This window comes from Cyprinus carpio, chromosome A21 (genome assembly GCF_018340385.1).
Source record: "Cyprinus carpio isolate SPL01 chromosome A21, ASM1834038v1, whole genome shotgun sequence".
Lineage (NCBI taxonomy): Eukaryota > Metazoa > Chordata > Actinopteri > Cypriniformes > Cyprinidae > Cyprinus > Cyprinus carpio.
In genome coordinates, this window is record NC_056592.1 from 20,825,228 (window position 1) to 20,946,448 (window position 121,221).

Consider the following 121,221-nt stretch of genomic DNA (forward strand, 5'->3'; position numbering starts at 1 on the left):
GCTTTCAGTATTTTACTTTTGGATATTGTTTCCAAATACATTTCAATATCAGTTTTAGGAAGTTCAAACATTGGCCTTTTTTTACTCCATTGCTCTTTATGAACATAACAATGAGCAATTCCTACATTTAAATCAAATAAAACCAGTTCTTAATGTCTTCCAGGTGATGTAGTGTATCTCCAGTCGCTTTTCCCCACACTTCTGAAGCTCACGTGTCCTGAGCTCAGCTTTTATGTCACTTCAGACACCATTGAGAATGAATTATAATAACCTGAGTTGACTTTTTGCTCATTACATCTGAGAATACTGAACTTTTATTCTTCAGATTTTGACTTTTCCATTTTGGAGTCATTTAATTGCTCACCAAAAATGAGATGAATGTTTGTACTGCTCCATGCAAAAAGGATTAGATGTTCTGCTCTACTTATGGGTTTGAAACAGTTCCACGTCAGAGAGAAATTATAAGATTTATTGTTTATAGCATGCTAGGACTGGGTAGATCTGTATAGACCAGGCCAGGACGTATACAGCACATGGAGTTTGGGCTCTAATGATCATCTTTGTAGAAGAATAAATTCACAGAGGAGCAGGGCTCTGCATTTCACTCTAGCTGCCCTTCTGAAGAACTTCAACGTTTGCACACTGACTCCTGATGACTTGAACACATGCAGGAAGTCTTTTTTCACATTGTGCAGGGCATGAGTCACACGGTACGACTCGGCTTTACCCCTGAACCTAGATAGCATTCTCTGCATAAGTTGTAAGCACAAAAAAATGCATAACTGGGCCAAAACATAGTGGTGTATAACAGCATTAAACAAAGTATTTTGATGTAAATAGACATAAAAGCCTGCGCAGTGACTTGAACTGGCGAATTCATCTTGTTAAGCACTAAGGAAGCATGTTTGATTATCATTGTGAAAATATGATTCAGCTATGTGTATTTAGGATGCATCCAATGCTAGTTGTGCAATTAGCTTTAGCAAAACAACCGAGTCTGACATTTCCTCCACACAGTGTTCATCACTTAAAGGGACAGTTCACCCTAAAATGAACATTCTGTCATCATTTACTCGCCCTCAAGTTGTTCCAAACCTGAGTTTCTTTCTTCTGTTGAACACAAAAGAAGATATTTTGAAAAATCTTGACGGTAGCCATTGACTTTCATAGTATGGAAAAAAATACTATGGAAGTCAATGGCTACCGTCAACAGAAAAGAAGATGTTTTGAAAAATGTTGGTAACCAAACAGTTGATGGAAGCCATGACTTCTACAGTATATATTGTTTTTTCAATCAATTTATTAGCTCCACCCCCTTGTTAGTCTTGTGTATTTATAGCCCTGTGTTTCAGTCTTTGTTTGTTGGTCATTGTTTTACTTAATGTAAACTTTTGTCTGTTTTTTTTTTTGCTTTGTCTGGATTTCTCTGCCTTGTTTTTGCTTTCTTTGGATTCTTTTTTTATTTTTTTTTTGTTTGTATGTATTTCTGTGTGTTGTTTTTTATTTGTTCCTTGCCTCAAGCATGACAGTCTTCTTTTGTGTTCAGCAGAAGAAATAAACTCATGCAGGTTTGGTGAGTAAATGATGACCGAAATTTCTTTTTTGGGTGAACTGTTTCTCTAAGATGTTGGAAATGATGTAGGCTCTTAAAATAAAGTCAGCAATAACAGGATTCCCCTGTGATGCATGTATATGCATTGTTAGACAAATGAAATGGATTAAAATAGATGTAGGTTTTCTATTAAATATGTAGGTAAATAAGGATCCAAATCATGTATCTAGAATGTCTCTAGAAATCTTGCACTTTGAGATTTCTGTGTTTGGCTGACTGTGGCTAGACTGAAGGAAACAAAGAAACAGAGTTCTTTATCAGTCATTTTGTCTGTTCAACAGTCTGTGACCTTACGGCCCCTCGTTTGTGCACGACTAACAAGCCATAAACCCCAGAGTACTGCATTCGTCTGGAAGCATTTGTACATCTGGAAAAACTTTACTCTGGACAAATGAATGCACAGACAAGATGGTGATTGTCCAGCAATTCACCACAGTGTGTGGCTCTCACAGAAACTCACGTCTGGGACTTCCGGCTTAACGATCTATGGAGTAGGACGCAACTTTCGGAGCTCCTGCACTTAGCGTTAAATTACGTTCATTGGCACATTTTCGCGTTATTTTTCTTGGTGTGTGCTCTATCTAACACTTCTTCTTTAACTATTGCTGAGTAAAATGCCTGCTAAACCCAAATCTGGCAATGCTCCATCTGCTGCGCTTCAGCGGCCTGCTGCGCACGCTTTCATCCCCGCCTGGTAGTGATTCCTCCTCCCCTTGCGACAGTGCTGTAATGCCCGCTGCTCCACCCGATTTCAAGGAGGAGCTGCTCTCATCACTTCGTATAGACATGGCGGCTATTTTCAAAACCGAGCTCCAGGCTGCCCTAAGCGAACATTTTACGTCTATGAAGACGGAGCTGCAGTCAGTTAAATCCGAATTGTCTGGTTCTATAACAAACATCCAGGTTAAAGTGAGCGCCCTGGAGAGCACTGTAGTTGAAATGGAAACTTCACTCTCCACCTACAGTGATGACATTGCTTCGCTTCAGTCTAAAGTGGAACTTCTGTCTGCCGAGCTGCTAAGAGTGGACAACAAATGTGAAGATCTCGAGGCCAGATCGCGTCGCAATAATATTAGGATCATAGGTGTGCCCGAAGACTCAACCAGCTCTTCCACGATGTCGGCTGTCTCTATTCTGCTCAAAGAGGCCTTTCAGCTGGATAAAGAGCCCATTTTGGATCGCGCTCACCGCAGCCTGCAGGCCAAGCCCAAACCCGGGGAACGCCCACGTCCCATAATCGCCCGGCTTCATTATCATACAGACTGTGTGGACATTTTGCGGCGAGCTAGAGCCCAACAAAGAATAAAGGTCGGTGATATGGCTATACATATCTTCCCTGACCATACCGCGAAGACTGCCCGTGCCCGTGCTGCCTTCAATGACATTCGCCGCCAGCTCCGTGAGATAACGTTGCCTGGGTTACGGTATGGCCTTCTTTACCCGGCTCGCCTCCGTATTACATACGACGGTACCGAGAGAGTGTTCGAATCACCGGAGGACGCCAGAGCATACATTAAGACATTAACCAAGTAAGAGATCTGGTTTCTTCTCAGGCAGTTTTACCATCGTGGAAGTGGTATGGACTATTACGATCTTTTTACTTAACACACTAAGTGCTTTGTTACAGCTGATGTTCATCACGTGTGCCGTGTTCTTTATTGTTGTAAATTGCGGGAGCCCGTCTTAAGCTTAACTGTTTCCATTAGGCAAAAGGCGGTAATCCTTAGGGAATTTACTCCTAGTGGAGTTAGCACTGGGTTCTCCATCGTTTGGGGATGGGGTCGATGTAAGTGCTTTGGTGAGGGTGGGATGGTTGTTGCTAATGTTCAGCCTGTTTGGCCATCCAGTTTATGTGTGTGTATGTGTGTGTGTGTGTGTGTTTGCCCCCCCCCCCCCCCCCCTATTTTTTTTTTTTTTTTTTTTTCTTTTTTTTTTTTTTTTTTTTTTTTTTTTTTTTTTTTTTCTCCTCTCTTTCTCTGGGGTGGTGTTCTTCATTCATCTACGGCTCTTAGTTAATAATCCATAAATGTCTACTAACACTGGCAATGCAGGACCCATCATTGGAGGTTCACATATTAGGTTTGTGAGTTGGAACATCAAGGGGTTTGGGAAGCCCCATAAAAAGATCTAGGGTATTTACTCACTTGAAAAGGCTTAATGCGGACATAGTGTTTCTACAAGAAACCCACATGCGCACCTCAGACCAGGTCAGGCTAAAATGCCCGTGGGTCTCTGAGGTGTTTCACTCCAACTTTAACTCTAAAGCCAGAGGAGTTGCTATTTTAATTGGTAAATCAGTTCAATTTTCTACTTCTAAATTGATGTCTGACGAAAATGGCAGATATTTAATAATTTCAGGCACGCTGTCTCACATTCCTGTATTACTAGTCAATATCTATGCTCCAAATTTTGATAACCCAGATTTTATGAATAAGGTATTTGAACGTCTCCCTTCTCTGCATGATAACCTCCTCATCTTTGGAGGGGATATGAACTGTGTTATTGATCCTAGGTTAGACCGCTCCTCTCCCAAAAGCTTGACCCCATCATTAATGTCCAGTTCGCTCTCTGACTTCATGGCTAAAAATGGTTGCATTGATCCCTGGAGATTCTATAATACTACCACCAAGGAGTATTCTTTTTTTTTCACATATGCATAAATCCTATTCTCGGATTGATTATTTTTTAATTGATGCTAAACTTATCTCCAAGGTGTCAACGATTAAATATCATCCTATAGTTATCTCTGACCATGCCCCGCTCTCTTTGGATATTCAGCTCTCTCCGCAATCCCGATACTCCTCACCATGGAGGTTAAATACTCTGCTCTTATCAGATGATAAATTTAACTCTTTTATTGTATCTTCAATTGATGATTTTATCATGATCAATCAAAACAAGGCTGATCCTATTTCTTGTTCACTGCTATGGGAATCACTCAAAGCATACTTGCGTGGTCAAATAATTTCCTACTCTGCACATTTAAATAAAACTCGAATTGCTAAACTTCAAGAGCTTTCAACTAGATTGGACAAATTAGATCAACAGCTAGCAGACTTGCCCCTCCCCTAACTTGCTCAAAGACCGTGTTGATTTGCAAACTGAATTTGACCTCGTCACGACTACTGAAGCAGAGCGCCTTCTTTTGCGCTCGCGTTTCATATATTATGAGCATGGCGATAAGGCAAGCCGGCTCCTAGCCCATCAGTTGCGTCGCCAGGCTGCCTCACGTATGATTCTTCGAATCAAGGATCCCTCAGGCACACTGCATACTGACCCTAATTCCATTAACTCTGTATGTCTGCTCATTCTATTCTTCTCTATATAAGTCCGAGTCCTCTTCTGACTCTTCTGAGATGGGTGCTTTTTTAGATAGCCTCAACTTTCCTACTATTAGCCCACACGTTACCAAAGATCTTGATCTGCCGCTAACAGTTGATGAAATCAACACTGCTATTAACAACATGCAAAAATCTAAAGCTCCTGGCCCTGATGGATTCCCAGTGGAATTTTTTTAAAGATTTCAATCTAAATTGGCCCCGATTCTGCTTTCTGTATATAACGAATCTCTGCAGGTTGGCTCTCTCCCTCTTACTTTAAGACAAGCCTCCATAAGTCTGCTGTTAAAGAAAGACAAGGATCCCGATCTTTGTGGTTCTTACAGACCCTTATCTCTACTAAACGTGGATGCAAAAATCCTTGCTAAGGCTCTGGCCAGCCGCTTGGAAAGATTACTTCCGGCCATGATTTCAGAAGTGCAAACTGGCTTTATAAAGGGCCGTCAGTTATTTTACAACGTTCGCACCCTTTTAAATATAATATACTCTAAAAATTCCACTATAACCCCTGAAGTGGTCATCTCAGTTGATGCTGAAAAGGCATTCGATAGGGTCGAATGGAACTTCCTGCTTGCCGTACTAAATAAATTTGGGTTGGGTGATATATTCATTTCATGGATACGCCTTCTCTATACATCCCCAGAAGCTAGTATCTCCACTAATGGCATTCAATCTGCTTATTTTCCTTTATCTCGAGGCACCCGACAGGGTTGTCCACTATCTCCTTTACTCTTTGCGCTGGCCATAGAGCCTTTGTCTATCTATCTGAGATCCTCCTCCATTTTTTCTGGTATTTCACGTTTTGGAATGGAATTTAAACTTTCTCTTTACGCGGACGACTTGTTATTATATGTCTCCGACCCCGGCCGCTCTATACCAGTAATTTTGTCCTTTATTCATAAATTTGGTTCTTTTTCAGGTTACAAAGTTAATATCTCCAAAAGCGAATGTTATCCTGTTAACGCTCTAGCCCTTCAACTGAGTCAGTCTGATATCCCCTTCAAATTGAGCCCCTTAGGTTTTAAGTATTTAGGAGTTAATGTTACCAGAAAGCTAACCTCTCTTTTTTCTGCCAATTTCTCCCCTTTAATGTCTAAAATTAAGTCTGACTTTCAAAGATGGAGGGGCTTGCCATTATCGCTTATAGGTAGGATCAACACAGTTAAAATGAACATTCTTCCCAAGTTCTTGTTTTTATTCCAAAGTCTCCCTTTATTCCTATCTAAGCGCTTTTTTCAAAACTATTGATAAGGATATATCTAGCTTTTTATGGTGTGGGAAGGCATCCAGAATAAGTAAATCAATTCTTCAGAGATGTAAACTTAACGCCGGACTCTCTCTCCCAAATATGCAATTATACTACTGGGCAACACATATTCATAAAATCTCATTTTGGTCCAAATCCACACATCCCCCATGGTGCAAGTTAGAGATACATTCATGCTGCTCATCCTCTTTGCCTGCTTTGCTCACCTCCGCTATCCCTACCAACTTCTCTGGCTTTACAGATAACCCAGTGGTAATTTCCACTCTAAAAATCTGGTTCCAATTTAGAAGGTATCTTAACTCTACTTCTCCATCTATTTCTGCTCCTTTGCTAAAAAATCATTTGTTTCAACCTGCACTATCTGATCCCACATTTTCTACATGGTATGACAAAGGCCTGAAAACTTTTAAAGATTTTTATAGAGATGGTACTTTCCGAAGCTTTGCAGATTTGTCTAGTGAATTTCAACTCCCGCCATCTCACCTCTTCCGCTATTTCCAAATCAGACACTGCGCCAAATCCTTGTTTCCAGCCTTTCCCTCATCTCCACCACTCCAATTGTGGGAAGAATTTCTCTCTCCGGACCCCCCTCAGAAGTCATTCATTTCAAAAATCTATAACAAACTCCTGAATCATGTTACCTCATCCATCACTAAAGTTAAGGCTGCCTGGGAGGGTGAACTTGGGTTGGAGTTGCATGACACTTGGTGGGACGTTGCCCTCAACCAAAATTCACTCTAGCTCAACCTGTGCCCGTCTTCACTTTGATACAATTCAAAGTATTGTACAGGGTCCATTTCTCCAAGGCACGTTTGTCACAAAATTTTTCCCACTGTCACCGACAGCTGTGATAAATGCCATACCTCTCCCTGCAATCTTACTCATATGTTTTATTCTTGCCCATTAGTTTTTTCTTTCTGGCTGAGGTACTTTGACATTATTTCTGAAATACTTGCGACGACTGTAACTATCTCTCCCCATATTGCCATATTCGGATGTCCAGAGGATTATGATAGATTTACATCAAAACAATTAGACATCTTATCTTTCACATCTTTATTGGCGAGACGACATCTCCTCCTCCACTGGAAATCTACAAAAGCCCCTTCCAGCGCTCAATGGCTAAGGGATGTTTTGTCTTTTCTGAAATTAGAAAAGATTAAATATTCTCTGAAAGGTGATTCCAACAAGTTTTACAGTATATGGCAGCCCTTTTTAACTTTCTTTAAATCTCTTCCATCTTTATCCCCTGATTGATTGACCCCCCCCCCCCACTCCCCTCCCTCCCGTATTGTTGTTTTTCAGTTATTGTTTATTTTTTTTTCTCATTTATTTGTATATGTATATATATAATATATATATATATTTTTTTTTTTTTTTCTGCTTTTGTGTATTTGCTAATTCCTGTATGCTTTCAACTTTGCACTTCATTGTGTACTCGTTTTTATTTTATTTTTATTTATTTTATTTTTTTTATGTATTGTACATTTTTTAAAAAAAAAAAGGAAAAAAAACAGCGAAGTATGGCTTTATTTTTGTTTCATCTCTACCTCATTGTTATGTATTTTTCAATGTCCCATATTTCTCAATAAAAAAAAAAAAAAAAAAAAAAAAACACAGTGTGTGGCTCTCACAGAAACTCATGTCTGACATAACATGTTCTACTATCCATTATATCTATGTCTATGTCATCTCTCAATGTTCAAAAACTTCACTTGTAAAATGATCTAGAACTGATGACTGATGAAAAAAATTATAACATAAAAAAGAACAACAAACAACATCCAAAAGCATCAAGATAAAAAAAAAATTTCAATAATAAACGTTTAAACCAATCTGGAACTTACATAGAAACCATAAAACAGCAATATTTTATGTATAAAAATATATATAGCTACAGATTACAAAACACATGCTTTACAAGTATTTTGTAGCGTATTTCAGTAGATTAAACAAGATTTGTTACTTTACTGAAAAACTTTAGCATACTTTGGAATACTAATAAGGTATGTAATGCAAACTGTCCTCTACAGAAAAATGGCAACCACCAAACATAGGACTTGATTTTCCTCTTTATATGATTTTTAACATATTTCTTAAAGGAAAAAATGCAGGCAATCTTCAGAGGGGCAATACTAAATGAAAAATTAATAAATAAAAATATAATCTTTAAACAAAATAAGACACATGTACATGTCATCCTGTTCAAAAGATCACCCCCCGCTCTTAGTGCATTTTGTTTCCTTCTGGAGCTTCAGTAAATGTTTTCACCTTTTGTAATAGTCGTGTATGAGTCCCTCAATTGTCCTCAGTGTGAAAAGATGGATGTCAAAATCATACAGTCATTGTTGGAAAGCTGTCAAATATGCAGAAGGTGTTGGAAACCCTGAGAACGTACAGGACCTGGAGAATTTTTCTGAGGAACAGCAGGCAGTTGAAGTGATTTGGACTGCTCAGGACAATGGAGGATTTTTCTGAGGAAAAGAAGGAAGTTAAAAAAAAATCATCCAGGTAATGAACGAAGTTATGTATGTAATATGAAATATGAATATGAAATAGGATATGAAATAACCTGTTAAGGACTACTATATAAATATAATATGACATTTTTATGATCCTTCTTATTTTGTTAAAACGTTTGAAATTTAACCCATTCTGCAAGGGGTATGAAACTCATGAGCAGAACTGCAAGATGCTTCTGCAGAGTGCCAGAGTCAGAAAATCACTAATTGCTGTTTACATTTGGTTATTATTATTTTGAGCAGAACTGTAAGATGCTTCTGCATATTTATATATTCATAAATTGTTTTTTAGTTTATTTATATTTTTTTTTTTTATTTATGTATAAATTTTCATTTTTTACATTTAACTTAATAAGTTATCATTACTATTTGTTGTTTTTTTTTCACAGAAATATATATCTAGTGGGGGGGGGGGGGTGCCGCATGTGAAATCTAGTGGACATCTGGTTACGTGTAACTAATCAAAAATAAACTAGCTTATGGGGGGGGGGGGGGGGTAATCGGGGTGGGGGGGGGGGGTTATCCCTCTTATATTTCAAACAGCAATAAGAGATGAGCTCAAATCAGCAAAACATCTGAGTGTGGTTCTCCTGTCACAGGAGAACTTTTTCCATTTTGGTCTTGGATTGTTACTAGGGGGGGGGGGGGGGGGGGATCAAGGGGGGGGGGGGGGGGGGGGGGGTTTTTACTTCATATGGACATAATCCTGGAAAGACTGAACAACCAGAAAGTGTCCAAATGTATTTAATGCATGTGTTTGGGGGGGGGGGGGGGGGGGGGGGCTGGGGGGGGGTGGAGGCTAAAATACTTTTTGGATGTAAATGTAATTTGATTAGCAAAAAATACCTGTTTTATAAGAAAAGTTATGGTCAATTTTCCAACAGGAACTGTTGTTGTGTTCAGTTATTTCTGTGGTATATACACAAACTGTAGCCTAGTTGACTTGTGAGTGGACTCAGTGTTGTCTATGTGCCGCATGACATCTAGTGGACATCTGGTTATGTGAACTAATCAAAAATAAACTAACCCTTATTAATCTTATCCCTCTTATATTCAAACAGCAATAAGAGATGAGCTCAAATCAGCAACATCTGAGGTTAGTTCTCCTGTCCACAGAACCTGGACTTTCCATTTTGGTCTTGGATTGGTACTAGATCAACCACAGGTTTTAATCATATGGAGATATTTCTGGACAGACTGAACCAAATGTATTTAATGCATTGTTTCACTCTTATTTTGATTTATTTACTACAGTAAACTACAGTATGTTGTGACTTTTCTCTGTCACACCTTTCAACCAACTTCATTCCTAGTTATAACATGTAAATTTAGGGTTCTTATACCTCATTTATTTTTGCTATATTAATATTTGCCAATTTTATTTTTTTTCAATTTTTCAAAAAAATTTTTTTTAAATAAACTTCATCTCTAGACATTATGCATTTAGATATTAGACAAGAACAGATGGATATACTGTATTATTTGTCTCTGCAGGTTTTATGATGGTAAATGTAAGACTTTTTATCACTAAGTAGAGAAAATTTAAGGAATAAATTGAATGGAACACAATACATCAATATGGTCCTTAAAAGTTTTGTATTAGTAATGCTTCAAAGTTTGTAAAGTATATATTTTTTTTCACAAAATATCTCTATTATTACTTAATTAAAAAAAAGATTATGGCTTCAACACCTCTACCCCCAGCCACTAAAAATTGGAAAGATCTGTCAATGGGCTCCAAAACAACAAAAACAAAGTTTTCAGTCTCCGCTGATAGATATTTGTTGTTTTAAGCACAAACAACTAAATTTTTAGTTACAATATTTAATATCTTCAATTTGCATCTCAAGACGATATATCTTGATTTAAGGATGTTTAGATTATTTGTATTGGATAACAAAAGAATACTGAGGAAGATATTTTTATTTTTTGCATTGTATGCAACATTTAATGCCATGACTTTCTGCACTGATTTAAGAACATTTAAGGCCTTAATTGTGGAACAGTGAAATAAGACATTTTAAGATTGCAGAAACACTGCAAATAACTTGGTTTGAAGATGTTTTTTTTTCTTGTTCTTTTTTCAGTTATGCTTGTTACAATGAGAACACAAGAATGTGTTGTGTTATAAACCATTTCTTTTTTCAAACATCAAAATTCAATAACCAACTGAATAAAAATGTCAAGAAAATGAGCAGAATTTGTGTACGGAGTCAAAATTCAATAAAACTAAAGTAAATAACTGAAGTACACAAATTCTAATGACAGCATAATGAATACTGGTAAACAAAAATCATGACTAAAAACAAGAAAGAAGTTTCATGAACTGATGAAGAACAGATGAAGTTCACAGCAAATTCCCATTTTTTTGAATCAGAACGTCACTTCCACTTCAGTATTCATTGTTCCTCTCCAGTTGTCAAGCTCTGTGTTGTTCTCAGTTTCAGAAACATGTTCCAAAGAATCCGCTGGCTTAGTGTCTGTGAGGCCAACACAAATTCATTTCTTTATACTGCTAAAAAAATATGAGGAAGGCCCATACATGTCACATTTACAAACTTGGAGCTATAACTAATAATGAATAATAATTCATTACATTTAGCACTCAAAGCACTTTACATTGAAAGAATCTCCTCAACCAGCATCAATGTGCATGTGACGTCAACTACTACAGGCCTTGATGATGGACAAAGGCCTTTGAGAAATTGTGGCTATAGGACCAAAAAAAGACTCACACATGGTGAGCTGCTGGTGTTACTAGCAGCAACATTGGCAAATTTGTTTTGTGATATTGTTGTTGGATTAGCAGCGAGGGAAATGCTGTATGATATCATTAAGGGTGCAGTATTAAGTTACATCCACAAGGTGCTGATGAGACTCTTGCCAGTAATAGTAGACAAACACACACTTAGGTTTCTTCAGATTTTCATGAGGGTATTTTGAATTGCTTTGTTGTGTTAATTGTTAATTGGTCATTCTGGGTACCAGACAAGGCTTGCTGTTTGATGGGTTTGGGTGAAAGCCAAAAAAGATATTTTCAGAAAGGATCCGGCATCTGGGGGTTTGATTTAATATTCCTGACACGGAGACTCAATCTAATATTTCTGGCATTATCAGGCACGATGTCAGCACAATGTTAACACACAAACACACACACACACACACACACACACACACACACACACACACACACACACACACACACACACACACACACACACACACACACACACACACACACACAGACACTGCAGCAGGGACTATATATATATATATATATAATGTTTAAAAAAGCATTGCAAAATATATTTTGCGCTTCTCCCTCTCTCTCTCTCTCTCTCTCTCTTAAACAAAATCAGTAACTCAAAGACAATATTTGGCATGTGTATTAGTATCTTGTTGCATGAGGGAAGCACCTGTGTTACTGTATTTCTGTGCAGCCAGAGGTATAACTGTGCCGCTGTGCTGTATTATGCACTCACCTTGACTGAAGGAGGCAGAGATGCTCCACCTCTTCCTGTTTGCGAAATGCTCAGTAATGGACACATTTTTCTACCGCTTCAATTTTGGCTGATGCAGTTTCAGTTGAAACTGCCAAAGTACGCCAACGTCCAAATACAGGAAGTGGAAACTAACTACAGCAGGGCCTTGATGTAGGCAGGAGTTCCTGCCTTTAACAGAGCAAGCATGTATTCATACAAGGATGCATGCATAAATATTTATGCCAACATTATTATCAAGGCTGTTATTGTCAGTGTCCGAAAGAAGACTGATGACATGAGACTCAAAGAGTTTTTCACATTTGTGTTTGCCAGACTGCGGAACACAGTTAACGGATGCTGCCTGTGCAATTTTCAGGCATATTTGTGTTGTTTTGCTGGCTAAGTATCTCAGTGGAAGAGTTTAAATCAGCCTTTGTTTTCTTAAAGCTATCACCAGCAATGATGGAAGGGGTACAGATGGAGCTACTGATATAATGGAGGATGAAGAAAAGAGGGGGGTCAGCAAAGACTACTGTGGACAGATCTCCACCAGGAGATCTAAAATAAATGAAAGCAATGCGTGAAACAAATAAAAAAAAGACAAAGATCAGAGAAATATCTTCCAATGGAAGTCTCCATTGCATCAGTGAGCCTTAGACACCCATGACTCTGATGCCAATTCACCTGTTGGCCTTCCTTGCACCAATTTTGGAAGATTTTAACCACTGCATTCCAGAAACACCCCACAAGGATTGCTGTTTTTGAACCAGTCGTCTAGCCATCACTATTTGACCCTTGTAAGGTCATTCAGATCTTTCACTTGCCCATTTTTGCTGCTTCCAACACTTGAAATTCAAGAACTTGCTGCCTAATATATCCCACCCCCTTGACTGGTGCCACCAGCTATGTTTTTATCACCCTGTTTTTATGCACATTTTGAAATACTGCATCAGAAACAAGTAATGGAAATTCCAAATTTCGAAAAATAAAAATAAAAAATCCCTTAATTCACAAAAAAAGTTGTTATGCTCGCTTGAAGTGGTTTTTGAAAAAGAGTTAATGTGAATAATTGGAGATGGAAACACTTTTGCCCAATAAATTCGTCCATGCACATAAAAAAAGTAATGTGATATTGCAAGATATCTTGATAATTTGACTAACCAGTAGACCGATCTCTTTGCACAGCATGTTAAGTTGACAGATCCACTTATTATGGGCATCTTTGGACTTGTTTTGTCCACTTAATGTTGCTTTAAGTAGGTGATAAAGTGGTTAAGGTTAAGTTATCTTCATTATATTTCCAAAACAAAATATTTAAACATTTCTTTATTTTTATTATTATTATTATTATTATTATTTTTTTATTTTTATTTTTTTTGGAGGGTGGCTTGTATTTATTTGTTTTTATAGCAATTCCTGGCAACATTGCATCGCTGGCATTTAAGCTGAAAAAAAAAAAAAACTGTTTTAGTAGTTAAACTTTAACAATGTCATGCTAACATTCATAAGGGCACTAGACAAAGTTCTTACCATATAGCAATGCTTACTAATGAAAACTTTTAATAAGTATTGTTGCATGAATAATAAAAAAAATTCAATTATCCACTCCAACCTATACTAAAGTGTTAAAATAATTTAATGCAATAAATAAGGTCTAATTAATGCAATAAATAAGGTCATCCCCCCAAAACAGAGAAAACTCTTTCACAAATGAGAATTTTTTTTCACAAACATCTACATGTCTATCATTTAACTATTTGAAAAAAGACAGGTAGATCCAAAAGCAGTATGTTTATTGGGGTGATCCAAAATCAGAAAACATCCAGGCAAAGGTCAAAATCCAGGTAATCCGTCCCCCAACAAGAAACATAGACAACATCCAGAAACACGAAAAACCAGGGAACCAGGAAAACGCAGGGTGACATTCAACAAGGACTCCGTAACAATGACAGAAACAACCAGGGTATTTAAAGACAGGTGCAAACAAGGTAAGTGGTGACAGCTGAATACAATGAACAGTGATGAGCAGCTAAGGCTAGTGGGAAATGAAGTTCTGACGAAGGTGACAATAAGGGGAAGTGAGACCTCTAGTGGCCACCCAGGGAGACACAGAACAGACACCGTGACACTACCCCCCCTCTAAGGAGCAGCTTCCAGATGCTCCTCAGAACCAAATAAACACAAAACAAAGAGACCAGGAGGGAGGTGGAGTGGTGGAGGCAGAACAGGGGGAGGGATGGCGGGCCAGGCCCGTGTAGGGGAACTGGGACCGGCAGCGATGGCTCCCCTGGTAGCCCAGGTGGCTTGGTCAGATCAGGGGGCCATGGTGGACCCGAAAGTTCAGGGGACCACGAGGAACCAGGCAGTTCAGGTGGCCACGGTGGACCCGAAAGTTCAGGGGACCACGAGGGGCCAGGCAGTTCAGGTGGCCACGGTGGATCAGTCCATTCTCGTTGTGCAGACGGCCAGGGGAGGAATTCGCCATTTGAGTGGCCCGAATGGAACCTGCCAATCGGGGAGCCAGTAAGGAGCAGGCTGTGGCGATGGCCAGGTCACGGCATTGGGAACGGCATCGGGAACGGCCTCAGACAAGGGCACCGCCTCGGGAACGGCCTTGGACACGGGTATCGCCTCCGGAACCATCTCGGGCCCCGCATCGGCCTCCGGAACAGCATCGGGCACCGCCTCGGGAATGGCCTCAGGAACGGCATCGGACAAGGACACCGCCTCGGGAACGGCCTCAGGAACGGCCTCATGAATGGCATTGGACAAGGACCCCGCCTCGGGAACGGCCTCGGGCACGGCCTCTGGAACGACCTCGGGCTCGACCTCGGGCTCGACTTCGGGCACCGCCTCGGGAACGGCCTTGGCATCGGGCACCGCCTCGGGAACGGCCTCGGCCTCGGGCACCGCCTCGGGAACGGCCTTGGACAAGGACACCGCCTCGGGAACGACCTCTGCATCGGGCACCACCTCAGGAACAACTTCGGCCTGCGCATCGGCCACCGCCTCGGGAACGACCTCGGCCTGCGCATCGGGCACCGCCTCGGGCACGGCCTCGGCCTGCGCATCGGGCACCGCCTCGGTCTCTGGAACAACATCGGGCACCGCCTCGACCTGCGGAACGGCATCGGGCACCGCCTCCGCATCGGGAACGGCATCGGGGCACCGCCTCGACCTCCAGAACGGCCTCGGGCACCGCCCTGACCTCCAGAACAGCCTCAGTCTCGGGCATTACATCGGGAACCGTCTCTGGCACCGTCTCTGGCACCGCATCGGGCACCGCCTCGGCATCGGGCACCGCCTCGGCATCGGGCACCGCCTCGGCATCGGGCACCGCCTCGGCATCGGGCACTGCCTCGGCATCGGACCTTGCATCGGGAACCGCCTCGGCCACCGCATCAGGCACCACCTCGGGCACCGCCTCGGCATCGGGCACCGCCTCGGCATCGGACATTGCATCGGGAACCGCCTCGGCCACCGCATCAGGCACCGCCTCGGCATCGGGCACCGCCTCGGGCACCGCCTCGGCAACGGGCACCGCCTCGGCAACGGGCACCGCCTCGGCATCGGACATTGCATCGGGAACCGCTTCGGCCACCGCATCAGGCACCGCCTCGGGCACCGCCTCGGCATCGGGCACCGCCTCGGCATCGGACATTGCATCGGGAACCACCTCGGCCACCGCATCAGGCACCGCCTCGGCATCGGGCACCGCCTCGGGCATCGGGCACCGCCTTGGCAACGGGCACCGCATCGGCATCGGACATTGCATCGGGAACCACCTCGGCCACTGCATCAGGCACCGCCTCGGGCACCGCCTCGGCATCGGGCACCTCCTCGGCATCGGGCACAGCCTCGGGCACCGCCTCGGGCACCGCCTCGGCATCGGGCACAGCCTCGGGCACCGCCTCGGCATCGGGAACCGCCGCCTCGGCAACGGGCACCGCCTCGGCATCGGACATTGCATCGGGAACTGCCTCGGCCACCGCATCAGGCACCGCCTCGGCATCGGGCACCGCCTCGGCATCGGACACCGCCTCGGCATCGGACACAGCCTCGGGCACCGCCTCGGCATCGGGCACAGCCTCGGGCACCGCCTCGGCATCGGGCACAGCCTCGGGCACCGCCTCGGCCTCCAGAACCACCTCGAGCCCCGCCTCGGGAACCTCGGGCACGTCCACCTGGACGACAGCGGCCTGCTCTGGAACGTCCTCCTGGACGGCAGCGGCCCGCTCGGGAACGTCCTCCTGGACGGCAGCGGCCCGCTCGGGAACGTCCTCCTGGACGGCAGTGGCCCGCTCGGGAACGTCGTCCTGGACGGCAGCGGCCCGCTCGGGAACGTCCTCCTGGACGGCAGCGGCCCGCTCGGGAACGTCCTCCTGGACGGCAGCGGCCTGCTCAGGAACGTCCTCCGGGCTTTGAGGAACGGCTGACGCCTGTCTCCTCCTCCTGCGGCCTCTATGATGACGTGCCGGTGGCTCCTTGACAGAAGACTCAGGCGTTGAGTCAACCATCCTGTGCTGTGGTGCTGGGCTGGCGGCCATCTTGTGCTGTGGTGCTGGGCTGGCGGCCATCTTGTGCTGTGGCGCTGGGCTGGCGGCCATCTTGTGCTGTGGCGCAGGGCTGGCGGCCATCTTGTGCTGTGGCGCCGGGCTGGCGGCCATCTTGTACTGTGGCGCTGGCCCAGCAGCCGTGACGTGAACACTCCTGGGAACCTCTAGGATCTTGTTCAACCTGGAGAAGTAATTCAAAAATGTCTCAGTGGCCATCTTGGACAGTGGCGCTGGGCTGGCGGCCGTCTGGCCTCGTGGCGTGGGGCTGGTGACCACCTTGTGCTGTGGCGCTGAGCTGGCGTCCATCTTGCCTCGTGGCGCTGGCCCTGGCAGTGGCATCATGGGCAGTGGCGCCACCATGGCGGACGTGCGCTTCTTCTCCCCTCTCCGTCCGCCATGGTGAGACAGTGGCTCTGATCCATCCCACACGAGCCCCGGATCGAAGGGGGGCCATGGTTGAGAGCGATTCTGAGCCTCCTCTCGACCACTCAATCCTCTGCGACCTCCCCGGGTCCCACGAAAAATGACCAGGCGGGTTCCCTCAAACTCTATCCTTCTCTCCCGCTCGATGGCTGGGGGAGAAACCTCAAAAAACATCCCGCTGGATCTAGGCATGACGGAGTCCTTCTGTCACGACACGCACACAGACAGGTAGATCCAAAAGCAGTATGTTTATTGGGGTGATCCAAAATCAGAAAACATCCAGGCAAAGGTCAAAATCCAGGTAATCCGTCCCAAACAAGAAACATAGACAACATCCAGAAACACGAAAAACCCAGGGAACCAGGAAAACGCAGGGTGACATTCAACAAGGACTCCGTAACAATGACAGAAACAACCAGGGTATTTAAAGACAGGTGCAAACAAGGTAAGTGGTGACAGCTGAATACAATGAACAGTGATGAGCAGCTAAGGCTAGTGGGAAATGAAGTTCTGACGAAGGTGACAATAAGGGGAAGTGAGACCTCTAGTGGCCACCCAGGGAGACACAGAACAGACACCGTGACATATCTCTTTTAAAGTTTATATATGTAGTGTATATAATGTGTTGCATTTGTAGGTGTTATTATAGCACAGTTCTTAACACACCAACCCAGACTTCATTCATTTTCAAACCCTGGTCACAGCCATGGATGAGACCGACAACGAATGTTACATTTGTAGATGGAATTGAGAACTGGGCTAAGAAGGAGGAACCAGCAAAAAAAAACAAAAAAAAAAAACAAGCAAACAAACAAACAAACAAACAAACAAACAAAAAACCCACAGAGACATCAAAGTATTATATAAGATTCCAAAACTAAAACAAAAGTAACCCCAAAAAGATGGTCAAGTACCTGACTAAAGAGAGTCTTTCTGAAGAGGTAAGTCATTCAGCAATTTAACTGTCAATTTAAATCCAATGATGAGAGATCAACAATTAACCATTTAAGACTGAAAATGATGTAAGGGATGGGTCAACAGTGTAATTATAAATGTAATTACACAAATTAATTACAGATGTAATTACATGCAAGTATTTTTTTTTTTAAATAGAAGTACAATGTAAATAACTGTATGTAAACAATAAGTGCATTGTACCAAATTATTAATTAATTAAATTAATTTAAATCGGCTTATAACACATCTCTTCCATCTTTATTTGACCCATTAGCACTCACTATTCTAATTCTATTCTTAAAAAAAAAAAATAATCTAACTACCTTTCTAATCTTTTTGTATTCTATCTATTATACAATTATATAAAAAGACATCTAACACTGGCTTGCTCTATTCTTTTTCTATTCTATCTGTTTTCTTTTTATTTATTATATTATTTAAAAGCCCTTGCTTAAGCTACAGTAACTGAGACTTGTTATAGCACTTATATATCATTGCTCTTTTGTTGTTTTTGATTGCTTCCATTGTTCTCATTTGTTTGTTGCTTTGGATAAAAGTTTCTGCTAAATGACTAAATTTAAATGTAAGTACATATTTAAGGCCCCTTAATATAAAGTGGGACCGAATATAGATTTAAATATAGAGTTTAAATATAGGAAAGAACACATGTTGAGCTAAATTTAGCCTGCAAGTTTTTGCAGCTTTGCTCATTTAAAGGGATACTCCAGTCAAAAATAAAGACCCTCATGATGTCCCAGATGTATATGACTTCCTTTCCTATTTTTAGAAAAATAATCCACATCTCCACATCTAAACACTCTAAAATATATTGGGTTATTTTTTCAAACCAAATGCTGAGCTGGGCCTGTTGGGTCATTGTTTTGGTAGGTTATTTTTCAATGTTGGATGATTTGTTTTTGACTTGATAGTGCTTTAGGTTTTATTGTGGTTTTAGGTCTTATTTGTTGTTATACCTTTTACACTGTTCAGTAAAAGACATCAGTAATATAAATTTTGCCTGGAGTAACGTCTCGGTTACATATGGTAACCCTTGTTCCCTGAAAGAGGGAACGGAGACATCAGGTTGGATGACCTACGAATTGGGATATCGCTTAGATAGACCAATCTACTTTGAGTGTAAGCTAAACGAGCCAATGCACATTTGGCCTGCGATTATTGCATCCAGCTGCCGCTGATCACAGCGTGAGTATAAGTACACAGCATGCGCCGCATATTCAGGTTTTCGCTGAGGAGCCGAGCCGGTGACCCGGCCGTACAGGAGCAGGAGCTGTGGCGACGGGACAGGACATGACGTCTCCGTTCCCTCCTTCAGGAGGATTACCTTACGTAACCGAGACGTTCTCTTTCAGTCAGTCACTCTCTATGTTATGTAGGTTGAGTGGGGTGTTTGGATAATTGCCAAGGGGCCACAGCGACTGCCCCTTCCAGTGTCCTGTGAAATCCACCTGCTCCCCAGGTCCCCTACCCTCTTGATGGAGGCCAGTACAAGCAGGAGCAGAGTCTTCATTGCAGAAACTGTATTTCCTGATAATTTACTCACCCCCATTTCATCCAAGATTTTCATGTCTTTTTTTCTTCAGTCGCAAAGAAATTAAGTTTTTTTGAGGAAAACATTCCAGGATTTTTCTCCTTACAGTGGACATCAATGGGGACCAGTGGGCTGAAGGTCCAAATTGCAGTTTCAGTGCAGCTTCAAAGGGCTCTATACGATCCCAGTCGAGGAATAAGGGTCTTATCTAGCAAAACAATCTGTCATTTTCTTCAAAAAATAAAATGTATACACTAATCCTTTAATAGAAGTCGGACTGAAAGCGCACTCTGCAGTGACCAAGCCTCTCATCAGCAGAATGATTCAAAAGGCTAGGCTCACCTTTGCTGATGAGCAATTTGTGTGAGAGAGGAGAACTAGTCCAAAGTTCCCTTTAGTGATGAGTGCTAGTTTAATTCATTGGGTCTGATGGGAAAAATTTTGTTTGGCATCCACCTGGGTAAAGCCTGAACCCCTAATCCGTAAAGAATTCAGTGAATGGTGGAGGAGGAAGTGTCATGGTTTGGGGGCTTCTTAAAGCTACATGGAAGGGTGAGGACAAATGATTATCAGAATCTTCTTCAGCAACATGCAGTTCCTTCCCTGCAAGCATCTCCCAATCAGCCAGCAATGCTCCCCGGCACACTGCAAAACAGGTAAAGCAGTTCATTGAAGCTATAGATTGAAATGAAATAATTAAATGGCTGGGCCAGAGATCTAAACCCAACTGAAAATCTCTGGAAAATCCTTGGCGACAATGTTATGGATAAGAAACCCACCACAGTTACTGAACTATGAAGAAGAGGGGACCAAGATCACACCAGTGCAGTGTGAGAAACTAGTGATGTTCTGCGACCACAGATGTGCTAAAGTCACTCAAACAAGGGCCTCTACACTTCCTACTCATTTCTGACAGCTGTAACCCTCCAAAATTTTAGTTGTAATCTTCTTTCGTGCTACAGTGGTTACTATTCTCTAATTTCGATCATTATGTTTTCCACAAAATAAAGGTTTTTGTTGAAATGCCTTGGCTATTTTGTCAAACATGCTAGTATAACTGTAGTATACCCACAGTTAATATCCCTTAAAGTATTCATAGATTGTGCTCTAATTTTAATCTCCACTGTATGTTCTCATTCAGCCTGTCTGCTGTTTTTGTTTTGTGCAGTTATGGTTTATGTATACAATCTAATTTAAATTAAAAAATGTTCATGCTACATGTATGGAGCAACTTTGTGTGGATCATGATTACAATGAAGTGGTTGAACAGTGGGAATGTGGTTTATGAAAACTCTGATGTTTTTATTTAATAATCAAAATAAAAATAATAATATTTTACAGTCATACAGAATGGGTCAAAATATATATATATATATATATATATATATTCTGTTCACTTTATGGTAACTGAAAGAGGTTTGAGTTGGTTCTTGGACAGAGTAAACCCACGTGTGTGCCTCCTATTTATTTTTTTTTTTTTTTTTTTGTTTATTTTATGGTAACTGAAAGACGTTTGAGTTGGTTATTTATTTAAGTGTATTTTTTTTAAAAAAAACCCACCATTAGAGAATGATTCATGCTAAAATCAAAGTCTTCAGAGTAAAACATCTTTTTTAAATTATTTTTATTTTCGATGCAAATGCACTCATATATTATATATACTGCGGAAAAACAAACCCTTTGGATGATACTAGCAAAGTTCTTTAAAGGGGTCATATGATGTTGCGAAAAAGATCATTATTTTGTGTATTTGGTGTAATAAAATGTGTTTATGTGGTTTAAAAAACACATTATTTTTACATACTGTACATTATTGTTTCTCCTCTATGCCCCGCCTTTCTGAAAAAAGCGAGGTGTGCTCTGATTGGCCAGCCATCCAGTGCTTTGTGATTGGCTGAATACCTCAAGTGTGTGACGGAAATGTTATGCTCCTTAACACTGTGGTGCGTGTCCCGGTCAGAACACCGGCGCAACAAGACAAAAACAATAAATCCCATTACAAACGAGTCATTTGTTGCATCCAGTGGGGACATAATTACTAATTATAATGACTTATACTGTGTTTTTAAGAGTTGCATCGCACTGCGTAAACATAAAACTGTGTCTGCATTTGTGATCTGAGAAACGACAAACAACAAGCTCTACTCTACACCAGCGGTTCTCAATTCCAGTCCTTGCAGAAGTGAGCTCCGTGCATGAACTGTGTTCCCATTCACATGGTCCCTACACAGTGTTCATTGCTCCCTACTCCATGAGCATGGGAAATCTGTTGAAGAACATTCATTCACGGATTTACGCTGTGCAATGTCTTCACACATGGACAAGTGTGACATCATATACCTCTGTGTATAAACAAAATTTTAATTCATGTCTCACAGACTTCAATGCACTTTGAATGGAACATATACATTTGCTTCGAACTGGAATCATGGCGGAATAGCCTGTGATGTCCACTTCGCAGGGCACTTACGTTTGAATAGAACAAATGTCTGAAGTGATAGAGACATACAAAATGTGCAGAGCAGGGGTGCGTGAGGACTGGAATTGAGAACCGCTGCTCTACACTGCTCAAAACTCGTATTTGAATCATGAGTGGAAAATCCTTTACATATGTAAACGTACTTACAAACTGTGAGTCAGAACAGCCGGCATTGTAGTCTTCTCTCCCAGGATCAGGAAACAGTCCTCCATAAAATGTGCTGAACACTAAATATTTGGGTTAAATTGTTCTATAACAGTATTGTAAATACAACTTAACCACTGATTTCTAGTTGTGTCCTCTTTTGGAAGGCCAAACTAAGTATTTTCGCTTTCGCAACGAAACAACGTCTCCACGACATGGTGCCGGCGGCAACAGTGAGAATAATAGTTACGCCTTCTTTCTTTGCGTGAACATTTGGGCGGCGTTATGCAAATCTTCCTTTATAGTGACGTAGAGATGTGGAGGCGTGATATACCGAGCCGTTTTAGGGGGGTGTGGTTGACTCTTAACTTTTATAAAGAATATCTCTTTGGATTTGAGACTTTAGTCTTTGCAATTTTACAGATCTTCTTTATTCACCAAGAGCTTGTAACACTCCAAAGAGAAAGGAAAACTTGAAATCGCATCATATGACCCCTTCGGTTTCATGTAATACTTTTATTTGTGTTGTATGTATAATTTGTTTCATGTCATAAAGCTATGCAGTTTCTGTGCGAATGATCGGTGGTGGAATTGGCTGCGATGCAAAGGGCGCAACTAAAATCTTGCCTAGGGCACCAAATTGGTCAGGGCCGACCCTTAGGCACAAAGTTCCAAAACTTCCCCCTCTCTGTCCTTCTTTGTTGGAACAAGCTCCACCTGATCTGCTGAGACCATCACAACCTTCACGACCCAGCTGAAGATCCACCTCTTCTGCCATCTGCAAGCACTTCCACTAATGCGCAACCATAAACAAAGGCAAAACTTAATTTCCTTTATTTCACTTCTGCTTTTGCTTGTATGCTTTTCTTTGATTGTATTTTATTAATATTTTTTTAGCTCCAGACAAAATTGCTCGGATAAAAGTGCTAAATGAATAGATGCAAAATTCTCTCTTATGCTGTTTTCTTTGTAATCTCATATCATCTGATGTTACGGTTGCTGTGAACCTTTTTAGCTATATCTCTGCGTATCCATTGTTTTTAATAATTTGTTATTCCCACAAATAAAAGCAGGTAGCCTACTGCAGCTCTGGATCCCTGCCATCTTCCTATTCGTATCCCAATTTGATATTGCTGATATCTAATTGCTCTCAAATATCACAAAAATGCCTGCAATAAGTTCTTTTAGAAGCCCATATTACTTTCTTAACAGCTGCCCGCACTCTTTAATGTAGGCTAATCAACAAATAGCCTAAATAAGACTTTCTCCTCTAATTCCTTATTCAGTTGCATTCATTTGTACACAGCTTTCTTTCTTAACCCTGTACTTTTTATAGATTTCTCAATTTTAATTGATTCTCATTTTTACGAAACAATATCAATTCTTAAATCCCAAGAACCGATTAGTATAAACTGTTTTCAGTTAATGAGTATTGTAGCACACAGTAAGCTTTGTGCTTTGTTACTTTTGATATTGATACAAAGTCTCAGATTTCAAATGATGTCCATTTTATTAAAATATTCAAACAACAAATACCGTTTTGGCCCTGTTTAATGTGGAGTGACAGATCGCTGCAGCACCTCAGTTCACGAGAAGCAGCAGCTAGAAAAATGAATTTTGATAAATATATGTACTATATAACGTATTAATTATAATTTTTGGTAACACTTTACAATAATGGTTCATTAGTTAACATTAGTTAACTAAGAAAGAACAATACTTCTACAGCATTTATTAATCATAGCTAATGTTAATTTCAACATTTACCAATACAATATTAAAATCAAAAGTTGTGCTTGTTGACATTAATTAATGCACTGTGAATTAGCATGAACTAACAATGAACAACTGTATTTTCATTAAGTAACATTAACATAGATTAATAAATACTGTAATAAATGTACTGTTCATGGTTTGTTCATGTTAGTTAATAGTAATGTTAAAATGTATTTTTATTTAGTGTAATTAATGTATTTTTATTGATTTTTTAATGTTATTTAAAGTTTTTCTTACAGCCACCATTAAAATGTTTATATTTATAAAAAACAAAACAAATTGGAGTTGAAATATGTAATTGTAAAGTTAGTATTATATTATTATAAAAACTTAATTGAGTGTAATTTAAGTGTTTACACACACACACACACACACACACACACACACACACACACACACACACACACACACACACACACACTCAAATCAGTTAATTTTAACCTTCAGTATTAAAAACCAACTGACTGTGTATATTTTACAGCATTAGTTGAGAGATTTTTTTCTTGAGAAAATTTGTTTTATAAATATCCAAAATAATTGATATAGAATCAAATCAGAATCAAATCGCAAGCTTGTGAATCAAAATCAAATTGAATCATGAAATTTGTGTCAATTTCCAGCCCTAATTATTAAAACACTTAACATCATAGCTGATTTTGGGCTATTTGTCTTGTCAAAATTTCTTTATCTTTCTTTCTTTCTTTCTTTCTTTCTTTCTTTCTTTCTTTCTTTCTTTCTTTTTTCCCCTCAGATTATTGGAACGAAAACATTTAAAATACATTTTTAAATGTTATTTTTTTGCACTTTATCTATTTGTGTGTTTGTAGATTTTAATTACAATACATATTGTTAAAGGATGTTTTCTCAAAATTAGTTTTTTTCTCATGTACTGAACCTGAAATGTCCACACCACTTACTGTACATACACCAAACTTTACAGTTTCATTCCAATCTATATACAGTATACAACTTCCCCAGTTGATAGATTACATTAAAAATTACAATGCTTTTTAACAAGTTTTCTGAAATGTTTAAATTTCAACAAGGCAAAATGCATTGCCTAATTAAATATGCTAATTTGCATACATTTCCATTTATCAATCCATAAATCTGAAAATACTGTCAACAGAACAGTACATTTTCACTATATATTAGGAATAATATGTTGCATAAAATAAGGCAAATATAATACAAAAATATATATATAAAAACATATATAGTGATATATATTAGTTAATTTTACTTTATTCACCTGGGGTGTCTTGCCTTAACTTGCTTAATTAAGCCAATTTAAAATTAAACCTGGGACTTTGTATTCAAATATAATGGGGAAATGATCACTAACCACTGTCTTCCAAAACACTGAAAAATGACATTCCCTAAATAAACTGCAGAATAATACCATTTAGATTCATTCCCTTTTGTGGCTCTACTATCATTCATGTATATATATCATTCCAGTCTAACATTTCTTTTGTGTTTTCATATAATGCTTCATTAAAATCCATCTTACATCCGATGCGCGAAAAGAAACGTTTTGCGACAAAAGCAACGTTGCTTTCTTAGTGGGCACAAGGTTCAAAAGTCTGGAGAGGAAGTTCAAATGCATGAGGTTTTAGTAAATAGTGTCATCACACCTAAGCCAGTTTTCCTGTAGTGTTTCAGACTAGCAGACCACAGTTTTTACCAGCCAAAAGACACAAAGACAAACAGAAGGATGCTCTGTATCGCTCTCCTCATTGCCGTTCTGCCCTGTATGGCCAAAGGTAAGTCAATGATCTAACTTTTTTGGATAGATGTGTACAATTAGATCTCCTCTCATCAACTGCATTTTACATCTAATCAAGAAATAAAATCATAACCGAGGAATCACCCTGACACACTTAATCGCCAAAAAGCATTAGCCTGCAGGGAATAGATTTTTAATGTCTAGTTGTGAAAGACAAAATTAAATCAAGTTTTTTTTTTTACTTTAATATTTTTACAATGTACCTTGTATCTTTATTTATTAATTTATAAAATCAACTCAACTTAAGTCAGATATCACTCTTTCAATATATGCAACTGACAAATTCTAAATCTCTCTCTCTATATTGTAATTCTATGCATAATTCTGTGTATAATTCTATTATTGTTCCAATAATTCCAAGCACTTCAGTTTTTCTTATTTGTTTTCTTTCACGGTTTCTGCAAAGAGATCAAAAGTTTTTGTTTCAAAACATTTTTTTTCTTTTAAATTGAATTTGATTCAAATTTAAAATCTTCCTTCTCATAACGATATAACACACCATTTGGTAACACTTTATTTTGATAGTCTCCTTTAGACATTCTGTAACTTTGCAACTCCACGTCAACTAGCATCTAATAGAGTATTAGTAGATTGTCTGCTTTATATCTGCTCACACACAGTCTACTGACGATAAATAACTTTGCAAGTACATGTCAACTTAATCTACTAACACTTACACATCAGTCTACTGGAACTCTAACGTTAACGTGAAGTTGTAAAGCTAGTTAAAGTTAGTAGAATTTCTGAAGTGGACTATTGGATTAAAGTGTAACCCATCATCTTTATGCAGTTTCTTTTTGGTTATTGTTAGTAGGTATATTCTTTTCAGTCCTGGTCTTCAAATGAGCATTCAGCAAGAATAATCTAGTTGTGAGTTAACTAAATTTCGTATCACGTCATGTAAGAAGAGCAGGAACCCAACTGTGTACATGTGAAATCAAATGTTTTTAAGACAGGTGTGTTATATTTGTGGCTTTGATGGTCGACTTTGTAACAGTCCTGTCTAGCTTTGGTGTGTCCTGTCCGAAACAAAGCAGAAGTGAAAGTGGGAATGGGAAACAGACCCCTGGGATGTGGCTGTGCAATGGGCCACCGGTGCAATGTGTTTCCTGAGGGACCCAATCAAAGGGGCTGCTTCTACAATGTTTCAGACATTTCCCCCCTTCATATAAAGCCATTTCATGGCTTTCTCTCGTTTCCCCTTTCTAAAGTTAAAAATAATGTTTGGGCCCCTTCTTCAAAAAAGTGACAAGACCCTGTGTTGTTGCAAAAACTGTAATCCAAACTCTCGCAATATCCGCTATTTCACACTTCATGCTGGAAACAGCCTTAAATTTTGCACAAAACACATCCAAACGTTACACTTTTAGTGATGACCACCTCAGTTCAGCGTATTATTGATGCGTAATATCCATGGACTGTGTTTCAACATTAAGAAAATGTGTATGCATATATTCATCTTAGTCCTTGCATATCTACTAAACGAGACAGGTCACCAAAATATGAAAAGTCTGTCATCGTCATGTTATTCCGAAACCGAAGGACATTCTTCCTTTTGTGGAGCAGAAAATGAGCTATGTTAAGCAGAATGACAGTCTCAATCAACAGTAACCTCAATTCTAATGGAAATATGATCAAATGAAAGTGCAGCAGCTCCTTTTGTGTTTCTGTGAAGAAAGAAAATCATACAGGTTTGGAACAACATGGGGGTGAGTAAATGATGACCAAATTTTCATTATTGGGTGAATTATGCCTTTGTTCCGAGAAGCAAAACTGTTACATAAGAATACCTGTTTTCCCATTTTTAAAAAAAAAAAATCTTTTAGTAAGAACACTGTTTTTATATTAATATTATTATTTAAACCCAAGAAAAAAATGCTTTACAATTAAAAACAATAAATAAAATACATTTTTGATGAGGTCTACATATTTTACTGGAAAATTTTGCAGTGTAAAACTTGTTCAGTATTTATTTTGCATCATTTTTTAACCATCTTTTTGCCTGGATTATTTCAATTGTCCTGCAGTGTAAACATTTAAAGGCAAACACATTCTAAATAGTCTCTCAGGTAAAGGAATAGTTCACCCAAACATAAAAAAATGCTTAAAATTTACTTACCCTCAGGCCATCCAAGATGTAGATGAGTTTATTTCTTCATGGAAACAGATTTGGAGAAATGTAGCATTGCATCACTTGCTCAGCAATGTATGCTCTGCAGTGAATGGGTGCCGTCAGAATGAGAGTCCAAACAGCTGATAAAAACATCACAATAATCCACAAGTAATCCTCACCACTCCAGTCCGACAGTTAACGACTTATGAAGCCATAATCCATAATATCACTTTCTCAAGTGATAAAGACATCTTGTCTGAATTAGGAGGGAAATATACACAGATCAAGCACTGTTTACAGCTCTAAACAAATATGTGTGTGGATTGTGATGAGAGAGACAACAGAAGATGGACTTTTTCACTGGAGGAAATGTTATTTACATTAAATGTTAATGTATATGACTTATTTTAGCCTATTTTTAACCTATTTTAGCTGGACATTTTTTATTTTAGTTTTTTTTTTTTTCAATTGTTTACATGCAACTTTGAAAATCTGGTTCTTTTTTCAAAATATACTCACAATTATCCAAAAACCACACTCAATTTGCATAATTCCTAGAGTGTCTGCAAAATGACACACTTCAGTCAAAACATATACACATATTTGTGAAAATGTGTGTTTGTGTTTTGTTTTCATTTAACCAACATCAATGATCAGACACTATTGCCAGTTTCACACTGCTGTGATAAATAAAAAACACATTTGTAAAAAAACTAATTTTAGGAAATAGCATGTGCTAGATTTTTGGCCAGACATTTTTATGTAAGGGATAATTTAGATGAAAAAAAAATAGTGACAAACCCACAACATTCTTCATGATTAGTTTGAGATACAGGGAGAATGTACACAACCTACCAAGCACTCCACAACACTGATGCTGCAGACTGAATATTTCAAGTATTTATTTTAATACTTACAGTATTTGTTACCATATCAACCAACAATGAAATCAATGAAACAAATAAAATCTGTAAACAAATAAAAATTACGGCATGAAGTACATACACTTTGACTCCTCTGAAGAAAAACTACTGTAAAAGCAACAAGAATACTGTAACTATTCATCATCTCTCCGTCTGGCTGGATCAGAAAATAAGATTTCATCCACATCATAGGCTATGTCTTCATTGGCAAGGCACCGTTGGAAGAATCACCTCGTGTGACGAATCCACCCCTGCACAGAAGCTGCTTCGATATGATCACAGGCCTGCTCCATGGCCTGAATGAGGGGCAAACGGTCATAGGGCCACAGGTCGTATACCTTCCACCACCATGCAGAAAAAAAAACTCTTCTATTGGATTCAGGAAGGAGGAGTATGGGGGAAGGTATAAGACTTCAAATTCAGGGTGCTCATGGAACCAATTCTGGACCAGAGCAGCCTGATAGAATGAGACATTGTCCCAAACGACAATGTACCACATCTGGTCCACTTGGTTTAATGCTGTGACAATCTTGTGCAATCTGTCAAGAAATGCAAGTATTAGATTTGCATTATAGGGTCCCAGATTTGCATGGTGGTGGAGGACCCCATTTTGTGTAATAGCAGCGCAAAGGGTGATGTTACCCCCTCGCTGCCCTGGCACATTGGTAATTGCCCTGTATCCAATTACATTTCTTACTCTTCTTCTTCTTCTTCTTCTTCTTCTTCTAGCTCCTTCCATTTTGCGTTGAAGACAGGTGAACTCACCTGCTGCCTTTTATAGCACACCTGAGTGCTGCGTTTTCAAATTAGCACATGTGTGCTTCCACAGCTGGTGGATGTGATTATCCAATTCGTTCTTTGTAATGACAAGGAAGTAACCTCACAATCCTTATCTGTGTCTAAGGTGTGAAAATGTGTGTAGAGTTTTACAAATCACTGTGTGCAATGGTTTGCAAAAAGGGTGAAGTGTGTACATTGTGTGTAATGTTGTGCAAATCTGTGGAGGTGTTTTGCTCATTGGAATAGAATTTAGCAAATTGTGTGGAAATTTTTATTTTAGTGTGTAAACAATCGTAAAAAACTGTAAAAACGTTTTAATGATGGATTTGTTTCTTGCAAATACATCATTTCACAAGATGTTAACTGATGGACTGGAGTGGTGTGGATTACTTATGTTTTTATCAGCTGTTTGGACTCTCATTCCGATGGCACCCATTCACTACACAGGACCCTTTGGTGAGCAAGTTGTGATGCTGCATTTCTCCACTTCTGTTCCCATGAAGAAACAGACTCATCTACATATTGGTTGGCCTCAGGATGGCCATTTTTGTTTGAACTGCTCCTTATATAGAATGTTCTGACCCCTTATATGGTGGCAGCTGTGGCCTAATGGTTAGAGATTTGGACTTGTAACCAGAAGGGTATATATATAGCTGCCCACTGCTCTGGGTGTGTGTTCACGGTGTGTTCACTTCTCACTGCTGAGTGTGTGCACTTGGATGGGTTAAATGCAGAGCACCAATTCCGAGTATGAGCAAATGTCACAACTTTCACTTTCACTTTCATATACGAGGTCTTTAATGCATATGCATAATGCTGTTCAGAATAGTTTGAGATGGAGAGTACAATGTCACGCCACCAAACAAAAATGCATTCCCAAAAGTATTTAATTAACTTCATACAGCAGGGCTCTTCACATCCGATCTTGGAGGGCCACTGCCTTCAGAGTTTAGCTCAAACCCTGATCAAACTCACCTGTAACTCTGAAGACCCTGGTTATGTCGCTCAGGTGTTTGTGATTAGGACTGGAGTTAAACTCAGCCAGCAGTGGCCCTGCAGGTTGGCTTTTTGAGCAACCCTGACATATAGTAATGTAACTTGTTTGAGGGGAAATTTTGAAGCCTGCTATATGTGTGCTCCCTTTAGCAAATGAAGAACTAATCAGCCCATATGATATGACAATGAGTCATTTGGATAAGAACTCAGCCCCTGACACCAGTAAGGGTCCACCCAAAGTGTTACCGTCTTCAGCATGCTGCGGACTGGATGAGCTAAAACACTCACTCGCCCAGCTAATCCAGGAAGAGCAGGAGAGCAGGGGCTGGTACGGCGAAATGGTCAAGATCCTAAATCAGTTGGTGCAAGAAAACAAGGAGGTTGCCAGCATTCAGGCCGAGATCCTGAAGGTCCTTCGGGCGGCAGCTGCACCATCTCCAGAGCATGGCTCGCCTTCAGAGCCTCCTCGTGGAGAACCGCCAGGCATTGCTGCTGCAAGTGTCTCGCATTGCTACCACACTGCAAGATTCGGCTAAGAGACAGAGCCAATAAATGCATAGGAAAATGAAGCATTCTGATGGCATATTATACTTGTACTAACAAAAAGGAACTCAATAACAGTAAAAAAAAAGATTCACAATAACCTAGCTAAAATGATCTAAATCTGAAATGAAGTTGATGATTTGTGTTACTCTGTCGTATATAATGTCACTCTTCAAAGTCCTGTTTTCTGTAAAGATTTTTTTTTTCTGTTGTGTGTTATAATTTATCTAACCTGTTGCATGATGAAATATCAATAAACAAGCAATTGATAACACCTTTGTTTGGCATCAAGGATTATTGAATTAATAAATGCGTTTCATTGTTTAACGTTGCACAGCATATTCCTATACGCACTTTTTCACTTTACTTGAGTTTCTCTGCTCTTCTGTGTGTCTGAGCAGAGCTTCCCGCACCAGTGATAAAGCTGAACTTCTCTCCGCTGAGTCAATCTGAGGTGGTCTGGTCAGCTGACAAACCCTTCATTCTGAGCTGTGACGGACAAGCGGATATCATATGGAAGACAAGGATCAGGAAATACCAGAAACACGTCTCACAAAAGACCCTCAATGTCAAAAAGCCCACTACAGAGTACACAGGAACATACCGTTGCAGTTACAAGAATCAAACAGACTTGTACTCAGAGATCCACATATATGTTAAAGGTATGTGCACGATTAAACATTTAGAGCGATTGTCTAAAGGTCAGTTCTAATATATTTGGGACAGTCTGTGAAACAAATTTTTATTTTTGGTTTGCTTTTAGTTTTAATGTTTCTTTATAAACTTTGACATACAGAAATCACATGGTACATGCATAAAACTGAGCTAACAGCAACAGTTTAACATAGTGTATTTTTTTTTTTACAGAATATTACAGAATGTTACAGTAACTTCTAGAATGTTCCCATCCTTGCTAAAGCAAATTAATTTCAATGGCTTAAGCAGAAAGATGCAATATTACAAGAAACATGAAAGTACTGTATGTAGGAAATAGTTTGCCTGAGATAACATTCAAGATTGGAGTCATACAAAAATATTTTGCTTCAGAATGGTGCTACTGACCAATCACAATCAAGCATTCCAGAGAGCTGTGTAATAACTACATTTATTAACAGTGTTGGGGAAAGTTACTTTTAAAGTAATGCATTACAATATTGCGTTACTCCATTAAAATACTTGCTTATTTATTTTTAATAACAAAAAGCCCCACAGTTATATTTTTGGCAACTGTAAACGCCCTTTCACATAAAAAGTGAAATTAAGAGGGAAGTGCCTCTGCAGTCACTCCCAGTTTCTCCCAAAGTCAGCGAATAAATGCATGGGAAAACTTTTTTGTGTCACTTATTTTACTGTAAATTCAAAAATAATGCACTAATTTATTAGTTAATTAAAAAAAAAAAATCTGATTACGTAACTCGCGTTTCTTGTATTGCATTACCCCCAACACTGTTTATTAACAGTATATGCACACACTTAGCACAAGAAACTGACTTTAAGAACAAAATTGACATTAACATATAATGATATATGATATATATTTGAACTTGTTTGACATTTAATGAATCAAAATAGTTCTTTACAGAATCTGCACTTAAATCTCAAGACGTACAATCACCAAGAACATATTAAAAAGTAAAAATACTGGCTGAAATATCTGTATGTTTTACTGCAATAGATTCTGTCAAAGCCTTTACTACCCCTCAAAACACAATAATAATTCAAAAAGAAGGCTCAAACTACTTGCTGGACTGCTTGGTGACAAACCCAGCAAGTACTGAGTACTCGCTCCAGATGGTGAATGGATCTGCTGTCCCATCCGAGATGAATTACACCGCGGATCCCAAACGTGGCATACTGGTTCGAAATCTTCAGCCTAGCTACAGCGGAGATTATGTTTGCACTGTCAAAATCAATGGAGTCCAAAAGAAGTCTGATGTCTTCCAAATAACTGTCATAGAAAGTGAGTTGAGTTAGTCTTGTATGCTTGTTGTATTAATAAAATTGTATTAATAAAAATTATACCAAGACTTTTATCTTATTGTTACAATTCAGCACTACCCTTCTATTTACCACAGAAACACAACAACCACCAGCGGTGTCACTTCCAGCCAATCGATACGTGCGAATTGTCGGTGAAACACTGCAAATCCCTTGTCACACCAAAAACCAAGATCATTCATACAACATCACCTGGAGCTCATCAGGAAAGGTGAAGTGATGCGTTTTAAGAATTTGATTTGAATGCAAACATAATATAAAATATGAGATTATTGATGAGGAACTGAATTAATTAGGCAATAGAGTGGGCATCATAGTTGCATCAATCATTTTTGGTCATGAAACCTCTTGAAATTGTGGCTTTGGTCTGTGTTTCTCTGCCTACATCTGAGTCTTGGCTTGTGGTCACAGATGTGACTGCAGTCTGTTTTGAAATTCTAGCCAGTGGATCTCCATTGGTTTATTCTGAAGTGATACAATCAGAATGTATGATATACAGAATGAAATCAAATCACTGATCAGCTTGTGTATTCAGAGCCCACATTAAACCATTCCAAGTTCTGTTGCATTAAGTTCATTGTTGCTTTAAAGCAAGCAGCTTTAGGGTCTGTTCAAACAGAACACATTTTTTCCATTCAAATGCACTGCTTTTCCTTTGTTTTTCTATGTAAACACATGCTAGACGGACGTGTATGACCGTTGCGCTCACATCTCATGTCTTTTGCAGCATCTTGCACATGAGCGCTGATCATCAATGTCAGTTCCAAAACAGTGGACCAATCAGAAGAACCCAGAGGCAGGGCAAGCATTACAAGCTTTGTTTACAGTAGCAAGTTGGCATGGCAACTTTTGGTATCAACATTGCGTAGGAGGCACTGTTATTTCTGTTATTGCATCAATTCAGAAGCGTGTCTCAAGACCCTCCCATTCTGCTCTGCACTTATTTGTTTTTTTTTAAAACCATTTCTGAGTGTGTCTCGTGTCTTTAGATGCAAATACATGCTCTGTGTGAACGGCCCCTTGAGGTGATGATACATTTTTAAACAATGTATCTTGGGTACTTTCCCATTGAGAATGGGCAACAAATTTCTATCTGGATACTTTAGATCGGTCATGGGCCCTGTGTCTCACCCTGTTGCCCATTGACTGCAACATTGCTCAAAAAGTTGCCCTGTTTATCATCACCTTTACAATATTAGGTGGCGTTCACACAGAACACATCTTTGCATTAAAAAACACAAGACACAGCACTTAAGAATGTTTTTTTTTTAAAAGTGCCTCCTCCACCATGTTGCCATCAAATTAAACAGTTGTCATGCCAACTTGCTACTGTAAACAAAAGCTCACAACGCTTGCCCCGCCTCCGCGGTCTTCTGGTTGGTCTACTGTTTTGGAACTGACATTGATGAGCGGTGGTGTGTGTAAAAGTTGAGAATCTTTAGATTTGACAAGGCATCTTAAAAATGCGGCACTCATGTGCAAAACGCTGCAAAAGATGCAAGACACGAGTGCAATGGTCATACTGTACGTGCCCATCTCATGCATTTACATAGAAAAACAATGGAAAAGTAATGGACTGGAATGGAAAAACGCATTCTGTGTGAACGGCCCCTTAAACATGAAATAAAAAGTGCCAGTGTTGTTTTCAAATTTTTCAATTTCTACTATAAAGAAGTTCTTCAGCGTGTTCATGCCTTTACTGGTGAACATCTGACCTCGACAAACTGAAAAGAAGAAATGTAGCATAGATGATTTCCATGTTAAAGAAGGTGGAGCAAGCTGCTTCAACTCCTGAATATTCAAAATTGTCACATCGGTTCATTCTTTAATTTCATTTGAAATATATCAGGCCTTTAGTGATGCCAGCATATAGCATTAATTAGCATTTTGACTTGTAAGTGGAATAACTCCCCAATTTGAATGAAATACATGACATTTACTGTATCTTGCTGATCAGTACTGTAATTCTGAGGCATCAAATTTCAGTTCTCTTGTACTATTTTCAGATTAATTATTGCAGAATCTCTTATGGAGAAACTATTTCTGCTCACTATCAGTTTCAGTAGGCGTACTCTGACAATGCAGTTGCATATTGTGTATCAGGTCATTATTTAAGGCTGTTATATATGTATATGTGACCCTGGACCACAAAACCAGTCTTAAGTCACTGGGGTATATTTTTAGCAATAGCCGAAAATATACATTGTGTGGGTCAAAATTATTGATTTTTCTTTTATGCCAAAGATCATTAGGATATTAAGTAAAGATCATGTTCCATGAAGATATTTAGTAAATTTCCTACCTTAAATATATCAAAACTTAATTTTTGATTAGAAATATGCATTGTTAAGAACTTCATTTGGACAACTTTAAAGGCGATTTTCTCAGTATTTAGATTTTTTTTTTTGCACCCTCAGGTTCCAGATTTGCAAATAATTGTATCTTGGCCAAATATTGTCCTCCTAACAAACCATACATCAATGGAAAGCTTTCATCAACACAATACAGGGTTTTTTTTTTTTTTTTTTTGTATATGAACCCCAGTATAGGAAACTATCTGTAATGTAATGCTTAATTTCAGTATATTGACAACAAAGAATAAAATATATATTCTTTGTTTTTTGTTTTAGTGCTGTCAAATCGTGTATACAGGTAATATATATATTTATATATAATATAAATCATATATAAATGTATAAATATACATGGAAATATATATATACACACATTTATATAAATCCATATAAATATACACACACACACATATATTATGTAAACACAAACTTTTATCTTGGATGAGATTAATCAATTTTGACAGTACTATTTTTTATTTTTTATTTTTAAATCAAAATAGTCCACAATAATTTGAGTAAGGTCAAAACTAAGTAAAAATAGTAGTTTTAAAAAAGAAGTCAAATTACATTACCTAAGTGTAATCCAGATTATGTTAATAACTAGAATTTTCGTCATGTAATTGAATTTGTAATCAATAACAGACTACAATCTGTAAGTAATCTGCCCAGCACACCAATGTGAAGGTCCTGGACTTGTCTACTAACTCAGTGCTGGCCAAGAACTTGTTCTCTCACTGTTCTAGAATCAGACCATGACTAGACCCCTTGAGGATTTTCTAGCAGTTTTCCATCTTGTATATTTGTATAAAAAAATCACTGAAACAAATGATTGATGCAATGCAGACCACAGCAAAAAATGCAGGATTATGAGTGTTTTCCCTGAAAGCGCTGTGGGTTGTGTCAACCATTTGTTTCAGCGGTTTTCTTATAAAAGCATACAGTATAGTCCTGCATGTTTTCAATTCAAAGCCAGGCTGTTCAGTTCCTCTGAATCCATCTCAGTTCCTGATTGTCTGTAAATATGATGCCAGATTGTTTTGAATGTTTTATTAAAGACCTTGTTAACGTGATTTGTCCTAATAGTACTGAATTCTAAAACAAACAAAGACGAAGGATGTGGACAAATTTGCTTCATTAGTCTTTTAACCATTCATCAAGTAAAGATGTCTGACGCCGGGAATTTAACCTGCACTGGCCAAAATCAAGCGGGAAAAAACAGTGTGACAGCAGTTCTCAAAGTTGTAGGTAGGTTTCTTCATGTTGTAGAGTGATTTTATTTAAGCTTTATTTGTGAAATTGTGTTTAAGCTGTGGTCTTGGTGTCTTCTTTCAGATAAACCGTACATTCATCTTAAACCCGTCCTGTCCTCTGAATACAAGGTGAATGGAACAGATATTGAGGTGATGCAAGGGGATAAGGTTGAACTTGCTGTGCAAACCGAAGCATATCCAGAAGTTAAATGGACACGTTGGAAAACTCCCAAATCCAATCACACGCACGAGGAGGCATTTAATAGGATTAATAATAGGTGAGTTCAATTGTTTCTGTTCTTAGAATTATTTTTATTATACGAATCTAGATCTGTTCCAGACAAAGTATGTGGGTCTGGAGATCATAGGTGTCTGCAGAAATCCATCTCCTTACTCCAGACCACTTTATTAAGTTGCTATAGCTTTGGGAAACGGAAGAAAAAAAAAAAGATGAATCATAGGATGATTCTGTGATCTACTTAGACATATAATACCTTTGGGAAATGAGAACCAGAATCATTTAATGAAAGCAACCTCTATTTTAAGTGACAATAATCATGGGTTCATATTTAACAGCGACAACTATATGTCCACAATTGTGCTGAGAAAGGTTGGAGCAATGGATAATGGTCACTACATCTACACTGCCAGGAGTGCCAGTGTCAATGCCTCAATTATTTTTACAGTTCATGTCTACCGTAAGTGCAGTTGCTTAACACAGAACATTTTAATATCATAAATGAACAAAGATGTGGTTTGATCATGTTTTCTTTTCAACATACAGAGAAGCCCAATACTTTGATTACATGGGAGAATGGAGTTGCCTCTTGTGTGGCAAGCGGTTATCCAGTACCCAGGATTCAGTGGTTCCAGTGTGAAGATGCCAGAGATATGTATGTGTCATTTTTTGGAACTTAGATCACATATACAGTACAGTATATATAGCGGTCAAAGACAAAAAGAGGTTTTCAAGCATCAAAACAATGATTTTGAAATTTAACACAGCTTTAAATTTAGTTAACCCCACCCCCCGATACACTAGAATGTGTCCTATTTATTTTTTCTTCTAAGTAAAAAATAATGCCTATCATGCATTTATATCATGATTTACAGAAGACACCAACTTAAATGTCATTCAGTGTAACAATAGCTCATATACCAAAAAATCTTGCCAGTCTTATTAAGAACCAGAATCATTAGATCATTAAATGACTCTGTTTAAGGATCACAGTGCAGCCTCCAAAAGACTAATTAACTGTAATTTTAAATCGTTACTAGTCTTCGCCTTCCATCAAACCAATAGGTTTTAACCGTTATCAGCAAAAAATAAAAATAAAAATAATAATCATTTAAAATATAATCAAATTTAGTATGGCCACTTTTTCTTTGATATATTTTAATAAGTACTGGTCAGAATAAGTGTGTTGTATATATATATATTTTTTTTACATAAATATATCTGTTATGCTGAATGACAATGGAACATTTTTTTCTGCCATATTTTGACATTTTAGACATATGTGACCCTGGAACACAAAAGCAGTCTTAAGTCGCTGGGGTATATTTTTGTTTTTTTACATAAAAAAAAATAAAGTATATTTGTAGCAATAGCCAAAAAAAAAACGATTTTTGTTTTATGCCAAAAATCATTAGGATATTAAGTAAAGATCATGTTCCATGAAGATATTTTGTAAATTTCCTACCGTAAATATATCAACACTTATTTTTTGATTAGTAATATGCATTGCTAATAATTCATTTGGACAACTTTAAAGGCGATTTTCTCAGTATTTTGATTTTTTTGCACCTTTAGATTCCAGATTTTCAAATAGTTGTATCTCGGCCAAATATTGTTCTATCATAACAAACAAATTATTTACTCAGCTTTCAGTTGATGTATAAATTTCAATTTTTGAAAAACTGACACTTAAGACTGGTTTTGTGGTCCAGGGTCATATATTTTGACATTAGATAGTTTGCTTGCATTTGCTTTCTATGTATATACAATAACTTTTGTAAACTGAATTCGATGTGGACATCAAAATAGGACGTCTTGTTTTTGTTTGAGATGTAAGGTAACATCGTACGTTTTAAAAAGTATGTCTGAGATTGCTCTTATTTTCTGATTTTATCATGATTGGGTGACAGGTGTAGTTCTAACCAAACAGCAGCTGTGGAACTGATGGCCACCCAGTCCACTTTGGGGGACGTCAGAGAGTATGAACCAGTGCGGGTGAAGAGCGTCTTACCAGTGACTAACATGACTACTACTTTAACCTTTGAGTGTGTGGCTACAAATATTGCTGGAGAAGATCGTGATACCTTTACTTATAAAATTTCATGTAAGTAAGATGCAAACATTGAGCATGTTTTTGTGCATTTGAAATGGAGCTGTCATCTGATTCTCATCTTCTTCTGCGTACAGATCTCCTCAATACTGCATCAGTATGGTCAACCTCAGTTTGGATCACTGTTGTTCTCATTGCAGCCTTGGTTCTGGCGATATTAGGGATGCTGATCCTCTTCTACAAGCACAGAAAGGTATTTTTTTAGTTGTACTCACAAAATATGCAGTGAATAGCACCACTTGACACCACTTTCTTTTTTAAGGCACACAAGTATGAAATCCACTGGAAAATCATTGAAGCCAATGAAGGGAACAACTACACATTCATTGACCCCACTCAGCTTCCATACGACAAAAAACTGGAGTTTCCTCGAAATAAGCTGAAGCTTGGTACTGTAACCTCGATTACGCTCACTGTTTTATGTTCTAATAGTGTTTTTGTTATTAATGATAAGAACTACTACAACAAATGATCCATTGCTTTTACTTCAGGACAAGTTTTAGGAGCAGGAGCTTTTGGGAAGGTGGTGCAGGCAACTGCTTATGGGCTTGTCAAGGACGAAAGCTTTACACGAGTGGCCGTGAAAATGCTCAAGCGTAAGTTTAGTGCATGTTATGACAAATTGGAGGGAATTTCATGTGAACATATTTGAATACCTTAGATATAGAATCTGTTCAATTTAGGTGTCGCAAGTTGGGTTATGCATTAGGAATCTATTTAAAAAAACATGGGTGTGACTGTTTTGTGCTAACATTTTAGACATCACATATACGCTGTAATGAACTAAACTGTTTCTAGCCCTTTTAAATTTGCCTTGTAAAATGTAAGCAAATTCAAATATATAATAATTATTCCCAGTGTTGGGGAAATGTATTTTTAAAAGTAATGCATTACAATATTGCGTTACTCACTAAAAAAAAATTTATGAGTAATGTTGTTTTTTTATTTTTTTTTTTCTTTTTGTCTTGTGGTTGTTTGTTTGTTTTTTTTATTTTTTAATATATAATTTTTGGAAAATGTATTAAAGCCCTCTCACCTCAAAAGTGAAATGTAAATTCTCATCTGTACAGTAGAGGGCGCAGCTCATTATTCTAGTTATCCACCATTAAACACAACACATGGTCTTCTGGTGGTAATTAAGTCTAAATGCCCATGTAGTGGATCACGTGACTGTTTAAGTTTGCAATTTTGCACAAAATCACTGCTCGCAAATGGCCATTATAATTAAATGAACTGATGGGTCACTTACTGTACTTGCAATGTAGTCGGGGTACTAAAATACAGCCATTGCGTACAGAGAGGGAGTGGGACTAAAATTCAGTCCTGCACATTTATTTTGGACAGCCGAGGAGTGAGAGTCTCTTTGTGTGCCTCCTATTGAGAAAACCTTACAAAATCTTTTTTTTCTGAACCAAACAGCTAGTGCTCACTTTGAAGAAAAAGAAGCACTTATGTCTGAGCTGAAGATCTTAAATTATATTGGACCGCATGAAAACATAGTCAATCTGCTGGGGGCTTGTACTCAGGGTGGTAAGTCAAAGTCATATTTTCACATTTTTTTAAATAAAAAAATCATTAAGAAGATCATATTTTGAAAGAAACATGAATAAGTAATATATATATTAGTGCTGTCAAACGATTAATCATGATTAATCACATCCAAAATAAATGTTTTTGTTTAAGTAATATATGTATGTGTGCAGTGTATATTTATTATGTATATATAAATACACACACATGCATGTATATACATAAATAGGTTATGTTTATATATTAAATATATTTATTTATAATGTAAATTATATATATATGTATAAACATATATTCGCGTCTCTCTCGCCTCCCCTGAGCCCATTGAGTTTTAACTATAGAATGTATAACGTCAACATAAAAAGTCATAATTTTCTTTTTTTATTTAGTGGTGGTGGAAATAGGCTTCCATAGGTTATAGACTCTTAAATATATATACATAAAATCATATCGCTTATCAGTAGCATATCAAAAAAGCTATGTTGGTTGATCTCTGATTTTGACTTTGGTCTGGTGTAGGATCGATGCTGTTGATCATAGAGTACTGCTGTCAAGGTGACCTCCTCAACTTCTTGCGTCAGCGAGCAGAAACATTTGTGAACAATGTCTTTGGTGTTCAGAGTTTCCCAGAGAATTCAAACCTCTACAAAAATGTGGCGGTTCAAAAGGGCCATTCGACAGGGTATGTTAATGTCAGCGTCATGAGAATAGCAGGCTTATACCTTTGCAGATATTTCTGTGGCTAAATAAGCTTTGCTTGAAGTGTCTCTTTTATTGTCAATCATTTACACCTTCTTCTTATAGGATGACTTACTCTGGTTCAGAGAGCTACAAGGACGCACAATTAACACAGATGTCAAAAGACGTTTGTCAAGGTAAAGTAACAAAGGTAATGGTCTTAAATATTTACAGTAAAGAAATAATTTCACTATTTCAAATCTGGTCTGTTTCAACAGAATCTTGTAATGAAGGAGGGAAGGATGCATGGTCACTGGATAATATGGATTTACTGAAATTCTCCTATCAAGTGGCAAAGGGAATGGAGTTCCTAGCCTCCAAAAATGTAATATTTCTTGATTATATACAGTGTTATTTTAATAGCATTTAGATACTATTATAGTTTTTATTAATATTTAGAATTTTTAATATACATTTTAGTAATTTTGTTGTAATTTATAGTAGTGTGTGTGTGTGTGTGTGTGTATATATATATATATATATATATATATATATATATATATATATATATACTGTATATACATACCTTTTTAATCATCTCAGTGTTGAGGAAAGTTACCTTTAAAAGTAATGCTTTACAGTATTGCATTACTCCATAAAAAGTAACTAATTAGGTTAGTTACTTTTTTATGGAAAGTAATGCATTACATTACTTTTGCAATACTTTTTGTCACCTGAGTTGGGCTTGGTTATTTATTTTTAATAACAAAAAACCCAAAAGTTATATTTTTGACAACTGTAAAGGCCCTTTCACACCAAAAGCGAATTAAATAAGCCTTAATACCCCTACGTTACTTATTTGAAAAAGTAATTTAGATATTTTCTTGTAAGTTTAAAGGTAATGCATTTCTTTACAAGTTACTTGAAAAAGTAATCTGATTATGTAATTTGTGTTACTTGTAATGCGTATTGGCCAGCACTGGATGCACTGCTTTCAGTTTGAAATAATCCATGTTTGTTTATTAGACACAAGAATCATTGGCATTAACACGCCATTTTTGTAGTCCATGTGATTTTTGTAGTCAGAATTTGATGTATTCTTCACATAAAACAATCATATGACTTAGTGCCCAAGTTGTATATACTAATTTTATAACACTTAAAAAAATTGCTGTTGCAGTGAAGACAGAATTTACATTTTTTGGGTGAACTATTTTTTTAAGAATACTAGTATGACTAATTATGAGGAAGATTTAGTGTCACCATCATTTTCTAAAGCTCTTTATGATCAGTGTATTCACAGAGATTTGGCTGCTAGGAATGTTCTTGTGGCCGACTGCCGCGTTGTCAAGATCTGTGACTTTGGACTTGCACGAGACATCATGAATGACTTGAATTATGTAGTAAAGGGGAATGTAAGTTATTTTTTTTTTTTATGTATTCTTTTTATGAACTGTTTAACAGTTTAGAATGTAATTGTTCATTCTGAATCAATACATCACTAAACCTCCCAGAACACACTGTTTTGAATTAAAAACAAATCTTTTCATAGATTTGAAAGTGAGTCGTGACATTTGCCAAGTATGCTGACCCATACTCAGAACTGATGCTCTGCATTTAACCCATCCAAGTGCACACACACAGCAGTGAGAAGTGAACACACACCCGGAGCAGTGGGCAGCTATATATCCAGCACCCGGGGAGCAACTGGGGGTTCAGTGCCTTGCTCAAGGGCACTTCAGCTATGGGTATTGAGGGTGGAAGAGATCGCTGTTCATTCACTCCCTCCCACCTACAACTCCTGCCAGCACCGAGACTTGAATCTGCAACCTTCGGGTTACAAGTCCAAATCTCTAACCATTAGGCCACAGCTGCCCTATGACACTATGCTAAGTGTTATAAGAGTGAACATGCCACAAATCCCCAACAGATCTACATAAGAGCAGATTCCAAAGTAGTTACTGTAAAACCCCCAAGGAATTGTTCACATAAAAAGTAAAGATAAATCTCAAAATTGTATTAATTAAAATCTAACTTTTAAAAATTAGTTTTAGTCTGAGGGGCCAGACTGGATTTCAAAGTTATTGAAGTTATTGAGACATAAGCATATAACATCATACACAATGCACAGTAGTGTCTTTTTTTTTTGTCTTAAATGTACCACACAGTACCAAAGTCCCTTTTGGGTATTCCAGTCTTTGACAGTGCTTATAAATATTGTTATATATATATATATATATATATATATATATATATATATATATATATATATATATATATATATATATATTTAAAAAACTTACAGTAAATGGTTTGAGTCCACAAAAAAACAAAATATATATATATATATATTATTATTAAATTAATATTCATTGAAACTCTAAATCCACTCAAATACTTTGTGTAGCTGAAATGTAACTAAATTGCAGAAACCAATTAAAATGAGAAACTTTATCTCAATTTTTGTTTGCAGTCAGCTGTTAAATTGTTATCTAGCAAAAGCACACATGCATATGCTAATACACATAGAGACACCACTGCACTGTGACAGTTTATGGAAGCCAGTAAAAAAAAAAAAAAAAAAAAAAAAAAAAAAAAAAAATTTGGTACTTGCCATAAGTTAGGATAGATAGGATAAAATACCATTGAGATAAAAATCTCCTTTTTATTCAGCCTTTTTATTCTCTATTTTTTCTATTCTTTTCTGTGTTTTATTCTCTATTCTATTACTTTTATTCTCACAATTGAGAATTTACATCTTACAATTCTGGGATATAAACTTTTGACTTTTGGCATTTTTTTCTCACAATTCTAACTTTTTTAGAAGTCAGAATTGCGTGATATAAACTCATAACTGCAAGAAAAATGTCAGAATCTCTCTCTCTCTCTCTCTCTCTCTCTCTCTCTCTCTCTCTCTCTCTCTCTCTCTCTCTCTATATATATATATATATCCTGCAACTCTGGCTTTATAACTTGCAATTGTGCAAAATCACAATTCGGAGTTTATATCTCACAATTCTGACATTTTTTCTCAGAAGTGTGAGATAAAAAGTCGCCAATACCATTTTTTTTCCCCCTGTGGCGGAAACAGGCTTCCATACGCTTCAGTTCATACAAAAAAGATATGACAGCTTCCCATCGAGTTCTAGTGAGACACAACACAAATTGAATTTTGCTTAGCATCTTTTGGTTTTTATGACTTTGAGAATCTCTAGTCTGCAATCTCTAGTCTGAAAATTTAAAGTGTATATTTTCTGCGAGCATTTAAGAACTGCCAAACCTTCTATTACACCTCTCACAATTCTTTTGAATGGTTATGTTCTGTATGAAAAAGTGACTGGATCTGCTAAATGAATAATTGTAAGTATTATGTACTTTACAATTTCTTGTTAATTTAACATTTTGATTGCTAGCCTGCATGTAAAAACTCTGTCCCCTCATTACCATATGGACAAAGAAATACAGAAGAAGAAAAAAAAAACACAATATGTGAACAAATAAATATAGATATCAGCTACTGCTGCTCTATATATTATTCTGAAGAATTTCAACATTGGAAATTTAGCATTGATTGTTTGCTCATCATCATTATGTTGTAGCAGTTAGTAAACATCTTTTTTCCACATCTACTCTAATAGTTTTTTTTTTTTTTTTTTTTTTTTTTTTTTACATTGTGTTGTATTGGTTCTGCAGGCACGGCTGCCAGTAAAATGGATGTCACCTGAAAGCATATTTGAATGTCTTTACACGGTACAGAGTGATGTCTGGTCATACGGTGTGCTTCTGTGGGAGATCTTTTCTCTGGGTAGGTGAATTGACTTGTTTAACATACATAAAAAAGAAGACATGAACTGAAGAAAACTTAGAAAAATGTAAAACTTAAAGTAAACTTAAAAAAAAAATCTATTTTGTTGGTGTTACGGTGTTTTCTGTTTTTAGGTATGAGTCCTTATCCCAATGTTGTGATTGATGCACAGTTCTATAAGATGATTAAAGACGGTTATCACATGCCACAACCAGATTTTGCCCCTCATGAAATGTGAGTTTAAAAGCATTTATAAAGTTTTGAGAAAGAAATAATAAGTGATAAGCAAATCTATATATATCAAGTGACCTGACCTCCTATAGGTACACAATAATGAAAATGTGCTGGAGCCTGGAACCAACCCTGCGTCCGACTTTTGCCAACATCACAGAACTTATTGCAAAGTTACTGCCAAATCAACCCAGCGAGGTGAGACACACTGTAAGAGCCATTCCCTCTGTTGTAAAAGCAACTAGTCTGGACTCTTTGCATAACTAAGAATGTTAAAGGGATACTCCACCCCAAAATGAAAATTTTGTCATTAATCACTTACCCCCATGTTGTTCCAAACCCGTAAAAGCTTCGTTCGTCTTCAGAACACAATTTAAGATATGTTGGATGAAAACCAGGAGGCCTGTGACTGTCCCATAGACTGCCAAATAAATAACAGTGTCAAGGTCCATAAAAGATATGAGAGTCGTCGTCAAAATACTCCATCTGCCATCAGACGTGCAATCTGGGTTATATGAAGCAACGGGAACACTTTTTGTAAGCGAAGAAAACGCCACAAGGATCATCCACGCCACAAGGATGTGCTTTTTTCTTCAAATCAGGGCTAAATACAGTAGAAACAGCGCATCCTTGTGGCGCGGATGACACAGAAGAGCATACATGGCATACAATGATATGGAGAGACACAGAGGAGACTGTTGACAAAGGAATTGTTGAATAAAGTCATTATTTTTGCTTTCTTTGCTTATAAAAAGTGTTCCTGTTGCTTCATATAACCCAGATTGCACGTCTGATGGCAGATGGAGTATTCTGACGACGACTTTCATACCTTTTATGGACCTTGACACTGTTATTTATTTGGCAGTCTATGGGACAGTCACAGGCCTCCTGGTTTTCATCCAAAATATCTTAAATTGTGTTCTGAAGACGAACAAAGCTTTTATGGGTTTGGAACAACACGGGGGTAAGTTATTAATAACAAAAAAGTTCATTTTGTGGTGGAGTAACCCTTTAACTTGTTAGTTTTTTTTTTTTAAAGAAGAATTAGGCATAATCAATAAATTATGCATAATTTACTGCCTTTGTGTAAATAATATGTAATCATGTAATCAATAAAAAACTAACTATAATCTAATTATAAGCATTTTAAAATGTAATTATAAGTATTGAATTTTTGGAATCTGATTACGTAATCCTACCCAGCACCATACAGAGGCAATGTACATACACAACTTCACTGGCAGATGAATTCAAATGAGTTATGCTGTACTTCCAACAGCACTGTATGCAATCATACAACCATAGCAATACCTTATCAATACATATGAACAGCTGCAACACATAATTGAAATGCTGTATTTAATGTATGTAGGACGTACTGTAAAAGCTTCTTCTCTTCAGCAGAACAATGAAGACATGTATCCAGAGTTTCAGAGGCACCAGATGAGAAAACAGTGTGACACAGAGTCAGTCTGCAGAGACGAGGACCAGCCTTTAATGAGGAGAAGTTTGACCTAACATATCAAACTCAAACAAAGGCCTATTTTTCATATCTGTATTTAGAAGTAGAGCTAACAAGATGAGCAGAATTTCTATACACTGCTATGTTTTCTGTCTTTTTAATGATGACTTTGTAAAATCATGCTGTATCATTTTATAATTGTTTCATAGCAGATCATTTTGCTGATAGCACACACAGTACATCACAGAGACATCTGCATTTACATCTGCAAGACGTATTTTTATTTGCTCTTCTGCAGTACGTCTATAGGACATTTCCTATCAGTTTTATGTTTATGATTTAGAATGTATGTAAAACGGACATCTTAAAGACGTCTATCAGATGTTTGTACACAGCAGATGCTTTCCAGATGAAGCCATCTTTAACAGACATCTTGCAGACGTCCGATTAGTATTTTACCAACTTTTTACAACTACGGCAGCCAACACATTATCAAGCATTTTTTCTACTGTACTTCTTTCTTCAAATATGTTTATTCTTTCTTTGTAACATTTATTTTTCTATTTGCTTTGTAGATGCAGCAGCTGTTTTTTATTTTGTATGCATGTCACTGATTGTAATGTATATCTGGAACGAGTAAAACATAAGTAAACTACAGTAACATTACATTCATTTGTCTTTCAAACTGCAAATACATAGCGTGTACGTTTTAAGCATTTCTAAAAATAAATAATAAGTGCGCCACAATTTTGGTAGTCCCATGTTAGTAAACGAAGTATATTTCTTTTCACATTGTACATTAAGTTCACCTTAGGGATTAAGATTCTAAACACTAGTGGAAAAAATTACATGAGAAAAACCTGAGTATAGAGTCGCAAATGATGTGCAATACAAGGCTGCTGAGCTGCACAAATCAGGAAGTGCACTCATCTATTAGGTTAATATTTAGACTTTAAGAATCAGCCTGGAAGCAGACATGTGTCTATATTGACCTCATCTACAGTAAAAAGGATGGTTTGAGTGACCAAACATTGTCCAAAGAACAAAGCTGGATAATTTCAGGCATTAACTAAAATTGTTAGAGAAAGTTGTCATCAAACAATAAGCTCAAGCACTTTACCAAACATTATTGTATCTTTAATGTGACAGTTTGCTGCCCACTGCTCTGTGTGTGTGTGTGTGTGTGTGTGTGTGTGTGTGTGCGTGTGTTCACTTGAAAGGGTTAAATGCAGAGGACAAATTCCATGTATGGGACACCAGACTTGGCCACACGTCACTTTCACTTTTTCACTTTTTTTTTTTTGGAAAAAGGGTGTTTTGCTGGTAACATCAAAGTAATGGCAAGTATGTAAACAGCATTGAAGAGGTTTGCCTGTGACATGTAAACATTTGAATAATCTTATCCTTTACAGTACTTATGTTTACATACTGTACACTGAAGGAAAACAGGCTTTTTGAAGAAAGCTGCATTCTGAAACATCACGCAAATGCTGGTTCCTTACAGCTACTGTTTAGAGAACCAAAAGAAGATGTTTTAAAGTCTCTTTCAAGGAACGTTAGTTCACTTGACCAACTCTATCAGTTTAAATGAATAAATACCACTGATCTATAATAGAGAATATAATAATAATAATAATAATAATAATAATAATTTAAATTTGGTAAGGTTAAATTGTAATTGTATTTTAATAATTTTAATGTTAGATTGATTTTAACCATCTTCGGAGTCTTGGATAAATAAGTGATTAGAAACAACATTAATTTTGATGCATTATTATTTACTTTTATTTATTTATTGGTGCAGTGTCCATTTTTTTAAAACTACCATTCACACACACACACATATTTCTCAGCATACACATAAATGCATTTTTCTTTTATTTGTTTTTTGTTGAAGTGTCCATTTATTTTATGTTTAAGATTGTTTTATTATTTACAAAATAGCAATTTAAAATGTATTTAAATAACTATTTGCATAGTGAGTATTTTAAAATTTGTTTTTTTAAATGTTTTTATATTGATTTTTGATTTGTGTGTTTTGTTTTGTTTATTATTTTTGATTTATTTTTTATGATTTCAGGAAAGAGGAGACAGTCATGAACAGATTAAGAATAGAAAACAATAAATTAAATACTTTATATTATAGGTAGCATTAAACTGGATTTTGTGAACATGATCAAACACCAGAAGCTATAGAGAATGTGCAGGAAGAACTGGAACATACTGGGATGCGGTGGGAGTAAACAAGGCAGGAAATAAATATCGTGTCCAAATCAAAACAGCATTAATGTTGCGAATATGACAAGCTGCTCTGTGTAGGAGTTCATTAACTCCAGAAGATGGCAGTAACGCAATATTAAGGATGCGTTTACTTGGGAGTTTGTTAGTAACGCAATATTAAGGATGCGAGATTTAGTTTGATGCTGATGATGGATGGATGGGTGTATTATGAGATGAGCGATCGGTTTGTAAAACCAGGTAAGAGAGTACAGAAATAATAATAAAACTCGTGATTTAGATCTTACGCGTGAAGAGTCGCGCTCGAGGCAGAGGTTCATGTTGTCATCACTGTCTTTCGTCGCTCTCATTCATTCCCGGATACATTAATTCGGAAGTTTTCCTGATATTTCCTGGGAGCTGTGAACGAGGACTAATGCAGAAAGACCAACCTAATGCTGACTGTTAAACAAATGAGTGTTTCTCATGTTCTGAGACGTGCCAGCTGCTCTGGTGTTAATTACACGACATGCATACAGTCTCATTTCTAGATCTCAGCAGGGCTGTCAGGTTATTAAAAAAAAAAACAAAAAGCTGCTATGCAAAAACCACAAACCAAACTTCTCATAGTAAAATAGGTAGAAAAAAAAAACTCCCACCCAGGGGTGCGTTTCCCAAAAGCATCCTTAGTTAACTATGGTAGTTAGTTACATTGAAAAAATAAAAAAAAAAAAAAAAAAAATAAATAAATAAATAATAATAATAATAATAATAATAATAAAATCATTAGAAATCTAAATTATTTGATCTCTACTAGACTATTCGGTCTATATTTGCATATTGGCTAAATGTAGGCTACTATAAAATTGTCAATTTATTTTCTTGCCCCTGAAATACACTTTTTAATTGTTTTTAGTTGAAACTAAATATATTTTCATTTTTAAAAATATATTTAATTGAGCTTCACTATTCACAGCATATACAGTATTTATCATATATGTTTAAAATACAGTTTGACCAGATTTTTATTTATTTAATTTTTTTTCCTTCCTGTATGGGCTTAGCAGTAACAGTTTGTTTCCCAGCACTTTCTGGGAATGTTAGTTTTCGGTTATTAAAAAAACTACGTTGTTCACCAAAAATAACCGAACGGGAACCATATGGAAATGCTCTGTGTTTACTGGATAATGCATTCATGTCACGTCATCTCATAATTACAGTAATTCTGTCACAGTAATCAGAAAGTTCTGAGTAATAAAGCATCATCATTATCTTACTTTAATAGCAAAATTACAAAATTTGGCATTTTTTTTTGGGGGGGGGGGTGGTCCTGTACGTATACTTTGAGTTTTTTTTTTTTGGGGTGGTCCCTGAGTGTTTTGTAAATTATATGAAATTTTTTTTGTTTTTAACTTATAAGAGAAATTGTTGGAAGCACAGAGGAAGAATAAATGTGCTTAGGGTTCACAGTTATGAGAAACCTGGATCAAACTACATGCACAAGCCTCATTTTCACTCTCTGTTGAGTCTTTTTAATTGGCACAAGCAGAGGCGGGTGGAGTGGAGAGCCGGTGTTTGGGTCTGGGTGTTTTTATGTGCAGAAATTAAAAGAAATAATTTAGAGATTTGGTCATTTTGGGGGGAATTTAAACACCTTAAAATTACCTTTAGAAAACATAGATGGTTAAATACGGTACGCGAGGGTCCGCGCTCACTCATAGTGTTGCTTTTTGCGCAGGTAATCAGGAGCACGGATGGAACGACCCACCGCAGTTTTCATACGGCTTACAGAAGGATTCAGGTGGACTAAAGAGAAATCTTCTCAACAAGAGAGTGCATGCGCCCCAGTTCACAGGTCACGCTCATCCCACTGTTTACTGTGATCGTCTATCTTGATTCACCTGTTCACATGTCTGCTGCAAATGACAGATTGTATCTTTGCACAACTGTTGTACTGTATGGACTGTATTTTCAAAGCCTGAATGAAATGGATTCATCACAGAGTTCTCCGGTTAATCATGATTAATCATGTTAGATGCCGTTAATCATATCAAAATCTTTACGGTCAAGCTATCTCAGTTTTAAAGTTGGTTGCATGACTATTTTTAGTTGTCCTTTATTGACTGATTGAACGATTACCTCTATTTATTGGTATTGCAAAACCTTATTTTTATTTTTTTTACTTGCTTTAACAAGTGTTGTTTTTGAATGATTGACATACTGTTATAGTTTTTATTAATATTTTTGAATGAGTTTTTATTTTTGTTTTCTGTTTTAATTATAGTTTTAGTTTTTTTTTTTTGTTATTTTCTTTACAAATATATATGTCTATGTAGTTTTTATTTATTTACAAAAACACATGTACACGTGCAAATCAGACAGACGGCCTCGGACGAGTTCAGAAACATGAATGTGATGGAATTTTTTATTTTTTTTTGCTGAGATGTTTAAGCATATGACCATCTGGGCTCTGGAGAAGTCAGAGGGCTTTTTATTCTAGCCATTTCCGTTCTGAATATAAGCGGACATGTAAATATATTAAATGTAAACATATTTAAAGATGATAAAAGAGATGCAAAAATGTAACGTTTTTAAGTGTAATTCATCTGCGACTTTATAACACTATAACACAAATTGATATAAACACAAAATGAATTCTAAACGGTTTATTTTCCAACGGTAGACTCTGGATCAGATATGCAGTCCCCAGCAGTGGCGAAGCTAACGCCGCCCCGGGGAATGAATCCTCCTCCGATGGACAGCAGCACCCAACCGTCCGTATGTCCAAAAACTCCCTCCGATGGAAAGATAGAGGTGGTAGAGCTGCAGACAGAGCCATCCATTGAAGATGTGCAAGAGCCACTGTATGGGGCACTGAATGTGTGCAGACATACTGTAAAGGTAAGGTCAATGGTGAAATGTTGAAACTGGTTGAGGTTCAAGAGCCTTTCAACTAGTGGGAAATGGACAAAAAAAAAAAAATTATATATATATATATATATATATATATATATTTTGTTAAAGTTTTACCAATATAAAACAACCCATCTGAAACTAAGGATTTTATTGCAAATAAATTGAACCAGGGTTATTATAGTTTAACTAAAACCATAAAAAGTTTTTTTTTACTTGAAATAAAAAAAAAAAACTTATTTCAACTAGTTATCTATGTAACATTTCATATTTTCATTTAATTTAAATTGATGCACTAAAATAAAAAAATACAAAAATCTGTATAAAATAAGATATTTAAAAACTAATAAAAATGACAAAACACACAAAAGATTTACTAAGATTTTAACTAAAATTAACAAGCATAAAATATAAAAATAAAATTAATTCAAAAACAATAATAGTATCTCAGTGATAATAAAATAACATACTGTATCACATAACATCCAACAAATATTTAAAGTTGTTGCAAGGAAAAAAAAAAATCTCACACCTTGTAACAGGTCCTCATTTAATTCCAAACCCTTATAGATATTAATTATTTTCTTGCCATTATATTTATTTTTATTTGTTAGAGTGGAGAAATGGAAATTCATGTTCCTGTTGTTACCTTGAGTTGTCACTGTTTTTTAGAAACAAATTTGTGATGATGTGGAAAGACGTCTGAAGCTTTTTGAGGACATGTGGAGAAGTGGAAAACTCTCTCCTTTGGTCAAACACAGGATGCATAGATTGTCCCAAGGTGAGTCTTTTTCACCTTCACACACTGGTTCTGTTTGTCATAAAGTATCGCAAAAGAAGTTTTTAAAGGGGTCATGAAATGGAGAATGACAATGTTCTTGATATTAACACATATGAGAGGTTACTCTAAAATAAAAACACATGGAAAGTTTCAGAACTTAAACTCCGTGGTTTAGAATATGAGCTATTCTTTTCTATTCTTCTGAAACGCTCGAATTTGAAATTGAGAGAATCGTGACGTCATGATTTCTGATCAGCTCATGTCTGTCCATCAATCACAAGAGCCATACTGCTGTTGGATACTCCGTGGATGTAAAAGGACCTGCACCTCCAAAAACTTTAAATAGCCTTCTTAAAGATCCGAGCATTAGAAATGCATGGCTGAATTTTATTTGTAATGACATGCATGAGATTTAGATTTTTTCCAAATGACTTAATCAGCACATAAATGTATACATAAAAACTTTAATTTCGCCCCGTTTTAGGACATTTCTGAAACTCATTATTCATTTGTTTAGACTGCTGTGGTCTTGATGAAAGTTGACAGAAGAATGAAAAACATGTTACTGTAGATGTGCTTTGTTTCAGACCTGAAAAGTAAAAAGTGGGATGCCGCTGATGAGATCCACAGAGGCCTGATGGTGGATCATGTTGCTGAAGTCAGTCAGTGGATGGTGGGAGTCAAGCGTCTCATCGCTGAAGCTCGGAGCCTGAACCCAGAACAAGTCATCAGCTGCACTCATCCAGGCTCATGAGGACTGTATGATGGCCATTCCTTTGAAAACCCATGTTGCTTTATATAAGTTGCCAAAGTGATTTATTAACTTATGTTAAGTTTCGAATAATCCACCTTTAAAAATGTACCCATTTTCATCTACATCCTCTAATATCATTTCTTTTTTCTAGAGTGGTGCCGGGGAACAGTCTTCCATTATTTTTCATCATGATAAAGTGAAAATAATGTAGATATTAAGTATTACTAGTGTATATAAAATTCTGCTTTTAAAAAGTGGCTGAGTTTTAATACTTCAGCCAATCACACACACACACACACACACACACACACACACACACACACACACACACACACACACACACACACACACACATATATGTATATATGTATGTATAATCTCAGTGGCTATCTTCAAATGTTCTCTTGAAAAAGCTGTCAATTATGATGTGCAATAAAATAGGTAAAAACCTCGCCTCAGACTGTTTGCCTTTATAACATGCATAGATCAAAACAACAAAAGTAAAGGCCTTCTTAAATGTAAATGCATTCCATGACGTGCAATCACATTTATGTGAATTAAAATATTTTAATTCTTGGTATTATATTAAAACAAAGAATACCAATATAGTATTATTAAAAAAAAGGTTATTTTCTAACCAGTAGGTGGCACTGTTCCTAAACTGCATTGGTACATCAGAATTTTTACACAGACAGGTTGACAAGTGACGAGACACGGATAACAAAATAAAAATTAGTGAATAAAAATGTAAAAGCAATACACAATAGACCATTGGTTTTCAAACTGGTCCTGCAAGCACCCCTAGCACCTCACATTTTGTATGTCTCCCTATATCTAACACACATTTCAGGTCTTGCAGTCTTTACTAATGAGCTGATTAGTTGAATCAGGTGTGATAGGTAAGGGAGACACAAAAAAGTGGACAGTGCTGGGGGTGCTAGCAGGACTGGTTTGAAAACCACTGCAATAGACAAAGTGACAGTAAACAGTGTATTGTATGTACAGATGTCAAATATACAGCTTTATTCAGAGCTAGGCATGTCAAGGAAGCCATAGCACACAGGAAGGTTGAAGTTTGGCACACAGATAAGCAGCAATTGTTCAGGTTTGAGCACTATATTAACCCTCTGGTATTGTTCATTTGGAAGACACATTGTTGGTCACGGTCAAAAGGGACTGACTCCTGAAATGTAACTTTTTTTTTTTTCCAGTTAAATCAATGTAATATATTTTTGTCCAATAATATTTTTTCTTTTTTATTTTGAGAGAATGTCATGGTACTAATTAACATTTATGCATAAATTATGACCAATTTTCCCCATTGAAAATAATACATTTTTTTTCCTAATTTTTTTTTATTACTTATTACAATTATGGCAGTATTACATGTTAAAATTGAGACAATGCCTTTAAAATCCAATTTTTAAAGGCAGATTAGTCCCATCTGGTGGGAGTAAACAAAGAAAAACATCTGCAATTCCATGGTTTAGCCACTAGATTCCTATAGAGCTCTGTATAAAAGGCTTATAAGTTCTCTAGTTGTCTTTAGACATAAATACTTACTTTTATTAAGTTGTGGAGTGTGTCTATTTAGCACTATTGATATTTTAGAGTGTCACCCCTTTATTGCTGTGCAGAAAGATTCTCTGTATTTTCATATTTTTGTGTATTTCCCATTCATTTCCCATGGCAAACCCAAATGTGACTTTTTTTTTTTTTTTTTTTTTTTTACCACGTTTAGCTTTTTGAATCAAGTATATAAATTTATTTATTTATTTGTTTATTTAGTGGTCACATAGCGACGGCCATATAAGTCGCTGAGCGATTTAAAAAAAATGCAAAAAAAAAAAAAAAAAAAAAAAAATTCAGTCTAAATGACCGAACACCAGAGGGTTAAGCATTACACAGACAGTATGCACCAATATGAGACAATGCATCCTACATTTCAGGGCGATGGAAATGCATCATTTTCACTGCTAACCTCATTAACAGTGCCTACTGTTCTCTGTTTGGAAACACGTTTTTCTCGCCACCTGATGTTTTGTGAAAATTGTTTATGTTTCATTGAGGTGTTACAGTCTTTTGATAATATTAGGACTACCAGATCATATTTATTTTACTTTAAGAATTTTTCATTTAATCGAAGGTTTTGGCACTTAAAACCAAACCGGAAATGAACATTCAACTAGTGGAAACATTTGGTACTGCGCCCAAACAAAATTTTACTGAAAGCTATTTTTTTTTTCAGATATCAACCTCAAATTTGGAACACACTAGATTAGATTTACATTATGATTTTAGAGTAAAACATGTTTTGGAAAATATATATTTAATAAAAAATTTTGTGCATTCTTCATAATAAGAAAACTACACTCCTAGAACTTTTTTCTTATTCACTTCAAAAAAAAAAAACTTATTTCAGCAATAATCTGTCAAGTGTCTTCTTTAAAAGGAGACAGAACTTAAGTCTGTGCTGAAAAGCATTCAAGATTTACAACAGTTTCATTTTGAAATTTCATTTTCAGGTCTATGCTCAAAATGGGATTAACAGGTAATAAATGGATTATATCTATCCCATAAATATAATTCAATACCATAAATCCTCTACAGATACAAAATATTCAATAAAATAAAATATAGTAGCCTAAATTCATTGCATTGAAATTAAAAAGCTTTATGTCTCCCAACCCCGTTTCATGCTGACTTTAATAACAACATACACTTCTCAAAATGAGTCACCAACAGATAATTTTTAAGATCATCTGCAACAAATACACAATGACAGCTACAACACTTTGTAAAGCACTTTTATTTATAAGCCCGGTTGCATTAGAGCCAAACTGCAAAAAGTACATCTTACTCAGAAAACAATATCATACCCACCCACTTTTTAACAATAAAAACAGCATGCCTCAACAAAACACAGTATATATACGTCAAAAACTATCAAAAGATGCTGTTAGGCCTTTCATAAACTGTGCTTAAACCATAAAGAAGACAAAAACATCAAAGAGGCCAGAAAGCAGCTCTCTTTCAGTAGCCGTTTACAATGAACCACGTTACTAGAAGACATAGAAAAGGTTTCCATGCATTTTATTTCTTTCAGTTTTAAATGTCTAAGGAGTTAAATAATGTGAAAATGAAGAGGAAAACTTTGGTTCTGCAATGACAATTGAATAATAATTCAATATTAAGAATGGATCTTTGTCAAATGTGCCACAAGTAGAATAAAAGTGTTTAGATATAACCAGAAAAAGAATAGTAAAGATTACAGTTTGTTTTCTGTTGACGACAGTGTATCACACAATCCAACCGGATGAATAGCAGCTTTTATACAGCCATGGCAAAATGATTGATAAAATGAATGAAACAACATAAAAATCGTGCATACAGCCATCACGTTAACATTCTTGCTTTACAAAATAAATACTAAGACTCAAGAAGCAATAAATGACAAATCTGACTATGCTCATACAGTTTTACTAATAAAAATGTAACTGGTTTAGTAAATCCGAACACACGTTATTAATCCGTGCATATAAGATGCGAAAAACATTTTAATATACCTTACAAATGTTTAGATAAGACAGAGATGCAGTTGCTCTGCAGATAACAGATATTCACCAGCAATAGTCTGAATACAATATCAACAAGTTCAAATCTTTTTGACCATCACTATATAGAGTTAGCAATGTCCACTTTCTCGTTTGAATAACTTTGATTGTTCGTGTTAATAAATAAGAATGTGCATTTGTTGACCGTCACAGTAAAGACTGATCAAGCAAATAGAGCATTTTAAAAAGACATCAGTAGATAAACACATCAACACTGATTATTGAAAGCTCTCTCTCCAGCAACACGCTTCCATTGAATCTGAATAGAAGTTAAGCCCGGACATCAAACGCACCCTTAAGAGCTGTTTCAAGAGACTTCCTTTTGTAATAAAAAGAAAAAATCCCTGAATCCTAAATACAAAAGGAAGAACAAATACACCAGCTCTACTGGAAGAACTTTATCAAAGTGCTCTGAGCACACCACACCAGACCCGGATCTGAAAACCCTGTACGGCAGAAAGAAATATCAAGCTCTCGCATGCATTTACTGTTCCACTGCCACCAGCAGCACCAGCTTTAACTTTAAGCAACTGTTCGTTGAGTGGGTTGCTCAGCCCCCTTGATCCATCTGTTCTTGCAGTGCGGATCATGTGGGTTTATTCAATTGTGTGTGTGTGTGTCTGTGTGTGCGTGTGTTTTGAGCCATCGATGTATCTTTGTTTTCAAGGGCTAAGCGTATACTGAAATTCACTTTTGTTCAATGTGCTTAACTAAACTCGGTAGAAAATGTTCAATGGTGATTGTCTGGAAATCGGGCAGTGGAGGACAAATTGTGTTGATATCTGTCCGGTGACCATCACAGGAAACGTCATTACTGTATTCTTTCCTAGCAGTTCTACAGTTTTTCAAATATATAAACAAGTATTTCTTTTTAGTGGTAGACATTACAATAACACAGAGATCCATTTCAATCAGATTTCAAACAGGCGCAAGAGAGAGCTTGAAAGACTATGTTCTAACTGTTGAAAAAAATATCTAGGTATCCATGTGGTTTTTATAAAACACAGGAAACAGGATCTCTTTTGGAATGTAGTAGTTTTCCCGAATATCTAATTTGTGTCAAATATCTGCAAATGTAGCACTCATGGTTAAAACATGGTGGGTAATTTTGTAAATATAACCAAGATACTAAAAAAAAAAAAAAAAAAACATTCCACACAGCAGGGTTGCAACAGCAAAGTGGCTTCATCATAGTTTATCCATAAAGAAGTGTTCTGAGCAATGAGAATAAATGCTAATGTGAATGTGATGACACCGTAAAGCAGAGGGCCAATGAAGTTCAAGGAATGAGATGAGAAGCCGGAAGCTTGTGCATCCTCAAGCCAGTGATCCTGCAACTCTGGTATTTTCAACTAAGACAGAAAAAGAAAGCAAGTTCAGTATACAAAATGATACAGAGCAAGTCTAAGGCTACGTCCACATGGAGCCAGAGCTTTCCCTATCTGATCTTTTTTTTCTCCTTGTCTCGAGAAATATCTGCGTCCACACGAAACCGACACAAAACGATGTAGTATACATGCCAGACCAGCATGTGGCGCTCTAATTCTGCCACAGAGATACACTAAAAACTGAGAAGAATACTTGGATTATGCACATACACCTTGCGTGCGGTATACAAAAGAACATGGAACAATAAATTTATTAATCTGTGTTAATCTTAGTTAATTAAAAGACAGTCGTTCAGTGTTTGTTCATGTTTTTGTTGCTGTTGCGTGACGTAGCGGTGTCTGACTAGGGGCAAGACGTGGGCTGATGACGTTTTTTTATTGATGTTGCGCTGTATCTTTTGATCATCATTAATCACAGTTTAGAATCTGGCATTATGCCTGACTGTTTTAAAGCATGCAGCAGTTCATCCACTTAAAAAACAGAATCTGGACTCATCAGTTTTAACAAACTTCAGGCCCAGTTCTAATCTGCCTTTTATCTCCAAGATTCTGGAAAAAAATGTGTTTTCACAGTTACAAAGTTTTTTAGCTGACAATTCAATGTTTGAAACATTTCAGTCAGGTTTTCGTAAATGCCATTCTACCGAGACTGCACTTTTGAAGGCTCTTAATGATATTTTAATATCATGTGATTCGGGTGATTTTGCAGTCCTTGTGTTCTTAGATTTGACGGCCACTTTCGATACAGTTGATCATGCTGTTCTCATTGAGCGTTTAGAACATTGTGTTGGTTTAGTAGGTGTTGCTCTAGATTGGTTTAAATCATATTTTGCAAATAGGAGTTTTTCAGTCAAGATGGGTAAACATTACTCGAGTAATGCTTTTTTGCCTTGTGGGGTTCCCCAGGGTTCTATTTTGGCTCCTTTGCTTTTTTCACTCTATATGCTCCCTCTTGGCTCGATTTTTAGAAAACACGGTTTGTCATTTCACTGTTATGCGGATAACACCCAGGTTTATTTGCCTGTCAAACGCAATTCTGCGGGTCTCTTATGGCATGTTTGGCAGATGTAAAGGCTTGGCTTTCCTTAAATTTTTTAATCTTCATTGAAAAGAAAACTGAAACTATAGTTTTTAGTCCATCTGAATTTTCAAATTCCCCAAAACTGGATTTGGGAGGGATGTCTCTGTGTTTGAAATCATGGGTAAAACCCTTGGTTTCTTTTTTTATGATGGCTTAAAGTTTTACTGTCAAATAAATTCAGTTGTCAAAGCTTGTTTTTTTTCAGCTGCGTCTGCTTTCTAAGGCTAAGCCTTTTCTTTCTTTTAAAGATTTTGTAAAAGTAATTCGTGTTTTTATTTCATCTAGGCTGGACTATTGTAACTCACTTTATTTTGGGATTAGCCAGACAGCTTTATCCCGCTTGCAGCTTGTTCAAAATGCTGTGGCTCGACTCTTGTGTGGGGTCAAAAAGAGGGAGCATATTACTCCTATTTTACGCTCATTGGTTGTCTGTTTGTTTTAGAGAGGATTTTAAAAATTTGCTCCTAGTTTATAAATCTCTAAATGGTTTGGCCCCTTACTATCTCTGTGAGTTATTGACTGAGTATCAACCCACTAGATCCCTTTGGTCTTCCAACCAGGATCTATTGTTTAACTCTAAGTCGAGGCTTAAGTGCAGGGGAGATCATGCTTTCTGTATTGCTGCCCCCAGGCTTTGGAACGCCTTGCCACTATCCATTAGACCAGCCTCTTTTCTTAATATTTTTTAAGTTCGGGCTAAAGACATTTTTATTTTCTAAAGCATATGGCTGATGGGATATTTGTACGATTTTATAATTTTTCTGTTTGTTGTGTGTTTTTCTATTTTTAATGTCCTAATGGAAAGCACATTGGTCGACAGAAGTTGTAATTAATTGTGCTATATAAATAAATTGTCATTGTCATTGATGACATCATTTCAGAAAACGGATTCGCTGTACACACGAAAACGCAAGGGTGGCATTTTCAGATTTATCCACTCTGGGACCCGGTTTCAAAAAATATTGGTTTCACTCTCCCAAAATGCTGGATCCATCTGGACGAAACGCCTATTCGATACAAAATTTATGTGTACTATACAACTAAACACGTCTCTGTGTGGATGGGCCTAAAATGAAAATTTTTACAAATATAATTCACAAATATGTTAGAAAATTCTGGTCCTGGAGGGTCACTGTCCTGCAGTATTTAGCTCCATGCTTGATTAAATACTTCTCTGTCATTATCAAGAAATCCCTATAGGGTCTGGTTGCAGACACTCTTAGATCGCAAGTGATGTCACTTGCAATTTTTTTTTTATTAATTAAGTATTTTTGTAAAAATTTTGACTCTTAACATTTTACAAAATTAGCTATTTGGTGAAGACAATAATCTCACTTGCACTTGCGAATCACTTGGAATTGACACAAATCTTGCGCTTTGCTAATGGAGACAAGGCGCTGTGGTGGTCAAATGATTAAAAGTATTTTAGTACTATAACAGAGTCCTGCAAGTCACCTGTAGGAGAAAAGGACAGGACCCACAAATCTGTGACCACAGAACAGCAGAATATGAAAGCAATGCGCAAAGTCTCTCGTTAAGCGTGTTCCTCCGTAGAAAACCATTAACACTTAATATGGCTTAAAGGGGACATCAGATGCCAATTTTCCTTAAGTTGGTATGAATCTTTAGGGTCTGCAAGATACTTTGGTTAAAATTCCTCAATGGTTGTTTAAAACAACACCCTTTTTACCTCGTCAAAAACAGCTCTGTTCCCAGGGACCTGTTTCGGTGCATGTCTCTTTAAATGATAAAGAGTTACTTCTCACCCCGCCTCTCTTCCGATGTTTGTGTATTCGGTGGTGCATTACTATTAAAAATCTAAACTAATCTGAGCAGTATGACATCATCAGAAAATCAAAACAGCTTGATAATTGAGACTGTTTAGGTTTTTGGGGGATTGAAAAAAAAGGAGAGAATGGATTTTTATCATTGTAGGGTGGTTTTTTACTTGTGTTCACACACTGCTTTTATATGTTTATTTTGAATTTTTTATCCCCTTTAATGCATTCAGGCAGTGATATTAAAAGACCAAATTCGATTTTACTAATAAAAAAACTAATTTGTTTCTTAATAAAAAATATTATAAAAGGCAAACAGATTATGAATATGACAAATGCATAAACTTTCACTATTCCTCCCAGAACACTTAATATGTAGCATAACGTACTAAGATGATGAACACCAAACTCAATACACTCCAATACATTTCTCAGAAATCCTAAAAACTTTTTCAGATTTTTCAGTTGTGTTTGATTTGGAATGGAAATCTGCAGGATGTTCAGGACTGGAATTGTTCAGAGTGTTCACAAATATTATTCAGTAGAAGTTCAAATGTAATTTCTTTTCCATTAGCAACACAAAACAAGATATTACTTAACAAACAAGTTTCCCCAAGTTATCTTTCGACTGGAATAGACTCCCACCAGAATTAAAAGATATAAAAAGTCCATTTGGTTTTTCTAAAACTTTTCTAAAAAAAAAAATTTATTTTGTGATTTTAGTGTTAAAAATTTGGTATTCATGTAGGCCTATACGTTTCTTTTCTTCTTTAAATATGAATCTGTCCTGGGAGAGGGACTACACATGAAAATTAGCCACCTCAGCTAAATCTGCCACATTTTACATAAATTATGTATTATTAATGTGTATTGTCCCTGATTAAACAAATAAATACAAATACACCTTTTATTGGTCAGCCAAATAGAAATTTTTACTATGATAAATTACAGATATTAGAACAAAAGAAAACTTTTTTTAATCTAACTTTTTACTCTTATTTGTTCGTAAAGTTTTATTTAGAATTTTGAACAGACTGCCGGAAAGAAATTGAACTCAAAGTACAGTTTGTCAGAACTCTCTGACAGAAGAGGGTAAATGTTTTTTCAGGAGAATGCAACACAGAGAACATAATTATCTTTTTTTTCCCATTACCCTGTCCCCTTAGTGGCTCCGTATGTTCACAAATTGCACTGAATGGTTCATTCACAAACTGGACTGGTCCGTGTGTAGCTGTTCTCACTGAATTCATCATGTCTGACTCACAATGAGCCAAGAGTAAAATGATTCTCAGGGCTCGAGTGTGCAGAAGATCTGTTTGATGACATGAACTATAAGTTGCTAATGGCAAAGTTTTGTATTGTATATTGTAAATGAAAATCATTGTTAAAATTGACTGAAAGCTGTCTGTAAACTAAATCTGCTGGAAATGTTCCAGCTATTTAAATGCAAACAGTGTACGAAATGCAATGAGCGCCTAATGAACATTCATGGTACAATAGTAACATTTATTTACTGTAAATCTGAGCTGAAAAGATTTTTGCATATTTTCAAAAAATTCCAAGTAAAAAAGTACAACATATTTCCAGCATGCTATCTGCTATTAAAAAAGCTTAAATTACAGTATCACTCTCATTGGTTTGATAGAGACTGTACATGGCTCTGAGTCACTGGAGCAATCATGGGTTCATTGTGTCGGTGTATTGACGACTGCTGTGAACAGTTCACTGTGTCATAGAACTGAGGAAATTTTAAGTCTAAGACCTGTTTACTGGACTATATTGTTTTCATAGTATTTAATTTTTTAGATTTGGAATATATTTCAGTATGGTGTTACTGTAGAATTGTAGCAAATTACTATGCAAGGTTTTGAACTTAAGTTTAGCAGTTACTGTATGTCCAAATCGAGCTGTAGAGGTTTGGAAGTGGTTGCGTTTGAGTGAGAAAATAATTCACATCATTTGAAAGATGTAGTTGTTGAATGCATTTTGTACTGAATGAAAAATTATCCACAGTTTAGCTGACACTGTATGAAGAGTTTTGAAAGAAGGTGACAAAAGAATTGAAAGAAAAAAAAATGGTCCCAGGAATTACAAAATACTTTCATCTTAAGGTTTTTTTTTTATGTAAAATAATATAAAGTTTTAAGAAATATTATTACATTTATTGATTGTTGAATCTGCCTCTGCAATCATCATATTTGTGCATAATAATAAATGATAATGAATTTTTTGATTTATTACCTGACTCTCTTATTTAGTGATGGCAGAAGGAGAGCCTGAGCGATGGAAGTGGACTATCTGCCACTTGCCGTCTTTACGATGCCAGATCCGTGTCTCCTCTGACTGAGCAGTGCATGGCATTCCGTTTGTGTCAAGATACTGCGTGATACGAATGTAGGCAATGCAGGCGGCCTCCTCACCGATCAGGTGGATATGAGGGTTCAGGATAGTGGTGTGAACCGGCTTGCTGTTCTTTGACCACACTATCAAAAAAATTAATAAATATAAATAATACAAAAATATATATAAATAATACAAAATTCACATTTTCACAAAAATGTCTAGGTTGCTAGAGAGGCTAGTGGACAGGTAAGGTCTGGCATGGTTCTCTCAAAGTAAGAAGCGAACGTTCTTGCGGTAACGTTAACAGAACGTTTGTTCACAGTGAGTGGGTCTTGAATAATGTTCTCAAAATGTTAGCACCAAATATTATTAATGAAACACTTTTTTATAAAATGTTCATCTAATGTTTTTTAAATGTTACTATTTACTACTTACAGATTTTTTTGTTTGTTTGTTTGTTTTGTTTTCATGAATAGGGCCTATATGATTGACCTGAAGAATAAAAGCTATAGCATACACTTGGAAAATTATTAGCTATATCACACATGGACACCAGGGATGTGACAATACACTAGAATGAGACAATATTTGAATACTATTTTTAAGAAATGATTTGCCTCTTATTCAACCAGCATTAGGTAAAATAGCATTAGGCAGAAGCTTATTAGAATTTTATTTTAAATGCTTATTAGAATACAGGTACATGTTGCATCTTACAGTTTTCAAAGTAGAAGCGATGGAAATCCAGGCCCTCTACCAGGTTTCCCAGGGCCTCAGGCTCAAACGCTGTAACGCTGGGATCACACATCTTCCTGCACACAAACATAGTATAATATATCATATTTAATGTAGACTTGACATTAACTAATTGGTCTTCAAATATCTTGACACTACTGTATGTTTTCCAGAGTTAAATTCTTTATTGCATGCCAGGATGGTGATATATACCTACTTTAATCTGATTATCGATCCTAAGAAATATGAATTATGTTGATGATAACTGGTTGACGAGCTCTTTAAAACATTTTATAATCAGCCTATAGGAAGCCAGACACACCAGCATTCAGATTGAGAGGAGAAGCAGAAATGAACAAGTTTCCTATGAGGAATATCTGGAATGATAACTTGTTTCCTGATAAGCATGACAGGAGGCCATCTGCTCCATCTGCAAGTTTTATGACAGCGTCATCTACTGTTCAAGAGACTGTTTGTCCTAAAATAACAATGGCTCAATGGATTTCTTGGATCGTGTTGAATCAGTTCATATCAATGACTATCAGCGATTTAGTCACTTCAACATTATGAATCTTAAACTTGGTGTGCAATTCACTTGCTTTTTCACATTTTCTCCAGTTCTTACCAAATTGAATCTTCAGGTCATTCCTGAAAAATCCTACTAAGTAGATTTTTTGCAGTCAAATATTAATGGATGCACAAATGGTCCAATTTGGACCATGGGTAAAAGAAGTAGAAAGTTTGTGGTGGGGGAGGCGTGGTTCAGCGAGGTCTGCGACGGGAGAGCAAGTGAGGAGACGAGCGGTGGTAAGTGGGGCAAGTGAAAAACGATTAACACCTGGATCTCGTTGCAGTGATTGGCATGGGGAACCGGTATTTAAGCCGGCTGAGGACCGGCGAGAAGAGAGAGAGGGCTGGGGACTCGTGGGAGTGAGAAGCTGTGGAGCTAGAAACCCCAAAGATAGGAAGACTACAGTAGTGCGAAGTAGAGAAATACTGTGAACTGCATGCGCATGTGGCGCGATTGTTTATTTGTTTTTATTTTATTGTGTCAAATAAAGTATCCCACGAGCCTCAGCACGCCGACCCCGGTCTTCTTCCTCTTTACTTGAACGAACTTTGTTACACTGGTGCCAAAACCCGGGAGGAAGGAGAACGATTCCGCCATGCAAACTCCGTCAGGACCATCGGGATCGCCATTTGGGGAGATCATAACATCGCTCGCGGGCCTGCATCAGGAACACCACCAAGCCCTGCTGGACTTACGGGCCGACCACGAACACCGGTTCCAGGCAATGATGCAGGTCCAGCAGGAGGACCGCGAGCTGTTCCGGAGCTTCCTGGTGTATGCCGATTTAAAAAGAGCCATTCTCCAGAGGGTCGGCCTCAGCCCCGAGCAACACCGTCAGCGCTTCCGGTCGCTGGAACTGACTGAAGCGGGCCGACCCTTTGTCTTGGCACAGCAGCTCCGGGACTCGTGCCGCAAATGGCTGTTGGCCGGAGAAAGCGACGCCGAGACCATCATCAGCAAGGTGGTACTGGAGCAGTTCATCTCCCGTCTCCCAAAGAGGACCGCCCAGTGGGTCCAGTGCCACCGCCCGTCGTCGCAGGATCTGGCCATTCAACTGGCGGAGGATCAGCTGGCGGCGTGCTCCGGGGTCGGCGAGGCCCTTCCATCTATCTCTCTCTCTCTCTCTCTCTCTCTTCCCCTGTCTCTCCCTCCTCCCCTGCCCCAAAACCTGTCCCTCTCCCTAGGTCCCGATGGGCTGGGCCACCAAGGGCCGCCCCCCGCTGGAGGACGGGGATGGAGCCAGCAGCTGGGGCACGAGGCCCGACCTGGGGAATGGGATCACCGCGCCGGGAGGGGTCCGAGGAGCCTTCTGCTGCTTCCCCACACGCCAATCACCTGACCCACGTCCTGCCACTAGGGCGGCGGGGACCGGCCTGCTGGTGTTGCGGGGATCCGGGCCACCGTGGATCGGTGCCCGGTCATGGAGGTGGGGACGTTGGTCTGGATCCCGGACAACCCGTAGGCTGCCCCCGATCAAGCCGGGTTGTACCAAATACCCGTGAGTATTAAGGGGGGTACCTATCGGGCCTTGGTGGATTCAGGTTGTAACCAGACCTCCATCCATCAAAGCCTGATACAAGCTGGGGCATTGGATACGGGCCGCATGGTTAAGGTGAGGTGTGTGCACGGGGATATAGTGGAATACCCCGTAAAAGCCATAGCCATCCAATTTAGGGGCCAAAAGCATAATGTGGAGGTGGCCGTTAGTCCGCGCCTCCGGCATCCGCTAATCTTGGGAACCAATTGGCCAGCGTTTGAGCAGTTATTGGGGTGTATAACAGTGGATGCCTCGGGGGAAAAGGGACGGCAAGGGGGGGGGGGGGGGGCGAGCGCGCAGGTGGGAGAATCTGTGCCGGGACCTAGTGGGGCGGTCTCAGAGGAACCGAGCGGCCTGGCAAGGCTAAACCTTTCCAGCCGTGATGACTTTCCCCTGGAACAGTCACAGGATGAGACCCTCAAACATGCTTTTGAGCAGGTCCGTGCCATCGATGGGCAGGTTCTCCACCCTGACCGCGCGCTCTCCATTTTTTTTAATTTTTAATTTTTTAATTTTTAATTTTGCCATTATTAAGGACCGGTTGTATCGAGTGACCCGCGACGCTCAGACAAAGGAAGATACAACCCAATTGTTAGTACCTCGGAGCCGTCGGGAAATGCTTTTCCAGACGGCGCATTGTAATCCTATGGCAGGGCATTTAGGAGTGACGGCGACACTAAATCTTCTAATGATCCGATTCTTTTGGCCGGGCATTCACGAGAACGTGCGCATGTGGTGGGGGTATTGTAGGGAATGTCAGTTGGTAAACCCACCGGCCACCCCAAAAGCGCCATTGCGCCCTATTCTTCTAGTGCAGGTCCCCTTCGAACGAATTGGTATGGACCTCATCGGGCCATTAGAACGATCAGCACGGGGACATCGTTTTGCGTTAGTCATAGTGGATTACGCAACACGATATCCTGAGGCAGTGGCGCTCCGCAACATCTCGGCAAAGAGTGTGGCGGACGCCCTATTTCGTTTAATCTCCCGCATGGGAATCCCGAAAGAGATTCTCACGGACCAGGGCACCGCGTTTATGTCACGCACGTTAAGCGAATTGTACGAATTGTTGGGCATTAAAGCGGTATGTACCAGCGTCTATCACCCACAAATGGACGGACTGGTCGAACGGTTTAATCGCACATTGAAAACCATGATTCGTAAGTTCGTACAAGAAGACGCGAAAAATTGGGGCCGATGGCTAGAACCCCTCTTATTCGCTGTGCGCGAGGTCCCCCAAGCCTCCACGGGGTTTTCCCCCTTCGAGCTTCTTTATGGACGCCAGCCCGAGGGGTGTTAGACGTCCTAAAAGAAACTTGGGAGGACGGACATTCGGATAGTAAGAACAAAATTCAATATGTCCTGGACCTGAGAGCAAAACTCCATACACTGGGGCGGCTCTCTATGGAGAATTTGCTTCAGGCCCAGGACAGGCAAAGCCAGCTGTATAACCGGGGGGGACTAAGTTACGAGAATTTGCACCGGGAGATAAAGTGCTCGTATTACTCCCAACCTCTAGCTCCAAATTATTAGCAAAGTGGCAAGGACCCTTTGAGGTCACACGGCGGATAGGAGATCTCAATTATGAAGTAGTTCGGACAGATATAGGCGACCCACGGCAAATCTACCACCTCAACCTCCTTAAAAAATGGAGCGCGGAGGGGTCAGTGTTGCTAGCGATGGCAGTGAGTGAAGAGTAGGATCTTGGGCCAGAAGCGATCATTAAAGAAAAATCCCTCGCCCTGGCCCCGGGAGGGGATCACCTCCCTCGCAGCTCACTGACATTGGTCGTTTACAGGTAGAGTTTGCAGACGTGTTTTCGCCCCTACCTGGTCGTACTGATCTGATTCAGCACAATATTGAGACAGAGCCGGGCGTGGTGGTTCGCAGCCGGCCATATAGATTACCTGAACACAAGAAAAAAGTAGTTCAGACCGAATTAGAGGCAATGCTGAGGATGGGAGTAATCGAGGAGTCCCACAGTGATTGGGCGAGGCCGATAGTTTTGGTGCCTAAAACGGACGGCTCGGTGCGGTTTTGTGTGGACTATCGAAGGGTGAACGAAGTATCAAAATTTGATGCTTATCCAATGCCGCGGATTGACGAGTTGCTCGATCGGTTAGGCACAGCTCGCTTTTACTCGACACTGGACTTAACAAAGGGATATTGGCAGATCCCCTTATCTCCCATGTCCAAAGAAAAAACAGCCTTCACCACGCCGTTTGGATTACACCAATTTGTGACTCTTCCTTTCAGTTTGTTCGGGGCCCCAGCTTCGTTTCAGCGCCTCATGGATCGAGTGCTGCGATCCCATGCTGCATATGCCGCTGCCTACTTGGATGATATCATCATCTACAGTGGGGACTGGCAGCGGCATATGGAGCATGTGAGGGCTGTCCTCGGGGCGCTGGGGCATTTGGTGGTAATGGTCAGAGCGAAGAAGTGCGCAGTTGGGCAGGTGGAGGTAAGGTATCTGGGCTTCCACTTGGGCCACGGGCAGCTGCGTCCCCAAATTGATAAGACTGCAGCCATTGCGACCTGCCCCAGGCCCAAGACCAAAAAGGAGGTGAGGCAGTTCCTGGGGCTGGCGGGATATTATAGGAGGTTTATTCCTCGTTATTCGGACCTCACCAGCCCACTGTCTGACCTCACTAAAAAGGAGGTACCAGATACGCTCCAGTGGATGGAGCAGTGCCAACAGGCCTTTACCCGGGTTAAGGCTGCCCTGTGTGGCGGACCGCTCCTGCACTCTCCTAACTCTTCTCTCCCCTTTCTGTTGCAGACCGACACGTTGGACAGGGGGCTGGGCGCGGTCCTGTCCCAGGAGGTGGAGGGGGAGGACCGTCCGGTGCTGTACATTAGTCGGAAGCTCTCGAAGAGAGAGACTAGGTACACCACCATAGAGAAGGAGTGTTTGGCCATCAGGTGGGCGGTCCTCACCCTTCGCTATTACCTCCTGGGCCGGGAGTTCACCCTCTGCTCGGACCACGCACCCCTCCAGTGGCTCCACCGCATGAAGGATACCAACGCGTGAATCACCCGTTGGTATCTGGCTTTACAGCCGTTTAAGTTCAAGGTGATTCACAGGCCGGGGGCACAGATGGCTGTGGCCGACTTCCTCTCCAGGAATGGGGTGGGGGGGCTGCAGGCCGGATGGCTCCCTGGCCTGAGTCGGGCGGTGGGGGTATGTGGTGGGGGAGGCGTGGTTCAGCGAGGTCTGCGACGGGAGAGCAAGTGAGGAGACGAGCGGTGGTAAGTGGGGCAAGTGAAAAATGATCAACACCTGGATCTCGTTGCAGTAATTGGCATGGGGAACCGGTATTTAAGCCGGCTGAGGACCGGCGAGAAGAGAGAGAGGGCTGGGGACTCGTGGGAGTGAGAAGCTGTGGAGCTACAAACCCCAAAGATAGGAAGACTACAGTAGTGCGAAGTAGAGAAAGACTGTGAACTGCATGCGCATGTGGCGCGATTGTTTATTTGTTTTTTTATTTTATTGTGTCAAATAAAGTATCCCACGAGCCTCAGCACGCCGACCCCGGTCTCCTTCCTCTTTACTTGAACGAACTTTGTTACAACGTTTTTATACAGACAAGAGGCACAAAGATAATAATAGAAAAAGAGGCTTTAGTGTTACAATCCACCTCTTATATTAATTTAAGATAAATTGCACAAAAATACATTGAAAAAAAATATTTTGGAGTAATGCCTATTCATACAAAGAACAATAACCATATCCGCATCCACACCAACACACAATAACATTCTGTTTATTATAAGCATGCACTGCAGTTATGTTGTCTGCTGCTTTAAATGCTTGAGCTCTTTATAGGTTGGCTGTCAATGTTTTTATCACTCATCAGCTGGAAAACAATTGCTCTGAAAAGGATTACAATGATATAATTCCTCTCTGTCATTATTAACGTTATAGTTGTGGTGTGGACTTCGCTATTCTCATATAACAAGAACAATTAGTAAAAGTTATCATCCTTTATGTGAATGGGCCTTTACAGATGATAAAGCAAAAAAGTGTCAAATCCTTCGCCAGTCTCCACTACAGTACATTCATATTTAGTAAATGTGGGTCGTGAAAGACTGGATGAAAATAAAATTGTCCCCAAACTCACGTGTAACTCTCAAAATCTCCATTGCTGATGGCCTCAATGAGTTGCTCAGTTACTTTGATGATTTCTTGTTTCCTCGCTGCAAAGCAGAGAGATACATATTTAAAGGATATCTCCAGGGGATCAGAATGGGAGATTTGTCTATACAGGTGTCACTTTTAATTGTTATTTTCCTTGAGATTCACTTATAATGTTAGGGAAGTTTGTTCAAAGTACCAACTAAATAATTATTTGTGTAACCAATAATGGTAAATAAAAGTAACACCAGAATGAACAGTTCTGTGCTCTGTGCTTAATTCAAAGGATAGTTCACCCAAAAATGGAAATTTGCTGTTAATTTACTCACCCTCAGGCCATCCAAGATGTACAGTAGATTACTTTTTTCTTCAGTAGAACAGTAAAGAAGATTTTTTTAGCTGATTCAGGTCTTATGAAGTGAAACGATTGGTCTGTGCAATCCAGGACCTCAGGCAAACGGTGTGATGTCCGGTTCAGAAATTAATCATTCTTTTAAACCGGTTCTTTTTAGTGAACTAGATGAACCAGTTCACCAAAGAGGAAAGCTGCTGATAAGCGCATGCATGAACCAGACACTTGAAGGAAGGGGTGAACTGAAGGTTTTTATGGTTTCTCATGAACTTTTCCATTACCCTTCAAATTGCGCAAATTGAAATTGCGAATTGAAATACGCCTAATGGAAACGCATCAATTTCGCAAAAACACCATATATCGCAAAAATGTTTTTATGCTCGTATGAGGTGGTTTTTCAGGCAATGCGAAAAAGGAATAATTCGCAAAACTGCAAAGGAAATTTTTTTTTTCGCATTGTCACATGGCATATGTAAAAAGTCATTTGATCATTCTTCAATGTACTTTAACCTCCAAGATACACTTCATACGTGGCCGCTCTCCAGTATAAGGGGTTTTCCCTACCATTAATGCTTAGACAATTTACACTGCACACGTCTGCGGTCCAGTGTGGCTCTGATACGACCACTGAAGCTGATTACAGCCACTCTAGTCAATGCTTGTGTTTATTCCAAACGCGCCACGCATGTTTCTGAAGCGGCTCTCTGTGCTGCTTCTGTAAAGATACACACATACGCCTCCTTTGAATGAATATAGCCAAAATCCATCAAAATTTCACCAAAATCCGTTGCCATGACTTATCGCGAGAGAAAAATGTTAAGTTTTAGTCGCATAACACTGGTTAATGGTCATTTCGCAATCCTTTTTTTATCGACATTTATAAAATATCGCCTTTTTATCGACCTTTATAAAATATCGCCAGTTTTGTTTATGTATGTAGTTGAGATGATGATGGTTTGTGTACTCACTTTGTATGCTTAGACATGTAAAACATCCACGTTTCACATCACTTTGTGCTTTAATAATATAACTGTGTATACGTGACATCATTTTGTGATTACGCTAACAAACTGGTGAACCAGTTATTTGAACCTGTTCATTTTAACAAACTGTCCAAAAGAACAATTTCCCGGAAAAGAATCAGACTCCGTTTGCCTGAGGTTCTGGATTTCAGGTAATAATGTTGTAAATAATATTCTGTTTCTTACAATATTTTATTCTCAATTTATTATGATGTTTTTTTATATTTTTTTGTGGTATGTTTTTTTATTATTTTTGTGAGGTAGCTGTTTACTTTATGAATCACCATGGACCACAGTTTCAGCTTAAAACTGTTCTACTGAAGAAAAAAGTCACCTACATATTGGATGACCTGAGGGTGAGTAAATTAACAGCAAATTTTCATTTTTGGGTGAACTCTCTCTTAAATTCAGATGAACACATTGTGTATGGGGAGCTACTGCTAAGTTGTGTCAGAAACTGAAGGAAATGTAAAGTGCTCTGAATCCCTAGATTCAGAAATCAGTCTCACCTCTAGTATCCTCATCCTCAATTGTGGTGTTGGTACTCTCTGATGATTCCTATAAATGACACATTGAGATTCAGGATTTGTATTGTTAGTTTCAAAGCCAAGATCACATAAAGCGTGATCAGAGTTGACCGGCTATTTTCTCTGTGCCTTCAAGAAAGAAAGAATTGGTGAAAATCAGAGGACTTCAAGTCAGCAGTTTCGGTCCTGCAACAATAAATGAGTCAGATTTCTATCAACTTTACAAATGTGATGAAACATCAACAACAGCAAAAAGAAAGTCCAGCTCCATGGCAGCCATGTTTTACTCATTGTTGGGATGCGGCCTTTAAAGGTTGCCAGTTTGTGGCAGATTGTCAACAGGATGGAGCCTGTTTCACACTCACCATCAGCTGGGTGCTGGAACTGGACTTCCTTTTCTGGAAGAAAAATGAGAAGAGGTTAGACAGAAACAAACATTGTGAGATGGACAGAGGGCGATGAGAGCAACAGCTGTGATTCTGAACACTGTGTGTGTTGTGTAAGAATTCCTGCATCAACAGTCTACAGTGCTTCTCAAATACAATCCTCCTTAAATTTTGTGTTTATTTCTTGAATGGTTTATAAGACTTCAGAAAGCATTTATTGTACAAACCTACCTGGTCTCATGAAGTCTCACAGTAGTTTACTGACCACCGATTGAGACAAATCTGGAGATTTTCAGTGACTAATGACTGATATTTCAGTCTGTTCCATAGATGATTGTATGGATTTGGAATACTTAAATAATACAGAGGGCATGCTGTATGGAAAATTTGTATAATTATACATTTTGCAAGAAGTACACCAATATTTTTCCCAAAATATTTTGTAGAAGTTTGATGAAAAATTACAATTTCCAGCATACAAAATCAATATGTACTAAAGTATATTCTATGTTATACAGTGTATTCAGTGTTTTTGATGTTATTGTTGGTGTTAGTTTCTTGCTAAATAAACAAAGAGTGGTTGTGATTCTTGCTTTGATCCTCCGCAATGTCCATTTAATCACATTTGATTTGTTTATTTGCTCATATGAAGTTCTCAACCAGTTTCAATGTTTGTGCTTAATATAATTATTATTTGGCAGAAAAAACTCTGTATAGCACGCGCACAGAAAACAGCTTCAGACAGCGAGCCAGTAGCGCGAGAAGACCAGTGAGTTCTCTTTCATGGACAAAAACCTGTTTTTTAGAGTCTATGACAAAAACACACACAATTATGTCAAAATGCCCATTTTTGGCAAGTGACCTCGAACCACAGTCTTAAATGATTTAGACAGTCCTAATATGTGTATGCAATTATATTATATTTTGCTTAATTTTGCCAATGAAAATTGTTCCAAACGAAGTAACAGCAAAACTGTTGCTTCTTTGAGCAACACGCAACAACGTTTACTTACTGAATGAATCCAAGTTTTTGAAAGAATCAAGTGAGCCAATGATTCAGTGAGCCACACATAAAGACGTTCACTTGCTTCATTTCTGAACGAATCAAATGTTTGAACGAATCGGTTGAATGAATGACTCACTTATTAAGTCTGTGACTTGCAGCCAACTACTGGTAGTTTAAGTTTGATACTTTTTTATAAAATCATTTCATATTTAAATATTAATTTAAAAATTAATACACATTTATTATCATTATTTATACAAGGCTGAGTCAAAATATTTCTTTCTAAAGCTACTTTTTGTAATGTCTAGTTCAATGATTTTTTTTTGGAGGGTAATTTCTCAGCCAAAACTGATTTGCAAATTAATTTAATTAATTGGATTTCTAAAAAAAATTTAATCGCTTGATAGCCCTAAATATAACATAATATACAAAATAAAGTTCGCAATGTACAAATTATAGACTTAAAATCAACCAGGATCAATTAAAATCATTATTTGTATTAATTATCTAAACAGTGAATATTTGATTTCCATCCTACCTTCACACCATCTGTCTTCTTGCTGACCCCACTCTTTCCTCCTGAATGAGAGACAAAGAAAAAGAGTGAAATTGCTATAAGAAAGGGCACAAAAGCCCAGAAAAGCATAGCGAGGGGCATAGCACAGCTCAGCTCTCCAGATGGATTTTGGCTCTGGAGGATCTTTTGACTTTCTAAAATAGGTCCTGGGAGTTTCCAGCATACATAATCACATACTCCCACACTCCAGGAACGCTTCACTTTTAAAAGCTGCTCTAAACAAACAAGCAGGAACAGGGAGTGAATATCAAATATTAAAAAATATGCGTCCCACTTTATATTAAATGGCCTTAACTACTATTTACTTAGATCGAAAAATAAGCACAATGTACTTATTGTGTTCATATTGTACTGCAAAACACTTTGCTGCTATTGAGGTGGGATATGGGTAAGGTTAGGGACAGGTTTGGTGGTATGGGTGGGTTAAGGTGCAAGGGATGGGTCAGCAGTGTAATTATAAATGTAATTACAGAAATTAATTACAGATGTACAAAGTACAATGCAAAAACATGTATGTACACAATAAGTGCATTGTACCAAATGATTAATTTAAGTACATAGTAGTTAAGGCCACTTAATATAAAGTGTTTTAACAAAATGTAAAAAAAAAAAAACATACAAAAATAACAAAAAGCACACAAGAATTAGTACAAAAATAAAATACTCACGATAGCAAAAATAAGTTATTTTTTGGAAGAAAAGAAAAAAACCTGTTACAGGTTGGATATTTCCTTACTTTTGTTTATTTTTATCAAAAACTTTGCTACTTCAAATGTGTACAAAGTGCAGGCACTCTAAACATCTAAACAGTGTGAAGTCTTGATCTAAGTATTACACTTGAGCTGTATCACAAATTAAACGTTCCTATAATAATGGACAGAGAGAGTGACTAAAAGCTAAAAGTGCACTGCTGACTCAAGCCAGTATGTTTCCGCTGGACATTATCTTAAAGTAGTTAGTGGAGAATTACCGCTCTGGGTAAAAATAGACAGGATGTGATGAATGATCAAGAGTGTTTGGGAGTGATAGAATGGCCCGTGCAAAAGCTACGGCTGCTACACTTGAACAGGTGGAGCAATCTATTTTAGATCGGACATTGCTGACCTTTTATAGACCCCCACTCGCATGACACCCACACAAGCGACAGAATTCTTAAAAAAGAAAATAGTTTCCAAATGGGATCGGATTAAGGTATCGGGATGCCCCTGAATCTGTGGCATTTATTGCATGTTCACTCCATGATCTCCTACCATTTGAAAACATTTCTATGGACATGCATGGTGCCTGTCTACATAGAAATAAAACACAATAATAAAATATAGCAAATGCAACTTCACATTCTAATTGTGTGATTTAAAAATATATATATATATATTTTTTTTTTCATAATTGTGACTTTGTATCTCAAAGGGATAGTTCACCCAAAAATGAAATTTTGCTGTTAATTTTCTCACTCTCAGGCCATTCAAGATGTAGATTACTTTTTTCTTTTTTTTTTTTTGTACAACAGTAAAGATGATTTTTAGTTGAAACCATGGTCCTTGATGATATATTGAGGCCTTATGACGTGAAACGATCGGCCTTTACGAGAAACTAAACATTATTTACAACATTATTCCCTTTAAGACTAGTTCTTCAAACTGGTTCTAACCGATTCAGTAATCAATTTATTTACGCTAATTTCGCAATAACATCACATATACACGATTATATTATTAAAGCACCTGATAATGATGGAAAACATGGATGTTTTGACATATCTAATGCATATTAAGTGAATAAACGAATTTACATAAACCATGAGAAACCATAAAAATGTTAATTTGGAGCGCTGAATGAGTTTATTTATCATGGGATGATAATATGATTATGCTATTATATTTGAAAATAAATTGTGAGTATACAATTATATTATATTTTTTTATATTTATTATATTTTTATTATTTGTTAATATTGTTATTTTTAATATAAATTATTGTATTGTTATATTTAATGGGTCACTCTATGTGCAGTGTGAGCACTAAACCAAATCTCCAGGTGCTCTCATGAGAACCAGAATGAAAAACTTTTGTGTATTCTTGCTTATTATACAACTTACATGCATTCGAGCTCCATCTAGGATCTGAGTTATGAACTGTCATCTATCAGAAAATCTGCTAGTTTCTTCATAGATGTTGGAGGACGGAATCATCTTCTTACTCTTCTATATATATATATATATATATATATATATATATATATATATATATATATAGAATATATAATATATAATATTCAAGTCAGCTGATTTGTCTGGCCAGGGCAGTCCAGGTTGCATCTTTTTCGAACATTAGCCTTGGTTTCTGTTATTAAAATCATCACAGTTGCAGCTCTTTCATGGTGGCTGGCTTTGTGAAATTCTCTGTGGACAGTTGTTGTGGTCTTCACAGTGAATATTGACGTTTGCTGTCACTTTGCTGCAGTAGTTCTGTGTTGTTTGGACACAATCCTTCTAGTGTTTGACGATCATTCAGTTAGTTTTTGCCCACTATTCTTCTTTGCTTGTCTTGCAATACTTTTTGTCTGCAGTCATAATCATCAAGATTGTTGTTCTTAACTCTAAACAACGGGGCTATTAGGGTAAAAACGCTCCTGCTAAACAGGCTTTCATGATTTGTTCTGACAAATTTGACAGACCACTTGTACTAAACACAACATAAACTAAACAGATATGTATAAAAGATAATCACAATGTTTGTTTTTTTAATTATAGCCTACAAATGATATTAACCACTAGAATAATGCGTGTTTCAAAGTATTTTGCCAACCCTTCTTGGGCTAAATTTTGTAGGATTACATGGCCACGCCAATGTTTTGAATTTGTTAGATCAAATTTCCAAATGCTTGCAAATGCCAGACTCAAGCATCAATCATCTTTCATTAGAGTTGTCAAACACAACTTTTAGAAACTTCAAGCCTCTGTACAAACCTTCAGTGCACCGTGAATCCAAACAATCTGTGGTTCCTGATCAAGACATACTGTACTCGTGCAGATTTTCACATAGTGTTGAAAAAGATACAGCAGATAATATAAATAGAATAGAGTTACCTGAGAAGTTTCTGGTGACCAGCATAGTAGTGAGAATAGCACCCTGAAAAAATAAAAAAAACCATAGAAAATGTTTTTAGCCAATTTTTCTCAGTAACAATGGTGTATTGTTATGCAAAATTCAGAACTTATGAACTGGCTCCATTTTAGTTCATTAATTGGAATTTGAATTGAATCTGCTTCTCAGGAAATTTAAATGGAATGACAGGAAGAGGAATTAAAGAACTGCAATTAAAAACATTTAACACTGGTAATTCATTGAGGACAATTACGTGTTCTTCCACCTTGGTTCCACTAATAAATACGGTGAATATTAAGATGAATAAATACTCATTTCTATAGGTGGCATTTATATCAGCTCTTAAGGTCTTTAAACTTTTTCTTACCCTTTTTATTTAATTTTCAAACAATCATTTGTCAAACCAACATTCAAAGTTGGTCTTTTTTAGTTAAAAAAATAAAATAAATAACTTGTATTTCTACTTCAGACATTCAAATTCTAATTGCAATTCTGCATCTTGTTTGCTACCTCAATTCAAATTCTGGAACTGAATTAGAATTCAAAAGGCATTCTTGTTTTCAGTTCAGAACGGTGTACAACTGTGATTGTTTGGGATTCCGAATAGCCTGATTTTCACCCATCATTTATTAAAGTGAAGTGTGCAACACATATGAGAGCTTCTCACAGCCTTATACGAACTTACCTTGAGCTTTCTTCTAGCATTGAACTTCTTCAAGCATTCAACAGTCTCCTGTCTGTGCATGCAAGATGCAACAGTGGAGCGATGCTAAAAGCAAACAGAGGTGAAACCAAAGGTTATTTGGAGAATTTGGACAATCTGCAGCCATTTACGGAACATGTAATATCTATATAATAAAAGAACACTAAATTAATCATCTAATAAATATACCCTTTAGATCTTCCTGGCTGTCAAAATGCTTAAAAAAAGGTCTGAAAATATTAACTCAAGTACACTGTTTATGAAACATGAGCAGAGCAAATTAATGTGTACAGTAAAGGCCTGTCAACACAAAGAATGATGACTATAAACATAATTGTAATGATAACTATATAAGCGTCCACACCAATGCACGATAATGTTCTTTGTATTATAAGCGTGCACTGCAGTTTTGGCATCTGCTACTTTAAATGTTTGAGCTCTTTAAAAGCAGGATAGATTCTGATAGACCTTTATTGTTTTTATTGTTCATCAGATGGGAAAAATCATTTTGAAAGTTATTGTTTCATTATCATTATAGCAGTGGTTGTGAACTCTGCTGTTCTTTGCAATTTATTGTTCAGTTCTGTTCGTATTTAATCGATGAGACCTGATGTCTTGTTCTGAACTTGATGTACTAATTCATTTGCTGTCTAAATGAACTGAATTCAAGGCCCTAAGACAAAACACGTATATAAGTTCTAAAGTACTGATGGAAGGATAGAAATGGCATTTCAGTTGTAAACTCACTGAGATCCATGGGTGCTTGAGGGCCTCCGCAGCAGTGATGCGTTTAGATGGGTTGATGGTCAGCATCTTATTAATCAGATCTTTCGCCTCAGGGGTGACTGTGTCCCACTCAGGTGAAGGAAACTGTGGGTGCAACAAAGCGATCCAAGTGTGAATCAGAGATCCATCGGCACTTCTGGCATTATCATCAATATTGTATGAAGGATGCTTAAACTGACATCATAAGCACCAGCTTTAATTTGCTGATAGAGTCTATGCTGGTCTTCATCCCAAAAGGGTGGGTATCCCACCAGCAGGATGTAGAGAATCACACCTAAAAGGAAGTTGAGATGGATGGGTTAGGAGAAATTGTTTATAATATTATGCAAGCTAAAGAAAGACCGGAGTGTTATTACTTTTTTTATGTGTCTCAAACGTGCAGTGTTACCTGAGTGTTCATTTATTTATTTGTACAATTGGGGTTGTACAAATAAATTATTACATTTTTAAAATGCATTCACAGGAAAGATTACAGATTTGTAGGTTGTGTTATTGGACTACTTTCATAATGTTCCATGGCTGCTATAACATTTATCTGTAAACAGAGATGAAAATAAAAATAGATCCTTTTTACTAATGTGTATTGATCCTTAAAATAAAAAGCATAGAATAAATTGATCAAAAACTTTTATTTTATGGCTCTTTATTGCAGTTGTTCCCAACCTTTTTTTTTTTTTTTTTTCAGGAGAGCCCTATTTTAACATTACATTTTTTTAACAAATCTCATAATAATAATAACAACAACAACAACAATAATAATAATAATAATAATAGAAACAAATAAAATAATTCAGTTGTTAAGTTTTTAATAAATGCAACGACAAAAATGGCCAATTTTTAAATGAATTAAAAAAAAAATGTTGGTTAGATGAAGGAATGATTGTAGGTATGTTATTTGCTCTATTAATAATTCTAAATACTATATTATCCAGATTGTTTAGATTATTAGAATGCACATTAGCTTATTTTTCATCAAACGGTTAAACTTTACAACAGTACTTCAAAATTTGGTCTGATTTTTGCATTTTTCTGAACAAACACGGCAGACAGGCCAAATGAAAATGTAAATCCACTGTCTGCCAGCAGGTGGCGCTTATGGAACAGCAGTAACCGCTGTAAACAAAGCAGTGCTGCGCTTATAAACACACTGCTTTATTAGGCAGAATATGGAGGGATGATGAAAAGGAAATGGCATCAAAACTTTTCTGAAGGCAGTTGGTTCCCTTCAGAGATACAGTCATACTTTAATTCATATCATTTTCACCTGTCACTGCATTCCACCATAGTTTCACACAAAACAAAACGCTGCGCCTGCGTGAGACTGCTGCTAACTTTGCTTAATGCTGTATTTACTTTGAGTTTTTCCAACTCGCAGTAATCAAATATACAGTTTTATTGATACTTAAAATATTAAATGGTAATACTAACTTTTGGGAATTGTATCATGCTTTTCATTAAACTGTTACAGTTTCTTCCCTATTTGAAAACCTCAAACTACAGTGAGCTCAGTGAGTAGGCTTTGGGTTGGACATTTTTTCTGGGAGCTGGCAACAGCTGCATTTAACATGTGCATTAATAGAGTGCTTGTCCGTCATAACAGCTTCCAGTCTGCTCTTCTAAATATATAATATGACTGCAGAGATTTGCTCCCATTTAGCACATCAAGGACTGATGCTGGGTTGATGTGGTTTGACTTGATGATGGCAAAAACCAAAAGTGTTCCACACCAGACTCAGTAAACCATTTCTTAATGGATCGCACTTTGTGCACGAGGCTGTTGTCATCCCAGAACAGAAAAGGAACTCCTTAAACTGTTGTCACAAATTGGGAAAATAATGTAATTGTATACTGTTTCTACACAAAATGAAAGTGTGGAGCTTTATGATGAGTACAATAGCAATCACATTTGTGATTATCTTTTTATCATGTGTATTATCTTTTCCGGAGCTATCTGGCATTTATGTGAATGCAACTACAGAATACGGGAAAGCTCTGGTTGTATGAAAGAAGAAAATCATGCAATGCCAGAACAGTTACTGGAACAACTTTTTGGGAAATTCAGTAAAATATAGCGTAACGGGGCTAAAGGCACAACTTAACACACATACAAAACTGACATGTATCGATGTTTGATGCAAAAATATGAAAAAACTAACCACATGCCCACAGGTCTACAGCTTTTCCATAGGGGTCTTTCCGTAAGACTTCAGGGGACAGGTAACCAGGAGTGCCAGCAAACCCTGATATGAAGAAGAAAAAACCATTCATAACCTTTATTTCAGCCTGTATTTAAGAGACTGAAAATAAGCTACATGAAAAAAGAAAATGTAAAGAGATAATTACATTACATTTGAACAGAATTCACAGATAGACTATTATAATAACAACTTAAGTCTCCAGTCACTGGTCACTAATAAAACTATTCACATATAAATACAGTAAAGTCTAAGATTGTGAATCTATATACAAATATTAGTTGCCTTCTTAGACTTTTGCGACAGCAGCGGTGTCTCTTCTTGCTCTGTAAACATCATGAGTGTACATCTGTTCAACTGCTCGCTAATGCAAATATCTAATCAGCCAATCACATCAACTCCTTGCATGAAGGCATGTAGGAATGGATAATACGATTTGCTGAAGCTCAACCTGAACATCAGAATGAGGAAGAAGAGTGATTTAAGTGACTTAAGGATGTTGGTGCCAGACGGTCTGGTTTGAGTATTTCAGAAACTGCTAATCTTTTCACACATAAACCATCTCTAGGGTCTGAAAAAGAGAAGATATCCAGTGAGAGGCAGTTCTGTGGGCGAAAATGCCTTGTTGATGTTTCAAGCTGATAGAAAGGCAACATTAACTCAAATAACCACTCTTTAGGTATGAAAAGGAGCATCTCTGAATGCACATCATATCAAACCTTGAAGCAGATGGACTACAGCAGAAGAAGACCACACCAGGTGCCGCTCCTGTCAGCTAAGAGCAGGAAACTGAGGCTACATTTCACACAAGCTTACCAAAACTGGACAATAGAAGATTGGAAAAAGGTTGCCTGGTCTGATGAGTCTTGATTTCTGCTGCAACTTTCGGATGGTAGGGTCAGAATTTGTCATAAACGACATAAAAGGATGGATCCATCCTGTCTTGTATCAACGGATCAGGCTGCTGGTGCTCGTGTAATGGTGAGAGGGGTATTTCCTTGATGCCAAATGAGTATGGTTTAAATGCCACAGTTTACCTGAGCAATGTTGCTGACCATGTCCATCCCTTTATGACTACAGTGTACCCATCTTCTGATGGGTACTTCCAGCAGGACAATGCACCATGTCACAAAACTCAAAACATCTCAAACAGGTTTCTTGAACATGACAATGAGTTCACTATACTCAAATGGTTTCCACAGTCACCCGATCTCAGTCCAAAAGAGCACTTTTGGGATGTAATGGAACGGGAGATTTGCACCATGGATGTGCAAGGGACAAATCTGCAGCAATTGTGCGATGTTATCATGTCAATATGGACCAAAATCTCTAAGGAATGTTTCCAGCACCTTGCTGAATCTACTGTATTCCAGTTCTGAAGGCAAAAGAGGGTCCAACAAGGAAAACTCCTCTTGATAAAAAGCCCCGAATTATGTAATGTTATGCCTCACTTTCAGGCAAATGTTTCTGAGCCACATAAAATTAGTCGTCTTATGTGCACAGACGTGGGCAGAGTAACCAAATACTGAACTCAAATACAAGTACAAGTGCTTATTAGAAATAAGTACACAAGTAGAAGAAAAAGTAATGATGATAATAATTACTTGAGTAACAGTATAAAAAGGATCACTTGAAGACTACTTAGGTAGTTCTGTAGATCTGATTCAGAACATGTAAGGTAATGAAGGTGAAGTCAATTAAGCATATATTACATAAGGAATGTTTTGTCTCCATTATGTGCGAAAGAGTGTGAGGCGTGTTAAAATGCATAAATTTTAAAATCAGAACCAAAATAGGTGTAAAAGCACTGCATTTCATATACTATGAAATCCCTTAATCCGTACTCATACCTAAACTTAACAGCTACCTTACTAACTATTAATAGACAGCAAATTAGGAGTTTATTGAGCCAAAAGTTAGTAATTAGTGAAAATTGGTTCCCAAACTAAAGCGTGACCCTTAATATTATGTGAAGATATCTTTTGAGCGTTAATCTATGTTTTTGCAATTCTATATCAATAATATTTGGTGGTATAATAAATGGGTCATTACCAAACCAAGCCTGTTGGTCCCCTTCAACCTCAATGGCAAGGCCAAAGTCTGCTAACTTCACAGCTGCACCTTTGGATTTCGAAGCCAGAAGCAGGTTCTCTGGCTAGAAACATGGTAACAAACAAGACAAAAAAGGAGAAAGATTCACGGATAAAGTGCTAATGAACATTTAATTTGTTTTTTCCTCCAACATGTCACAACATACAAATATTGGAGTGGTATTTCACTAAAGTTAATTGTTCAAAATACAACTGAAATGTACATTTTGAAATTACTTGTAGACCCCACATAAGCGGAAACACCCATTACATATGTGGAAAATGTGTGGAAAATTAAAACCAGTGCACAAGTTTGTATAATCAAGTGCAAACAAGTAGAACATCTTTAATACTTTATACAAACCAAATATAAACTAGTTCAGTTGATTGTGCCATGCCCATTCTCAGGTTAATTTGGTAAATTGTGTTGCCTCTTTTTTTATTAGACGTTATTAGATGCAGCTTTCGATACTATCGATTATGTTATCTTAATTGTACATCTCAGGCAGTGCACTGGCATTCAGATCTTGGTCCTAAGTGTTCCCCCTTTATTTACAACATTGAACGTTTTCACTTAGGATTAGGAACTACTCATTATCAGCTGTCCACATCAGAGGTGGGGTGCCCCAAGGCTCGGTTTTAGGACCTGTTGTATTCTTTTTATTTATGCTGTAATTTGAGACAATTTGAAAAAATGTGAAGCATAGTGATAATTTTTCGTTTAATCCCTTTTTGACCATTTGGCTGATATTGGTTAGCTAATAGCTTTCTCCAACTAAATGAGGATGAGCAGTTATTTTCGGTTAAAGCGTATGTTGTAACACTGATGTATAATTTTGGGTCTCTGAAGTGGTAAGTACTCCAATGTTAAAAATATACATGTCATTTTTGTCATTCGGTGCTTTATTTTTTTTTTCAAAATCTCAAAACTGAAACATGTCCTTCCTTTTAACAGTTTGGAGAAAATTATACGTGCTTTAATTTCATCCTATCTGAACTACTAAAGTGCACTGTACTTGAGCAGCTTTTAACAAATACCACAAAGCCACCTGTGCTGGCCTTTCTTAACACTAACTACAGATGATCTCTTGTAGTTTCGAATGAACACATGAAAGATGTGCATATAAGAATCCCAGTATCCTTTTATCTTTTTTTTTTTTTTTTTGCAAGATTCTGCAAGTTTGTTTATTTTATTTTTTTACTGCAAATTCATTTGAATTGGTACTATACAAATACTATTGTATTAAATAAGTAATTGTTTTTAAACCCCATTTCATAAAAAAAATAATCCTTGCTACAGAGTCCCCCAATCTGCAGTATTGATGCTTCATTCTACACTCAGAGTTCAAATGTTTTTGAATTAATTTTGCATCTATTCTCATTTCATGGAGTTTTTTCTATAGTATTTTGAGCTGCTGAATTAGCATGAGTTGTATCGCAAAAAATAATACTCTATGCCAAAACTCTGCCACTTGTGGGCTTTCATCGTGTAGCTCTCTCCCAGTTTGAATGTGGTAACCTGTTATTAAGGACATTAAAAAGTGCTGCTCACACAGTACATGTAAAATAGGCTAAAATATTTAAGATGGAATGAATACTCTTTTAGCTAAAAAATAACAGCCTAGTGCATTTCTTCCTAGGGCAAGCTGTGAGCATTTGAAATCTTGGATATTTCAGCAATGCATAATATATATATATATATATATATATATATATATATATATATATATATATATATATATATATATATATATATATATATATATATATATATATTATGATAAGTGTGTGATGTAGCTATAACTGAAAGTTTGAGAGTTTTGAAGCAAGTGTTCTGTCTGGGGGCCACAAAGAGATGAGAGTGCTAATGACAGTTACGATTCTAATGAAATACCTTTAAGTCTCTGTGCACGACGCCCATCTGATGGCAATGAAGTACTGCCTCCAAAATCTGCTGGATGCAATGCTTCATGGGGGAAAAAAACAAACAAACAACAACAACAAAAAAAAAAACATTGGAATATACTGGCCACACAAGATTTCAACACATGACACAGAATTTCAACACATTTTAACATGTCAGTTGAATGCATTCCATTTTATTCCCTTTGCTTGCTGCAGAATAATAATAATAATGATAATAATAATAATAAAAACTATTTTCTGCATCACTAAAGTGAATGTTATGCAGTCTGATTAAAATTAAAAATGACAGTTTTGCCTAATTTTAGCAAAATTTGTGAGATCTGGCTCTTGTCAAGGCATAGAGACTTAACTTTGGACTATTTAAGTTAGTTTGCTTTTATGTATTTGCATATTGTCCATTATTTGTGTAATGCTTTTATACATACAGTCCATTTGTGTTGTGCTGATAGCCCACCTACCTGGCATCTGCTTCGCTGTAATATTCCCTGGCAACAATGTCTTCAAACAGCTCACCACCCGTTACTCTGAACCACACGAATGAGCAAGAATGAGCAAGTAATGGCACAAGTTAAAGTATTAACTGACTTGAGACAGCAGTCTATTTATGGGAGTTTCTTCAACTGTAGGCACTTCCTTCTCAGTGAACTTTTCACTTTCCCCTCTCTCACTAGTTGGTTTAATTTAAGTGTCAGAAGAAGAAATTATAGTATTATAAATAAAAAAATTTAATTTGAGTGTCAGTAGAATTTAATGTGTCTTTGTTACATATATTACATGTATTTACTATAGTATTAACAGTAAATTGTGTAATTCCAAGACTAAAACAAACTCTCAACCTGTAGAAAGCATTTGTTAATGAATATTACTCAGTACTTATGTGTAATTAAACTGTAGCAAGGACATGTTAAAATAAAGTGTCACCAGAAGCTGAAATCTATTAGTTCTAATAAAAATCCCTTGGAGGCTAAAATGCTTGAAGTTGAAGAGACACCCTTATACCTCTTTTCAACATCTAGCAATTTTAAGAAGACAATGAAGGTGTCATACAATAGGTACTATAATTATTTCAATATGAAGAAAGATATCTATTGTATCCACCCACGCTATTGCACAAAAATTACCCTTTATTACCATTTCCCTCACAAAACCTGACATTAGCAGAGGAAAGCAAAAGTTTTTATCCATTTCTAAAACAAATCATGTTTTTCACTCACCTTTGTTAACCTACAGCAGTATTTCAGTTCATGGTTTGTACAGTATTATAGTACAGTACTGTAAGTTGCTTTTTATTTGGTATGGATGGTCAGAGAAACTTACAAGTCAAAGATGAGGTAATGGTGACCTTCCTCTGAGATGCTGTCATGCAGCCGCACTGGTGAAGGATTGCCAGTTGTGGTTTGGATGGAGAAGAAACAAAGAGATAACATGATCATTAAATAATTTTTGTTTCGTTATTGTTTTCTTACATTTACAGTCCATTGCCTTGCAATTATACACTTTAATTGTTTCTGGGAATGTTCTTCCCAACAGATTTGCTACAAACTTTTTTCCCAAAATGTTTCAAATAAGAGCACAGATTCACCTCTGAACTGAGAACAGAGATTTAAGCTTTAAGTTTTTTTTAAAGGAAAAAAAAAAAAATAGCAAAATCAATTTTATTAATTTAATAGATTATCAGATATGTATCAAAGACCATTTCCGCCATTGAATAAACAAATCTCACAGTTCTTTTTTTCCTCGCAATTGTGAGTTTATTTCTCAAAATTCTGACTTTTTCGTCGCATTTGTTAGATAAAAACTCTCAACTGCGCGTTATAAAATCCAGTTCTTATGACTTTATATTTCTAAGAATTGTGTTTATTTTCTCACAATTCCAAGTATATATCATGCAATTCCGAGAAAATAAGTCTGAATTGTAAGATATAAACTCAGAATTATGAGAAAAAAGTCAGAATTGTGAGATAAAAAGTCACAAATACCTTTATTTATTTATCTTTTCTTTTTTTTATTCTGTGGTGGAAACAGGCTTTAATAGATATGGGCTGAAAAAAGTGTATGTTTCTTAAGAGAGGGAAGGTTCCCCATATCCACCACGGCTGCTACACCCATTGCAGCTGTTTCCCTACACATTCATCCACTGAAAATGGTGGAATATCATCAGATCACATTGTCATGGAGACTAGATTTCACTCTATTCACTCAAGTCAGCAAGTAGCCAGTATTACCATGGCAACTGCATAGCTACGCTCTAGCAACCATTCAGAGCACACTAGCAACCGCATAACATGACCCAGCTACAATATATCTCAGCAACCGAACATCATAGAGGCATGCAGTGCATCCAAAATTGTGTACTGTCTGAGTAGGTACTACATTTGAATTTGAATTTACTTCGCAACCATTAAAAAAATTATGTTCTATATAGTATGAATTTGGGATGTGTAAATGAAATTCAGCTCGACTACATGCGGCATGTTGTTGTCAGTTGCATCTCTTCACTGCCATTCATACAGTAAATCCTTTCCAATGGCCTCATGGGATAGTAAAGCGTCCATCAAATGAGAACTTCAGAATCCGGGAGGAAGAAGTAGTCATCCGGGTACTTTTTGCTATTTTTCAAATAATATGAATTCAGACATACTACTCGCCTCACATATTGTTTTTCGTTTACTATATAGTAGGGAAGTATGCGATTTCCGGTGCAGGGATGGGGCTTGTCTTGTTTAATGTTACTGAGACCCATGCACAAATGTTACATTCACAATAAAAAGAGGGAAAATGAGGTTGTGACATTGTGGAAGCAAACACAACTCACAATTTCTTCAGAAAATGTACTGTATCTATCTAGTTGTTGTTATTATTATCCCACTACTTCTGCATTACAATATATGGCAGTCCATTTAAATGTGTGGTAAACGGAAGGCACATTGATTAAAGAGGGTTTCTTTGAACTCGATCAATTTTAGTGTCAAATGTGATGTTGATGTTGTTGATGCTACTACAGCACATTGTTATTTTCTTTCTAGAGAATTCCTCAGATTGTCAACAGTTTAGGCTCAAAAATGAATATGGTTCAGACCATGCTGACCAAAAGCTATCAAAAGCTTTTTGATATACCAAACAGGGCTACGCTTCCCAAAAGCATTGATAGCCAGCTTACTAAAACTGTAGTTCAAAAGAACAGCATCACAAACTTACAAGGTTGGAGCTACATCTTTTGACCTGTGATTAGAATCACAGTTTCTTGATAGTAAAACATTTGGACTTACAAAGATCATGCTCTTGGGCTCGGTGAGCAAACTAACATGCAGTACAATCTATATCGTTCATTACATTTGAATATACTGTACATATATTTAAATACGTATCTCTATATCTACATTTAACTCGGAGTATGATATAAGAGGGAACCTTCAATGAATCAAACATTAAATAAAGCAAAATGACAGGGTACAAAAAATAATGAAGTAGTCATCGGGTGCCATGTTCAATAAAGCAGCATATTAGAGGTATTGAATCGATAAATTAACATAAGTTATTACTTCACCACCTGAGTGTGGCGTCATTGGCGATCATCTTTATGGTTTCAGGAAACAGATGTGACTAGTTGGTTAGTTTCTCCAACGATGCATCATACTATGGTTTATCAGTTAGTTACATTCAAACACACCCTGGTTTTGTATATCACCTCAATTACTAGATGGTGAGCACATCAAACCAAGTTTGGCAAGACTTTGGCATATTGAAACTTGGTCATACCCAGAGGGCACCTGAGCCATTTGAGGCTAGTGAAATGAAACCAGAAAAATTGCTTATAATGTCTAAAGAGTTTGGCCTTAAATAATATGACTAGTCACCAGATTGCTTTGTTCCTTAATGACAGCTATATTTATAATTAACTTTATATAAAACTTTATAAAAAGTTCACCTCATTTAGATAGCTAAGTAAACATTTGTGTGTGTGTGTGTGTGTGTGCGGTGAACTTACCAATATTGGAGTGCTTCAGCAGTCTGCAGATCCTAGCCTCCCTGTCCAGCTTCTGGTGATCTAGAATATATATAATAACAGATTTTTCAAAATCCAAGATGGTACATCAAACAGCTATTTTTTTTACTATGCTGTGAAAAAAAGTTCATCCCATCAAAATGCAGTTTCTTAATTTTAAAAGTTAAATTTTTGGAGCACTGACCACAAGGCTATGGCCTTTACCAATGTCAATATAAAAGGTAAAATAAGTTAAGAAATGACAGTTGAAATGTCCATTTTGTAGTGATCTCAGCTTAAATGATCAGAAATTATTGTTAAAAATCACCAAGTGCACACCTGTATTTATTTTAATAATTCCACTAGTAGTGTAGAAATGACATACTTCACCACTTCCACTATGACATATTTCACTTCAAAGCCACTTCTAAGCTTTAAAATCCATATCACACACTATATAAAATGTTTGCTATCCAACACCAACATCAAGAACATCTTAACATCTTAAATGCAACACAGGTTTCTACATTATCGGCAACATTTCTTTGACTCAATTTATTCATAACAATGACGCTAAAAATTCAGGATTGTTGCCTATAGCCATTAGTTGGCAGGGCCTTCTCAAGATACGAATGCTTACACACAAACACACTTCAAACATGCAAGATTTGAAGTGTGAAAAATAAAAATAAATGGAATCATAAAAATATTCAGAAATATTCACTTTGATTAGTTTGCTCAAGCATGTTGCCAATTAATGTGTACTTTCGAAATACTTTGCTTATGCCAAATAAAATGTGATTTTCAGTAATGGAGATCTGCCAGCAACAGCACATTCTTAGGGCATGCAGTTCACAGATCTTATGCATTAAATCACACGTGGCCAAAAAACCAATAAGAATGCAGAGCACTAATGACAAAATAATAACAACACAGTGCAGGCACCAGGGCTGTTGTGGATCCACTGACCTAATTTACGTTTACAGTTACATAGTTTAAATGTTTTATAATGTAAGCTCTATGTAACACCTCAAATGACAAGGGAAATTATAGTAATGTTAATAATAATTAGCCAGTCTGCGAACTCATTCTCCCAAATGGCTTGGGTATTGCAGAGCATTCACAGCTTATATGCAGAATAAGAAGGCCCCAGGTTCAGACGTTTCTGTGTCGAGTTCTACAAAACATTCTCCTCACAAATGACCTTACTGCTTATTATCATGTTTAATTATTTTTATGAACAGAATCAGAATTGCCATCAAGCCTCACAGAGGCTCTCATTACACTTTTCCTGAAGCCAGGCGAAGATGAACTAGATTGTAGCTCCTTAGACCTATTTCTCTATTAAATGTCAAAAATATATATTTTTAAATCTATCAAATACAACATGTAATAGAGTTTTATTTTGTTTTGGCCCAAATTTTAATTCCTGGATTCGCTCACTGTATTCTTCCACATCTGCAGTCATGAATAAAACATGGAGGATGTCCCGTAAGCCCTTTGCTATTCATTGTAGACACCAAGCTTCTGTCATCAGAATGTCAAAGTATATTATGGGAATAAACAGGATGCATGCGGAGTACAGTGTTTCTTCGTATGCCTTTTACAATATTTACCTGACCCATCATCTCGTGTCTGAAGTTTTCAAGCTATAAACTTGACTTTCAAATAGCATTTGTTTCTCATTATGATCTATGAGCTTGCTTGTTTACAACTAGGAAAGAACCTGTCTAATATTATGCATTTTTTTTCTAGAAAGTGTTTGTTTCAGTATCAAAATATGCAGTTGAAGGACAAAACGTTTCATGAGATCTGCTCATTTTTTTACAGTGCCATATATAATCACAAAAGGATTTCAGAAGATAATTTTTAAGTCGTGTTATATCTTTCCTTGGGCATCAGAATCACCACCAGAATCATATAACGGCCTATTCTTAAAATGTCCAAAAATAATAATACAGTACTGAAGTATTTAATTTAACTTCAAGTCTGCAGTGTTTTGGCCGTGGCATCATTTGTGTGTGCCAGTCTGTAGGGAGTCTGTGCAGCGCATATGGCTGTGCGTTTTCCTTTAACTGGCTCTGTTTTAAGAGCTCTGTGCTTACCAAATTGCATTTAACAAGCTCCGTTGTGGATGCTGTGGCTCAGCTTAGCAAGTTGTTCACACTTTGTTCACAGATGACTTACACTGGGAATGTGTACAAACATCCTTTGTATGTTGTGCTCACTAGAATTTGGCCAAGCAATCTAAATGACCACCAGGACTACGTAATGTCACATTTAACCACTCAAACTCTCTCTTAGAATTTAACAGGCTGAATGTTTTTTCAAATGACATTTAGCACCAGTATACAGTATTGTTACGTCAGTACAAACTTCTACAGGGCATTGTTCATCATCGCTCACTGACACACCATGACACTTTCTTTCCCACTGGCAGACTATTTGTATTCAGAAAGCACTGAATCATATAATTATGTTGGTAATGATAAAACATAGTTGGTGAATGCTTTTGGGAAACGCACCCCTGAATAGTTTGGGTCAACATGAGATTAGATATTAACCCTGGACAAGGTGACCTTGTATCATATTTTTATTAGGGTAAGTGACCCTTAAAGTCCAGGACACACAAAGACTGTCAGCAGTCGGTCATCAGAGAGCGTCTGTCTTCATGATGTGTACCACATGTTGGTTCTTGTGCAGGGTTGCCAGGTTTTCACATCAAAACCCACCCAATCGCTACTCAAAACTAGCCCAGTCGTGTTTTAAGGGGGATCCTCTGGTAAAAATCACATTCTGGTGAGGTAAAATACACATTTTTTTGGGGTTCCCCTTGTAAAATTCACATTTTAGGGGCTAAATATCACATTATTGGGGTTGCTTAAACCTGCGGACATAAAAAACAACCTGCGGTAACAGTGTTAAAGTAACCAAATTCCACAGGAAAACCGCGGACTTGGCAACACTGTTCTCGTGTGAGAACTCTGATTGGATGTTCCGTTTAATGAATGAGTCAGTGCGGGAGAATTAAAGCGAAAGTGATGAAAACGACCGAGTAAGTCAAGACAGAACAGACAGAAGGCTGTTCTAATGTTCCATTATCTCACCGGAGCGTTCCCACACGTGAATATTTTCATAACAACATCAGCCACTTAAAATGAAGAAAGTTATCAACATAACTGATATACAAAATGGTAAGCAAGTGCTATTTTGTTTACATTTCGTATATCTCGTATATCCTTGTTTTGGCTTCTTCCTTTGAATGACGAATATACTGTACACTATAGCTGTACACATATTTCCTTACACGCAGGTGCAGAATGCACGTGCTAGTTTGCAATCAGCTGTAGTCTGTGCGGTGTGTTCAAGTCCTGATGTTTGGTCCAGACGCAACCGACAAGAGACAACAACACCTTCGGCTTTCGGCACTGGTAGTTCTTTGAAATCGGCTTGGCGTGTCCAGGCCTTAACACTTTTCTTAGCATTGATGAAATTTTCCGGCAATCCATATTTTCTCTGTTATGTGGTGGGGGGCGCAATTACACATCTTCTGGAATAGTAAAGAATTTCCAGATCCAAAAACATGTAAAGAAGAAGCCGAAACAAGAGATAGAAGAATTTCTTATGCACATGTAAGCTAACGCAAGCATTAAACAACATCAAAACTGCCTAACGTTACGGATCCAGGATATGAAACATTGATCCAGGAAGTGGTATAGGACTGTGTAAGATTACTTTGAAAGATTTGCAAAAATGAACAAAAATGCTGGCACTGGCTAGCCACTTTTTTAAATAAAAGCTGGTAGGGAAACAAGTGTAAGTTAATAAGCCTGGGGAAATAAGGAGTTAATAAGCCCACAATACAATATATATTAATACGATAGAAGTCTACTTGTTCTTTTAATTTGAAATTCAAAAAAGAAAGAAAGCATAAGAAAAATGAATTGTTTCACAGCAAATGTACTGTATGCATGCATGTTTGTTACAGTTATTTTACTTTTTATTTGGATTTGATCGAATAAGTGGGATTTCCAGTTATTTGGAAGTGGATGATTGTAGCTTACAGTACTGTTCAAACTTATCAGTTTAGGTAAAACCATAATATTAATGCTTAGATTAATAATACCAACTTTTTGGAATACTATTCTGATATCTCTACTCTGGAGACCAAACTTTGATTTGGGTGGGCTTGTTAAGGTCATTTCCTCTCATTTTGATGCACTCTAAGAGCGCTGAAATCCCAGCTTTCAGTCGGCCCACTCATTTGGATGATGCACAAATGCAAAACTCTCTGGAGGATTAAATTTAGCTATCCTTTTGAGGCTGTTTGTTCGTCAAACGCTTCTGACACAATCTAATGGTTTTCAATAAATAACACATAAATCAGAGCAACAAAGTAACTTTTGTATGTTCAGAAACTGCAAAACTGTAGCATCATCAGCATATTTACATTTCTTAAAGGCATTTACACATTACAGAACCTTGACTAAAAGCATACAAGAAAAATTCAGAACAATGATATTTAGTTCATATTTAGTTATTGTGGCTTAAGTAGCTTGGGGGTGGGGGTGGGGGTTCCTACTATTTCATGCATTCTGAGTTATTTACACTGATCTAGAATTGGATTCTCATGCTAATCATGGCCAAAGTTTTAAAAAATGAGTTAGATGTATGACAGTATTTCTGTGCCAAATACACACCTTCCTGTTTACTGTCAACAGTTTGATGCAACATAATCAGTGTAGACGGTGTCTTTTGATTACAATGGGCTCTATTTGCTTTTGACATGATGTGACAGTAGACAGAGAGTTATAATAGTTAGAATCCTTTCCAGCATATACTTTTTTGACTCAGCTCCATTCTGTTGCCTATAATATACATTTTAAATAGTTTGGTAACACTTTATTAAAAAAAACAAAAACAATTCTCATTATCATCTTGACTATTTATAATATAGTACTTATAAAGCACGTTTTGTCTTATTCTGCATGACCATATTTTAGAACTCTTAATCCTACCACATACCTAAACTTAACAACTACCTTACTAACTATTAATAAGCAGCAAATTATTCATTTACTGAGGCAAAAGTCATAGTTAATAGTAAGTGTCACGGTTTGCTACGGTGTGGGAACACGGAGTGAGGAACGAGGAGACCAGGGGTACACAACAAAGGAATTTATTCATATCGCGGGAATCACACGTAGAACAAGGAGTTGACAAACAATACCAGACCAACCAACAGGGAGCAGGACACTCTTTAAATACTCAGACAATAGGGACTAATGATTAGACACACCTGGGATCAATGGAACAACATAGGAAACACCTGGAATCAAATTAATAATCAACATAATCAGGACAGGAACAAATGGGGAGCTGGGATAAGGAGAAAATGGGGAAAGAGTATGAAATAATGCTAGGATCAGGGTGGTGTGTTCTCATTCCAAAACATCCAAAGGTGGAGGGGGGTGGGGTGCTCTGGAGGTCCCTCAGGACAGACACGAGACACTGGGCCTCCAGAGTAGTGACCGTTCGGGGCGCCATAGTGGATCGAGAACTCGGGAGGCCATGGCGGAGCAGCCTTCAAGGCCACAGCCCCAGCCCCCGCCTCTACGGCTGGAGCCCTACTACCCAGGACCAGGCTTAACTCAGGACCAGGAGCCCTTCCTGGGCTATACTCGGGAACAGGAGCCCTTTCTGGGCTATACTTGGGAACAAGAGCCCTTCCTGGGCTAAACTGGGGATCAGGAGCCCTTAATGGGCCGAACTGGGGATCAGGGTAGCGCTTGCGTGGTGCTGGCACTGGAGGGTGCTCTGGAGGAGCAGGCACAGCAAAGCGCTTTCGAGGAGTTGGCACTGGAGTGAGTTTTGGGGCTAGAGCTGACACTGGAGTGAGCTCTGGGGCTGGAGCTGACACTGGAGCGAGCTCTGGGCTGAAGCTGACACTGGAGGACACTTACGAGGAGCGGGCACTGGAGGGCACTCTGGAAGGCGCTTACAAGGAGCGTGCACTGTGGCTGGAACCAACACTTGGGCCACATGAACGCTTGTCGGGCTTGCCATATTAATGTCCGGTGGGCTTGCTGCATTAACATCCGACGGGCTTGCAACATTAACGTCTGGCTGACTTGACTCAGGAACAGCCAGCTGACTTAGACGAGCCACGGCCGGCGGAGGGCTTGACTTAACCACGGACGGCAGGCTGGTTCTGGCTCTGGGCAGGGCGCTCTCCAGACACTGGAGTATTCCTTCCTTCCAGCTTAGTCCCATGGTGTCTGGGAGATCAACGGGGTGATGGGTGACGGGGATATTTTTGCCATATGCACATAAACTGACAGTCACCACTGATAAGCTACTACTAAAAGTTGTCGAAACTTAGTTTTCTGTAAAGTTGCTTTGCAACGATTTGTATCATAAAAAGCGCTACACAAATATACTTGAATTGAATTTATGGTGGCGTCATCGAGGGCCGTAGCCGCGGCGAGCCTGCAGAACTCCACCAGCGGGAGATCTCGGTGAGCTAGGGGCGATGAAACAAGTGGCAGTTTCCATAGCCGCGGGAAAAAAAACAGGAAACAAAAAAAACTTTAGAACGAAACAAAACAAAAAAAAAAAACTCAGGGAGTAGGTATGCCGTTTACTTTCTGTTTTTGGTCCGGTATTTTGTAACGGTTTGCTACGGTGTGGGAACACAGAGCAAGGAATGAGGAGACCAGGAGTACACAACCAAGGAATTTATTTATATCGCGGGAATCACACTTAGCACAAGGAGTTGACATAAACAATAGCGGACCAACCAACAGGGAACCGAACACTCTTTAAATACTCAGACAATAGGGACTAATGATTAGACACACCTGGGATCAATGGAACAACATAGGAAACACCTGGAATCAAATTAATAATCAACATAATCAGGACAGGAACAAATGGGGAGCAAAACACAACCAAAACTCAGAACAGAGTCTGACATTTAGTTAACAGTGAGAACTTTTAGAATAAAGAATAAAGTGTGACTAATAGTTCTCAGTCACTTGAAAATAAATTTGCTATCTATCTATAACCTCTCAAAATTACACGATCAGTTAAATGCAATATTTCCACTGATCCTCTATCAGAGAGAAAGTTAGCATACGTAAATAACAGAATAACCTACAAGTACAAAAATCGGTTACACCTAATTTTGAATTTAGACATTCTACTAACTGTAAGTAACTTTGCATCTATCTCTTATTAGAGTACCAGTAGACTGTTGGGTTAGGGTTTGGAGAATGAGTTGACATGTACTTGGCAAATTAATTATAGTCAGTAGGCTGTGTGTTGGGAACCATCAAAATAATAAGCAGATAGATTACTAATACTCTAATGACTGCTAGTTGACATGGAGTTGCAGAGTTACCTATAGTTAGTTGAGTATCCAAAGTGAACTATCAAAATAAAGTGTTACACAAAAATATTTTAGACTTGATTGCCATATGTTGTACAGTCTCATGATCATACCATTACAATAGGCTGTCTCAAATCCATCCATTATCTGAGCCGCTTGTCCTATGCAGAGTTGTGCTATCTTGGACCAAAGGCAAAAAATAAAAAAAAAATAAAAAAAAAATAAACACCCTTAATGGGTGACCAGTCCATAACATCTGGGATTCAAACCTGAAAGTCAGAAAACATTTAAGCACAGATCATTGATAAAATTAGAGCAAGGAGTTTTTAGAATAGAACATTTAGAATAAGAAGTGGCTCATCTCAGGAAAACCAGCACCCCAGTGATCCATTTTCCATTTGTAGCAACCTCGTCAGAGAATGAAGGGACACCATCAAATATGCCAGTTGCTTCCAATATTAGACCCCCATTAACCTAGAATTTCCTTGTTTTGGTTCTGCTAGGGAGACAATCAATGTTCATTGAGAAATGTGAATATTTCCTCACTCGCTGCCAATTGCCAGACACTCAGTGTTCCATAACCATATCCATAACTGGGTAGGGACATTCATGGTAGCATTCCTTCCAACCGGCTGCCCTTCAAAAGTAGAAGTTATTACTGACTGAAAGCCACGATACAGAGTCCTGATCAATGTTTAAGAGACTTTGTCCATGACCACAGAGCATTGTGTCTAAAACAGAAAGACAATCTACTAAAAGAGAAAGCAACCCTTCATTTGCAGGAAGATCAGGAACATGAATGAAATGCGAAGCAAGACTATTAAGGCCGGGACACACCGAGCCGACGCCCAGCCGTGGCCAACATTGGGCTGACGGCGAGCGACGGTCGGGCTAGTTTGTTTGGTGTGTTCCACTTATTGGCTCTCCTCGTACTCACGTTGGCAGCAGTTTGCCCGATTCAACATGTTGTATCGGCGTCTGGGCCATCGGCAAGAATGAGAGCTCTGATTGGATGTTCAGTTTAGCGAACGAGTCAGTGGCCGAGAATTAAAGCGAAAGTGATGAAAACAAGCACTTAAATGTAGGCTGTACAGACAGAAGGCTGATTAAATGTTACGTGAACTTTCCCAATCATTCTAATACCAACCTGTCCTCCAACTAATACGCTCGTATAGGTCGTTTGTCCAAATCCCTGAAATACGACCCATCAGAGCGTATACTACAATTGCGCCCCTATCGGCAAAAGGTTGTTTTCATATTAATGTTTTGTACTCTTTTATTTGCACTGTGATTTGCGTTTCGTGTAGCTCAGTTGGTAGATTATTGCGTTATCCCTTGATATGCAATCATGCTATCATGGGTTCGATCCCAGACAACGGACGTGCATGTAAAGTGTATATGCTCAATAAATCATAATTTAGCATGATTTCTGTGAGGGTTAGGTTTAGGGGGTGGGGTTAGGTGTGGTCATTCGAACGAATAAGCCACCTAGTAAAATATGTACGAATTACTGTGAGATCGGTGTAAAAAGTCCACACATTGCATTTAAATAAACGTGCGTTTTGATTGGTCATGACGTTATACGTCATTTCATGACGACAGACGCAACGCGATACTGTCATTATTTTTACGCCCGCTAGAGGCCGCTTAACTTTAAAACGTAAATATAGGTCGTAATAAGGTGCTTGCACCTATATGGTCGTTTTTTGTTGGAGGACAGGCTCCTTTTGAATGACGAATATATACTATTGATAGCTGCTGATATAGACAGTTAATTCATCTCACGCATGCGCTGAAAGCACGTGTTAGTTTGCCGTCAGCTGTAGTCTGTGCTGTGTGTTCGAGCACAGCTTTTTGGTCTGAAGCTGCCGACGTGAGGCGACAACACCATCGGCTTTCGTCGCTGCTAGTTCTTTGAAGTCAGCTTGGTGTGTCCTGGCCTTTAGACTGAAGTTAACAAGCTCAAAGCCCATGAAAAATAGACTGTATTCCGCCACATAGATTTTTGTGGCCTCATAAGGAACATGCTTAACATCTAGCTGTCATCCAGGCCAAAAGTATGTTTGGATTATGAGTGGCATGGGTTAATAAGGACATTCGAGAGCCATGCTCAAACAGATGATCAGTGTTAAAGAGCATGTTACTCCTTATGCCTTCAGAAACATGAGAGGAGTTAAATTATTTAACCTCCAAATGTTTTGCTGTTGTCTGGGCAGTTGAGAAAGGGCATCATTATCTTGAGGGAGTACCTTTTGTGATGTATACTGACCATGCAGCACTGTTACGGGTTTTTAATGCACCAAAGACTTCTTGACTCATTAGATGGACCCTGAGGTTATAGGATTTCAGGTCATTGTTCAATACAGAAAATGAAGAATGACTGGTAAGTTTAGGGTTGGGTTTTGTGTATTTTCCAACATGATAGAGCATCAACCTTTTAGTGACACTCCATGGACATTTGAATTCTGAACCGCAGCAATACGTGCCTGACGCAATGTAAAAAAAACAACAACACAGCATTGTGTACTTGTACCAACTTAATAAAAATGTGGCCATGGTCAATTATTGAACACATGTTTTAGCGCCACTCACGGGACACTTCACTTTGAAACTGCCACGGAAATCGGTGTTGCAGAAACTTCACCACAAGCACATATTTCCAATGAGCCTGGGTTGGCCTGGTTTATTTGCAGCTGGCATTTGTTTTGTTTATTTTAAAGTGACTTTTCCAGTCCATTTTTTAACCATTTTAACATTCTTAAAAATACATACTGAGTGACTTATACAATCTTTTTCATTGAATACACTTATTTGTTCAGATAGAGTTGACATTTTAAACATTTTTGTTTCCTTAAATTTATTTTAACATTGAATAAAGCATATTATCAGTACTTGAAAATATCATTGTCAGTTTATATGTTGTTGTTCCAGCCGCGACATCGCAGAAATAGACACCATTTCTAAAATAGAGTCCCTTGTCGCTCGCCGAATGTCTCTGCTGGTTAGGACAAAACCTTATCGTGTGTGCAGGATGCAGTGTTAAAGTTAAGAAATGGACATGGCGATAGAAGGGTGGTTGGGTTTTCTCTGTAGCACCTCTTGTGACTAAGTTTTACTTAGTCCCCGAACTCAGTACTGTATATTGTTCTCATCAAGCTAGACAACTGAATTACAGTCAATAACTTTGCCTGACAAGTTGACCATTTTGAATTTAATGTGGATTTTTTTTTTTTTTTTTCATGCTTTGAATTTTACACACTAGGTAAAATATTCTTTTTTTTTTGCTCCTGCCTTCTCTTCCACAGATGATACACAAACTATTTTAATGACTAAAATCTGAAATAAGACATTTGTCTTGAGTGGTGTGGTAACCATAAGCAGAATAAAGACTCTGGACCTTTAAATTATTCAAGGAGTCAATTATTCTTCTTTATGTCTTTGCATTTAAATAAAAATAAAAATAAAAAAACACCCAAAGGTTTTCAGTAACATTTTCTTCTGACACATATGTACTGCTAACCACATTTATTCATGTAGCCTATGCTTTCTAATAAGGGTGCATTACAAATAAGGAATGCAACAAAGTGATTCATTTAAGGAGGCAGCAACTTGACACCAGCTATAATGAAAAGTTCCAAGATTATTCAGGCTAGAATAGAGATGAAAGTAAGACAATTTAACTTTTTAAATATAAATATAATAATTTGATGTGTGTGTGCACTTTGGGTGGGTTAAATGCAGAGCACGAATTCTGAGTATGGGTCACCATACTTGACTGTATGTCATGTCACATCACATGTGTGGTTTGGATTTGTTGAATGTATGTCATGTTTTGTCACTTTGAATGATTTTTGAAGTTTTTTAGGATCTTTTGAAGTTTGCTGTAGTTTTTGTGTGTTTTGACAGAGACCCAGCTTTCTGACACTTTTTCCGACATGTGCACCAAAAAACCTTATTTACTTGATTCATGATGCCATGCACACCAGGGCCTGAATTTAGTTTTTGGGAAAACTTTGATTTCAGACTATGAATTAAACTAAAAATAAACAGTCAGTAATAGAATTAGTACAAATAAATGACAGGCAATAGCTCAAATAAATACAATAGCTAGATACAAATAAAATGAACGGTGCTTTAAATCTTTCAGGTAGATCTAACAGTAATAATCAGGTACAAAAGTACAGAAATGTATTCAACTTCATAATAAGTTGTGCAGTTTAACTAATTGCACAGAAATCAGTCTCTCAGAGAGCGTGTGAGTACTGTATTGCTTGTATTGAGTTCTCTTTCAGGTCTTCTTTCGCTTGAATGTTTCAATTGTCAAGACTTAAAAACACATGGAAATTCTACATTCCGTCATCTGTCCCGATCGTCTTTCACGCTGAAATGTTTGTGGGAATTTCCTGCGTTATAAGCGCAGAACCTGCAGGAATGAGTAGCCTACATTTCCCCACAATAATCCCACACCGAAATTCAGTTCTGGCAAATTGCAGTAGTGCTTTCTTATGTCAGTCAGTGGGGTCCTCATGGATTTCTCATACCACATAACTCCCTTTCTTTGAAGCTGTCATACCTTGTATCTGACGGGCATCTTGAATCTGGTGGAAGCTGACAGAAGTGCTTTCTCCACCATTCAAACAATCCTTCAACGCAGTCTTCTATCAAGTTTTTTTATGTGGCTAAGTCCAGTGCTGTTGGCTACAACACCATGGGCCATAAATGTCTTGCTAACTTTACGTATGGTGGAAAGAGAAACACTGATGTCCCTTGAAATGCACTTGTAGCGATGAGATTGTCCGTGCTTGGCTATAATCTTGTGCATGACCTCAGATAGTTCTATGCTTTTCTTTCTTTTGTTCATGCTCATTGTAACACAAACAGGAGAATGAGTCATTTTCTCTATTCAAAATGGTTGAATGCATGATTATTATACTGCAATCACTTTCATCTCGCCATAAGAAGGTTCAGTTGCAAAGTAAATAAATAAATAAATACAAATTCTTGCATGAAATCTAATTATTTTTTAACTATCTCTAGAAGGTGTCAGTAATTTTGACCATGCCAGATTTCTCTGTGGAATTAGCATTTTGCTTTGTTCAACTGCACACATACATATATGGATAACAAATTCAGTTTTTATTCCAACATTTTTTGGAAGAAATTGTGTATTATTTGAAAAAAAAAAGTGCAAGGATGCCAATATCTTTTAGCCACCGCTGCCATGTACTTTCCCTCTTCTGGAAATCTCACATTATTTTCTTACCAAATGTTACTTCCTCTGTTTTCACACACACAGAAACCGATCTATTAGAATAGAATAGAATAGAATAGAATAGAATAGAATAGAATAGAATAGAATAGAATGTCTTCTCTTAAAATGTGCATTACTTTTTTTATTTTATTTTTTTTACTAATTTTATTACTGCATTATGAAGTAATACATATACATGTAATGTGTTTGAATTGGTCGGCTGTTGGAGACTGATAGAAAAACTCTTAGCTGCGATGATGGATCGCATGCACACTGCATTGTCTAAAAACCCATTAAAACAACAATGCAAGTACAGTAGCTACTATTTGAAGCATATAACATGATGTGTGCTTGGCAACATGGTGTAGGAGGTGTGCGGCTGCCTTCAGGGTATATCACTGCCTCCTACTGCTCTACTTGACTTTCAGCTTTTACAGTATCAGCTTCCAGGAAAAAAGCCTTCCTTTTTCAGCTATGACAATCATACGACAATCACCATTTATAAGGAAATTTCTTAAAAAAACAAAAACAAAAAAAAAGAAGATGAAGAAGATAAATGCATGTATAGTAATCCAGGAACTTCAGTCAATCATAATTCAATTATATATATATATATATATATATATACCATCCAGTTGTGTTATTCGCAACTTACTTTACAGTCACAATAAGTAATGAAACAGCATTTAGACCCTGTTGCCAAAACAACAATTTTCTAACATTCACTATGATTAAACTGATGAAAAATTAAAAAAAAATCAGCCTCATCCCTGACAGTTCCTGCTTATATAATCTAACATGTCAGATGTTAATAATGGCATGACGGCTGTATTTGGGCAATGTATTTGGGTTTAATACTGAGTTTGCACTTGACCTCAACACAGCATTCACTAGTCGTCATAAGTGTATGTCATTTCTAAAAGTGCCCACGTATTTGTCACAAATGAGAGTAAGTGATTGTTATAAGGTAAAAATAATGTAAAAAAAAAAATTTTTTTTTTTTGTCTTTTATAGACTTATTAGTGACTGCATGAAGATTACCTTGAGGTAATTCCTGTCTCACATGAGATACATAGCTATACATATTTCCTGATAATACGAAATAAGCCTACAGACAAAACCTACAGATCATCTATAGACTGGCAATAAATCAACTATAAATTGAGTCCACTGCTGATCTTCTGTCGTTCCTAATGATTGCTTACAATCCCGAACTTTGATGTTGTTATAGTATTTGAACTGTTTGTTGGACTGATCCATGTACCTACCCCGAGTAGACAGCTTCTTGGTGTTGATGATCTTAGCAGCATACTCTTGCCCTGAGAGAACTTTCACACATCTCCGCACCACAGAAAAGGCTCCCCTAAAAATCAGAAGAACATGGAAGCAATGTCTGTATGTTGAACATTTAGTGTAGCATTGCACTGTGAATGTAAACTTCAAGAAAAAGACGCAGGTTTACCTGCTAGGCAAGCAGTAATATATTGGATTATGCAATATTTCAATGTCTGAATTGGATTGCCACCCACAAATGCAATTATGTAAGCAGTTTGACTGCCCACAGAAAAAGACGTGTGTGTATGTGTGTGTGTGTGTGTGTGTTTGTGTGTGTGTTCGGTATGAGGGTGTGTGTGGGAGTAGAGCAGTGGGCACAAGGCCAGATGGAGTTGAAGACCCATCTCTGTAGAGGTGTTACATGCTCTCAAATCAAGAAAACAAGTATACAGTGCACTCGCTCAGGAAAAAAAAATGCTGTAGTACAGAGTGGGTGGATGGAAAGAGGGAAGCAAGCAGATTTTTTGTACTTGTGCCTCAACATTTCACAGCATTGTTACTGGCACTATATGCATCAACGTACAGGTATCTAAATTACACTCACAATGTTCATGAATGTAATTATAAGCTGGCTCATTTCATTGTATTGTACTGTAAGGTGTCTTGCGATGCATATACTATATATATATATATATATATATATATATATATATATATATATATATATACACACACACACACACACACACACACACACACACACACACACACATATATATATATATATATATATATATATATATATATATATATATATATAATGTATCTTCTTACAGCAAATTTGGCAAAATACATTTGGGTTGTTGTCTGCAAACTAAGCTATGACTACATTTAAATTACAACATGATTGTGCTAACACTCAACATTGTAACATTTTTTTTATTTTTTTATCGCTCTGAAAGCATGAGATTGTTTTAATGCACCGTTAATGGCATAATGTTGGAAAGACTCTTCAGATCTCGCCACTGAACTTTTAAGTAATTTCCTCTGTGGATCTCCTCCACCCAGTATCTGCTTGTTATATAATGCAAGATGCATTATGTGCATTCTCAAGTTAGTACATACTGATCATTTCTACACATTCTGATTCCAGTGATTTCACAATATGCTACATTCAGACCAACCGCTACCAGATTTGCCTCGCACCCAGTTTCACATGAAACTCAAAGTGGATTTGTGGTTCTGTCCATCAGGGATTTTTTCCAGCTACGTTGTTCTTTAATGCACAAGCTGTCTGACAGTTAACACTCTTAACATGAGCTGATATGTTAAAAAAGCATTGCACTGGAATGAAAATAACATCTCGGGCCATTGTGCAGCTCAAACATACCTTCACATCGATTCAAAGAAATGCAGCTATTAGAACTTACTTTCCCAGTTCCTCAAACAGCTGGTATTCCTCTGTGAAGCGCGTGCAGGTGATGGTTGCCATTCTGGAAGTGTGTGCGTTTCCTGCGTCTGATGAGAGTGTTGTGAGGTGAAGCGTTAGAAACGTCAGTCAGGAGGGACAGAAGCGTGACCAAACGCCTGCTCCGGAGATCGTTTTCTATATCGGAAAAGTGGAAGTGGAATGAGGAAAAAAAGGATAGATCTTTTTGTGGCTGCCTGCGACTGGCTGCTGTCCTCCATACACAGCCCTCGTTACCATGGCAGCCGCATCCTCCTCCTCTCCTCACATGCTCACACACATGAAGCCATGCAGACAGTAAAACACACCCACACACCTTCAGTGTGCATCACACTGTTACTTCACAGCAGTCTGCATATACTGTATGAAGAGATGTCAAAAATAGCTATTTTAAATACTCTCGGATAAAATGATGCCTACAGTACTTCTTTATATTTGCATTCAGTTGAAATCAATTCATTCAAATCTAAGCATTGCAGCGTATCTTTTTTAAATATTGGGATGGCCTTCTATTGCTATTAGTAGAAATTCCTTTGTACATGGATTTAATGATGTCTGTCTTTTTCTCTATATTAATGGGAATAATAGAGAAGAAACAATACAGAATTTATCCAAAGTGGATCATAGGGACAGGTTAGGGACCAGTGGCATCTAAAAGAGTCCCGAATGATCTAATCTTACAATCTTCTAAATTCCAGTCTAAAACCTGAATGAAATTATTGCAATATAAATGGATAATGGATTAATCGTGAATAATTTCAGGGGGAAAAATGTGCGATTAATATGTTTTTTAAAAAAAAATAATTTAATCGATTGACGGCACTAGTATTAAATTATAAAACACAGAATTCAGAAAAAATTCAATGGAAAACACAGAATTTGGGGAAAAATAAAATGCATTTCATGGAGCCCTAAAATAAAAAGTAGCTACTCTTTGGAGTTTAATTGTGAGAGAGAAAAAAAAGGTTTACATTCATTCTCTGGGTCTAACAAACTTGTGGAACTTGTTTAATTCAAACAAAATGTAGATACTATATCTGATGTAATTCAGCATTATCTGATATGATTACTGTGAGTGCATTAGAGTATCATTATTTCTGATGTTACTTTTATTGACTGTTTTTTAGTCATTTAGTCATTCTTTCATTTAGCAGATTTTTTTTTTTTTTATCAAAAGAGACTTAAAAGTGAGAATTTTCTCCCATTTGCCTGATGAAAAAAACAAACAAAAAAACCTTTGCCCATATCATCGAGCCCGCTTCACTCTCAACAAACCTACAGCTGAAGGATACACATTTACAAGATGAAAAAAAGGTAACAGGTTGAGGTTCATTTTTTTTAACTATATGCATCAATTTTACATATAGTGTCGTTTCCATGACGACCAAGTCACTTACAGCCAGGCTGCATCCTAGCAAACGGTCACTGCACTGACATTGTAAGTTGCATCAATTTTGTGATGAATAATTTATTTTTGTAGTTCTTTTGTATTTGACTGTGTATTTTAGGATTACATTTGCCATCCACTTTATAGAGTCAGACCATACATAAACGGCATCATTTATTTTCATGTCACTGAAGCCTTCACTAAAATTTAATGATGTGAGAGTTAATAACATTAGTTAATAACATTAGCTAAACCTCATACTGTCTTTAATTCACAATGGGTTTAAGATTGATTAAATCCACATATTTTATCATAAAGGGGTTTAAATAATATTATACCATAGTAATATTATAACTATTTAGAGTGACTCCTTTTTGTTGTTATTTATTAAAATGATCTTTTATAATATTTTAACAAATGAATAACTGTATTATGAATCAATGGGCAGAGATTTCTAAATTTACAAAAGGAGCTACAAATGTATTAAAATAGGGTAACTCTTTAGTTTTGGGATCAATTATCGAATATTAACTAGCTGCTTATTAGCATGCACATTACTAGCATATTGGCTGTTTATTAGGACTTATAAAGCACAAATTAATGGCTTATTCTACATGGCCATATTTTAGATCCCTTAATCATCATACCTAAACATAACAACTACCTTACTAACTATTAATACGCAGCAAATTGGGAGTAAATTGAGGCAAAAGTCATAGTAAATGGTTAGTTAATAGTGAGAATTGGTCCCCAAACTAAAGTGTAAACTGTACTCACAGTTTAAATTTAAATTAAATTTATCTGTGAGTACAGACTGTAAACTGAAAGTAAGCATGAAATGATAAAACCATAAAGATTAATGGATCTCAAATATTCCTATGTGACCCTACGGGGCGGTGTAGAAAAGAGAGCAGTTTGGGTACTTTCTTTATTGAATGTGAAATAGATGCAATATTTGTCAGATAAACAAACTTTTGAGCTCATGTAGCCACTCTGGAGCCACTCTGATCTGCTCTTGAATTACTCTTGCAGTACTTTGATGACATCACATTTGGTATGTTTACATGAGCATAATCTGCATTTTGCCTTGCTGACATTTGTAAAAATATATCTGAAAAGCGTTATAGCAAGTACTGCAAGGTATATTTGAGTCTGACTGAGAAATAATCAGATTCGATGATTTAAATGGCATTGCATTTCCACTTGAACAGATTGTTTCATATCTACAGCAGCTGTTTCAATCAGACTACATTCAGATCAACATGAGTCAGACCAATTGAGGTGTTTACATGAAGCCTTTTCAGTCCAATTAAGCCATTAATAAACATGATTATTAAAAAAATTATTTGGTTGCATACAATATAGCTAGTGACTCAGCATTGACACTGTCTCAGGACGGACAAAATTTCTAACTAACACACACTGCTTCAAGACAGACACTGGTAGGTCTGCACAGCATTGCATATAGTTGAAAATACCTACATTTTGACTTTGTATCCCATCATTTGCTTTCACACCCATGAAGTATCCCAGCATGTGACAAATGGGTCTTTGCATGTACATGTCAAGATTTAAGATCAGATATGAGTGAAAATCTGCTAATCGGTAATAATGGAACAACAGTTTTAAAAAGTGATTTTTCACCATTATTTACAATGGGATTTGCATTTTTAATGGGCTTAAATAATAAAAATTGTTATGAGAATCAATAAAAAAATAACTTGACTTTTAAAACCAACATGTAATTTATTTTAGCCAAGAAATAAACTTCATTCTATAAATGAAGTATAATAAACTATGCAAGAAGCATTTAAAAAAAAAAAAAAAAAAAAAACTCCAGCTTGTTTTACAATACCCAAAAATCAAGTTCACACACACATGTTATCACGGCCATCAGAAACCTAAACTGACTGTCGGATGGAATATTAGAATTAAAATCATCAACATAACATACATCAATCACTTCACTGAATATATGCTAGCAAATAAATAAATTATTATTACCTTACGATCCATCTGTTTTCAAATTTTGAATATCACAATGTCTGTCAAAAAATAATGTGCACAATACACTGTAGTATTTACGAGAAGCAGAGTTTTACCAAGTATTTTCATTTCCTAGAAAACCCCAAACTACCAAATGACTACTTTTTGACCATTTCATCACTTTCAGAAAAGGAAAAATGGTGCCCTGAATGGCTTCAACATGCTGTCTGTCAAAGAGCATAATGTAAGTAAAAGATAACGCACTTAAGAATAATTTGGTCTTCACTTTTCATGATCATAATTCAGTGAACTATGATCATGGAACTATGTGAAAAAACATTCTACACTACATGCTGATGATGAATGCCAAAACAGCTGAAAAACTTTGCCAAGTTAGTAAACAACATTCAATGTATTGGTTCCTGACGGAAAAGGGAAGTTATGTTATATTTTGACAGACATTTTTTCAAATGCACAAACTACACATTCTGATTCTGTCATTCCTAATGTGAATATTTTCAATATTTATTTTTTTCAAAATTTTTCATTTTTTTTTATTTTTTTATATAATTTTTATAATTTTGGCAATAGATGAGCTGTTAAATGAGTGATCTTGAGATTAGTCCCTGTAGTCCAATTAGACTCTCACATGCTGATGTAATATATACTACTGAACTGAAAAATCTTCTCATTTGTTCAAAAGATTAATGCATTAATCAGAGTTTGATAAAATGTTGATAAAACTTGACTCATATCTTCAATTTTTTTCAAAAGAAATTGTTAAATTTAATCACCCCTTAGCTGATTTTGCAGTAATAACAACTGGTGCTGCATTCATTTGTACATTGAATTACACATAGTTTTTGAATTTTAAGAGTATATTGTTGTGAGCAAATAAAGTGCATTCATCTGGTGTGTAGATTTGTGAATTAAGCATGTGTGGAGTTGTTGCATGTATTTTTGGTGCAGTTATGGATCTGTTGTCTGCATATGCTGTGTGGGATGTTCTGATACTCTTTTCATTCAGTATATGTCTCATCAACTGTAATCGTGAGCTAGACATCATTATCAGAGAGTGTTTACAAGAAACTGAGATCTGAGCAGAAACTGTGCACCTCACTCTGTCTGCACTGCAGCGAGGACACAGTCATAGAGACACATTCGGCTGCATGCATCATGGCCATTTATGAATGTCACAGACATTTTTTAGAGCTTGACCCAAGGATTAAAAATTTTTTTTTTGTTTTAAATTATGGACTCAACCTACTGCCTATAAATATATAATTAACTATAGTAAACATAATATTTAAGCATATTATATTAAAACATAAGCATGACCAAATTTGAAACAATCCATGCTGTGGGTGCTGTACAGTACATGTTGTGCTGGTGTCAAATTTCAACTTTGCCTCCTAGTATCCTGTGACTCCCTCTAGTGGATAATATTAAAATTACAGTTATCATTGTCATTCACAGCAGAGTTATAACCATCCCTCCAAATTTGGGATTTACAGTATCTGATGCCCAGATGATTATAATTAGTTAAAAAGTTTTTTAGAAAACGACTGATCATTTAGCTAGAAAATACCCTTATTCCTCAGCTGGGATCGTGTAGAGCCCTTTGAAGCTGCACTGAAACTGCATTTTGGACCTTCAGCCCGTTGGTCCCCATCGAAGTCCATTTTACTGAGAAAATCCTGGAATGTTTTCCTCAAAAAAAAAAAAACTTAATTTCTTTGCGACCGAAGACAGATAGACATGAACATCTCGGATGACTTGGGGGAGAGGAAATTATCAGGAAATATTTATTCTGGAAGTGAACTAATCCTTTAACATGAGAAGAGAGGTCCAGGGTCCACTTAAAAAAAAAAAAAAAACTTTTATGTTTTGACCACAGGGGGCGCGCTGTCCCCTAATTTGACTCATACCTTCAAATCATGTCGAATACAAGGATTTTCTCTGGATATTGCTGGATATTGCTCAGGTACCTCAGGGAACGATGTTGATGATGACAAAAACGGCGATAATACAAATATGTCGATTCGTTATATGAAAACAGTTAGTTTTAATAAAAACTTTGTTGCCAGATTTCACGATTTGCTATAGATTTCAATCCAGGAAATACGTGAATAAAAAAATAAAAATAAATAACCAAAAAAAAAAAAAACAGTGTCTATGCACAAAACCAATAGGACTGTGCCTCAAATAAGAAGACAGATAAAACAGTGACCTTTAATAAATTAAAAACGTCACTATAGCTACCATCCACCCTTCCACCTGCACTATAGCTTTGAAATGTGTTATTATAGTGGCAAGTGTGTGTGTGTGTGTGTGTGTGTGTGTGTGTGTGTGTGTGTGTGTGTGTGACTTTTGCGGTCTCTTTTGGTCACGTGGCTTTTGGTTAAGTGATTTTGAAGGACAGAGTTCAGTTCCGCAAGCTTGATTTTTGGTGGATAAAGTTAAACCAATCAATCAATTAATACAATTATGATTTTTTTTTTAATGATTAAAAAAAAAAAAAAGTTTTGAATTTCACAAAATTTTCATTGAATTGGCTATGACTATTTTTATAGACAATATTAATTTATTAAAATATTATTATATATTAAAATAATAATAATTTCACATGAGCTAAATCTGCTCTCCTTCAGGTTTAAATTTTCAGACCTGACCTGTTGCTATGACAACAGCTCTGAGATAAGTTGTGAAGAACTAAGGATTGGGTCTCAATCAAATTAAATTACTCAGTAATACATGTAAGAAGAACGGGGCCATGGTCTTGGATGTTCAGCTTGTTGACATTTGAACTTTGACACAGAAAACATTTGAAACATTAGAAACATTAGTCAATGTAAAATACTGCAATGAATAGAGCAGTTTTTCCACTTTTCTTAGGCTGTGTGACATTGACCTGCAATCCTGACATTTAAGATGTGCATTTACACTTTTAATTTGAACTTGTGGTTTTGCAGTTGCTACTATTTTCAAGCGTGATTAAAAAAGAAAAAATGACTGCACTAGAAATGTTGTGAAATGTATACTCAGAATGACAGTTGAAATCATACTGCTATTTTATTGATGCTAAAGTTTACTGAGCATTCTGTGCAGGTTAATCATTCACAATGCACATCTCAGGAACTGAGGTTTGTTCCTTGCACGTCTATCTTGGTTTGCCAAACATGAACTTGTGTTGACATCAATACATTGTAATGCTGAAATGCTCTGAATTACCAACAGAGGTAAAGGTTGATTATGAAGGTGAAGGATGAGGCCTTCAAAGCAAACCAAAAAAATGAACTCATACTACTATCAAATATGTGGTATTTGACATAGAGACAAATTGCACAATGATGCAATTAAATTGTGTATTTCATGCTCCCTCTGAGCCATTCGTTGCTGTTGGCAGCTATTGTGCTAGAACAATGACCCGATTTACTGCACTTCTGTTTGTTAAAATTCACAAAAATATTAATAATATCTAGAAAGTCACTGTCCACATGTGGTACATAGTAGGGTTTCGTTTTCAACAAATTATTGATCATCTTAAAATATTATATAACATAATAAAAATAGTATAACTGTTACCAATAAAATCAAGTGTTTGTATAGGTTTTTGTTTGATAATAATAAGCATTAGTAAAAAAAATTAAAAAAACATGGCCAGCACAGGTATTTCTTTGAGTATGTGAATAAATTCCGCTGGGTTCAATGAAAAGGTGTCACAGGCACTTAACCATATCTGCTATTTATAGAGAGTCACCAGAATCATTGCTTTACAGCTCCAGTGTTTATGTAGAATTATTCTCGCCATTATAGAGATTATTAGTAGGTATAACTATTATAATTGAAAGTTTATGATGCAATAGCCTCGTAAACAAGCAGCTGGATGGGTTTGATGAGTTTGTTTAGTGTTTGTGAAGATAGACAAGGGTATACCTTGTTTTACACCATTTACCCTAATTAACTATCTAGTGATTATTTTGTTAAATAGCACACATAAAAAAAGTAGTTTTAAGATGAAAAAATAAATAAATATATAAAATAAAATATCGTCAACCTCAAATTAGGACAGCAAGGAAATCAGTTGTACCATAATACTTTGTTAACCAATTTTCTGTGACAGCATTGCCTTTTTAATCAATCACAGGGTTCTTCTTCACTCTGAATAATTTAGACACACATTCAGCTTCTATTGTTGAATGTGTCAAGAATTATAACTAATATTTGGACTTCCTAATAAAAAGTTCTCTTTGTACTTCATACAGAATTACATATGTAGGACATTATCAACATGTTTTTGTTACTGTGGTGAGAATATTTTTACAATATCCCCCCAATAAACTTTATGACCTCAGAAACAGCTATCAGCAAGCTTGTTTATACAATTCTCCTCTCACCAGAAATAGAGCAATGATAAAGAAAAATGGAACAATACAAGGTAACAAGACAGAGCTAAAGAATCATTAAAGCCTCTTTATAAGTTTTATTAAACAGAACACATTAGAATACTTTCATAGACACGTGGAATGCAGCTACATTTGTCTCATATGTATAAATTCGTCGAATTTTCACTTTGAGAACTCAAAATATATTGGTTTTGTAACTTGAATAATTTAATGTCATCGATATGTCAATATTATTTAAGATTAGACAACAAAAGTTCAAGTTCATGATTTCACTTCAACTTAACGTGTCATCACAGTATTTAATTTTGGATATTAAAAAAAAACGTATATAAATGATATACACAGAGGTACATTGCAAAACCCAGTTATTCTGCTCCTATATGCATTAACACATTAATGATGTAGTTCAAATGTGCCATCGTTTTAAGATAGAATAATTCACTCTGTGTCTAACAGAATATAATGTCTATTTCTGTAGCTTGGCCATGATGAGCTAAAGATATTGATCAAAGTATCTTCTCTAACCTAGATGAAGGTTTAGCTTAGACATATGGACACCACGCATCAAGTACGCAGGCAGATGCATATTGTTTGCTCAACAGTCCTTTCGCCTCGGCCTTTGGACGCCACACCCTGGCTTTGTTAACGTGGTCATAAAACAGGTCCTGTTGCGGCGATGCCGTAGAGGAGATATGTTCTGCCCGTCAAGCTGAGCTTCTCTGTCACACCATTGATAAGAGAGTCCAGAGTGTGCTTGATAATGAAACAGCTCACAGTTTCTCAGCGTGCACTCGTCTCTTATCCAGCGATGCCGTTACACTGTGCAAACAGCACCAGCTCCTGTCCACTCACACGCTAGCAGTTCTTCTCCTGTGCTTCTCCATTTGGATGAAGTGCAGATAAAACACATCTGACATTTTCCACAATGTTTTTTTTTTTTTTTTTACAAAAAGCAGGAGCAAACTGGGTGAAAATGGAAACACCTTCAATAAAACTGACAAATCAATGCTGGACACAAACAGCTGTTTCTGATATCTGAGGGAAGACATATTTTAACAGCTATGGAAATGGACGGTTTCTCCATGGCAAGTCTGAAATGAATGGATTTGCCACAATAAAACATTTATTTTATTCATATGACTTACTTAAGAAATGCACAGTTATTTGAATTAACTTTTACAATCTGAAAACATATTAAAGTTTACACTGATGAGCACAACAACAGCAGTAATAACGTAGTAGAATAAAGAAACCGACACGACCAGAGGAATAGTACACAACGTTTCTTTTTCATCAGAGAATGTTGCTGCATTACTTTTTGGTGGACTACTTTTTAATTCATATTTTTCCACAGTCTTTGTCACGGTTGCCACATTCATGTTGTGTTTTCATTGATGAGTTGATTTGAAAGTTCCCTGTGTGTAAAAGTGTGAAAGGGCTCTGTATAAAAGTCTGCACGTCTTCAGTACTCTTCTTTGATAGTCATTGGCATAGATGGTGATACCAGGCCACTGCTGCTGCTCGTCACCATGGGAACATTGCCAGGCAGAGCTGAACCAGGTGGGGTTGGTGTGGTTGTGGATGCCGGCTGCGGCTGTTGCATTTTCTTTTTATTGACTTTCCTCTCTTTAGCACGCCGGTTCTGGAACCAGATCTTCACCTGTCAACAGCACGCTATAAGTCATACTAAAAAACTTTTATTAAGGTAAAAGTCACAGCGATGCCATATAAGAACCATTTTTGGTTCCCGAAAGAATCTTGGTGAACAGTTCTTAAAAGAACCATTTTTCCATTACTTGTGGAATGAAAATGTACATTCTTAAAAATAAGGACTCTTTATTGGCATCTATGGTTCCGTGAAGACCCTTTCACATCCATGGAACCTTTTCCATAAAGTTTTTATAAAGTATTATAATGGAAAAAGCTCTTAAGATTATTAAAATGTTCTTCACATTCAAGTATAAAATGCTTCTTTTAAGAACGGTTCTTTAAAAGGTTCTTTAGGGAACCCAAAACCCCTTTTGGAACCTTTATTTTAAAAGTGTGCCAGGGGTGTTAAAGGTTCCTCATGGAACCAAAGATGCCATTTGTACATTAAAAAGGTTCCATGGATGTTAAAGGTTGTTCATGGAACCATGAATTCCAAAAAAGAACCTTGATTTTTAAGAGTGTATGAAGAACCTTTAACATCCCCGGAAACTTTCCATTCAACATAATGTTCTTTATAGTGGAAAAATGTTTTAAGATTTTTAAAATGCTTTTCACACTAAGAGAAATTTTATTTAAATTTTTTTAAGAACTGTTGACAAATGTTTTTTGGGGAATTTTTTTGTGGCATCACTGCAAAACCCCCTTTTGGAACCTTTAGAGCAGGGATAGGCAACTTCGGTCCTGGAGGGCTACTGTCCTGCAGAGTTTAGCTCCAACCCTAATTAAACACACCTGAATAAGGCAATCAGTGTTTTCGGGATTACTAGATAGATACAGGCAGGTGAGTTTTTATGAGAACTGAAGCTAAACTCTGCAGGACAGTGGCCCTGCAGGACCGGAGTTGCCTATCCCTGCTTTAGAGTGAAGATGAAGAATATGTCGACTGTGGAGAGTATTAGAGCAGCTGACCTGTCTCTCTGACAGACTGAGTGCTGTTGCCAGTTCTGCCTTTCTTCTTATTGTGATGTAACGGCTGTAATGAAATTCTTTCTCCAGCTCCAGTCGCTGATGATCTGTGTACACTACCCGATATTTGTCTTTTGTTCTGGTTTTCCCCCCTAAAAGACAAACGGCATAACAAAAAAAAAGAAAAAAAAAGAAATATTCATTAAAAGTCAATTCAGTTTTAAACAAATAATTGTGAATCAGTCCTTTTGAGAAGTATTTTCTATACAACCCTTTCCTTTTCACATGTAGATGAGTATTTCATCACATGACAGAAGAATAATTTTAGTGTACTTTATTATTTAGCAACAAATTGCTTGGCATATTCAATGTAAATCTAGTCCCTTTAAGGCATTTCTCCCTTTTTTACTCACTGAGCGTACAGAATTTTTTATTTTTTTATTTTTTGTAAAGCTAATAATACATATTGTGAGAACTGCTAAACAAATCAAATTGACTATAATTAATGATAATGTGATAGAAATAAAGAGTCATTTTTTAAGTTAATGTCATTATGTGTTTATCTTTTCTATTAAAAAGTAACTACACAGTGTTTGCTCCCTTAATCAAGCCAATCGCCAAAAGCACACATATATAAAATACCAAGATGTCCATGTTATAAAGGTCTTTGGAATCGTGTCTCCATATTTCAAACTTAGTTTACCCTGTCAGCGGCAAGAGGGGACTTAAGTGGCCACAAGTTAAATATTAAAACATGAACGGCACAGGGAAGGACAGCGCCTGTCTAGGGCAACAGCCACAGAGGGAGGAACTCCAGATAATTAGGCTTCTCAACCATAGCATCTTCACTGAAAATCTCACTAGAGGCCATAATCTCTTGGTATCATTAACCCAGAAAAGCAAGTCTCACAGCCCTCCATTTAAAAAGCCAGGTATTTAATCATGTTATATAAAATCCATCTTAGTTATAACTTTAAAATAATACTGAGCTAATAAGACATCATTATAGGTTTGGCTCCAGGCTTTTCAATGAGACCGTCTGGTTACAGAGTTGTATTTTAATGTGTGGCAGTTAAAATGACGGTCTTGAGGAATTGCCTCAAAATTCTAAGTTAATGGCATATGTATTATTCATTTGTATTAGGCCTATAAAGCTAAGCTTAACTAAATTTGCAACACTTTCTCCAACTTGCCTATGATGTCATGGTATGGCATACATACGAGGAGGAACTGAGAGTTAATTGTTGCTCCCTGTTCCAGTCATACTATAAAGAATCCTGAGCTGACAGGGATAAATTACCTTATTAACAATATCATATATATATATATATATATATATTATATTATATATTACAGTTATTGCAATAATTACAAATCTCATTGCTGGGTGGAAATATTAGGCCCAACTGTACATGTAAACATAATTTTTATTTATTTTTATTCAGTTTTTCATAATCAGTGGGATCCACAGAATTTAAGCTTTAACTGCATGTTTGCTGACATTTCTTCCAAGTCCTGTGAGCTGGATGAGCTTTATTCTGTTACATATTGTGTTGTTTTCTAAAAGGACATAATCCTATGAATAATTAATCTCATTTTTTTATTTTCTGTATTTTTTTTCCTCCAATTTCTGCTATTTTACTAGCTACTAAATGTTAATTGCACATGCGCATCCGTGTATTCAACAACTTCTCGACATCCAGGCAAAAAAGAACAAAGAGTTACATCAAAGCCAAGAAATTCACACAAATCACTATATTAGCATGACAAACGCGTGAATACAGAAGAGTTTTCTTCCAAACTATTGCGAGACCGAGTTTTCCCGTGACATGTACAAAACAGGCCTTTTTTTTGCGATCACGATAGTTATTACTCTCTATAATAATTATTATATTATATTTTTCAAATTATAATAAAATTTATTTTACTTTTTTTTCACATTTATATAAGTGAAAAAAATAAATTATAAAATAATAAAATATAAAATAAGGCACCTGAGTTTGGCGGCGGCGCGCTCCGACGCATCCAGTCGTAGGGGTTCCGTCTCTGAGAGTTGGGCGACAGCTGACCGACTGATGAGTTTATGGAGGATGGAAGAAGGCCGGACGCTTGAACAGATGAAAACTCTGGAGGGCTGTAGCCCAGCTGACCAGTGCTCGAGGTCGAAGGTCCAGTTCCCGGCCCATAAGGTGTCCATTCCTCTCGCGGAGGAGGGTACGCGGGATTCCAGGCTCCTGTCTGGCTGTGGTGAGGGTCGTTGGTAATTCCAGAGACGTGATGGTATCCTGTGAAGTCCGGATACTGAGGAGGTGCGGGTACAAAATTCTGAGGGTTCAGGTTTAGGCTTGTGTGTCTTACGGAATTCTGGTACATACTGGTGTCCTTCTCCAAGAGATAAACTCACGTACATTTTTCCGCCTGATGTCTCCAGTGCATAACATGCACCCAAACTACTTTTTTTTTCACATTTATATAAGTGAAAAAATAAATTATAAAATAATAAAATATAAAATAAGGCACCTGAGTTTGGCGGCGGCGCGTCCGACGCATCCAGTCGTAGGGGTTCCGTCTCTGAGAGTTGGGCGACAGCTGACCGACTGATGAGTTTATGGAGGATGGAAGAAGGCCGGACGCTTGAACAGATGAAAACTCTGGAGGGCTGAAGCCCAGCTGACCAGTGCTCGAGGTCGAAGGTCCAGTTCCCGGCCCATAAGGTGTCCATTCCTCTCGCGGAGGAGGGTACGCGGGATTCCAGGCTCCTGTCTGGCTGTGGTGAGTGCGTTGGTAATTCCAGGAGACGTGATGGTATCCTGTGAAGTCCGGATACTGAGGAGGTGCGGGTACAAAATTCTGAGGGTTCAGGTTTAGGCTTGTGTGTCTTACGGAATTCTGGTACATACTGGTGTCCTTCTCCAAGAGATAACTCACGTACATTTTTCCGCCTGATGTCTCCAGTGCATAACATGCACCCAAACAGTTGATCTTGGCTCCTTAGACCCAGGTTTCCCTATAACCTGACGGCTCCTCTACCTGGCCAGATTCTCTGAACCCTCCAGCCTCGGTGGCTGCTAAAGGTTGCGACGTTGACGTCACTTTTATGATCATGATAATCACCCTCCCACGGTATCGAAACTGCCTTGGTGATGTTCAAATTTACGAATGAATGCCATTCAGAATGTATAGGCTACCTATTAAATTAGTGTAGGCCCACATGCAAATGTAAAAATGCTATGAAATTAAAAAAGACAACACGTGTAACTAGGCTATATAAGAAACGTTTTTAAAAATAAAATTTGATTTAGCTCATTACTTGCGGACACACACACACACACACACACACACACACACACACACACACACACACACACACACATATATATATATATATATATATATATATATATATATATATATATATATATATATATATATATATATATATAGTATTTAACAATGAATAATGTATATCTATGTTTAAGGTCAATTCGGCTGTTGTTAAAATTATTGTTTAAAAATGTCAGTTTAGCGGGAAACAGGAATTCCCAAAATTCCTTGTGTGCACAAGTTTTTGTTTAGATTTTATTTCAAGTTCAAGTTATTCTTATTTTTGTTTTCATAAGATTGGTGTTTGTAATACATTTATGTTGTTTAATTTTTGCGTTTGTCTTTTTTTTATTGGAAACATGGCAGGAGAAAATAATAATCATGTAGCTAATAATCAACTTCAATTCTTATGTGGCCTTACATTTTGCCAGATGTGCTATCATCATTTTACATAAACATAGCCCAAATGCATTTGTATACTATTTTATGTTTTAATGACATGAACTGTAAAATATATTGTGACTATACCGTGGCGTAATACAACGCAGTTGCAGTCTCACTGTATTTTTATCTTATGATGGCAAACAAAACTACCAGTTTTTAGCGTAATTTTTTCCAAAACATTATTATTGCATTCATATACACGTTTTATATTAGAGTATATATAACACACGACATTCGATTATCAGTTGATTCAAAACAAAGAACAGTGACTACAATGCGTACAAGGCAAAGATCGTGGTCGTAAAATAATGATTTTAGATTCTACGGGGCATGATTTAAACGACAACACTGATTATGTGCAATCACATTTTAGTACAGTGAATGCTATATAAAATATAAATGTAATTGTTAATTGTTAGATATATATCAATCAATATATATATATATATATATATATTTTAAGATCAATGCTCTTATGTACTGTACTGTACACGGAACAGGCATCGACGCAAGACGAAATGAAAGATTAGACAGGACTCTTTTATGGTTTATATATATATATTAAGCATCTAGCCTATTATCGAGTCACAAATATGTTGTTAAATTACGTAATCATCAGTGACAGTGAGCATGGCTGTATTTTTTGTATCACTGTTCTGCAGGGAAGACCGGGACAATTTCACCTGGACTCTCAAAGCATTTAATCAAATCCAGAAGCCGTTTCAAGGAGAAACTGGACAGAGATAGCACTAATATACCAAATTATTTCATGATGTCTCCTATCAGCTTTCATGATATGAAAACATCTAAAACATACGGGCATAAAAAAAAAAAAAAAAAAAAAAAAAAACATAAAAACATAAATTAAAATAAAATAAATAATTGAAACCATTTGACACCTGGACAAAAGTGATGTGAACCGTGCTGAAATATGTGACGTCGTGAAGCTGATATTTTAGATTGTAAAAGTTATATGTCCTGCTGATGTTGTATTGACAAATAAGTGTGTTTGTGGTCTAATAATTGTATAATCGTATAGTAGCTTTTATTTCACTGTTCGGCTTAAAAACGGTTGCCTATTGATAAGATAACAACATGGAAGATACTTTATTACATTTTGAGTGGTTTACATATTTTTATTGTATTCAACCTTTACTGACCTATATCTTAAAAGGAGTTACTTACTATATAGTAGTCAACATTTGAAGTGGATCGTAAAAGTTCATTACAACTGTCCTAATAAAAGAACGCACTTTGGTTTTAGGTTTTAGGACAACTTTGATGAAAGGTTTTGATCCGCTTCAAATGTTGACTACTGTACACACGATTTATCAAGCTATTCCTCAAGCTGTTCTTCAGGATTCAGTCAGTTCTCTTTGCGGAGAGATATTAGTTTGCCCACAGTCCATATCTGACTCATGCATTAGCAACTCTAAGATAGGCATATCATATAGGTTAATGTTGCCATCTGAAAACGTGCAAACACTTTACAGTCCATTAGGCACACCAGTAAATAAACATGTTTCTCAGACCCAAAGTAAAAGACTTCGAGGAAACAGAATAATGCAAACGATTTTTGGTCGGTTCAGAAGGAGAAAAAGGTTTCAAAGCGATCTAAGAGGATTTAGATGTGTGGGGTTACATTTCACATCCAAGTGTGACTTCCTTGTGTTTGAAACTGTAAGAGCATTTGAAAAAAAAGAAGAAGAAGAAAACAACAAACAAACAAAAGAATCTTCAGAGAATATCGTCATCGACGGACAGCTCTGTGGTGATGGTTGATATGAATTACAAATCAAAATTCTATTAATATAAATCAAAATCTATTAACAAATATGAAATTTAAAGATTGTTTAAAATAATAAAAATATGTTGTTTTGTACAGTGTAAATTGTGTATTTTTTCCAGCTGTGGAAACACAAGTCTCGCTTAAAATGACCAGATGAGCAAAGCTAAACAGAGCAAGAGTGTAACGCTGAGGACTGATGATAATGCCCTTGTTAACACAGTGCTGAAGTTCAAGTATTATTTCATTTATATATGTATTTACGAGGCATTAAACTTTTTCCTTCGACCCTTCAAAAGAACAAGCTCAGTGCTTCCACATGTTGACTATATACGCAGTAAAATTAAAAAGGTGTGCAAAAAAAAAATAAATAAAAAAAAATAAATAAATAAATGAATAAATCTATGCTCGTTTAAATGGTTACGAGAACATCATCTGAATTTGTTCATACTTACCAGAAGCAATATATT

The 121,221-nt window shown here is 37.2% G+C and overlaps 4 protein-coding genes and 1 pseudogene across 5 annotated transcripts; 2 read left to right on the forward strand and 3 right to left on the reverse strand.

The window, feature by feature from the left end:
• The first annotated feature begins 25,722 nt into the window (after window positions 1-25,722).
• Window positions 25,723-47,571, forward strand: csf1rb (colony stimulating factor 1 receptor, b). The gene is made up of 21 exons (XM_042711277.1): window positions 25,723-25,871; window positions 31,651-31,911; window positions 32,925-33,209; window positions 33,325-33,458; window positions 36,684-36,846; window positions 36,934-37,129; window positions 37,428-37,549; window positions 37,636-37,744; window positions 39,000-39,193; window positions 39,277-39,392; window positions 39,462-39,588; window positions 39,691-39,795; window positions 40,619-40,729; window positions 41,249-41,411; window positions 41,534-41,604; window positions 41,686-41,792; window positions 42,700-42,822; window positions 45,101-45,212; window positions 45,347-45,446; window positions 45,536-45,641; window positions 46,848-47,571. The coding sequence occupies exons 1-21, from the start codon at window positions 25,823-25,825 to the stop codon at window positions 46,959-46,961; spliced, it is 2,868 nt and encodes a 955-aa protein (XP_042567211.1). The 5' UTR covers window positions 25,723-25,822; the 3' UTR covers window positions 46,962-47,571.
• A 1,774-nt stretch (window positions 47,572-49,345) lies between these two features.
• Window positions 49,346-54,022, forward strand: sra1 (steroid receptor RNA activator 1). Of its 2 annotated transcripts, none has more exons than XM_042711278.1 (6): window positions 49,346-49,383; window positions 50,861-50,977; window positions 51,806-52,023; window positions 52,708-52,816; window positions 53,404-53,575; window positions 53,722-54,022. In XM_042711278.1, the coding sequence occupies exons 1-5, from the start codon at window positions 49,359-49,361 to the stop codon at window positions 53,568-53,570; spliced, it is 636 nt and encodes a 211-aa protein (XP_042567212.1). In that variant the 5' UTR covers window positions 49,346-49,358; the 3' UTR covers window positions 53,571-53,575; window positions 53,722-54,022. The 2 variants fall into 2 exon arrangements, with proteins under 2 accessions (XP_042567212.1, XP_042567213.1); XM_042711279.1 differs by having other exon boundaries at window positions 53,404-53,571.
• A 2,337-nt stretch (window positions 54,023-56,359) lies between these two features.
• Window positions 56,360-105,063, reverse strand: LOC109061043 (calcium/calmodulin-dependent protein kinase type II subunit alpha). Its single transcript, XM_042711280.1, is given in 19 exon segments — window positions 56,360-58,536; window positions 63,673-63,914; window positions 64,492-64,586; window positions 70,742-70,817; window positions 72,639-72,687; window positions 73,022-73,054; window positions 74,587-74,627; window positions 77,715-77,757; window positions 78,419-78,502; window positions 79,184-79,306; window positions 79,402-79,496; window positions 81,379-81,462; window positions 83,470-83,572; window positions 85,402-85,473; window positions 85,888-85,957; window positions 86,751-86,805; window positions 89,422-89,481; window positions 103,328-103,422; window positions 104,765-105,063. Coding segments are annotated over 18 exon segments (1,473 nt in total). The 5' UTR covers window positions 104,827-105,063; the 3' UTR covers window positions 56,360-58,536; window positions 63,673-63,681.
• An 8,192-nt stretch (window positions 105,064-113,255) lies between these two features.
• LOC109047790 (homeobox protein CDX-1-like) lies at window positions 113,256-117,608 on the reverse strand. Its single transcript, XM_019065461.2, has 3 exons — window positions 117,192-117,608; window positions 115,201-115,349; window positions 113,256-114,241 (listed from the first exon to the last, which is right to left on the reverse strand). The coding sequence occupies exons 1-3, from the start codon at window positions 117,568-117,570 to the stop codon at window positions 114,044-114,046; spliced, it is 726 nt and encodes a 241-aa protein (XP_018921006.2). The 5' UTR covers window positions 117,571-117,608; the 3' UTR covers window positions 113,256-114,043.
• Window positions 117,598-118,531, reverse strand: LOC122134771 (annotated as a pseudogene).
• Window positions 118,532-121,221: the final 2,690 nt, after the last annotated feature.

What these genes read in the sequence shown, in the direction of transcription:
- LOC109047790 (XM_019065461.2), bottom strand. Translation starts at nt 117,570, where the DNA reads ATGTACCAGAATTCCGTAAGACACACAAGCCTAAACCTGAACCCTCAG. An exon ending in CGCGCCGCCGCCAAACTCAG is followed by an intron (nt 115,350 to 117,191) that starts GTGCCTTATTTT and finishes TTTGTCTTTTAG; the next exon opens with GGGGGAAAACCAGAACAAAA. An exon ending in TCAGTCTGTCAGAGAGACAG is followed by an intron (nt 114,242 to 115,200) that starts GTCAGCTGCTCT and finishes TGCTGTTGACAG; the next exon opens with GTGAAGATCTGGTTCCAGAA.
- sra1 (XM_042711278.1), top strand. Translation starts at nt 49,359, where the DNA reads ATGAGCGATCGGTTTGTAAAACCAG. An exon ending in GCATGCGCCCCAGTTCACAG is followed by an intron (nt 50,978 to 51,805) that starts GTCACGCTCATC and finishes TTCCAACGGTAG; the next exon opens with ACTCTGGATCAGATATGCAG. An exon ending in GATGCATAGATTGTCCCAAG is followed by an intron (nt 52,817 to 53,403) that starts GTGAGTCTTTTT and finishes GCTTTGTTTCAG; the next exon opens with ACCTGAAAAGTAAAAAGTGG.
- csf1rb (XM_042711277.1), top strand. Translation starts at nt 25,823, where the DNA reads ATGCTCTGTATCGCTCTCCTCATTGCCGTTCTGCCCTGTATGGCCAAA. An exon ending in CTTTACTTATAAAATTTCAT is followed by an intron (nt 39,194 to 39,276) that starts GTAAGTAAGATG and finishes TTCTGCGTACAG; the next exon opens with ATCTCCTCAATACTGCATCA. An exon ending in ATTATGTAGTAAAGGGGAAT is followed by an intron (nt 42,823 to 45,100) that starts GTAAGTTATTTT and finishes TTGGTTCTGCAG; the next exon opens with GCACGGCTGCCAGTAAAATG.